At 52.5% G+C, this 134,957-nt stretch overlaps 2 protein-coding genes across 5 annotated transcripts; one reads left to right on the plus strand and one right to left on the minus strand.

Annotated features, from left to right (window-relative positions):
* Positions 1-41,151: 41,151 nt before the first annotated feature.
* On the minus strand, positions 41,152-63,762 carry ndufb3 (NADH:ubiquinone oxidoreductase subunit B3). The gene is made up of 2 exons (XM_085985579.1): positions 63,598-63,762; positions 41,152-41,451 (listed from the first exon to the last, which is right to left on the minus strand). Exons 1-2 carry the CDS (start codon positions 63,708-63,710, stop codon positions 41,295-41,297), a joined length of 270 nt encoding a protein of 89 aa, XP_085841705.1. The 5' UTR covers positions 63,711-63,762; the 3' UTR covers positions 41,152-41,294.
* A 7,603-nt stretch (positions 63,763-71,365) lies between these two features.
* Positions 71,366-121,518, plus strand: LOC147120061 (hyccin 2). 4 transcript variants are annotated; one of them, XM_085985581.1, is made up of 12 exons: positions 71,366-71,640; positions 83,248-83,323; positions 84,047-84,148; positions 87,184-87,363; positions 103,135-103,215; positions 106,966-107,081; positions 108,161-108,256; positions 110,383-110,499; positions 111,243-111,330; positions 111,627-111,786; positions 112,280-112,438; positions 120,371-121,518. In XM_085985581.1, exons 2-12 carry the CDS (start codon positions 83,273-83,275, stop codon positions 120,931-120,933), a joined length of 1,713 nt encoding a protein of 570 aa, XP_085841707.1. In that variant the 5' UTR covers positions 71,366-71,640; positions 83,248-83,272; the 3' UTR covers positions 120,934-121,518. The 4 variants fall into 4 exon arrangements, with proteins under 4 accessions (XP_085841707.1, XP_085841706.1, XP_085841710.1 ...); XM_085985580.1 differs by lacking the exon at positions 71,366-71,640 and adding an exon at positions 71,688-71,880; XM_085985582.1 differs by lacking the exon at positions 71,366-71,640 and adding an exon at positions 74,179-74,431.
* The last annotated feature ends 13,439 nt before the right edge of the window (positions 121,519-134,957 follow it).

The raw sequence follows: 134,957 nt of genomic DNA on the forward strand, positions 1-134,957 counted from the left end.
CTATTCCCCCATCAGTGACTCCCATTCCCCAGTCAGCCCTATTCCCCTTATCAGTGACTCCCATTCCCGTCACCCCTATTCCCCCATCAGTGACTCCCATTCCCCAGTCACCCCTATTCCCCCTTTCAGTGACTCCCATTCCCCAGTCACCCCTATTCCCCGCAACAGTGACCCCCATTCCCCAGTCACCCCTATTCCCCTATCAGTGACTCCCATTCCCCAGTCACCCCTATTCCCCCTATCAGTGACTCCCATTCCCCCTGTCACCCCTATTCCCCCTATCAGTGACTCCCATTCCCCAGTCACCCCTATTCCCGCTATCAGTGACTCCCATTCCCGTCACCCCTATTCCCCCATCAGTGACTCCCATTTCCCAGTCACCCCTATTCCCCCTATCAGTGACTCCTATTCCCCAGTCACCCCCTATTCCCCCATCAGTGACCCCCATTCCCCCAGTCACCCCTATTCCCCTCATCAGTGACTCCCATTCCCTAGTCACCCCTATTCCCCCTATCAGTGACCCACATTCCCCAGTCACCCCTATTCCCCCCATCAGTGACTCCCATTCCCCAGTCACCCCTATTCCCCCCATCAGTGACTCCCATTCCCCAGTCACCCCTATTCCCCCATCAGTGACTCCCATTCCCCAGTCACCCCTATGCCCCCCATCAGTGACTCCCATTCCCCAGTCACCCCTATTCGCCTATCAGTGACTCCCATTCCCCAGTCACCCCTATTCCCCCCATCAGTGACTCCCATTCCCCAGTCACCCCATTCCCCTATCAGTGACTCCCATTCCCCAGTCACCCCTATTCCCCCATCAGTGACTACCATTCCCCAGTTACCCCTATTCCCCCTATCAGTGACTCCCATTCCCAGTCACCCCTATTCCCCCCATCAGTGACTCCCATTCCCCAGTCACCCCTATTCCCCCCATCAGTGACTCCCATTCCCCAGTCACCACTATTCCGCCCATCAGTGACTCCCATTCCCCAGTCACCCCTATTCCCCTATCAGTGACTACCATTCCCCAGTCACCCCTATTCCCCCCATCAGTGACTCCCATTCCCCAGTCACCCCTATTCCCCTATCATAGACTCCCATTCCCCAGTCACCCCTATTCCCCCCATCAGTGACTCCCATTCCCCAGTCACCCCTATTCCCCCTATCAGTGACTCCCATTCCCATCACCCCTATTCCCCCATCAGTGACTCCCATTCCCCAGTCACCCCTATTCCCCCTATCAGTGACTCCCATTCCCCAGTCACCCCTATTCCCCGCATCAGTGACTCCCATTCCCCAGTCACCCCTATTCGCCCTGTCAGTGACTCCCATTCCCCAGTCACCCCTATTCCCCCTATCAGTGACTCCCATTCCCGTCACCCCTATTCCCCCATCAGTGACTCCCATTCCCCAGTCACCCCTATTCCCCCCATCAGTGACTCCCATTCCCCAATCACTCCAATTCCCCCTATCAGTGACTCCCATTCCCCAGTCATCCCTATTCCCCCTATCAGTGACTCCCATTCCCCAGTCACCCCTAATCCGCCTATCAGTGACTCCCATTCCCCAGTCACCCCTATTCCCCCAATCAGTGACTCCCATTTCCCAGTCACCCCTATTCCCCCTATCAGTGACTCCCATTCCCGTCACCCCTATTCCCCCTATCAGTGACTCCCATTCCCCAGTCACCCCTATTCCCCCCATCAGTGACTCCCATTCCCCAGTCACGCCTAATCCCCCATCAGTGACTCCCATTCCCCAGTCACCCCTATTCCCCTTATCAGTGACTCCCATTCCCGTCACCCCTATTCCCCCATCAGTGACTCCCATTCCCCAGTCACCCTTATTCCCCCCATCAGTGACTCCCATTCCCCAGTCACACCTATTCCCCCATCAATGACCCTATTCCCCCATCAGTGACTCCCATTCCCCAGTCACCCCTATTCCCCCATCAGTGACTCCCATTCCCCAGTCACCCCTATTCCCCCATCAGTGACTCCCATTCCCCAGTCACCCCTATTTCCCCTATCAGTGACTCCCATTCCCCAGTCACCCCTATTCCCGCTATCAGTGACTCCCATTCCCCAGTCACCCCTATTCCCCCTATCAGTGACTCCCATTCCCCAGTCACCCCTATTCCCCCTATCAGTGACTCCCATTCCCCAGTCACCCCTATTCCCCCATCAGTGACTCCCATTCCCAGTCACCCGTATTCCCCCTATCAGTGACTCCCATTCCCCAGTCACCCCTATTCCCCCTATCAGTGACCCCCATTCCCCAGTCACCCCTATTCCCCCTATCACTGACTCCCATTTCCCAGTCACCCCTATTCCCCCATCAGTGACTCCCATTCCCCAGTCACCCCTATTCCCCCATCAGTGACCCCTATTCCCCCCATTAGTGACTCCCATTCCCCAGTCACCCCTATTCCCCCATCAGTGACTCCCATTCCCCAGTCACCCCTATTCCCCCCATCAGTGACTCCCATTCCCCAGTCACCCCTATTCCCCATCAGTGATTCCCATTCCCCAGTCACCCATATTCCCCCCATCAGTCAGTCCCATTCCCCAGTCACCCCTATTCCCCCCATCAGTGACTCCCATTCCCCAGTCACCCCTATTCCCCCTATCAGTGACTCCAATTCCCCAGTCACCCCTATTCCCCCCATCAGTGACTCCCATTCCCCAGTCACCCCGATTCCCCCCATCAGTGACTCCCATTCCCCTGTCACCCCTATACCCCCCATCAGTGACTCCCATTCCCCAGTCGCCACTATTCCCCCTGTCAGTGACTCCAATTCCCCAGTCACCCCTATTCCCCCCGTCAGTGACTTCCATTCCCCAGTCACCCCTATTCACCCCATCAGTCAGTCCCATTCCCCAGTCACCCCTATTCCCCCTATCAGTGACTCCCATTCCCCAGTCACCTCTATTCCCCCATCAGTGACCCCTTTCCCCAGTCACCCCTATTCCTCCTAAAAGTGACTCCCATTCCCCAGTCACCCCATTCCCCCTATAAGTGACTCCCATTCCCCATTCACCCCTATTCCCCCATCAGTGACTCCCATTCCCCAGTCACCCCTATTCCCCCTATCAGTGACTCCCATTCCCCAGTCACCCCTATTCCCCCTATCAGTGACTCCCATTCCCCAGTCACCCCTATTCCCCTCATCAGTGACTCCCATTCCCCAGTCACCCCTACTCCCCCTATCAGTGACCCCCATTCCCCAGTCACCCCTATTCCCCCATCAGTGACTCCCATTCCCCAGTCACGCCTATTCCCCCATCAGTGACTCCCATTCCCCAGTCACCCCTATTCCCCTTATCAGTGACTCCCATTCCCGTCACCCCTATTCCCCCATCAGTGACTCCCATTCCCCAGTCACCCCTATTCCCCCTTTCAGTGACTCCCATTCCCCAGTCACCCCTATTCCCCCCATCAGTGACCCCCATTCCCCAGTCACCCCTATTCCCCTATCAGTGACTCCCATTCCCCAGTCACCCCTATTCCCCCTATCAGTGACTCCCATTCCCCCTGTCACCCCTATTCCCCCTATCAGTGACTCCCATTCCCCAGTCACCCCTATTCCCGCTATCAGTGACTCCCATTCCCGTCACCCCTATTCCCCCATCAGTGACTCCCATTTCCCAGTCACCCCTATTCCCCCTATCAGTGACTCCTATTCCCCAGTCACCCCAATTCCCCCATCAGTGACCCCCATTCCCCAGTCACCCCTATTCCCCCCATCAGTGACTCCCATTCCCCAGTCACCCCTTTTCCCCCTATCAGTGACCCCCATTCCCCAGTCACCCCTATTCCCCCATCAGTGACTCCCATTCCCCAGTCACCCCTATTCCCCCCATCAGTGACTCTCATTCCCCAGTCACCCCTATTCCCCCTATCAGTGACTCCCATTCCCCAGTCACCCCTATTTCCCCTATCAGTGACTCCCATTCCCCAGTCACCCCTATTCCCCTCATCAGTGACTCCCATTCCCTAGTCACCCCTATTCCCCCTATCAGTGACCCACATTCCCCAGTCACCCCTATTCCCCCCATCAGTGACTCCCATTCCCCAGTCACCCCTATTCCCCCCATCAGTGACTCCCATTCCCCAGTCACCCCTATTCCCCCCATCAGTGACTCCCATTCCCCAGTCACCCCTATGCCCCCCTTCAGTGACTCCCATTCCCCAGTCACCCCTATTCGCCTATCAGTGACTCCCATTCCCCAGTCACCCCTATTCCCCCCATCAGTGACTCCCATTCCCCTGTCACCCCATTCCCCTATCAGTGACTCCCATTCCCCAGTCACCCCTATTCCCCCATCAGTGACTCCCATTCCCCAGTCACCCCTATTCCCCCTATCAGTGACCCCCATTCCCCATTCACCCCTATTCCCCGCATCAGTGACTCCCATTCCCCAGTCACCCCTATTCCCCCCATCAGTGACTCCCATTCCCCAGTCACCACTATTCCCCCCATCAGTGACTCCCATTCCCCAGTCACCCCTATTCCCCTATCAGTGACTACCATTCCCCAGTCACCCCTATTCCCCCCATCAGTGACTCCCATTCCCCAGTCACCCCTATTCCCCTATCAGTGACTCCCATTCCCCAGTCACCCCTATTCCCCCCATCAGTGACTCCCATTCCCCAGTAACCCCTATTCCCCCCATCAGTGACTCCCATTCCCCAGTCACCCCTATTCCCCTATCAGTGACTCCCATTCCCCAGTCACCCCTACTCCCCTATCAGTGACTCCCATTCCCCAGTCACCCCTATTCCCCCATCAGTGACTCCCATTCCCCAGTCACCCGTATTCCCCCATCAGTGACTCCCATTCCCCAGTCACCCCTATTCCCCCCATCAGTGACTCCCATTCCCCAGTCACCCCTATTCCCCCCATCAGTGACTCCCATTCCCCAGTCACCCCTATTCCCCTATCAGTGCCTCCCATTCCCCAGTCACCCCTATTCCCCCCATCAGTGACTCCTATTCCCCAGTCACCCCTATTCCCCCCATCAGTGACTCCCATTCCCCAGTCACCCCTATTCCCCCCATCAGTGACTCCCATTCCCCAGTCACCCCTATTCCGCCCATCAGTGACTCCCATTCCCCAGTCACCCCTATTCCCCCCATCAGTGACTCCCATTCCCCAGTCACCCCTGTTCCCCCCATCAGTGACTCCCATTCCCCAGTCACCCCTATTCCCCCTATCAGTGACTGCCATTCCCCAGTCACCCCTATTCCCCCCATCGGTGACTCCCATTCCCCAGTCACCCCTATTCCCCCCATCAGTGACTCCCATTCCCCAGTCACCCCTATTCCCCCATCAGTGACTCCCATTCCCCAGTCACCCCTATTCCCCCGATCAGTGATTCCCATTCCCCAGTCACCCCTATTCCCCCCATTAGTCAGTCCCATTCCCCAGTCACCCCTATTCCCCCCATCAGAGACTCCCATTCCCCAGTCACCCCTATTCCCCCATCAGTGACCCCCATTCCCCAGTCACCCCTATTCCTCGTATAAGTGACTCCCATTCCCCAGTCACCCCTATTCCCCCTATAAGTGACTCCCATTCCCCAGTCACCCCTATTCCCCCATCAGTGACTCCCATTCCCCAGTCGCCCCTATTCCCCCTATCACTGACTCCCATTCCCCAGTCACCCCTATTCCCACATCAGTGACTCCCATTCCCCAGTCACCCCTCTTCCCCCTACCAGTGACTCCCATTCCCCAGTCACCCCTATTCCCCCTATCAGTGACTCCCATTCCCCAGTCTGTCCATTCCCCCATCAGTGACTCCCATTCCCCAGTCACGCCTATTCCCCCATCAGTGACTCCCATTCCCCAGTCACCCCTATTCCCCCTATCAGTGACTCCCATTCCCATCACCCCTATTCCCCCATCAGTGACTCCCATTCCCCAGTCACCCCTATTCCCCCTAACAGTGACTCCCATTCCCCAGTCACGCCTATTCCCCCATCAGTGACTCCCATTCCCCAGTCACCCCTATTCCCCTTATCAGTGACTCCCATTCCCGTCACCCCTATTCCCCCATCAGTGACTCCCATTCCCCAGTCACCCCTATTCCCCCTTTCAGTGACTCCCATTCCCCAGTCACCCCTATTCCCCCCATCAGTGACCCCCATTCCCCAGTCACCCCTATTCCCCTATCAGTGACTCCCATTCCCCAGTCACCCCTATTCCCCCTATCAGTGACTCCCATTCCCCCTGTCACCCCTATTCCCCCTATCAGTGACTCCCATTCCCCAGTCACCCCTATTCCCGCTATCAGTGACTCCCATTCCCGTCACCCCTATTCCCCCATCAGTGACTCCCATTTCCCAGTCACCCCTATTCCCCCTATCAGTGACTCCTATTCCCCAGTCACCCCAATTCCCCCATCAGTGACCCCCATTCCCCAGTCACCCCTATTCCCCCCATCAGTGACTCCCATTCCCCAGTCACCCCTTTTCCCCCTATCAGTGACCCCCATTCCCCAGTCACCCCCTATTCCCCCATCAGTGACTCCCATTCCCCAGTCACCCCTATTCCCCCCATCAGTGACTCTCATTCCCCAGTCACCCCTATTCCCCCTATCAGTGACTCCCATTCCCCAGTCACCCCTATTTCCCCTATCAGTGACTCCCATTCCCCAGTCACCCCTATTCCCCTCATCAGTGACTCCCATTCCCTAGTCACCCCTATTCCCCCTATCAGTGACCCACATTCCCCAGTCACCCCTATTCCCCCCATCAGTGACTCCCATTCCCCAGTCACCCCTATTCCCCCCATCAGTGACTCCCATTCCCCAGTCACCCCTATTCCCCCCATCAGTGACTCCCATTCCCCAGTCACCCCTATGCCCCCCTTCAGTGACTCCCATTCCCCAGTCACCCCTATTCGCCTATCAGTGACTCCCATTCCCCAGTCACCCCTATTCCCCCCATCAGTGACTCCCATTCCCCTGTCACCCCATTCCCCTATCAGTGACTCCCATTCCCCAGTCACCCCTATTCCCCCATCAGTGACTCCCATTCCCCAGTCACCCCTATTCCCCCTATCAGTGACCCCCATTCCCCATTCACCCCTATTCCCCGCATCAGTGACTCCCATTCCCCAGTCACCCCTATTCCCCCCATCAGTGACTCCCATTCCCCAGTCACCACTATTCCCCCCATCAGTGACTCCCATTCCCCAGTCACCCCTATTCCCCTATCAGTGACTACCATTCCCCAGTCACCCCTATTCCCCCCATCAGTGACTCCCATTCCCCAGTCACCCCTATTCCCCTATCAGTGACTCCCATTCCCCAGTCACCCCTATTCCCCCCATCAGTGACTCCCATTCCCCAGTAACCCCTATTCCCCCCATCAGTGACTCCCATTCCCCAGTCACCCCTATTCCCCTATCAGTGACTCCCATTCCCCAGTCACCCCTACTCCCCTATCAGTGACTCCCATTCCCCAGTCACCCCTATTCCCCCATCAGTGACTCCCATTCCCCAGTCACCCGTATTCCCCCATCAGTGACTCCCATTCCCCAGTCACCCCTATTCCCCCCATCAGTGACTCCCATTCCCCAGTCACCCCTATTCCCCCCATCAGTGACTCCCATTCCCCAGTCACCCCTATTCCCCTATCAGTGCCTCCCATTCCCCAGTCACCCCTATTCCCCCCATCAGTGACTCCTATTCCCCAGTCACCCCTATTCCCCCCATCAGTGACTCCCATTCCCCAGTCACCCCTATTCCCCCCATCAGTGACTCCCATTCCCCAGTCACCCCTATTCCGCCCATCAGTGACTCCCATTCCCCAGTCACCCCTATTCCCCCCATCAGTGACTCCCATTCCCCAGTCACCCCTGTTCCCCCCATCAGTGACTCCCATTCCCCAGTCACCCCTATTCCCCCTATCAGTGACTGCCATTCCCCAGTCACCCCTATTCCCCCCATCGGTGACTCCCATTCCCCAGTCACCCCTATTCCCCCCATCAGTGACTCCCATTCCCCAGTCACCCCTATTCCCCCATCAGTGACTCCCATTCCCCAGTCACCCCTATTCCCCCGATCAGTGATTCCCATTCCCCAGTCACCCCTATTCCCCCCATTAGTCAGTCCCATTCCCCAGTCACCCCTATTCCCCCCATCAGAGACTCCCATTCCCCAGTCACCCCTATTCCCCCATCAGTGACCCCCATTCCCCAGTCACCCCTATTCCTCGTATAAGTGACTCCCATTCCCCAGTCACCCCTATTCCCCCTATAAGTGACTCCCATTCCCCAGTCACCCCTATTCCCCCATCAGTGACTCCCATTCCCCAGTCGCCCCTATTCCCCCTATCACTGACTCCCATTCCCCAGTCACCCCTATTCCCACATCAGTGACTCCCATTCCCCAGTCACCCCTCTTCCCCCTACCAGTGACTCCCATTCCCCAGTCACCCCTATTCCCCCTATCAGTGACTCCCATTCCCCAGTCACCCCATTCCCCCATCAGTGACTCCCATTCCCCAGTCACGCCTATTCCCCCATCAGTGACTCCCATTCCCCAGTCACCCCTATTCCCCCTATCAGTGACTCCCATTCCCATCACCCCTATTCCCCCATCAGTGACTCCCATTCCCCAGTCACCCCTATTCCCCCTAACAGTGACTCCCATTCCCCAGTCACCCCTATTCCCCGCATCAGTGACTCCCATTCCCCAGTCACCCCTATTCGCCCTATCAGTGACTCCCATTCCCCAGTCACCCCTATTCCCCCTATCAGTGACTCCCATTCCCGTCACCCCTATTCCCCCATCAGTGACTCCCATTCCCCAGTCACCCCTATTCCCCCCATCAGTGACTCCCATTCCCCAGTCACTCCTATTCCCCCTATCACTGACTCCCATTTCCCAGTCACCCCTATTCCCCCATCAGTGACTCCCATTCCCCAGTCACCCCTATTCCCCCATCAGTGACCCCTATTCCCCCCATTAGTGACTCCCATTCCCCAGTCACCCCTATTCCCCCATCAGTGACTCCCATTCCCCAGTCACCCCTATTCCCCCCATCAGTGACTCCCATTCCCCAGTCACCCCTATTCCCCCATCAGTGATTCCCATTCCCCAGTCACCCATATTCCCCCCATCAGTCAGTCCCATTCCCCAGTCACCCCTATTCCCCCCATCAGTGACTCCCATTCCCCAGTCACCCCTATTCCCCCTATCAGTGACTCCAATTCCCCAGTCACCCCTATTCCCCCCATCAGTGACTCCCATTCCCCAGTCACCCCTATTCCCCCCATCAGTGACTCCCATTCCCCAGTCACCCCTATACCCCCCATCAGTGACTCCCATTCCCCAGTCGCCACTATTCCCCCTGTCAGTGACTCCAATTCCCCAGTCACCCCTATTCCCCCCGTCAGTGACTTCCATTCCCCAGTCACCCCTATTCACCCCATCAGTCAGTCCCATTCCCCAGTCACCCCTATTCCCCCTATCAGTGACTCCCATTCCCCAGTCACCTCTATTCCCCCATCAGTGACCCCTTTCCCCAGTCACCCCTATTCCTCCTATAAGTGACTCCCATTCCCCAGTCACCCCATTCCCCCTATAAGTGACTCCCATTCCCCATTCACCCCTATTCCCCCATCAGTGACTCCCATTCCCCAGTCACCCCTATTCCCCCTATCAGTGACTCCCATTCCCCAGTCACCCCTATTCCCCCTATCAGTGACTCCCATTCCCCAGTCACCCCTATTCCCCTCATCAGTGACTCCCATTCCCCAGTCACCCCTATTCCCCCTATAAGTGACCCCCATTCCCCAGTCACCCCTATTCCCCCATCAGTGACTCCCATTCCCCAGTCACGCCTATTCCCCCATCAGTGACTCCCATTCCCCAGTCACCCCTATTCCCCTTATCAGTGACTCCCATTCCCGTCACCCCTATTCCCCCATCAGTGACTCCCATTCCCCAGTCACCCCTATTCCCCCTTTCAGTGACTCCCATTCCCCAGTCACCCCTATTCCCCCCATCAGTGACCCCCATTCCCCAGTCACCCCTATTCCCCTATCAGTGACTCCCATTCCCCAGTCACCCCTATTCCCCCTATCAGTGACTCCCATTCCCCCTGTCACCCCTATTCCCCCTATCAGTGACTCCCATTCCCCAGTCACCCCTATTCCCGCTATCAGTGACTCCCATTCCCGTCACCCCTATTCCCCCATCAGTGACTCCCATTTCCCAGTCACCCCTATTCCCCCTATCAGTGACTCCTATCCCCCAGTCACCCCAATTCCCCCATCAGTGACCCCCATTCCCCAGTCACCCCTATTCCCCCCATCAGTGACTCCCATTCCCCAGTCACCCCTTTTCCCCCTATCAGTGACCCCCATTCCCCAGTCACCCCTATTCCCCCATCAGTGACTCCCATTCCCCAGTCACCCCGATTCCCCCCATCAGTGACTCTCATTCCCCAGTCACCCCTATTCCCCCTATCAGTGACTCCCATTCCCCAGTCACCCCTATTTCCCCTATCAGTGACTCCCATTCCCCAGTCACCCCTATTCCCCTCATCAGTGACTCCCATTCCCTAGTCACCCCTATTCCCCCTATCAGTGACCCACATTCCCCAGTCACCCCTATTCCCCCCCATCAGTGACTCCCATTCCCCAGTCACCCCTATTCCCCCCATCAGTGACTCCCATTCCCCAGTCACCCCTATTCCCCCCATCAGTGACTCCCATTCCCCAGTCACCCCTATGCCCCCCTTCAGTGACTCCCATTCCCCAGTCACCCCTATTCGCCTATCAGTGACTCCCATTCCCCAGTCACCCCTATTCCCCCCATCAGTGACTCCCATTCCCCTGTCACCCCATTCCCCTATCAGTGACTCCCATTCCCCAGTCACCCCTATTCCCCCATCAGTGACTCCCATTCCCCAGTCACCCCTATTCCCCCTATCAGTGACCCCCATTCCCCATTCACCCCTATTCCCCGCATCAGTGACTCCCATTCCCCAGTCACCCCTATTCCCCCCATCAGTGACTCCCATTCCCCAGTCACCACTATTCCCCCCATCAGTGACTCCCATTCCCCAGTCACCCCTATTCCCCTATCAGTGACTACCATTCCCCAGTCACCCCTATTCCCCCCATCAGTGACTCCCATTCCCCAGTCACCCCTATTCCCCTATCAGTGACTCCCATTCCCCAGTCACCCCTATTCCCCCCATCAGTGACTCCCATTCCCCAGTAACCCCTATTCCCCCCATCAGTGACTCCCATTCCCCAGTCACCCCTATTCCCCTATCAGTGACTCCCATTCCCCAGTCACCCCTACTCCCCTATCAGTGACTCCCATTCCCCAGTCACCCCTATTCCCCCATCAGTGACTCCCATTCCCCAGTCACCCGTATTCCCCCATCAGTGACTCCCATTCCCCAGTCACCCCTATTCCCCCCATCAGTGACTCCCATTCCCCAGTCACCCCTATTCCCCCCATCAGTGACTCCCATTCCCCAGTCACCCCTATTCCCCTATCAGTGCCTCCCATTCCCCAGTCACCCCTATTCCCCCCATCAGTGACTCCCATTCCCCAGTCACCCCTATTCCCCCCATCAGTGACTCCCATTCCCCAGTCACCCCTATTCCCCCCATCAGTGACTCCCATTCCCCAGTCACCCCTATTCCGCCCATCAGTGACTCCCATTCCCCAGTCACCCCTATTCCCCCCATCAGTGACTCCCATTCCCCAGTCACCCCTGTTCCCCCCATCAGTGACTCCCATTCCCCAGTCACCCCTATTCCCCCTATCAGTGACTGCCATTCCCCAGTCACCCCTATTCCCCCCATCGGTGACTCCCATTCCCCAGTCACCCCTATTCCCCCCATCAGTGACTCCCATTCCCGTCACCCCTATTCCCCCATCAGTGACTCCCATTCCCCAGTCACCCCTATTCCCCCGATCAGTGATTCCCATTCCCCAGTCACCCCTATTCCCCCCATTAGTCAGTCCCATTCCCCAGTCACCCCTATTCCCCCCATCAGAGACTCCCATTCCCCAGTCACCCCTATTCCCCCATCAGTGACCCCCATTCCCCAGTCACCCCTATTCCTCGTATAAGTGACTCCCATTCCCCAGTCACCCCTATTCCCCCTATAAGTGACTCCCATTCCCCAGTCACCCCTATTCCCCCATCAGTGACTCCCATTCCCCAGTCGCCCCTATTCCCCCTATCACTGACTCCCATTCCCCAGTCACCCCTATTCCCACATCAGTGACTCCCATTCCCCAGTCACCCCTCTTCCCCCTACCAGTGACTCCCATTCCCCAGTCACCCCTATTCCCCCTATCAGTGACTCCCATTCCCCAGTCACCCCATTCCCCCATCAGTGACTCCCATTCCCCAGTCACGCCTATTCCCCCATCAGTGACTCCCATTCCCCAGTCACCCCTATTCCCCCTATCAGTGACTCCCATTCCCATCACCCCTATTCCCCCATCAGTGACTCCCATTCCCCAGTCACCCCTATTCCCCCTATCAGTGACTCCCATTCCCCAGTCACCCCTATTCCCCGCATCAGTGACTACCATTCCCCAGTCACCCCTATTCGCCCTATCAGTGACTCCCATTCCCCAGTCACCCCTATTCCCCCTATCAGTGACTCCCATTCCCATCACCCCTATTCCCCCATCAGTGACTCCCATTCCCCAGTCACCCCTATTCCCCCCATCAGTGACTCCCATTCCCCAGTCACTCCTATTCCCCCTATCAGTGACTCCCATTCCCCAGTCATCCCTATTCCCCCCATCAGTGACTCCCATTCCCCAGTCACCCCTATTCCCCCTATCAGTGACTCCCATTCCCCAGTCACCCCTATTCCCCCAATCAGTGACTCCCATTTCCCAGTCACCCCTATTCCCCCTATCAGTGACTCCCATTCCCGTCACCCCTATTCCCCCTATCAGTGACTCCCATTCCCCAGTCACCCCTATTCCCCCCATCAGTGACTCCCATTCCCCAGTCACGCCTATTCCCCCATCAGTGACTCCCATTCCCCAGTCACCCCTATTCCCCTTATCAGTGACTCCCATTCCCGTCACCCCTCTTCCCCCATCAGTGACTCCCATTCCCCAGTCACCCTTATTCCCCCCATCAGTGACTCCCATTCCCTAGTCACACCTATTCCCCCATCAATGACCCTATTCCCCCATCAGTGACTCCCATTCCCCAGTCACCCCTATTCCCCCATCAGTGACTCCCATTCCCCAGTCACCCCTATACCCCCATCAGTGACTCCCATTCCCCAGTCACCCCTGTTCCCCCTATCAGTGACTCCCATTCCCCAGTCACCCCTATTCCCGCTATCAGTGACTCCCATTCCCCAGTCACCCCTATTCCCCCTAACAGTGACTCCCATTCCCCAGTCACCCCTATTCCCCCTATCAGTGACTCCCATTCCCCAGACACCCCTATTCCCCCATCAGTGACTCCCATTCCCCAGTCACCCCTATTCCCCCTATCAGTGACTCCCATTCCCCAGTCACCCCTATTCCCCCTATCAGTGACCCCCATTCCCCAGTCACCCCTATTCCCCCTATCAGTGACTCCCATTTCCCAGTCACCCCTATTCCCCCCATCAGTGACTCCCATTCCCCAGTCACCCCTATTCCCCCATCAGTGACCCCTATTCCCCCATCAGTGACTCCCATTCCCCAGTCACCCCTGTTCCCCCTATCAGTGACTCCCATTCCCCAGTCACCCCTATTCCCCCCATCAGTGACTCCCATTCCCCAGTCACCCCTATTCCCCCATCGGTGATTCCCATTCCCCAGTCACCCATATTCCCCCCATCAGTCAGTCCCATTCCCCAGTCACCCCTATTCCCCCCATCAGTGACTCCCATTCCCCAGTCACCCCTATTCTCGATATCAGTGACTCCAATTCCCCAGTCACCCCTATTCCCCCCATCAGTGACTCCCATTCCCCAGTCACCCCTATTCCCCCCAACAGTGACTCCCATTCCCCAGTCACCCCTATTCCCCCCATCAGTGACTCCCATTCCCCAGTCACCACTATTCCCCCTGTCAGTGACTCCAATTCCCCAGTCACCCCTCTTCCCCCCGTCAGTGACTTCCATTCCCCAGTCACCCCCATTCACCCATCAGTGATTCCCATTCCCCAGTCACCCCTAATCCCCCCATCAGTCAGTCCCATTCCCCAGTCACCCCTGTTCCCCCTATCAGTGACTCCCATTCCCCAGTCACCCCTATTCCCCCATCAGTGACCCCTTTCTCCAGTCACCCCTATTCCTCCTATAAGTGACTCCCATTCCCCAGTCACCCCATTCCCCCTATAAGTGACTCCCATTCCCCAGTCACCCCTATTCCCCCATCAGTGACTCCCATTCCCCAGTCACCCCTATTCCCCCTATCAGTGACTCCCATTCCCCAGTCACCCCTATTCCCCCATCAGTGACTCCCATTCCCCAGTCACCCCTATTCCCCTCATCAGTGACTCCCATTCCCCAGTCACCCCTATTCCCCCATCAGTGACCCCCATTCCCCAGTCACCCCTATTCCCCCCATCAGTGACTCCCATTCCCCAGTCACGCCTATTACCCCATCAGTGACTCCCATTCCCCAGTCACCCCTATTCCCCTTATCAGTGACTCCCATTCCCGTCACCCCTATTCCCCCATCAGTGACTCCCATTCCCCAGTCATCCTTATTCCCCCATCAGTGACTCCCATTCCCCAGTCACACCTATTCCTCCATCAATGACCCTATACCCCCATCAGTGACTTCCATTCGCCAGTCACCCCTATTCCCCCATCAGTGACTCCCATTCCCCAGTCACCCCTGTTCCCCCATCAGTGACTCCCATTCCCCAGTCACCCCTATTCCCCCTATCAGTGACTCCCATTCCCCAGTCACCCCTATTCCCCCTATCAGTGACTCCCATTCCCCAGTCACCCCTATTCCCCCTATCAGTGACTCCCATTCCCGTCACCCCTATTCCCCCTATCAGTGACTCCCATTCCCCAGTCACCCCTATTCCCCCTATCAGTGACTCCCATTTCCCAGTCACCCCTATTCCCCCCATCAGTGACTCCCATTCCCCAGTCACCCCTATTCCCCCTATCAGTGACTCCCATTCCCCAGTCACCCCTATTCCCCCTATCAGTGACTCCCATTCCCCAGTCACCCCTATTCCCCTCATCAGTGACTCCCATTCCCCAGTCACCCCTATTCCCCCTATCAGTTACCCCCATTCCCCAGTCACCCCTATTCCCCCCATCAGTGACTCCCATTCCCCAGTCACCCCTATTCCCCCCATCAGTGACTCCCATTCCCCAGTCACCCCTATTCCCCCCATCAGTGACTCCCATTCCCCAGTCACCCCTATGCCCCCCATCAGTGACTCCCATTCCCCAGTCACCCCTATTCGCCTATCAGTGACTCCCATTCCCCAGTCACCCCTATTCCCCCCATCAGTGACTCCCATTCCCCAGTCACCCCTATTCCCCTATCAGTGACTCCCATTCCCCAGTCACCCCTATTCCCCCCATCAGTGACTCCCATTCCCCAGTCACCCCTATTCCCCCTATCAGTGACCCCCATTCCCCATTCACCCCTATTCCCCCCATCAGTGACTCCCATTCCCCAGTCACCCCTATTCCCCCATCAGTGACTCCCATTCCCCAGTAACCCCTATTCCCCCCATCAGTGACTCCCATTCCCCAGTCACCCCTATTCCCCCCATCAGTGACTCCCATTCCCCAGTCACCGCTATTCCCCTATCAGTGACTCCCATTCCCCAGTAACCCCTATTCCCCCCATCAGTGACTCCCATTCCCCAGTCACCCCTATTCCCCCTGTCAGTGACTCCCATTCCCCAGTCACCCCTATTCCCCTATCAGTGACTCCCATTCCCCAGTCACCCCTATTCCCCCCATCAGTGACTCCCATTCCCCAGTCACCCCTATTCCCCCCATCAGTGACTCCCATTCCCCAGTCACCCCTATTCCCCCCATCAGTGACTCCCATTCCCCAGTCACCCCTATTCCCCCCATCAGTGACTCCCATTCCGCAGTCACCCCTATTCCCCCCATCAGTGACTCCCATTCCCCAGTCACCCCTATTCCCCTATCAGTGACTCCCATTCCACAGTCACCCCTACTCCCCTATCAGTGACTCCCATTCCCCAGTCACCCCTATTCCCCCATCAGTGACTCCCATTCCCCAGTCACCCGTATTCCCCCATCAGTGACTCCCATTCCCCAGTCACCCCTATTCCCCCCATCAGTGACTCCCATTCCCCAGTCACCCCTATTCCCCCCATCAGTGACTCCCATTCCCCAGTCACCCCTATTCCGCCCATCAGTGACTCCCATTCCCCAGTCACCCCTATTCCCCCCATCAGTGACTCCCATTCCCCAGTCACCCCTGTTCCCCCCATCAGTGACTCCCATTCCCCAGTCACCCCTATTCCCCCAATCAGTGACTCCCATTCCCCAGTCACCCCTATTCCCCCCATCAGTGATTCCCATTCCCCAGTCACCCCTATTCCCCCCATCAGTCAGTCCCATTCCCCAGTCACCCCTATTCCCCCCATCAGTGACTCCCATTCCCCTGTCACCCCTATTCCCCCATCAGTGACCCCCATTCCCCAGTCACCCCTATTCCTCGTATAAGTGACTCCCATTCCCGTCACCCCTATTCCCCCTATCAGTGACTCCCATTCCCCAGTCACCCCTATTCCCCCCATCAGTGACTCCCATTCCCTAGTCACGCCTATTCCCCCATCAGTGACTCCCATTCCCCAGTCACCCCTATTCCCCTTATCAGTGACTCCCATTCCCGTCACCCCTATTCCCCCATCAGTGACTCCCATTCCCCAGTGACCCTTCTTCCCCCCATCAGTGACTCCCATTCCCCAGTCACCACTATTCCCCCATCAATGACCCTATTCCCCCATCAGTGACTGCCACTCCCCAGTCACCCCTCTTCCCCCATCAGTGACTCCCATTCCCCAGTCACCCCTATTCCCCCATCAGTGACTCCCATTCCCCAGTCACCCCTATTCACCATATCAGTGATTCCCATTCCCCAGTCACCCCTATTCCCCCTATCAGTGACTCCCATTCCCCAGTCACCGCTATTCCCCCTATCAGTGACTCCCATTTCCCAGTCACCCCTATTCCCCCCATCAGTGACTCCCATTCCCCAGTCACACCTATTCCCCCATCAGTGACCCCTATTCCCCCCATCAGTGACTCCCATTCCCGTCACCCCTATTCCCTCATCAGTGACTCCCATTCCCCAGTCACCCCTATTCCCCCTATGAGTGACTCCCATTCCCCAGTCACCCCTATTCCCCCTATGAGTGACTCCCATTCCCCAGTCACCCCTATTCCCCCATCAGTGACTCCAATTCCCCAGTCACCCCTATTCCCCCCATCAGTGACACCCATTCCCCAGTCACCCCTATTCCCCCCATCAGTGACTCCCATTCCCCAGTCACCCCTATTCCCCCATCAGTGACTCCCATTCCCCAGTCACCCCTATTCCCCCTGTCAGTGACCCCTATTCCCCCCGTCAGTGACTTCCATTCCCCAGTCACCCCTATTCACCCATCAGTGATTCCCATTCCCCAGTCACCCCTATTCCCCCCATCAGTCAGTCCCAATCCCCAGTCACCCCTATTCCCCCTATCAGTGACTCCCATTCCCCAGTCACCCCTATTCCCCCATCAGTGACCCCTTTCCCCAGTCACCCCTATTCCTCCTATAAGTGCCTCCCATTCCCCAGTCACCCCATTCCCCCTATAAGTGACTCCCATTCCCCAGTCACCCCTATTCCCCCATCAGTGACTCCCATTCCCCAGTCACCCCTATTCCCCCTATCAGTGACTCCCATTCCCCAGTCACCCCTATCCCCCCTATCAGTGACTCCCATTCCCCAGTCACCCCTATTCCCCTCATCAGTGACTCCCATTCCCCAGTCACCCCTATTCCCCCTATCAGTGACCCCCATTCCCCAGTCACCCCTATTCCCCCCATCAGTGACTCCCATTCCCCAGTCACGCCTATTCCCCCATCAGTGACTCCCATTCCCCAGGCACCCCTATTCCCCTTGTCAGTGACTCCCATTCCTATCACCCCTATTCCCCCATCAGTGACTCCCATTCCCCAGTCACCCCTATTCCTCCATCAATGACCCTATTCCCCCATCAGTGACTCCCATTCGCCAGTCACCCCTATTCCCCCATCAATGACCCTATTCCCCCATCAGTGACTCCCATTCCCCAGTCACCCCTATTCCCCCATCAGTGACTCCCATTCCCCAGTCACACCTATTCCTCCATCAATGACCCTATTCCCCCATCAGTGACTCCCATTCGCCAGTCACCCCTATTCCCCCATCATTGACTCCCATTCCCCAGTCACCCCTATTCCCCCATCAGTGACTCCCATTCCCCAGTCACCCCTATTCCCCCTATCAGTGACTCCCATTCCCCAGTCACCCCTATTCCCCCTATCAGTGACTCCCATTCCCCAGTCACCCCTATTCCCCCTATCAGTGACTCCCATTCCCCAGTCACCCCTATTCCCCCTATCAGTGACTCCCATTCCCCAGTCACCCCTATTCCCCCAGCAGTGACTCCCATTCCCCAGTCACCCCATTCCCCCTATCAGTGACTCCCATTCCCCAGTCACGCCTATTCCCCCTATCAGTGACTCCCATTCCCCAGTCACCCCTATTCCCCCTATCAGTGACTCCCATTTCCCAGTCACCCCTATTCCCCCCATCAGTGACTCCCATTCCCCAGTCACCCCGATTCCCCCATCAGTGACCCCTATTCCCCCCATCAGTGACTCCCATTCCCCAGTCACCCCTATTCCCCCTATCAGTGACTCCCATTCCCCAGTCACCCCTATTCCCCCCATCAGTGACTCCCATTCCCCAGTCACCCCTATTCCCCTATCAGTGACTCCCATTCCCCAGTCACCCCTATTCCCCCCATCAGTGACTCCCATTCCCCAGTCACCCCTATTCCCCCTATCAGTGACCCCCATGCCCCATTCACCCCTATTCCCCCCATCAGTGACTCCCATTCCCCAGTCACCCCTATTCCCCCATCAGTGACTCCCATTCCCCAGTCACCCCTATTCCCCTATCAGTGACTCCCATTCTCCAGTCACCCCTATTCCCCCCATCAGTGACTCCCATTCCCCAGTCACCCCTATTCCCCCCATCAGTGACTCCCATTCCCCAGTCACCCCTATTCCCCCCATCAGTGACTCCCATTCCCCAGTCACCCCTATTCCGCCCATCAGTGACTCCCATTCCCCAGTCACCCCTATTCCCCCCATCAGTGACTCCCATTCCCCAGTCACCCCTATTCCGCCCATCAGTGACTCCCATTCCCCAGTCACCCCTATTCCCCCCATCAGTGACTCCCATTCCCCAGTCACCCCTGTTCCCCCCATCAGTGACTCCCATTCCCCAGTCACCCCTATTCCCCCAATCAGTGACTCCCATTCCCCAGTCACCCCTATTCCCCCCATCAGTGATTCCCATTCCCCAGTCACCCCTATTCCCCCCATCAGTCAGTCCCATTCCCCAGTCACCCCTATTCCCCCCATCAGTGACTCCCATTCCCCTGTCACCCCTATTCCCCCATCAGTGACCCCCATTCCCCAGTCACCCCTATTCCTCGTATAAGTGACTCCCATTCCCGTCACCCCTATTCCCCCTATCAGTGACTCCCATTCCCCAGTCACCCCTATTCCCCCCATCAGTGACTCCCATTCCCTAGTCACGCCTATTCCCCCATCAGTGACTCCCATTCCCCAGTCACCCCTATTCCCCTTATCAGTGACTCCCATTCCCGTCACCCCTATTCCCCCATCAGTGACTCCCATTCCCCAGTGACCCTTCTTCCCCCCATCAGTGACTCCCATTCCCCAGTCACCACTATTCCCCCATCAATGACCCTATTCCCCCATCAGTGACTGCCACTCCCCAGTCACCCCTCTTCCCCCATCAGTGACTCCCATTCCCCAGTCACCCCTATTCCCCCATCAGTGACTCCCATTCCCCAGTCACCCCTATTCACCATATCAGTGATTCCCATTCCCCAGTCACCCCTATTCCCCCTATCAGTGACTCCCATTCCCCAGTCACCGCTATTCCCCCTATCAGTGACTCCCATTTCCCAGTCACCCCTATTCCCCCCATCAGTGACTCCCATTCCCCAGTCACACCTATTCCCCCATCAGTGACCCCTATTCCCCCCATCAGTGACTCCCATTCCCGTCACCCCTATTCCCTCATCAGTGACTCCCATTCCCCAGTCACCCCTATTCCCCCTATGAGTGACTCCCATTCCCCAGTCACCCCTATTCCCCCTATGAGTGACTCCCATTCCCCAGTCACCCCTATTCCCCCATCAGTGACTCCAATTCCCCAGTCACCCCTATTCCCCCCATCAGTGACACCCATTCCCCAGTCACCCCTATTCCCCCCATCAGTGACTCCCATTCCCCAGTCACCCCTATTCCCCCATCAGTGACTCCCATTCCCCAGTCACCCCTATTCCCCCTGTCAGTGACCCCTATTCCCCCCGTCAGTGACTTCCATTCCCCAGTCACCCCTATTCACCCATCAGTGATTCCCATTCCCCAGTCACCCCTATTCCCCCCATCAGTCAGTCCCAATCCCCAGTCACCCCTATTCCCCCTATCAGTGACTCCCATTCCCCAGTCACCCCTATTCCCCCATCAGTGACCCCTTTCCCCAGTCACCCCTATTCCTCCTATAAGTGCCTCCCATTCCCCAGTCACCCCATTCCCCCTATAAGTGACTCCCATTCCCCAGTCACCCCTATTCCCCCATCAGTGACTCCCATTCCCCAGTCACCCCTATTCCCCCTATCAGTGACTCCCATTCCCCAGTCACCCCTATCCCCCCTATCAGTGACTCCCATTCCCCAGTCACCCCTATTCCCCTCATCAGTGACTCCCATTCCCCAGTCACCCCTATTCCCCCTATCAGTGACCCCCATTCCCCAGTCACCCCTATTCCCCCCATCAGTGACTCCCATTCCCCAGTCACGCCTATTCCCCCATCAGTGACTCCCATTCCCCAGGCACCCCTATTCCCCTTGTCAGTGACTCCCATTCCTATCACCCCTATTCCCCCATCAGTGACTCCCATTCCCCAGTCACCCCTATTCCTCCATCAATGACCCTATTCCCCCATCAGTGACTCCCATTCGCCAGTCACCCCTATTCCCCCATCAATGACCCTATTCCCCCATCAGTGACTCCCATTCCCCAGTCACCCCTATTCCCCCATCAGTGACTCCCATTCCCCAGTCACACCTATTCCTCCATCAATGACCCTATTCCCCCATCAGTGACTCCCATTCGCCAGTCACCCCTATTCCCCCATCATTGACTCCCATTCCCCAGTCACCCCTATTCCCCCATCAGTGACTCCCATTCCCCAGTCACCCCTATTCCCCCTATCAGTGACTCCCATTCCCCAGTCACCCCTATTCCCCCTATCAGTGACTCCCATTCCCCAGTCACCCCTATTCCCCCTATCAGTGACTCCCATTCCCCAGTCACCCCTATTCCCCCTATCAGTGACTCCCATTCCCCAGTCACCCCTATTCCCCCAGCAGTGACTCCCATTCCCCAGTCACCCCATTCCCCCTATCAGTGACTCCCATTCCCCAGTCACGCCTATTCCCCCTATCAGTGACTCCCATTCCCCAGTCACCCCTATTCCCCCTATCAGTGACTCCCATTTCCCAGTCACCCCTATTCCCCCCATCAGTGACTCCCATTCCCCAGTCACCCCGATTCCCCCATCAGTGACCCCTATTCCCCCCATCAGTGACTCCCATTCCCCAGTCACCCCTATTCCCCCTATCAGTGACTCCCATTCCCCAGTCACCCCTATTCCCCCCATCAGTGACTCCCATTCCCCAGTCACCCCTATTCCCCTATCAGTGACTCCCATTCCCCAGTCACCCCTATTCCCCCCATCAGTGACTCCCATTCCCCAGTCACCCCTATTCCCCCTATCAGTGACCCCCATGCCCCATTCACCCCTATTCCCCCCATCAGTGACTCCCATTCCCCAGTCACCCCTATTCCCCCATCAGTGACTCCCATTCCCCAGTCACCCCTATTCCCCTATCAGTGACTCCCATTCTCCAGTCACCCCTATTCCCCCCATCAGTGACTCCCATTCCCCAGTCACCCCTATTCCCCCCATCAGTGACTCCCATTCCCCAGTCACCCCTATTCCCCCCATCAGTGACTCCCATTCCCCAGTCACCCCTATTCCCCCCATCAGTGACTCCCATTCCCCAGTCACCCCTATTCCCCCATCAGTGACTCCCATTCCCCAGTCACCCCTATTCCCCCCATCAGTGACTCCCATTCCCCAGTCACCCCTATTCCGCCCATCAGTGACTCCCATTCCCCAGTCAACCCTATTCCCCCCATCAGTGACTCCCATTCCCCAGTCAACACTGTTCCCCCCATCAGTGACTCCCATTCCCCAGTCACCCCTATTCCCCCTATCAGTGACTCCCATTCCCCAGTCACCCCTATTCCCCCCATCGGTGACTCCCATTCCCCAGTCAGCCGTATTCCCCCCATCGGTGACTCCCATTCCCCAGTCACCCCTTTCCCGCTATCAGTGATTCCCATTCCCCAGTCACCCCTATTCCCCCCATCAGTCAGTCCCATTCCCCAGTCACCCCTATTCCCCCCATCAGTGACTCCCATTCCCCAGTCACCCCTATTCCCCCATCAGTGACCTCCATTCCCCAGTCACCCCTATTCCTTGTATAAGTGACTCCCATTCCCCAGTCACCCCTATTCCCCCTATAAGTGACTCCCATTCCCCAGTCACCCCTATTCCCCCATCAGTGACTCCCATTCCCCAGTCACCCCTATTCCCCCCATCAGTGACTCACATTCCCCGGTCACCCCTATTCCCCCCATCAGTGACTCCCATTCCCCAGTCACCCCTATTCCCCCTATCAGTGACTGCCATTCCCCAGTCACCCCTTTTCCCCCCGTCAGTGACTCCCATTCCCCAGTCACGCCTATTCCCCCATCAGTGATTCCCATTCCCCAGTCACCACTATTCCCCCCATCAGTCAGTCCCATTCCCCAGTCACCCCTATTCCCCCCATCAGTGACTCCCATTCCCCAGTCACTCCTATTCCCCCCATCAGTGACTCCCATTTCCCAGTCACCCCTATTCCCCCATCAATGACTCCCATTCCCGTCACCCCTATTCCCCCATCAGTGACTCCCATTCCCCAGTCACCCCTATCAGTGACTCCCATTCCCCAGTCACCCCTATTCCCCCTATCAGTGACTCCCATTCCCCAGTCACCCCTATTCCCCCTATCAGTGACTCCCATTCCCCAGTCACCCCTATTCCCCCTATCAGTGACTCCCATTTCCGTCACCCCTATTCCCCCTATCAGTGACTCCCAATTCCCAGTCACCCCTATTCCCCCCATCAGTGACTCCCATTCCCCAGTCACGCCTATTCCCCCATCAGTGACTCCCATTCCCCAGTCACCCTTATTCCCCCCATCAGTGACTCCCATTCCCCAGTCACCCCTATTCCCCTTATCAGTGACTCCCATTCTCGTCACCCCTATTCCCCCATCAGTGACTCCCATTCCCCAGTCACCCTTATTCCCCCTATCAGTGACTTCCATTCCCCAGTCACCCCTATTCCCCCTATCAGTGACTCCCATTCCCGTCACCCCTATTCCCCCTATCAGTGACTCCCATTCCCCAATCACCCCTATTCCCCCCATCAGTGTCTCCCATTCCCCAGTCACGCCTATACCCCCATCAGTGACTCCCATTCCCCAGTCACCCCTATTCCCCTTATCAGTGACTCCCATTCCCGTCACCCCTATTCCCCCATCAGTGACTCCCATTCCCCAGTCACCCTTATTCCCCCCATCAGTGACTCCCATTCCCCAGTCACCCCTATTCCCCCATCAATGACCCTATTCCCCCATCAGTGACTGCCATTCCCCAGTCACCCCTATTCCCCCATCAGTGACTCCCATTCCCCAGTCACCCCTATTCCCCCATCAGTGACTCCCATTCCCCAGTCACCCCTATTCCCCCTATCAGTGACTCCCATTCCCCAGTCACCCGTATTCCCCCTATCAGTGACTCCCATTCCCCAGTCACCCCTATTCCCCCTATCAGTGACTCCCATTCCCCAGTCACCCCTATTCCCCCTATCAGTGACTCCCATTCCCCAGTCACCCCTATTCCCCCATCAGTGACTCCCATTCCCCAGTCACCCCTATTCCCCCTATCAGTGACTCCCATTCCCCAGTCACCCCTATTCCCCCTATCAGTGACTCCCATTCCCCAGTCACCACTATTCCCCTTATCAGTGACTCCCATTTCCCAGTCACCCCTATTCCCCCATCAGTGACTCCCATTCCCCAGTCACCCCTCTTCCCCCATCAGTGACTCCCATTCCCCAGTCACCCCTATTCCCCCTATCAGTGACTCCCATTCCCCAGTCACCCCTATTCCACCTATCAGTTACCCCCATTCCCCAGTCACCCCTATTCCCCCCATCAGTGACTCCCATTCCCCAGTCACCCCTATTCCCCCTAACAGTGACTCCAATTCCCCAGTCACCCCTATTCCCCCATCAGTGACTCCCATTCCCCAGTCACCCCCATTCCCCAGTCACCCCTATTCCCCCATCTGTGACTCCCATTCCCCAGTCACCCCTATTCCCCCTAACAGTGACTCCAATTCCCCAGTCACCCCTATTCCCCCTATCAGTGACTCCCATTCCCCAGTCACCCCTATTCCACCTATCAGTTACCCCCATTCCCCAGTCACCCCTATTCCCCCCATCAGTGACTCCCATTCCCCAGTCACCCCTATTCCCCCTAACAGTGACTCCAATTCCCCAGTCACCCCTATTCCCCCTATCAGTGACTCCCATTCCCCAGTCACCCCTATTCCCCCTATCAGTGACTCCCATTCCCCAGTCACCCCTATTCCCATCAGTGACTCCCATTCCCCAGTCACCCCTATTCCCCCTATCAGTGGCCCCCATTCCCCAGTCACCCCTATTCCCCCATCAGTGACTCCCATTCCCCCCATCAGTGACTCCCATTCCCCAGTCACCCCTATTCCCCCCATCAGTGACTCCCATTCCCGTCACCCCTATTCCCCCCATCAGTGACTCCCATTCCCCAGTCACCCCTATTCCCCTATCAGTGACTCCCATTCCCCAGTCACCCCTATTCCCCCCATCAGTGACTCCCATTCCCCAGTCACCCCTATTCCCCTATCAGTGACTCCCATTCCCCAGTCACCCCTATTCCCCCCATCAGTGACTCCCATTCCCCAGTCACCCCTATTCCCCCCATCAGTGACTCCCATTCCCCAGTCACCCCTATTCCCCCTATCAGTGACTCCCATTCCCCAGTCACCCCTATTCCCCCATCAGTGACTCCCATTCCCCAGTCACCCGTATTCCCCCATCAGTGACTCCCATTCCCCAGTCACCCCTATTCCCCCCATCAGTGACTCCCATTCCCCAGTCACCCCTATTCCCCCCATCAGTGACTCCCATTCCCCAGTCACCCCTATTCCCCCTATCAGTGACTCCCATTCCCCAGTCACCCCTATTCCCCCCATCAGTGACCCGCATTCCCCAGTCACCCCTATTCCCCCATCAGTGACTCCCATTCCCCAGTCACCCCTGTTCCCCCCATCAGTGACCCGCATTCCCCAGTCACCCCTATTCCCCCATCAGTGACTCCCATTCCCCAGTCACCCCTATTCCCCCATCAGTGACTCCCATTCCCCAGTCACCCCTATTCCCCCTATCAGTGACTCCCATTCCCCAGTCACCCCATTCCCCCTATCAGTGACTCCCATTCCCCAGTCACCCCTATTCCCCCATCAGTGACCCCCATTCCCCAGTCACCCCTATTCCCCCCATCAGTGACCCCCATTCCCCAGTCACCCCTATTCCCCCTTCAGTGACCCCTGTGGTGATTATTTCTTGATTAGTAAAAGTATTGTGATTCGTTGTTTGTTAACTGCCTTGGAATATGTGTTGTAATCTCATTGGTAGTTGATGATCACATGATGTGTTGTGGCTACCTTAAATTCAGTCCTTTTCTTGCTTAGTTGGGACTGGATGTGGAAAGATATGCTGCTGATTTTAAAGTTAATAAAGCCTAGCTTTGGACGGCAAATCTATTCTTTATTTCAATTTATTAACTTTTTGTTGGAATGGAGCGATATCTTCAACCAGAACAATTCAAGGCTGACCCCAATTCTGCTGGAGTGGATGATAAATGGAAACATTGGTATTGTACATTTTAAAACTTTTTGGGCGTGTTGGATCAAGAGGCTCTAAATAAGCTGAATATGCTGATCAACTACATTGACCCGGATATATATAAATATATTTTGCACTGTAAAACTTATGAAGAGGCTATTTCTACATTGGAAAAGATTTTTGTTAAACCAAAGAATGAGGTATTTGCACGTCATCTTCTATCTGCCCGTAGGCAGCAGGTGGGAGAATCTTTGGATACTTATTTACAAGCACTTCGGTGCCTTAGTGTTGACTGTAATTATAAGGCTGTGACGGCTGAAGAACATAAGGACGAATCGGTACGGGATGCTTTTATTAATGGATTACTGTCTAGATCAATTCGTCAGCGGTTGTTAGAAAATAAGACTCTGGATCTTAAAAGTGCTTTTGAGCAAGCTTCAACATTGGATGTGGCTCAGAGAAGTTCGGATTCTTACGCTCTTTTTAATCGGCCTGCGACTATGGTTTTGGCAGTTTCGGATGAAAAGGAATTATGTGGACTTAATGGGAGTGGTTTACTAGATTTTGAAACAGTTTCTACTTCGGCGGCCGTTGCCTCTAGGATTCAGAAGTGTTATTTTTGTGGGAATATCCGGCACCCTCGTCTGAAGTGTTCTGCTCGGGAGGCTGTGTGTAGTAAATGCGGCAAGAGAGGTCATTATGCACGTGTGTGCAAATCATCAGGTTCAATTACCTTCCCTTCTCCTGGTGTGGGAGGGTCTTCCTCCACTACCTCTTCTGTGACTATTCAGCCTTTAGATAGGGCGTTTATTGCATCAATTTCTGCTGCATTTGCTCATGGCCTAAACAAAGCTATAGTTACGGCTCAAGTTAATGGGTTGGAAGTGAAGGCCCTTATAGATACAGGCAGTACTGAGAGTTTTATAAGTCTTCAGTTTGCGAAGGAGAAGCATTTGAAAATTTCGCCTGTTACGTATCAGGTGTGTATGGCTCAGACGACCCTTACTTCACAAATAGCTGGTTGTTGCTTTGTGAAAATGGTTCTTCTAGGTAATACGTATACTGATATACGCCTATCTGTTTTGCCTAATCTCTGTGCGGATATTTTGATTGGACATGATGTGCTTCAGTTACACGAGTCTCTTAGTCTTTCATTTGGAGGGACTAAGCCACCTTTATCTATTTGTGGATTAACCTCTTTATCTATTCCTCCATTATCACTTTTTTCCAATTTGATGTCGGATTGTAAGCCAATTGCTACCAAGTCAAGAAGATATAGTAGTCAGGATAGAGAATTTATTAATTCTGAAGTTCAACGTCTCTTATTGGAAGGAATCATTGAACCTAGTTGTTCGCCTTGGCGAGCACAGGTAGTTGTCACGACTAATGAGAGACACAAGAAACGAATGGTGATAGACTATTCCCAAACTATTAATAGGTATACTCAATTAGACGCGTACCCTTTGCCTAAGATTGATGAGCTTATCAATAAAGTATCTCAGTATAAAGTTTTTAGCACTATTGATTTAAAGAGTGCTTATCATCAGATTCCTATTGTTAAGAAGGATCAACCATATATGGCCTTTGAGGCTGGTGGAAAGCTGTATCAGTTTTGCCAAATACCATTTGGTGTTACTAATGGTGTTGCTTGTTTTCAACGGGCAATGGATGCTTTTATAAGTGATAACTCCCTCTCTGACACCTTTTCATACTTAGATGACATCAGTGTGTGGCAAATCAAGGGTGGAGCATGATTCTAATTTAAAAAGATTCCTTCAAGCTGCGGAAAAAGTTGGTTTAACTTTTAACAAAGAGAAATGTATCTTTTCGACTACTGAGGTAAATCTATTGGGGTATATTATTTCGGGAAATAAGATTAAACCAGATCCAGAACGTCTGCGACCATTGATCGATTTACCTTGTCCTACTAATTCTAAGGCTTTGCAACGAGTTGTTGGACTGTTTTCTTATTATTCTAATTGGATTGCAAATTTTTCACAGAAGATCCGGCCTCTTATTCGGGTTACGTCATATCCTCTATCATGGGAGGCCAGGACATGTTTTGAGAATTTTAAAAAGGATATTTTAGGAGCAGTTGTGCATTCCATTGATGAGCAGGTTCCCTTTGTGATTGAGACGGATGCTTCGGATTTTGCAATTGGGGCTACTTTGAACCAAAATGGAAGACCTGTGGCCTTTTTCTCACGTACTTTGAATAATAGTGAAAAAAGGCATTCCTCAATAGAAAAAGAGGCATACGCAATAGTAGAAGCATTGCGTAAATGGAGACATTATTTATCGGGGCATTTCACGTTGGTAACTGATCAAAAATCTGTGTCCTTTATGTTTGATGTTAAACATTTTGGAAAGATTAAAAATGATAAAATAATGAGATGGAGGATTGAGTTGGCATGTTACCATTTTGACATAGTTTATCGTCCGGGGAAGGATAATGTTGCTGCTGATGCACTGTCGAGGGCTTATTGTTCTGTGATTCACGGAGATACGCTTATTAATCTTCACAATGCTTTATGTCATCCTGGGGTTACGAGGATGATACACTTTGTACGCAGTGAGAACTTGCCTTTTTCAGTTGAAGACGTCAAGCGGATGACTTCAGCATGTTCTATCTGTGCTCGGTGTAAACCAAATTTCTTTAAGCCTCAACGAGCTCATCTTATAAAGGCTACTTCTCCTTTTGAACGTTTGAGTGTTGATTTTAAGGGACCTCTTCCTTCAACTACTCAAAACCGATATATATTTACTGTTGTGGACGAGTTTTCAAGGTTCCCTTTTGCTTTTCCTTGTGCAGATGTATCAGCTGCTACAGTTATTAAATGTTTGACTCAACTTTTTGTCATCTTTGGGATGCCTGCGTATATCCATTCGGATCAGGGAAGTTCTTTTATGTCTTCCCAGTTGAAGGAATACCTTCAGAGTCGGGGAATTTCTACTAGTAGAACTACCCCGTATAATCCCCAGGGTAATGGACAGTGTGAACGATACAATGGGGTGATCTGGAAGGCAGTTATGTTGGCGTTGACATCCCGGAACCTTAAGAATACACAGTGGGAAATGGTGCTGCCTGATGCCCTGCATTCCATTAGATCATTGCTTTCAACGGCTACTAATGTGACCCCCCATGAAAGGCTCTTTAACTATCCGCGGAGATCTACTACGGGATATTCGGTACCTTCATGGCTTACTATGCAGGGACCTGTGTTGCTTTGACGTCATGTTAGATTGTCAAAATATGACCCCTTGGTGGAGGAGGTGGAGCTGTTGGAGGCAAATTCCCAATATGCTCATATTCGATTCCAAGATGGGAAAGAAAGTACTGTTTCAATTAAAGACTTGGCTCCTTGTGGGGGCCAGCCCTCTTCTGAGAATATTAATAATGGTCATGATTCGGATAATGTGGATGCTGTTACAGATACTACGAATATTTCCAATCCGATTGCAGATAATTATACTTCTATTAGTCAGCCTTTGATAGATGTTTATGACCGTCCTAGTTCATCTTCTGATGGGATTTCTAATCCGGAAACCGTTGAGAATCGGGATATGGATAGCCTTCCTGTTGAAGATACTTCTGTGCCTTCTGGCGTGGGAGGGCAAGGAATTTCACCAAGGTTAAGAAGGTCGACACGAACAAGATATCCGGACGACCGATTGAAAATGGACTTTTAAATTGATAGTAATGTTTTAAAAATTGTTGAAATATTATAGTATATTGTTTTAGTTGAGAGATACTTAATACTTATGCGTAATGTTATTATTTGTTGTTGTTCATTTAGTATTGTTATGTAAATAGTTTTATTCTCGTGCATAGTTTAGTTGTAAATAATTAATTGTAAATTGTAAAAGTTATTCGGTTGGAGTATATTTTAAAAGGAGGAGTGAATGTGGTGATTATTCCTTGATTAGTAAAAGTATTGTGATTCGTTGTTTGTTAACTGCCTTGGGATATGTGTTGTAATCTCATTGGTAGTTGATGATCACATGATGTGTTGTGGCAACCTTAAATTCAGTCCTTTTCTAGCTTAGTTGGGACTGGATGTGGAAAGATATGCTGCTGATTTTAAAGTTAATAAAGCCTAGCTTTGGAAGGCAAATCTATTCTTTATTTCAACCCCCATTCCCCAGTCACCCCTATTCCCCCCCATGAGTGACTCCCATTCCCCAGTCACCCCTATTCCCCCCATGAGTGACTCCCATTCCCCCCCATCAGTGACTCCCAGTCACCCCTATTCCCCCCCATCAGTGACTCCCATTCCCCAGTCACCCCTATTCCCCCCCATCAGTGACTCCCATTCCCCAGTCACCCCTATTCCCCCATCAGTGACTCCCATTCCCCAGTCACTCCTATTCCCCCCCATCAGTCACTATCAGAAGTACTTTCTGAGATCAACAGAAAAATGAGGGACCCTCAATAACCACAGTAACATCTGCAGCTGGGTACAAGAGACAATGGCCTGGAAATTGTGGTCGGAGGCTTGCTGCTGGCGTACATCTCCGAACCAAAAGTAAGCTTTACTGCGTGTCTCCAGAGCTTCCGACTGTTCCGGTCCTGCAGGTGTTCGCCTGCGGAAAGGCCCACGGATCCCGGGGCACAGGCAGTTCGCAGGCGTCCCTGCCATCATGTGGGCCAGCCATCCAATCACAAAGGGGGATTCCTATTATGCTTATGGACATTCCATTTACGTACGGAATCCCCATATTGCATAATAGAAATCACCTAAAGTAAAATTTCACACCACTTAAATAAAAATAAATGATCACATGTTCAAAATTAATTAAAAGACCCTTTAATTAAACATTTAAAATAAAATCATTTTTTGAAAAATAAATGCAAACGTTTTAAAATGTGACATTTACCTAAACTAATTTTAAATGTGTGAATGTTTAAATCATTTTTAAAAATGTATTTTAATGCTTATTTTAACCCTTACACCTGCTTTTACCAGGCGTAAGGGTTTCATGGGCATTCGCTGGGCAGTAGTTGGGCAAATAGCCAGCGAAAGTGAATTTGTAGCGGATGCAGTGGATCTTGTTGTGTATGTAACCGTTTACCTTTAAGGGAACTATAGAATGTGACCGTTCGCCTTTAAGAGCACTACTTTAGGGTGGCACTATTTATTGGCTCATGTATACTGTAATACCGATAGTGACCACACCAGTATATAAGGGTTGTGATACGTTAACTAGATCAGAAATCGCCCAGACCACTGAATAGTAAAGACCTGTTTTGTTTGTACTTCTAAAGTCTCTGAAGTTATTTACTGCGCAACCTACAGACTTTACAGTGGCGACGAGTCCGATCGTACCCTGCGGCAAGACTAACCAGTAGCAGAGAGCTTCAAAAAGAAAACACGAGGCTCCGTCTACTAAAAGTATAGTACTTACTGGAAGCTGGAAGATTAACAGCAAAGCTGCGGCAGCAACAGGCACAGATTACCCTGCTACCACATCTTGAGCGAGCCAATCAGCCTAAAACAAGGCGGCCGAAGAGACTGTGTAGTTAAAACAAATAATTTTTTTTAAAAACGGGGTAGAAGTATTTGGAGGAGAAGGGCAAAGCATTCGGGTCCAACGGCGTCGGGTGACAGCCGGACCGCGGGCAATGTGAGAAGCCGTGCAGCAACCGCTGCCACGAAGCGCTGAGCCTGCGAGTAGGCGCGGGAGTGTCAGAGCCGAGAGCCGCGTGAGCGGGGGAGCCAGAGCCGAGCGGGAGGTGTTGCAAGCCAGCGATCGCATCTCCAGATAAGGGCCGCACTCGGGCTGACAGACGGCGTCGGGGGACCGGGTGAAGACCGCCAAGCGCGGGAAAACCGCCATTGAAGTGGGCGGGGAGAGCGAGAAGCGCGGGAAAGCCGCCATTTTTCGGGGAAAACCGCTGAAGAAGAAGGAAGAAGCGGGAAACCGCCATCTTGGAAATTATTAAGAATTTCAGAAAAGTAATAAGATTTTTCAGAAAGGCTGGTGTGTTCTCAAGAAGAGAGAAGAAAATTAATAATAAGTAAAGTAATACTTGTACTGTTCTCAAAAAGAGAAGAAGATGCCTAAGCGAGGAAATATTAATGACTTTAATGCAGAAATAGAAGACTGGGCCATGTATGTGGAACGCATAGAAATATATTGCGTAGCCAACGAAATTGAGGATGACAACAAGGCAATAACTTTGTTAAATTCGATGGGAGCAAAAACATACGGGCTTTTGAAACATCTAATAGCACCAGTTAAACCAGTGGACCAGACCTTCGAAGAGATCGTAACAGTGTTGAAGGATCACTTGAACCCCACACCGTTGATGCTGGCTGAACGATTTAAATTTTACGCCAGAACCCAGAGGCAAGATGAAAGCAATGCGGAATACTTAGTCGAACTGCGTAAGCTAGCGAAATACTGCCAGTTTGGAGGGAATTTGACAGAGGCGCTGCGGGACAAGTTCGTATGCGGCTTGGCCAAAGAAGGAACGCAGAAGCGACTTCTGGAAGAAAACGACCTCACACTGGACAGGGCTGTCCTCATAGCTTCAACGCACGAAGCCGCAGCGAAAGGGACGGCGGAAATGCAGCTAAAGGCGGCGGCACTCGGGGTGGACCAAATTACAGCAAGCACTCCCAAATGCTACCGTTGTGGAAAGACAACGCACGACCAGAATCAGTGCTGGTTTAAGAACCAAGAGTGCAGGAAATGTGGCAAACTGGGTCACATCGCGAAGGTATGCAGGTCCGGAAAGAAGACCAACAAGCAAAGGAAGCCACCACCACAAGGAAAGTACAACAAGGTGCATCAGGTGGCTGAAAAGAGTTCAGACGAACAAAATTCAGACTCAGACCCAAACAGCCAGGAGCTGGATAGTCTGAGAATCCACCATGTGGGTAAAGTAACTGATCTACAGTTGATCTGGGTCACACTAAAAATAGCGGGAGTCCAAGTACGAATGGAGCTGGACACGGGATCAGCTGTATCCGTCATCAACCAAAAGGACTATCACCGGCTATTCTCTCACATACCCTTAAGAAATACCAAATTCGTATTACAGACATACACGGGGCATCATGTATACCCCCTGGGAAAAATACGAGTCAAGGTGAGAGATAGGGGTAAAGAACACCCACGAATGTATCTGTACGTACTACCTGAGGGAGGACCACCACTTCTGGGACGGGAGTGGATCAAGAAAATAGACATGGAATGGCACTACCGACAAGCAATGACGAGTGAGGACTCGGTGCAGACAAGCAGCTCAGACTCCGAGCCGGAAGACGATAAGTCCAGCTTATGTATGAAAAACAAGATTAACATGAACTCACGGACTAAGGTTGGGAAATCGATGGCGTGCATAAAGACAGAGAATTCTGAGTCTGTTCAAGCTACAGACATATGCATTACGGAGGAACACCGGGCTAGAACTCAACGTTATGTCAAAGTACAACGACAATTAGAACAGTTGAGTGCCCGTCTCCTACAAGAGATGGAAAAGGTGAAAAAGTTCTGGGACACCGAATGGGAGTCCCTGGAAAGACAACAGAGACAGCTCGCTCAAGCAGAGAGCGACCATAGAGCCATCGTGGCCAAGTACCAATCACATCTCCCGGAGGCTGTTCAGGAACTAGAATATACACAGAACGATCCAAAGGAAGAGGAATCTTCAGGAAGTCAGGATGGTATTCCAGTTCACCTCTACGACTTGTTGCAAGCAGAGTGTAACGAGTTAAAAGAACAGTATGAACAGGCTCGGACTACAATCCTGGAAGGGGTTAACTTGGCAACGTCCGAAAAGCTCGTGTTAGTGAAAGCATATGAGCAACTAAAGGTTGAACATGAACGACTAAAGGTTGACCATAAGCAAGAATTACAAAGTCTGCAGGAAATGTTTGATGAGCTTCAGGCCAAGGCTGACTCATCGTTAGGGATTCAATCCATAGGAAAAAAATTAGTGGTGGAAGACATACCAGAACAGGGAATACAGGATGTCCAAGAACTCGTTAAATTATTAAAGGAAACACAAAATAAATATGAAGCGGCAATGGCCGAGGTCCAACGACTTGGAGAACAGATGCAACTGGAAATCTTTTCAGTGGAAGAAAAGGGAACTGTAAGAAACACAGAGACCGTAAGAATGGGCCATGAACATGAGCTTAAATCGTCAGAGGAGAAGGATTTGGAGCTCTCAAAAGTTATTGAAATAGCCGAGGTTGCAACACAGACTGAGAAGATGGCAGCAGAGCAACCCTTAGATACCAAAAGTACGCTGACTCATGTCAAGGTTGAACAACAGAACGCTGAAACAACTGCTCCGGTAGAGGGATTGAATAGTCCGATCAATCAATCTCCAAAGGAAGTTGAAGTATTAAAATCACAAATGAGGTCATTAGTAAACAACTTGCTGAAAGCCCAGAAAAAGTTAGAGGAAGTGGAACACGTGAAGAAGTCTCTTCAGGAAAGATGTCTGGATTTGGAACAAAAGCTGGCTGACGTCCAGCTGGGTAGGGAGGACATAGAAGACCCTCTCGCTGGCCTAGCTCAGGACGACTCCGAATATTACTATGTCCTGTCCTGCCCAACTTGTAACTTCGACTCCCACCATACAGAAATCATGGAGGAGCACCGAAAGTCTACGGAACATCGGGAGAAGGTGGCTCTACTACGGGAAAAGGAGGAAGAGAAGGAGGAACTGCGCATGCAGCTGGCAGCTGACAGTGGAGCCCAGAGAGTCTCCAAGAAGCAGAAAAGGAAAAGTCGAAACAGAAGATGACCCATCTGAACCATTATTACCTCTACCAGATCACACACGTGGTCCCTCCGAACGGAGCCAATTCAGTTCGGAAGTTCAAACTGTTAAACCCATGGAAGGACTATTGAATGAGTCACTCCAGCAATGTGAACCGACTACACCACAGAGACTGAATCTATGAACTGTTTTCCACAGAGACTGAATCTGTGATCTGTTTTGACATGAAGTTATATATGTTATTATGTTATGTTAAACATGAAGTTATATGACGTTGACTCCATCGAGAGTATATCTGTAAATTGTTATATGACGTTGACTCCATCGAGAGTATATCTGCAAACTGTTTATATAAAATTGAAGATTGTATGTTTAACGGGATTCTGTAAGTAATAAGCTAGGAAGGGAGGAGTGTTGTGTATGTAACCGTTTACCTTTAAGGGAACTATAGAATGTGACCGTTCGCCTTTAAGAGCACTACTTTAGGGTGGCACTATTTATTGGCTCATGTATACTGTAATACCGATAGTGACCACACCAGTATATAAGGGTTGTGATACGTTAACTAGATCAGAAATCGCCCAGACCACTGAATAGTAAAGACCTGTTTTGTTTGTACTTCTAAAGTCTCTGAAGTTATTTACTGCACAACCTACAGACTTTACAGATCTGTCCAAGCAAAATTTGACAGATTGCAAGTTCCGGGTTTCGCGCCTGCGGAAACCCGGAACTTGCGGGGCCATTCTGAAGGCTTCCGACTGCATATGCTGTCGGAAGCACTGTAAAATCCGGGCCGGTGACTCTTAACAGTAACAGTGAGCCAGCACCAGTGTTGCTGCACTGGGCACATTCTCAGGAAACCTGAGGAAGAGAGAACAGATATCACTGCTCTCCTCCACACCTGTTTCTCTTACTGCTTTTAGGGCTCGCAATAATTACAGTAAACAAATAATTCAATTTCTTATGGATGAAAACCACTTTACATTCAGCAGCTGACAACCGCCATCTTGCAGACTGACTGACTGCTCTGGTCTGAGTCTGACCCACTGTGTGTACTTGAAACATTGAGGGAAAAATCATAAATTCTCATACTCAACTGAAACATTAAGGAAACATCTGCAAATACGCACCTGAAACTGGCATTTCACCAGGCGATCAGTGCCTGGGGGAGGCCCATGGTTTTACAAGCAAATATATCGCAGGGCTGATATGAAGTACAAAGGGATCTGGGGGTCCTGGTGCACGAAACTCAAAAGGTTAGTATGCAGGTGCAGCAAGTGATTAAGAAGGCCAATGGAATGTTGGCTTTCATTGCTAGGGGGATAGAATATAAAAATAGGGAGGTATTGCTTCAGTTGTACAAGGTATTGGTGAGACCGCACCTGGAATACTGCGTACAGTTTTGGTGTCCATACTTAAGAAAGGACATACTTGCTCTCGAGTCAGTACAAAGAAGGTTCACTCGGTTAATCCCGGGGATGAGGGGATGGACATATGAGGAGAGGTTGAGTAGATTGGGACTCTACTCATTGGAGTTCAGAAGAATGAGAGGCGATCTTATTGAAACATATAAGATTGTGAAGGGGTTGGATCGGGTGGATGCGGGGAGGATGTTCCCGATGATGGGTGAAACTAGAACTAGGGGGCATAGTCTTAGAATAAGGGGCTGCTCTTTCAAAACTGAGATGAGGAGGAACTACTTCACTCAGAGGGTGGTAGGTCCATGGAATATGCTGCCCCAAAAAGCTGTAGAAGCTACATCATTACATAAATTTAAAACAGAAATAGACAGTTTCCTAGAAGTAAAGGGAATTAAGGTTTACGGGGAGCGGGCAGGAATTTGGACATGAGTCTAGGTTCAGATCGGTCATGGCCCTGTGGGTAGCGGAGCGGGCCCAGGGGCCGTGTAGCCTGATCCTGCTCCTATTTCGTGTGTCTAATTCTGTTAGATTCAGGAGATGGTTCTATGATAGTGGATTGGCGGTTAGGATCAGATCAGCCATGATCTTATTGAATGGCGGAGCAGGCTCGAGGGGCCGATTGGCCTACTCCTGCTCCTATTTCTTATGTTCTTATGGTAAGACAACACAGGAACAGGAGTAGGTCATTCAGCACCTCAAGACTGTTCTGCCATTTAATCAGATCATAACTGATCTCTACCTCAACTCCATTTACCTGCTATTGCTCCATTATAGTTGCCAAATTTTCTCACTGAGGGGATGAAATTCCATAACTTTTGCCTCGGCCACCCTAGGGTCGCTGTTCCTACACCAATCACCACTTTAGGCCAGTCAAAATTACCCAACTACCCTTACTTCAGTTACCCCTGTATTTCACTACACTGTGGGCAGGGAGCAGGATTCAGAGCCTTTGTGCTGGTACCTGCTCTCACTGAACAATCCAGCACACTGCGGATTGCCCTCAAACATAGCTTGCTGTCACCTCATTGATTTGCACCAGCGATTAACTTGCATGCATCCACTGCAAGCGCTTTGTTCCTCCAGAGTCTGTGCATTACTGTTTCATTATTTTTCCCCTCTCCCAACCAACAGGCTGACATCTTATAACCAGACTTACTAATGGTACTCAGGGAGACCCACACAATCAGTCCAAAGGTCCACTGACGCATAGCTGGGAGGTACTTCACTCACTTCTCACGTAGCCAGTTTATGCAGTAAAGGGGAATTCCGTTAAAAAGAGAGAAAACTTGCAAAGATTCCTCCGACATTGTACAGGGTGTTTAAAAATTGCACTTGTGTTCATGCAGTGACAGGGTGCAATAATCAGCCACACACATCAGAGAAGATTTAGGTTCAGTGTCTGGGCTGTACACGCCCTCAGCACAGGTAGCCTTGGGGTGCTATAATTGGCCTTACTACCCCTGCTTAAACTGCAGATATGTGGACATCAGGTGAGAATGGCAGGGGATGTGGCAGTGTAAGATTCGCAACATTGATATTGTATTAATAAGGGTCGAATGGCAGAAGAGGCCATGATTTTAAAGACTGTTTTAAAAGGAAGCCCAGGAAAAAGGGGCATTCAAAATGGCCGCCAGACCCCGTGATCAACTTATTGGGACACTTTAAAATGGTTCCTGCAGTCCTCAGATAGCTTTGTGGATTCAACCCACAGTAGGTTCTGGAAGCCGTTTCTGAGAAAACAAAACCAGACTTTAACTTATACATATAGATTGGATGCAGATCCAGTCAAGATCGGCCTGTAGATAAAGGCCATCTAAATGTTTACCCAGACAAAAGGGAACAGTTTCATATTCATGAGAAGAGCATCAAGGACCCGTTAAGGACATCACCAGGACATTAAAAACAATGAAGGTCATTCCAGGCCAGAGATGGCCCTTTACCGGCCATCCCAAAGTATTTAAAAATATAACTACCCCGTTGTGCTCCCAGCCTGCCAAAATTAAAACAAAAGACTAACCTGATTTGGCGCGAGATAAGGGCTTCTGATGAGAAGTATAATTGGGAGACACCCGGGTAGGAATGGAGCTTTTCAGCCTTTCCAGCTTGTTCGGCCTTTGAGCTGGGTAAAGGGGAGCTGCTTTGGGAGAAGATCTACGTGGCTCCTCTCCATCATCGGAGAGAAAGAAGAAGAAAACCAAGCCGCCATCAAGAAGGTAGTTCTAAGTCCGCATCCCGCTCCGGAGTGACCGTCGGGAAGTCACCAACCAACTCCGAATCGGGTGAAGAGACAAATAAAAACTACAGAAGAAACATACGGGAAGATGGGGGCCAGTCCGAGGCTCCTCTGACCGGGGTCGAGCAGATGATCCCCAACCCCGCCGACATCCAGGCCAGCCGGTGTCCAGCCATCCCCGACCCCCACCTCAGGAGAGAGGTGTGGCGCAGCTCGCTGGGGCTCCACTAACCACGTGGAGACAGGACGCCTGAAAGGATCAAAACGCAGAACTGTTTCAAAACTCTATACTCTTCCCATTGGATTGGGGAGCATGTTTCTGGCCCTTCATAATTGGATCTAGATAGGTTAAAGGGGGTGTGTGGCGGAGACACCAAGAGACACTGGGCAATTAGTAATCATCCCTTTAACTACCATGTAGTGCAGCTGTGGACTGCACCTTTAAACTGTATGTAGTTTCTTGCATTTTCGCGTGATGATGTCATGACACCGATCACGTGACCCCCAGTTGGCGCGGAGAACGTGATGACGTCAGCTTCCAGTACTTAGTAGCAGTCTTAGAGAGGCTGTGAGTCTGCACAGACCTGTTTACATCTGCTCCTGTAGTTTTACCAGTTAAGTTGTTTGTTTATTAAACTTTGTTATTTTGTTTCAGAGTCGAACTTCATTATTCAGATAGGAACTTCCGTTCCTACAGGTGGTCATTTTGGGTATAATTAACATGAGTTGTTGTCCCTCGATGTTCTGTGTGTTTCCCCATTTCATGATAACTTTTGTAAAGTATAATATGCCTGTATCTATTTTAGCTAGTACTGTATTGTTATGATTTGTTTTTCCCTCCCATGTACCCTCTTATTTGCTTGCATTTGATTTGTTTTTTTCCATATGCAATAAAATTCCATTTTGATTCATTAAACTTGGTCTATAAGAGTCTTCTCTACATTGTAGTTCCTGCACCTAAGTCCAGTGTCTAGAATCTAAGGGGTGAGTGGGTCGAACCACTCAAGGTTTTACTGTGCAAGAGAGAGAGAGAGAGAGAGAGAGAGAGAGAGAGGCCTCCGGCGCGAGAAACCTCTGCGACCTCGGACAGAAAACCCCTTACAGCAGTGATGGTTAAATTGAGTGTTCAGCAATTGTGGCAATGGTTAAATGTGGTTTGGCTATTTATATAGCGATTTTAATGTAGCAAAAAGTACCAAGGGATTTGAAGATGAGCACGAGAAATTTAAAATAGAGGCATTCAGGGACTGGAAGTCAATGTAGTTCAGCGAGCACAGGGGTGATGGGTGAATGGAACTTGATGTGGGTTAGGAAACAGTCAATAGTTTTGGATGAGCTCAAGCTTATATAGGGTGGAAAATGGGAGGCCAACAACTTGCATTTATATAGCGCCTTTAACATAGTAGAATGTCCCAAGGCTCTTCACAGGAGCGTTATTTGACACTGAGCCACATAAGGAGATATTAGGGCAATGACCAAAACCTTGGTCAAAGAGGTAGGTTTTAAGGAGCGTCTTAAAGGAGGGAAGAGAGGCAGAGAGATTTAGGGTGGGAATTCCAGAGCTTAGAATCTAGGCAGCTGAAGGCATGGCCGCCAATGGTGGAGCAATTAAAATCGGGGATGCTCAAGAGGTCAGAATTGGTGGAGCGCAGAGATCTCAGGGGTGTTGTAGGGCTGGAGGAGATTAGAGATAGGGAGGGGTGAGGCCATGGAGGGAATTGAAAACAAGGATGAGAATTTTTTAAATTGTGGTGTTGCTTAACCGGAAGCCAATGTAGGTCAGTGAGCACAGGGGAGTCCGGAGGTGACAAAGGCAGCAGCAGATGAGCTGAGGCAGGGGCAGAGACAGGCGAGGTGAAAGCAAGTGGTTTTGCTGATGGAGAGGATATGGGGTCGGAAGCACAGCTCAGGATCAAAAAGGGCACCGGAGTTGCAAACAGTTCGGCTCAGCCCAAGACAGTGGCCAGGGAGGTGGACTGCAGACAATGGCTTCAGTCTTCCCAATGTTTAATTGGAGGAAATTGCAGCTTATTCACTACTGGATGTTGGACAAGCAGTCTAACAGCACACAGTGGAAGGGTTGCAAAAGGTGGTGATGAGGTAGAGCTGGGTATTCTCAGCGTACATGTGGAACCTGATGCTGTGTCTTCGGATGACGTCACTGAGGGGCAGTATATAGATGAGAAATCAGAGGGGCCCAAGGATAGGTCCTTGGGGAACTCCAGAGGTAATGGTGTGATTGCCTATGGTTAAACAAGAATGAGCACTTGGAACAGGTATTGGAGAGTCACCAGCCCCTGTGAAACTAGTCATCAGCATCAGAAGAAATCAATGGAGGAAAAACTGCAAAAGAAAAATACGACCGAGAACAGAGATGCCGATTTAATAGATTGTTTTATTCTATACAGAAGTTTGCTTCTCATCTCAAACAGTAGTTACAGCCCACCAACCGTGGAAAGGTGGGGACGGGGCAGATGCCGAAAGTTCTGGATAGTTTCAATGCTGTTCAGTGTTCATTCTCTAGTGATGTCCTGTATTCTTCTTGGGAGAAAATAGTGCATACTCGACACCCAAAGCCACAACAAAGGCTGCAAACCCCCACTTGAAGCCTCGAAAGAAGACATCGCTGAAGGCAATTGGTTTAGCAAAACCTCCGCTGAACCGCCAGGCCTCGTTGCTGTGAAAATACAAGGCAGCAAAGAACATGGTCAAGAGATTGGCTATGAACTCGGTCAATCCTGGCACAGCTCCACCACACAGTCGCATGTACTTTGAACAACGACAGCTGAAGGACAGGCTTCCAATACCAACTGAAGCCCGAATTACTGATTTGCTGTCGGGACTGTCCTGCTGGTGACAATAAGACAGCTGAGGCCACAATACAAGGGGGACCACGAGTGACCAGCTGATCACAGCTGGGTGACAGTATATCGGGACAGGAGGAGGCCATTCAGCCCCTCGAGTCTGTTCCGCCATTCAATCAGAACATGGCTGATCTGTACCTCAACTGCATTTACTTGCCTTGGCGCCATATCCTTTGATACCCTTACACAAAAAAAAAATCTATACTTCAGTTTTGAAAACTTCAATGCAGCCTTTTGGAGAAGCGAGTTCCAGATTTCCACAACCCTTTGTGAAAAAGTGCTTCCTGATTTCACTCCTGAATGGAGTGGAGCTCTAATTTTAAGGTTATGTCCCCTGGTTCTGGATTCCCCACCAGAGGAATTAGTTTCTCCGTATCTATCCTATAGAATCCTTTTAACATTTTGAACATCTCAATTAGATCACCCTTCAACCTTCTAATCTGAAAGGAATACGAGCCAAGTTTATGCAGCCTTTAGCCCTGATATAATCCTGGTGACTCTGCACTCTACACCCTCCAAGGCCAACATATCCTGAAGTGCCATGCCTAGAACTGAATGCAGTACTCCAAATAGGGTCTGGCCAAGGCTGTGTACAGCTGAAAGCCTAGCATATGCTCCACACAGTATTATCTCCCTGCCTGCTGGCTCATGTCCTATAGCGCTGGCGACACACCAGTGCCCTGCCCTCCCAAGTGGTCTTGCTTTCTGCCTCCAGGGCCATAGTGGCCTGTGAGTGGTCAGTGGCGGCAGTGCCTGGCCACTGGGGCTGGCCCCTTCGTTGTGGTCACAGGCTTCGGCACCCCGGGCACGGGTCAGCGAGGCAGCCATCAGACAGCTGGGCCTGCACAGACCTGTCCCTGCCAGCAGGAAAGGGAGAAAGATCACAGACACCACTCTGAGCAACCACCCATGTGCAGAATTGTGCACACATTTGGTGGCGTGTTATTGGGACTCCGCATCAACTGCACACTTCCAAACATGCACAATTACAGCACTGTGCTCTTAAGGTTCTGAACGGTCCCAATTATTAATAAAAATCTAGGTTGACATTCTAGGACAGTACTGAGGGAGTGCTGCACTGTCAGACGTGCCGTCTTTCAGATGAGACGGTAAACCAAGGGTCCGTCTGGTCCCTCATGTGGGCGTAAAAGATCCCACAGCACTATTGGAAGAGCAGCAGGGGAGTTACCCCAATGCCCTGGCTAATCTGTATCTCTCAATCGTCACTAAAAAGAGATTTATCTGGTCATTTATCACATTGCTGTTTGTGGGACCATGCTGTGTGCAAATTGGCTGCCGTGATTCCTACATTACAACAGTGACTACACTTCAAAAAGTATTTCATTGGCTGTAAAACGCTTTGGGACGTCCTGAAGTAATGAAAGGTGCTATATAAATGCAAGTCTCTCTTAATATGACAAATTCCGAACAGAGCCAGCCATGTCCCACCGACTACTCAATCCCACAACTCAAACAGGATGCGAGCCAGCTCCTTTATCTAGGCAAAGGAGCACAATACGACCACAGCCAGAGCCCATTGGGGATACATGAGCCCCCTGTGACCAGTTCTGAAGCTTGTGGTAAAGGGGCCATGTTAGCCAGTCCCTCCCCTTTCCATCCCGGTTTACCTCATCTTAATTTTCAGCTATTGTTCAAAATATCACCAACTCCCAAGGAAATAGTTAAATGTTTTATAAACCTCAAACACAGAGAGACTGGGACTGGAAAGGACACTGACTGAGGCAGGCTGTACCACACTGCTGAGCTCAGTGGCTGCATGCTGTGGGAAGTGTCCAGCTTCTTCCGTGTAATGTTCTGCCAGCAGGTCTCAGATCTCACTCAATGACTTTAGACCAGCATAGCCTGAAAGTCAATCCGCTATGAATCGTTTCTTGGGGTCATCTTTATCATCAACATTTTATCTCAAATATTCAATGATTTTGCTAGTACGGCTTTTTCCTCTGCCTCTTCTGAATTTTCGGCTGCAATACTCACGCGTCCAGCTAACAGGGAGGAGTGAAGATTCCTCCCCCCACCGGCCAACGGGGAGTGAAGATCCCCCCCGCCCGGCCAACGGAGAGGAGTGAAGATCCCCCCCGCCCGGCCAACGGGGAGGAGTGACGATCCCCCCCGCCCGGCCAACGGGGAGGAGTGACGATCCCCCCCGCCCGGCCAACGGGGAGGAGTGACGATCCCCCCCGCCCGGCCAACGGGGAGGAGTGACGATCCCCCCCGCCCGGCCAACGGGGAGGAGTGACGATCCCCCCCGCCCGGCCAACGGAGAGGAGTGACGATCCCCCCCGCCCGGCCAACGGGGAGGAGTGAAGATCCCCCCCGCCCGGCCAACAGAGTGAAGATCCCCCCCGCCCGGCCAACGGAGTGAAGATCCCCCCCGCCCGGCCAACGGAGTGAAGATCCCCCCCGCCCGGCCAACGGAGTGAAGATCCCCCCTGCCCGGCCAACGGAGTGAAGATCCCCCATCCGGCCAACGGAGTGAAGATCCCCCATCCGGCTAACGGAGTGAAGATCCCCCCTGCCCGGCCAACGGGAGTGAAGATCCCCCATCCGGCCAACGGAGTGAAGATCCCCCATCCGGCCAACGGAGTCCCCCATCCGGCTAACGGAGTGCCCCATCCGGCTAACGGAGTGAAGATCCCCCATCCGGCTAACAGGGAGTTAAGCTTTTTTGTAAAAAAGAGCTCGCTCCCTTTCCAGCTTTTTAAAATGTTTTTTAATGAACCCGCTCCCATAACAAACCGGAAGCCTGCATACGCAGAACGCTTCCACGCAGCTTCCTGTTCGTTGGCAGCAGTCACATCCAATTATTAAAGGATTTGATAGGGTAGACGTAGAGAAGATATTTCCACTTGTGGCGAGACCAGAACTAGGGGCCATAAATATAAGATAGTCACTAATAAATCCAATAGGGAATTCAGGAGAAACTTCTTTACCCAGAGAGTGGTTACAATGTGGAACTCACTACCATAAGGAGTGGTTGAGGCGAATAGCAGAGATGCGTTTAAGGGGAAGTACATGAGGGAGAAAGGAACAGAAGGATATGCTGATAGGGTGAGATGAAGTAGTGTGGAAGGAGCCGCGTGAGGAGCATGAACACTGGCATAGACCTGTTGGGTTGAATGGCCTGCAATGGCCTCTCTTTCTGCTCCCGCATCGTTACCTCTGGTGTCCCCCAAGGATCTAGCCTTGGCCCTCTCCTATTTCTCATCTACATGCTGCCCCTCAGCGACATCATCCAAAAACGCAGGGTCAGTTTCCACATGTACGCTGACAATACCCAGCTCTACCGCACCACCACCTCTCTCGACCCCTCCACGGTCTCTAAATTGTCAGACTCCCAGTAGTGGATGAGCAGAAATTTCCTCCAATTAAATATTGGGAAGACCGAAGGCATTGTTTTCGGTCCCTGCCACAAACTCCGTTCCCTAGTCACTGACTCCATCCCTCTCCCTAACATCTGTCCGAGGCTGAACCACACTGTTCGCAACCTTGGTGTCATATTTGACCCTGAAACGAGCTTCTGACCGCATATCCACAGCATAATTAAGGCCGCCTATTTCCACCTCCATAACATCGCCCATCTCTGCCTCAGCTCATCCGCTGCTGCAACCCTTATCCATGCCTTTGTTACCTCTAGACTTGACTATTCCAACGCACTCCTGGCTGGCCTCGTTCTACCCTCCGTAAACTCGAGGGCATCCAAATCTCGGCTGCCCGTGTCCTTATTCCCGCTCACCCATCACCCCGGTGCTCGCTGACCTACATTGGCTCCCGGTTAAGCAACGCCTCGATTTAAAAATTCTCATCCTGGTTTTCAAATCCCTCCATGTCTCTAATCTCCACCAGCCCCACAACCCCCCAAACTGGGGTCCATATAGACTTCCCAGGGAGTCCACGGCCTGTCTGCACTCCTCCAATCCTGGCCTCTTGCACACCCCCAATTTTCAGGCCACACTACGCAAGTGCAGAACATCATAGCGAACACACACAGGGTTAGCCTAAAATGTCACAGCCACATGCATCAGTTCACGGGGCTTGCGCAGGGATACTACCGCACCCGGGCGCAGAACAGACTGTGACTAGAGCGCTAGACCCCAAACTGCAGGCCCCAGGAACTCTATACCAGTGTTTCTCAAACTGAGGTCCATACAGACTTCCCAGCCTGTCTGCTCTCTGCTGCCCTGCCCCGAACCGACCCGCGCCGCCGGGGACATGGTTTTCCCCAAGCTCCGGAACCAGGCAAGTCCCATGCTGCACACCTTGTTGTTAGTGAGACTGTGGAAGAGTAACCACAGCCACTGCTTGGGCCTGCAAGCTGAGGCCAGTGGACAGTGACTGGAGCCTGAGCCGAGCCACCTGTGGGGGTATCAATGAGTGGCCAGTGGGTCGGACCTCACACACCACACCCCCCCGCCCCCCCCCCCGGTCCGGCTCCTCTCCTGTCCCTCCCCCGATCCCGGAATCAGGGTTCTCAAGTGGCTGCCACCACCGGTTGTGGTGGGGTTTCACCGGCTCCCTCCCACTTCCCCAGATACTCGGAGTGATGGGTTGCCTCCTCCTCTGAGGTTTGCCGGCGGCCGGTCCCTGGGCTCCTTTAACCTCCAGCTGATTTTATTTGGCTTGAGGCCAGGCCGCTCAGTTATGATGGGTCAGAGGGGGGGAGGGGTGGCGCACGTCAAGGGTTCCATTATTTGGGGGAGGGGGGTGCGCACGCCAGAGCTTTGTGACCCAAACCTTTTTGCGCGCGCACGGTGCCCCTTTGATGGTCCAGGTGTGTACTTTGTGCACATGCTGCGCTCTTGATGTGTGCAAGTTCCTTTCTCCGGAGTGTGGAGGCTACAGCAGGTGGTGAATGAACCACGCTGCACTTTGCAGATCTGTTTACGCCCGGCTCCAGTGGCAGAGGTTTGTGAGCAGGTCGCGTGCCTACCTTCTTACTCAGGAATATTGCTGGGAGAAGAAGTAAACTTCTGTCGGTGGCAGTTGGAATGTCTTATCCAATATGTTGATGGTACCAAAAAAGTCAGCCTGATTCGTGAAACTGTTCAGTAGTTTCAGTGATCATAGAATCATGTAATTTCAAGCCTGCTCCTCTTTATAAAACTGACTCCGATTCAGTTCTTGCAAATTATCAATGGCTGGGCCCATCTCGTCAGTGGCCAATGGCTCTCACTCACTTTGGAACGAGCGCTTCCTGCCGGTTGAGCTGATTCCTCCCCCGGCGCCTTGACCCTGTGCCACCCTCCCGACACGTAATCAGAGCGCCTGTGGGGCCCTTCAAACACTTGCTTGAACGTGTTCACACAAGCACGTACAATCCCACAGTGCCGCTGGTACAGAACATGCCAATGGGACAGTATGGCGGTGAGTCATGCTTCCAGCAGCATCCCAGCATGTGCACAGGTGCTCGTCAACTCACTCAGCTTGGCCATCCTGCTGAAGGCTTTAAAAATCGTCTAGCACTAAGTGGCTGACAGTGGCCATATGTTCCGGCAGAGTGCTCAGACTCACTGATACCCGTCAGTAAACACCCGTTTTCTTAAAAGCATTATTAAAACAATCTCCACATGCAGAATTCTCAGATCATGGGTATTATATAGTATTAGAACTTAGATGGAGGGTCTGTGGTTACTAATCCATTTGAAAAGGGGTCCTTCAACCAAAAATGTTGAGAACCACTGCTCTATAATCCACACTGCAGGCCCCAGGAGCTCCACACCCCACACTACATCCCCGGGAGCGCCACACCCCACACTGCACCCCCGGGAACTCTACACCTCACACTGCAGGCCCCGGGAGCGCCACACCTCACACTGCAGGCCCCGGGAGCGCCACACCTCACACTGCAGGCCCCGGGAGCTCCACACCTCACACTGCATCCCCGGGAGCTCCACACCCCACACTGCATCCCCGGGAGCTCCACACCCCACACTGCATCCCCGGGAGCTCCACACCCCACACTGCATCCCCGGGAGCTCCACACCCCACACTGCATCCCCGGGAGCTCCACACCCCACACTGCATCCCCCGGGAACTCTACACTTCACACTGCAGGCCCCGGGAGCGCCACACCTCACAATGCATCCCCGGGAGCTCCACACCCCACACTGCATCCCCGGGGGCTCCACACCCCACACTGCAGACCCCGGGAACTCCACACCTCACACAGGCCCCAGGAGCTCCATGTAACATTTGCATACTGAATTATCATTGGCCCGCAGGATCTGTAAGGAATACCTATTATATTCACATTTGATCACATGCTGAGTTGTCATTGGCCTGCAGGCATCTGTAAGGACTGCTATTGTTTAGAAGACCCAGGGGGTCCCGACTCCATCTTGTCCACACGGTGCTGTACTGCTGTGAGTCAGATCAGACCTGATGCTTCATTGAAAGAGTTTAAACTGTAATACTCCGTTTTCCTGCAATTTATTATTTTTGTACAAAGTGTGCAAAACAAGACATGGTGTCAGAACAGGGATTTGAAATGGACATCGTTGGAGATCCCTTACCTCGAATGAATTGGGAATCTTTGAACTTACCTAGCGAATGGTGCAAGTTCAAGCAACACGTGGAGTTGATGTTCTCGGGTCCACTGAAAAGCAAAGGGGAGGAAGAAAGATGCAGCTACCTACTCCTGTGGATCGAAGAAAAAGGGAGAGACATTTTTAACACATGGTCTCTCACCGCAGATGAAGCAAAGGTACTGAAAAGTTATTTTGACCGTTTTGAAGCATATGTGATGCCCAAGACAAATACGATATTCGCTAGGTACAAGTTTCAGGAGAAAGTACAAGGAGCTAGTGAGTCGTTTGAACAGTTTGTGACTGAGTTAAAACTGCTGGTAAAAGACTGTGCATATGCAGATAAAGATGAGATGGTCAGAGACCGCATCGTGTTTGGATTACATTCAGCTAAAGTGAGAGAGAAACTTTTGAATGTTGGGTCCGGGCTAACGCTGGACAAAGCTATGGACATAGGTAGATCGCACGAGATAGCCCAAGCACAGTTGAAAACCATAACCGGCGTCACGAGCAGCTCGAGTGAACAGACAGTGCACGCAGTTAATAGATACACACCAAAGAACACTGCCCAGAGAGCGTGTTTCAGAACAGAAAGAACAGCGAGAGTTCTAAAAATGGGCGACACAGACATAAAACGCTTCAAAAACTGTGGATATTGTGGAAACAACTGGCATGGAGAAAAGGTGCACTGCCCTGCCAAAGGAAGGCAATGTGCTAAATGTGGTAAACGGAACCACTTTGCTAAAGTTTGCAGGACTGTTATTCGAAAAGCAGTACACACAGTGAGTGACAGCCAAATGCCAGATAGAGAGCCAAATGCAGAGGAACTGTTTATTGATTCTGTGTCACAGAAAAAACAGATTTCAGAGACTGAGCAAGCTTTTGCCGATAGAGATAGGAAAACAGGGCAAAGAGCTTAAGTTTAAACTAGACACTGGATCTCAGGTTAATGTAATTCCTCTGAGTGAGTATCACAGCTTGAAGGATGAGTGTGAGCTACAGCCCACCTCACGCAGACTGACCGGCTATGGGGGTGAGCAGCTCATTGTAAAAGGCACATGCGTGATGAGATGCAAGTACAAAGAAATCGACATGATGTTGGACTTTTACATTGTTGACACTCAAGCACCTCCAGTGCTAGGTCTAAAGGCATGTTTAGACATGGACCTCGTCAAGCTAGTGCTATCATTGACAGCACCAGTTGAGAAGCAGTGTCATGGAGGAGTTTGCTGACGTTTTCAAAGGAATCAGACTATTCCCAGGTGAATGCACTATTCACCTTGACCCAGCAGCAACCCCTGTGGTTTGCCCACTGAGAAGGATACCCTTTGCTCTACGTAGTTGCCTGAAGGAGGAGCTGCAGAGCATGGAGAATACAGAAATCATCGTCCGGGAAACAGAACCGACAGAGTGGGTCAACGCATTAGTAGTGGTTGAGAAACCACGTAACAGCAAGCTCAGAGTCTGTCTCGACCCCAGAGATTTGAACAAGGCTATCAAACGCCCTCACTACCCTCTACCAACGCTAGATGACATCATACCCAAGCTAGTGGGAGCACGTTACTTCAGTGCATTGGACGCACAATCAGGATACTGGACTATCAAGCTCACGGAAGAGTCATCTAAGCTAACAACGTTCAACACACCATTTGGACGCTACCGATTTCTGCGTTTACCATTTGGTCTTTGTGGTAAACCACTGTTATACCTGTCTATGTGTATGTGTATTCCACTAGGTACAGGTCTGGACATGCCTCGGCTGACTCCTCCCACTATTCCAGGTATATAAGTGACTACCTCCCAGTCCCTTAGTATTCTGGACGGGTCGACCACTCGAGACAAGACCTTCATTCTTTAGTTAATAAAAGCCTGGTTGTTACTCGCTTAACCTCAGTCTTTTGAGTAATTGATGGCGCATCAATTTTATTAACTAAATTTTTATAATGGAGAAGATCCTCACACCAGCATGCCTGGACCTGGACAGTCGGGAAGCGGACGCTTCCACCAAGTTTGCTCACTGGCTCACGTGCTTCGAGACATTCCTGACTGCCTCCACTGCGGTCGTAACGGATGCGAACAAACTGTCTGTCCTGATCTCCAAGGTGAACCACCGAGCGTACTCAGTCATCCGGGACGCGACCTCGTACACAGCCGCCCTCCAGCTCCTCAAGACCCAGTACACGCGCCCTGTGAACGAAGTTTACGCCAGGCACCTCCTGGGGAGTCGCAAGCAACAACCTGGGGAATCGACTGAGGAATACCTCCAAGCACTGTCCGTGCTTGGCCGGGCCTGTGGGTGTAAGGCGGTAACGCCCGCTAAGTACACGGAGGAACTGATCCGGGATGCCTTCGTAGCGGGCCACAGGTCCAACTACACCCGACAGCGACTGCTGGAGCAGAGTGACCTCACCCTCGACAAAGCCTCCGAAATCGCACTAACGCTGGACGCAGCCTACCGGGGCATGGATGCCTACTCCTCTGCACCGTGGACGCCGCGGGGAACGACAACCTGGGACACGGTAGGACAGCCCCATAGTACCGTGCCACCCCAGCCACAGCCCAACTACCGCAGCAGTGTCCCAAAGCCAGACAGCAGTATCCCAAGGCCAGAAATGCTACTTCTGTGGCCAGGCCAAACACCCCAGAGCGCGCTGCCCGGCGAAGAATGCGACCTGCTCGGGCTGCGGCAAAAAGGGACACTACGCCAGGGTCTGCAAGGCAAAAGCCACCCCGAACGCCAGCAGCGCCGCGTGGGGGGCCGGGCGAGCCGCCATCTTGGGCCCCCAACAGCGCCGCGTGTGGGCCGCCATCTTGGGCCTCCCCAGCCATGTGCGAACCACCGCAGCAGCAGCCATCTTGGACGACTCCAGCCACATGGGAATCACGGGCGCCGCCATCTTGGACACCAGCCGGGACGCAGCAGACCGCCAACCCCCCCCCCCCCACCATCTGATACCCGCAGCGACACACCGACCCCTACGCTGGCCTCTGTTACGCTGGACCAAACGAGACCGCACCAACTAGCTCGGTCCAAAATGGACGTCAAGGTAAACGGCCATGCAATAAACTGCCTTTTTGACTCCGGGAGCACAGAGAGCTTCATCCACCCCGACACGGTGCGGCGTTGCTCTCTCCCAGTCCTGCCTGCGCACCAGCGGATTTCTATGGCCTCCGAGTCCCAGTCAGCGGACATTGGCGGCTACTGCGTGGTGACACTAGTAGTAGACGGGACTGTGTTCAATAATTTTAAACTCCTGGTCCTGCCCGACCTCTGCGCTGCCGTCCTACTGGGGTTGGATTTCCAGTGCCACCTCAAAAGCATTACGATGGCGTATGGTGGCCCCCTCCCCCCACTCACAGTCCGCAGCCTCCAAATTGCCCGCCGCACTCAGAGTCCCACCCCCCCCACTGTTTGCTAACCTCACCCCCGACTGTAAGCCCATCGCCACAAAGAGCAGGCGATACAGTGCCGGGGACAGGGTTTTCATCAAAACCGAAGTGGAGCGGCTCCTGAAGGAGGGGATTATTGAGGGCAGCTCCAGCCCTTGGCGAGCCCAGGTTGTGGTCGTTAAGGCCGGCGAGAAACAACGCCTGGTCATTGACTACAGCCAAACAATAAACCGCTACACACTGCTGGACGCCTACCCACTCCCCCGCATAGCTGATATGGTCAACCAGATCGCGCAGTACCGCGTCTTTTCGACCATTGATCTGAAATCAGCGTACCACCAGCTCCCCATCCGCCCTGAAGACCGCCAGTATACTGCTTTTGAGGCAAACGGCCGCCTCTATCACTTCCTTAGGGTTCCCTTCGGCCTTACCAACGGGGTCTCCGTCTTCCAAAGGGAGATGGACCGGATGGTCGATCAAAACGCGCTGCAGGCCACTTTCCCTTACCTAGACAATGTGACCATCTGCGGCCATGACTTGCAGGACCATGACGCAAACCTCGAGAAATTCCTCCGCACCGCCCAACTCCTGAACCTGACATATAACAAGGAGAAGTGCATATTCCGCACAGACCGCTTCGCCATCCTTGGCGGTGTTGTGGAACACGGGGTCATCGGTCCCGACCCGGACCGGATGCGTCCCCTTATGGAACTCCTACTGCCTAAAAGCCCTGAAGAGGTGCCTAGGGTTTTTTTCCTACTACGCTCAGTGGGTCCCCTACTATGCAGACAAAGCCCGTCCGCTGATCAAATCCACCTCTTTTCCCCTGATGGCAGAGGCCCGCTCGGCCTTCCACCGTATCAAGGAGGACATTGCCAAAGCCACCATGCACGCAGTGGATGAATCCATCCCCTTCCAGGTGGGGAGCGATGCGTCCGACTTTGCTCTGGCCGCCACCCTTAATCAGGCGGGGAGACCTGTGGCATTCTTCTCACGAACCCTCCAGGGCCCGGAGACCAGACACTCCGCGGTCGAGAAGGAGGCCCAGGCTATCGTGGAGGCTGTGCATCATTGGAGGCACTACCTGGCCGGAAAACGATTTACCCTGCTCACTGACCAGCGTTCAGTTGCTTTTATGTTCAACAACAAGCAGAGGGGCAAAATCAAAAATGACAAGATCTTGAAGTGGAGAATCGAACTTTCCACCTACAACTACGAGATCTTGTACCGGCCTGGGAAGCTCAATGAACCCCCAGATGCCCTATCGCGTGGCACCTGCGCCAGCGCGCAGATCGATAGGCTGAGGGCCCTCCACAATGACCTCCGCCACCCGGGGGTCACCAGGTTCTTCCACTTCATCAAGGCCCGCAACCTGCCTTACTCCGTCGAGGAGGTCAGGACCATGACCAAGAACTGCCAAGTCTGCGCTGAGTGCAAACCGCACTTTTATAGACCAGACAGAGCCCACCTGATAAAAGCCACTCGCCCTTTCGAACGCCTGAGCGTCGATTTTAAAGGGCCTCTCCCCTCCTCCGACCGCAATGTGTACTTCCTCAACATCATTGACGAGTACTCCCGTTTCCCGTTCGCTATCCCCTGCCCGGACATGACCAGTGCCACGGTCATTAAATGCCTGAACAGCCTCTTCACCCTGTTCGGTTTCCCCAGCTATATCCATAGCGACCGGGGCTCATCGTTTATGAGCGACGAACTCCGCCAGTACCTGCTCGCTAGGGGTATAGCCACAAGCAGGACCGCCAGTTACAACCCCCGGGGGAACGGACAGGTGGAAAGAGAGAATGCAACAGTTTGGAAGGGCGCCCTACTAGCCTTAAAGTCTAGGGGCCTTCCGACCTCCCGCTGGCAGGAGGTGCTCCCCGATGCGCTCCACTCGATTCGGTCACTGCTCTGCACTGCCACCAATGCCACCCCTCACGAGAAAACGTTTGTCTTCCCAAGGAAGTCCACATCGGGGACATCGTTACCGCCATGGCTGACGTCCCCAGGGCCGGTACTACCGAGAAGACACGTGAGGGCCAATAAAACGGACCCCCTGGTCGAGAGGGTCGACCTCCTCCACGCCAACCCCCAGTATGCTTACATTGCGTACCCGGACGGGCGGGAGGACACAGTCTCCATACGAGACCTCGCACCCTCGGGGACCGCTGTAGGGCGGGAGGACACAGTCTCCATACGAGACCTCGCACCCTCGGGGACCGCTGTAACCCACTACCCAGTACCACCCCCCCCACGACCCGATATCCAACCCCAGCAGCCGGCTCGCCTTGGACCGTCACCCACGAGGACTACACTCCAGGGCCCCAGCCTACACGGGACGCGACGCCGGAAGCTCCACCACCCCTGCCGTCGCCACGTCGATCACAGCGGCAGACAAGACCTCCGGAGAGACTCCAATACACGAACTTTTAAATACACTTCACCCCGCCGGACTCATTTTTAAACAAGGGGTGAATGTGGTAAACCACTGTTATACCTGTCTGTATGTGTATGTGTATTCCACTAGGTACAGGTCTGGACATGCCTCGGTTGACTCCTCCCACTATGCCAGGTATATAAGTGACTACCTCCCAGTCCCTTAGTATTCTGGACGGGTCGACCACTCGAGACGAGACCTTCATTCTTTAGTTAATAAAAGCCTGGTTGTTACTCGCTTAACCTCAGTCTTTTGAGTAATTGATGGCGCATCAGTCTTATCTCAGCTCAGGATGAATTCCAGCGGAAGATCGACGAAACCTATGGAGGCCTCAACGGAGTAGTCGCAATCGTAGATGACATCCTCATCTATGGCAGGAATAGAGGGGAACATGACAGGAACCTCCATGCGATGCTACAAAGATCACGGGAGAAAGGTATCTGACTCAACCCCGAGAAAAGCATAATCGGATCCACCGAGATCAGTTATTTCGGGCATTGCCTCTCAACTGATGGCATTAAGCCGGATCCAGAGAAAATCTCCGCCATCAAGAAGATGGAGCCGCCGAAGAACCGCGCCGAGCTAAAGAAAGACAGTACTAGGCATGGTTAACTACTTAGCCAAGTTTGCCCCGAGCCTCTCCGAAATCAACGCACCCATGCGTCAGTTGCTCAAGCAATCCAATGAGTTCCTGTGGGACAAACATGACACAGCATTTCAGAAAATGAAAGACCTAATCACCAGAGAACCAGGACCAGTTCTTGCCTACTTCGACCCCAACAAAGAGCTCAGACTACAAGTGGACGCGTCAAAGTACAGGTTAGGTGCAGTATTACTGCAAAAAGGAAAGCCCATCGGCTACGCTTCCAGATCTCACAGACAGTGAAATCAACCATGCTCAAATCGAGAAAGAGCTATATGCAATCCTGTTTGGATGTAAGCGTTTCCACCATTACGTCTATGGCCGACAAGTCATTGTGGAATCCAACCACAAACCCTGTTAGATCCGTGTGTTAATGGAGACACGGAATGCAGGAGTTGATTTAACAAGTGTTTACTGAACAAAGTCTGGAGGTGAACTAACTACACAAGACGCTATACAGGCTTATATACCTGAGTGGTCACTACCGGTACTACAGTACACAGGGGCTTCAAAAACATAGTTCCTCTTAAAGGTACATACACTACAATTCCCTCGAGTCAATCATGAGGAAACCACTAGCCGCAGCCCCACCAAGGCTACAGAGAATGATCCTTCAGCTACAGAAGTACGACTTCACAATCATTCACCGTCCAGGCAAAGACATTCCTGTCGCAGACACGCTCTCCAGAAAGTCTCTTAGCTACCAGGACAGCAGCCTCAGTGAAGGCATGGATGTGCAGGTGCACATGGTGTACAACAGCTTACCTGTGAGTGGCTCAAAACTGAAGGAGATCCGAGCAGGAACAGAGAAAGATGCACAACTCACACTGCTGAGCAAAGTCATACATGAAGGATGGCCTGAGGAAAGGAGGAAATGCCCTCAGAGCATATCTGAATTCTGGAACCACAGAGACGAACTGTCACAAATCAACGGAATCGTCTTCAAAGGGGAGAAAATCATCATTCCTACCAGTCTCAGAAGAGATGTTGACAAAAATTCATGCTGGACATATGGGCATGGAAAAATGCACGTGACATTATGTTTTGGCCCGGAATGTGCAAACACATTGAGGACATTGTTGGAAAATGTTACATTTGTCTAGAACGCCGCCCATCAAATGTCAAAGAGCCCATGATACCTCACCGTATCCCAGACAGGCCCTGGCAGGTCGTCAGCTGCAAGCAAGTGCATGGAAAACGTGTACAGAGACAGCAACACCAAAAGAGATACTATGACAGGTCAGCTAGACTACTGCCACCGCTGCACAATGGAGAATCCGTCAGAATCCAGGAGCATGACTACTGGAAGCCAGCAGTCATCATCCAGCCAGCTGACACTGAGCGATCATATCACGTCCGCACCCCAGAAGGACAGGTGTACCGCCGCAATCGCAGGCACCTCCTGAACACCAAGGATCAACACCGTCATTCTGACGAGAGGATCAGTTCAACAGAGTGTGATGAACAGCGCAATACACAAAACACATCATACTTACCTGAAGCTAAACCTGATTTGTTGACCGATTCAGGAGCATGCTCAGTTCCATACCACACAAGGTCGGGACGAGAGGTCAAGCCTAGAGTTATCCTTGACTTGTGAACTGTCAAAGGGGGTAGGCGGATCGCTGCCCTAAAAAAAAACTGCACATCGTTATTGAAACGTTGAGATGTTTTCAGTGCTAGTTAAATGTTGAGTTTACTTATATGTTGATGCTACTGAGAACATTATGTAGAAGGTTCAAAAGTAATGCATAACATTTTTCTTTTAAAAGGGGATGTAACATTTGCATACTGAATTATCATTGGCCCGCAGGCATCTGTAAGGAATTACCTATTATATTCACATGTGATCACATGCTGAGTTGTCATTGGCCTGCAGGCATCTGTAAGGGCTGCTATTGTTTAGAAGACCCAGGGGGTCCTGACTCCATTTTGTCCACACGGTGCTGTACTGCTGTGAGTCAGATCAGACCTGATGCTTCATTGAAAGAGTTTAAACTGTAATACTCCGTTGTCCTGCAATTTATTATTTTTGTACAAAGTGTGCAAAACAAGACACTCCACACCCCACACCGCATCCCCGGGAGCTCCACACCCCACACTGCAGGCCCCGGGAGCCCCACACTGCAGGCCCCGGGAGCCCCACACTGCAGGCCCCGGGAGCCCCACACTGCAGGCCCCGGGAGCCCCACACCGCAGGCCCCGGGAGCCCCACACCGCAGGCCCCGGGAGCCCCACACCGCAGGCCCCGGGAGCCCCACACCGCAGGCCCCGGGAGCCCCACACCGCAGGCCCCGGGAGCCCCACACCGCAGGCCCCGGGAGCCCCACACTGCAGGCCCCGGGAGCCCCACACTGCAGGCCCCGGGAGCCCCACACCTCACACTGCAGGCCCCGGGAGCTCCACACCCGACACTGCATCCCCGGGAGCTCCACACCCCACACTGCATCCCCAGGAGCTCCACACCCCACACTGCAGGCCCCGGGAGCTCCACACCCCACAATGTATCCCCGGGAGCGCCACATCCCACACTGCAGGCCCCGGGAGCTCCACACCCCACACTGCATCCCCGGGAGCTCCACACCCCACACTGCAGGACCCGGGAGCTCCACACCCCACACTGCATCCCCGGGAGCTCCACACCCCACACTGCATCCCCGGGAGCTCCACACCCCACACTGCATCTCCGGGAGCTCCACACCCCACACTGCAGGCCATGGGAGCTCCACACCCCACACTGCATCCCCGGGAGCTCCACACCCCACACTGCATCTCCGGGAGCTCCACACCCCACACTGCAGGCCATGGGAGCTCCACACCTCACACTGCAGGTCCCGGGAGCTCCACACCCCACACTGCATCCCCGGGAGCTCCACACCCCACACTGCATCCCCGGGAGCTCCACACCCCACACTGCATCTCCGGGAGCTCCACACCCCACACTGCAGGCCATGGGAGCTCCACACCTCACACCGCAGGTCCCGGGAGCTCCACACCTCACACCGCATCCCCGGGAGCTCCACACCCCACACCGCATCCCCGGGAGCTCCACACCCCACACCGCATCCCCGGGAGCTCCACACCCCACACCGCATCCCCGGGAGCTCCACACCCCACACCGCATCCCCGGGAGCTCCACACCCCACACCGCATCCCCGGGAGCTCCACACCCCACACCGCATCCCCGGGAGCTCCACACCCCACACCGCATCCCCGGGAGCTCCACACCCCACACCGCATCCCCGGGAGCTCCACACCCCACACCGCATCCCCGGGAGCTCCACACCTCACACCGCATCCCCGGGAGCTCCACACCCCACCCCCGGGAGCTCCACACCCCACACCGCATCCCCGGGAGCTCCACACCCCACCCCCGGGAGCTCCACACCCCACCCCCGGGAGCTCCACACCCCACCCCCGGGAGCTCCACACCCCACACCGCATCCCCGGGAGCTCCACACCCCACACCGCATCCCCGGGAGCTCCACACCCCACACCGCATCCCCGGGAGCTCCACACCCCACACCGCATCCCCGGGAGCTCCACACCCCACACCGCATCCCCGGGAGCTCCACACCCCACACCGCATCCCCGGGAGCTCCACACCCCACACCGCATCCCCGGGAGCTCCACACCCCACACCGCATCCCCGGGAGCTCCACACCCCACACCGCATCCCCGGGAGCTCCACACCCCACACCGCATCCCCGGGAGCTCCACACCTCACACTGCAGGCCCCGGGAGCTCCACACCTCACACTGCAGGCCCCGGGAGCTCCACACCTCACACTGCATCCCCGGGAGCTCCACACTGCATCCCCGGGAGCTCCACACCTCACGCCCCGGGAGCTCCACACCCCACACCGCATCCCCGGGAGCTCCACACCTCACACTGCATCCCTGGGAGCTCCACACCCCACACTGCAGGCCCCGGGAGCTCCACACCTCACACTGCATCCCCGGGAGCTCCACACCTCACACTGCATCCCCGGGAGCTCCACACCCCACACTGCATCCCCGGGAGCTCCACACCCCACACTGCATCCCCGGGAGCTCCACACCCCACACTGCATCCCCGGGAGCTCCACACCTCACACTGCATCCCCGGGAGCTCCACACCTCACACTGCATCCCCGGGAGCTCCACACCCCACACTGCAGGCCCCGGGAGCTCCACACCCCACACTGCATCCCCGGGAGCTCCACACCCCACACTGCATCCCCGGGAGCTCCACACCCCACACTGCATCCCCGGAAGCTCCACACCTCACACTGCAGGCCCCGGGAGCTCCACATCCCACACTGCATCCCCGGGAGCTCCACACCTCACACTGCATCCCCGGGAGCTCCACACCTCACACTGCATCCCTGGGAGCTCCACACCCCACACTGCATCCCCGGGAGCTCCACACCTCACACTGCATCCCCGGGAGCTCCACATCCCACACTGCATCCCTGGGAGCTCCACACCTCACACTGCAGGACCCGGGAGCTCCACACCTCACACTGCATCCCCGGGAGCTCCACACCCCACACTGCATCCCCGGGAGCTCCACACCCCACACTGCAGGCCCCGGGAGCTCCACACCCCACACTGCATCCCCGGGAGCTCCACACACCACACTGCATCCCCGGAAGCTCCACACCTCACACTGCATCCCCGGAAGCTCCACACCTCACACTGCATCCCCGGGAGCTCCACACCTCACACTGCAGGCCGCGGGAGCTCCACATCCCACACTGCATCCCCGGGAGCTCCACACCTCACACTGCATCCCCGGGAGCTCCACACCTCACACTGCATCCCCGGGAGCTCCACACCCCACACTGCATCCCCGGGAGCTCCACACCTCACACTGCATCCCCGGGAGCTCCACACCCCACACTGCATCCCCGGGAGCTCCACACCCCACACTGCATCCCCGGGAGCTCCACACACCACACTGCATCCCCGGGAGCTCCACACCTCACACTGCAGGCCGCGGGAGCTCCACATCCCACACTGCATCCCCGGGAGCTCCACACCTCACACTGCATCCCCGGGAGCTCCACACCCCACACTGCATCCCCGGGAGCTCCACACCTCACACTGCATCCCCGGGAGCTCCACACCTCACACTGCAGGACCCGGGAGCTCCACACCTCACTGCATCCCCGGGAGCTCCACACCACACACACTGCAGGCCGGGGGAGCTCCACACCTCACACTGCATCCCCGGGAGCTCCACACCACACACACTGCAGGCCCGGGGAGCTCCACACCTCACACTGCATCCCCGGGAGCTCCACACCTCACACTGCATCCCCGGGAGCTCCACACCCCACACTGCATCCCCGGGAGCTCCACACCTCACACTGCATCCCCGGGAGCTCCACACCCCACACTGCATCCCCGGGAGCTCCACACCCCACACTGCATCTCCGGGAGCTCCACACCCCACACTGCATCCCCGGGAGCTCCACACCTCACACTGCATCCCCGGGAGCTCCACACACCACACTGCATCCCCGGGAGCTCCACACCTCACACTGCAGGCCGCGGGAGCTCCACATCCCACACCTCACACTGCATCCCCGGGAGCTCCACACCCCACACTGCATCCCCGGGAGCTCCACACCTCACACTGCAGGACCCGGGAGCTCCACACCTCACTGCATCCCCGGGAGCTCCACACCACACACACTGCAGGCCGGGGGAGCTCCACACCTCACACTGCATCCCCGGGAGCTCCACACCACACACACTGCAGGCCCGGGGAGCTCCACACCTCACACTGCATCCCCGGGAGCTCCACACCTCACACTGCATCCCCGGGAGCTCCACACCCCACACTGCATCCCCGGGAGCTCCACACCTCACACTGCATCCCTGGGAGCTCCACACCCCACACTGCATCCCCGGGAGCTCCACACCTCACACTGCATCCCCGGGAGCTCCACACCTCACACTGCATCCCTGGGAGCTCCACACCTCACACTGCAGGACCCGGGAGCTCCACACCTCACTGCATCCCCGGGAGCTCCACACCTCACACTGCATCCCCGGGAGCTCCACACCACACACACTGCAGGCCGGGGGAGCTCCACACCTCACACTGCATCCCCGGGAGCTCCACACCACACACACTGCAGGCCCGGGGAGCTCCACACCTCACACTGCATCCCCGGGAGCTCCACACCTCACACTGCATCCCCGGGAGCTCCACACCCCACACTGCATCCCCGGGAGCTCCACACCCCACACTGCATCCCCGGGAGCTCCACACCTCACACTGCATCGCCGGGAGCTCCACACCCCACACTGCATCCCCGGGAGCTCCACACCTCACACTGCAGGACCCGGGAGCTCCACACCTCACTGCATCCCCGGGAGCTCCACACCCCACACTGCATCCCCGGGAGCTCCACACCCCACACTGCATCCCCGGGAGCTCCACACCCCACACTGCATCCCCGGGAGCTCCACACCTCACACTGCATCGCCGGGAGCTCCACACCTCACACTGCATCCCCGGGAGCGCCACACTGCATCCCCGGGAGCTCCACACCCCACACTGCATCCCCGGGAGCTCCACACACCACACTGCATCCCCGGAAGCTCCACACCTCACACTGCAGGCCCCGGGAGCTCCACATCCCACACTGCATCCCCGGGAGCTCCACACCTCACACTGCATCCCCGGGAGCTCCACACCTCACACTGCATCCCTGGGAGCTCCACACCCCACACTGCATCCCCGGGAGCTCCACACCTCACACTGCATCCCCGGGAGCTCCACATCCCACACTGCATCCCTGGGAGCTCCACACCTCACACTGCAGGACCCGGGAGCTCCACACCTCACACTGCATCCCCGGGAGCTCCACACCCCACACTGCATCCCCGGGAGCTCCACACCTCACACTGCATCCCCGGGAGCTCCACACCCCACACTGCATCCCCGGGAGCTCCACACCCCACACTGCATCCCCGGGAGCTCCACACACCACACTGCATCCCCGGGAGCTCCACACCTCACACTGCAGGCCGCGGGAGCTCCACATCCCACACCTCACACTGCATCCCCGGGAGCTCCACACCCCACACTGCATCCCCGGGAGCTCCACACCTCACACTGCATCCCCGGGAGCTCCACACCTCACACTGCAGGACCCGGGAGCTCCACACCTCACTGCATCCCCGGGAGCTCCACACCACACACACTGCAGGCCGGGGGAGCTCCACACCTCACACTGCATCCCCGGGAGCTCCACACCACACACACTGCAGGCCCGGGGAGCTCCACACCTCACACTGCATCCCCGGGAGCTCCACACCTCACACTGCATCCCCGGGAGCTCCACACCCCACACTGCATCCCCGGGAGCTCCACACCTCACACTGCATCCCCGGGAGCTCCACACCCCACACTGCATCCCCGGGAGCTCCACACCCCACACTGCATCTCCGGGAGCTCCACACCCCACACTGCATCCCCGGGAGCTCCACACCTCACACTGCATCCCCGGGAGCTCCACACACCACACTGCATCCCCGGGAGCTCCACACCTCACACTGCAGGCCGCGGGAGCTCCACATCCCACACCTCACACTGCATCCCCGGGAGCTCCACACCCCACACTGCATCCCCGGGAGCTCCACACCTCACACTGCATCCCCGGGAGCTCCACACCTCACACTGCAGGACCCGGGAGCTCCACACCTCACTGCATCCCCGGGAGCTCCACACCACACACACTGCAGGCCGGGGGAGCTCCACACCTCACACTGCATCCCCGGGAGCTCCACACCACACACACTGCAGGCCCGGGGAGCTCCACACCTCACACTGCATCCCCGGGAGCTCCACACCTCACACTGCATCCCCGGGAGCTCCACACCTCACACTGCATCCCCGGGAGCTCCACACCCCACACTGCATCCCCGGGAGCTCCACACCTCACACTGCATCCCTGGGAGCTCCACACCCCACACTGCATCCCCGGGAGCTCCACACCTCACACTGCATCCCCGGGAGCTCCACACCTCACACTGCATCCCTGGGAGCTCCACACCTCACACTGCAGGACCCGGGAGCTCCACACCTCACTGCATCCCCGGGAGCTCCACACCTCACACTGCATCCCCGGGAGCTCCACACCACACACACTGCAGGCCGGGGGAGCTCCACACCTCACACTGCATCCCCGGGAGCTCCACACCACACACACTGCAGGCCCGGGGAGCTCCACACCTCACACTGCATCCCCGGGAGCTCCACACCTCACACTGCATCCCCGGGAGCTCCACACCCCACACTGCATCCCCGGGAGCTCCACACCCCACACTGCATCCCCGGGAGCTCCACACCCCACACTGCATCCCCGGGAGCTCCACACCCCACACTGCATCCCCGGGAGCTCCACACCTCACACTGCATCGCCGGGAGCTCCACACCCCACACTGCATCCCCGGGAGCTCCACACCTCACACTGCAGGACCCGGGAGCTCCACACCTCACTGCATCCCCGGGAGCTCCACACCCCACACTGCATCCCCGGGAGCTCCACACCCCACACTGCATCCCCGGGAGCTCCACACCCCACACTGCATCCCCGGGAGCTCCACACCTCACACTGCATCGCCGGGAGCTCCACACCTCACACTGCATCCCCGGGAGCGCCACACTGCATCCCCGGGAGCTCCACACCCCACACTGCATCCCCGGGAGCTCCACACCCCACACTGCATCCCCGGGAGCTCCACACCCCACACTGCATCCCCGGGAGCTCCACACCTCACACTGCATCGCCGGGAGCTCCACACCCCACACTGCAGACCCCGGTAGCCCCACACTGCATCCCCGGGAGCTCCACACCCCACACTGCAGACCCCGGGAGCCTCACACTGCATCGCCGGGAGCTCCACACCTCACACAGGCCCCTAGGCCCCGCCGTCGCCCAGTCACTCACCGGGCCCAGGGATCGCGCAAGCCCCTCCGCCGCAACCTCTCCTGCACTGTCTCCAGCGGGGTCCCCTGCGGGCTCCAGCTCTTGTAGTCGGGCAGCTCTGGCCCGTGTGCCATGGTGACTGACCTCCAAATGAACCGGAAACACTGCTCGCTGCTCCGGACAGGCTTGTGCTCAGCCTGCGCTTGCGCGCCGCTGTGTCATCTGGTTAATAAACTGGATCAGGAAAAGGGCAGGGACGGGGAATAGGATTGGGAAAAGGGCAGTGAATAAGATTGGGAGATGGGGATGATAATGGGGGCAAGGAATGGGAATATGCCAGGGAATGGAAATAGTGGCAAGGAATGGGAATAGTGGCAGTGAATGGGAATAGGTCAGGGAATGGGAATAGTGGTAACAAATGGGAATAGTGGCAAGGAATGGGAATAGGTCAGGGAATGGGAATAGTGGCAGTGAATGGGAATAGGTCAGGGAATGGGAATAGTGGTAACAAATGACAATAGTGGCAAGGCATGGGAATAGGTCAGGGAATGGGAATAGTGGCAGTGAATGGGAATAGGTCAGGGAATGGGAATAATGGCAAGGAATGGGAATAGTGGCAGTGAATGGGAATAGGTCAGGGAATGGGAATAGTGGCAGTGAATGGGAATAGGTCAGGGAATGGGAATAGTGGTAACAAATGGGAATAGTGGCAAGGAATGGGAATAGGTCAGGGAATGGGAATAGTGGCAGTGAATGGGAATAGGTCAGGGAATGGGAATAGTGGTAACAAATGACAATAGTGGCAAGGAATGGGAATAGGTCAGGGAATGGGAATAATGGCAAGGAATGGGAATAGTGGCAGTGAATGGGAATAGGTCAGGGAATGGGAATAGTGACGGAGTGGGAATAGGTCAGGGAATGTGAATAATGGCAAGGAATGGGAATAGTGGCAAGGAATTGGAATAGGTCAGGGAATGGGAATAGTGGCAGTGAATGGTAACAGGTCAGGGAATGGGAATAGTGGCAATAAATTGGAATAGGTCAGGGAATGGGAATAGTGACAGGGAATGGGAATAGGTCAGGGAATGGGAATAGGTCAGGGAATGGGAATAGTGGTAATGAATGGGAATAGTGGTAATGAATGGGAATAGTGGCAAGGAATGGGAATAGGTCAGGGAATGGGACTAGGTCAGGGAATGGGAATAATGGCAAGGAATGGGAATAGTGGCAATAAATTGGAATAGGTCAGGGAATGGGAATAGTGACAGGGAATGGGAATAGGTCAGGGAATGGGAATAATGGCAAGGAATTGGAATAGTGGCAGTGAATAGGAATAGGTCAGGGAATGGGAATAGTGGCAGTGAATGGGAATAGGTCAGGGAATGGGAATAGGTCAGGGAATGGGAATAGTGGTAAATGGGAATAGTGGCAAGGAATGGGAATAGGTCAGGGAATGGGAATAGTGGCAGTGAATGGTAACAGGTCAGGGAATGGGAATAGTGGCAATAAATTGGAATAGGTCAGGGAATGGGAATAGTGACAGGGAATGGGAATAGGTCAGGGAATGGGAATAGGTCAGGGAATGGGAATAGTGGTAATGAATGGGAATAGTGGTAAGGAATGGGAATAGTGGCAATGAATGGGAATAGGTCAGGGAATGGGACTAGGTCAGGGAATGGGAATAATGGCAAGGAATGGGAATAGTGGCAATAAATTGGAATAGGTCAGGGAATGGGAATAGTGACAGGGAATGGGAATAGGTCAGGGAGTGGGAATAGGTCAGGGAATGGGAATAATGGCAAGGAATTGGAATAGTGGCAGTGAATGGGAATAGGTCAGGGAATGGGAATAGTGGCAGTGAATGAGAACAGGTCAGGGAATGGGAATAGGTCAGGGAATGGGAATAATGGCAAGGAATGGGAATAGTGGCAATACATTGGAATAGGTCAGGGAATGGGAATAGTGGCAGGGAATGGGAATAGGTCAGGGAATGGGAATAGGTCAGGGAATGGGAATAGGTCAGGGAATGGGAATAATGGCAAGGAATGGGAATAGTGGCAAGGAATGGGAATAGTGGCAGTGAATTGGAATAGGTCAGGGAATGGGAATAATGGCAAGGAACGGGAATAGTGGCAAGGAATGGGAATAAGTTTGGAATGGGAATAGTGGCAACAAATTGCAATAGTGGCAGTGAATGGGAACAGGTCAGGGAATGGGAATAGGTCAGGGAATGGGAATAGGTCAGGGAATGGGAATAGGTCAGGGAATGGGAATAGGTCAGGGAATGGGAATAATGGCAAGGAATGGGAATAGTGGCAAGGAATGGGAATAGTGGCAGTGAATTGGAATAGGTCAGGGAATGGGAGTGGGTCAGGGAATGGAAATAGTGGCAAGGAATGGGAATAAGTTTGGAATGGGAATAGTGGCAACAAATTGCAATAGTGGCAGTGAATGGGAACAGGTCAGGGAATGGGAATAGTGGCAGTGAATGGGAATAGATCAAGGAATGGGAATAGGGCTTGGAATGGGAATAGTGGTAACGAATGGGAATAGTGGCAAGGAATTGGAATAGTGGCAAGGAATGGGAATAGGTCAGGGAATGGGAATAGTGGCAGTGAATGGGAAAGGGAGTGGGAATAGTGGCAGTGAATGGGAATAGGTCGGAATGGGAATAATGGCAAGGAATGGGAATAGTGGCAAGGAATTGGAATAGGTCAGGGAATGGGAATAGTGGCAGTGAATAGGTCAGGGAATGGGAATAGGTCAGGGAATGGGAATAGTGACGGAATGGGAATAGGTCAGGGAATGGGAATAGGTCAGGGAATGGGAATAATGGCAAGGAATGGGAATAGTGGCAAGGAATTGGAATAGGTCAGGGAATGGGAATAGTGGCAGTGAATGGGAATAGGTCAGGGAATGGGAACAGGTCAGGGAATGGGATTGAGGCCAGGAATGGGATTGAGACAGGGAATGTTACAGAGCCCTTTCCAGTGCTACTCAGTCCTAAATGCCCACTCTAGTGCCATGCTCTATCTATACTCCTATAGTGCCCTCTTGAGTGGTGCACCACCCCACAGAGTGTGGAACCGTCTTGCAGTGGCACTCTGGTGCTGTCGAATTCTACAGTGCCCTACCTAGTGCTGTACACTCCAACCATTCTTTCTCTCCCAAGTGATGCACAGACTTATGGCGTCCTGTCCAGTCCTTCAACCTTCATCTCAATTCATCATGCTCCCTCTCCTGAGTTTACTACCCTCCTAGCCTCCCTTAATATTTCCCTCCATGTAAACTCCCCAACCCATATTCACAGCCACCCCCTTAACCTTGCCATCTATCGTGGCCTTGCTACTCACATCGTGTCACTCACAGATAAGGCCATCTCTGACCACTTCCTTGTATTGCTCTCCACCCACCTCCCCCTTCCCCCCACTTCCTTCTCTGTCCGCCCCTGGAAAAAACTCTCTACCAACTTACAACTGCACTTACGAAATCCCAACTGTCCGGCCTTTGGCCCTCCATTCTCCATGACATTTCTGCAGCTACCGATCTGCTCACCACCGCCTTTGATGTCCTAGTCCCTATTAAAACCATTACTCTCTCTCACCATGGCTGTTCCCCCTGGTACGGGCCTCATCTTAGCTCCCTTAACTCCAAGGGACGCAGACTTGGAACAGATATGGCGGACAACTGGTTTAGCTTTTCACCGCCAGATCTGGCTGGACCATATAAAGCATTATCGGGTCCTGCTCCCGTCTGCCAAAATTGCTCACTGTTCCAGGATCATTCTGGAATGCAAAGATAACCTCCGGCTTCCTTTCTCTACTGCAAACCGTCGTCTTAAACCCCTCTCTCCTCCATCCTCACCTCCAACAAGTGCGAGGAGCTCATGGATTTCTTTGTCTCTAAGAGTGAGGCCATCCAATCAGTTGCCACTTCCCTTCCTTACCCGAGCCCACCAGGCCAAACTTCTTCTAAGGTTCCCCCTGCCCTAGCCCTGAACTCGCATCTTTCTCCAGTTTCTCTCCGATCTCCCCTCTTGACCTCTCCGCGCTCATCTTGTCCATGAGACCCACTTCCTACTCCCATGACCCTATTCCTACTAAACTTTCTTTTCTGGCTCCCATGTTAGCTGATAATGTTAACGGTTCTCTTCTTAGGTACTGTCCCCCTCTCCTTCAAATCTGCCATCATCACTCCTCTCAAAAAAAAACCTTTACCCCTGCGTCCTTGCAAACTACCGCCCCATCTCCAACCTCCCTTTCCTCTCCAAAGTCCATAAACGTGTTGTCACCTCTCAAATCCATACCCATCTTTCCCGGAACTCCATGTTTGTATTCCTCCAATCAGGTTTCCGCCCTTGCCACAGTACCAAAACGGCTCTTATCAAAGTCACAAACGACATCCCATGTGACTGTGACAAAGGTAAACTATCCCTCCTCGTTCTTCTCGACCTGTCTGCAGCTTTTGACATGTTTGACCGCTCCATCCTCCGCCAAAGCCTCTCCACCGTCGTCCAGCTGGGTAGGACTGCACTGCCTGGTCCCATTCTCCTGCAATGGCTTCTTTTCCCGCTCTCGCATTGTTACCTCTGGTGTCCCCCAAGGATCTATCCTTGGCCCCCCTCCTATTTCTCATCCACATGCTGCTCCTCGGCAACATCATCCAAAATCATAGCATCAGCTTCCACATGTACGCTGATGACACCCAGCTCTACCTCACCACCACTTCTCTCGACCCCTCCACTGTCTCTAAATTGTCAGACTGCTTGTCCGACATCCAGTACTGGATGAGCAGAAATTTCCTCCAATTAAATATTGGGAAGACCGAAGCCATTGTCTAAGACCGCCTATTTCCACCTCTGTAACATCGTCCATCACCACCCCTGCCTAAGCGCATTTGCTGCTGAAACCCTCATCCATGCCTTTATTACCTCTAGACTTGACTATACCAACACACTCCTGGCTGGCCTCTCATGTTCTACCCTACATAAACTTGAAGTCATCCAAGACTCTGCTGCGTTCACCCATCACCACTGTGCTCGCTGACCTACATTGGCTCCCAGTTAACCGGTTAAGCAACACCTTGATTTGAAAATTCTCATAATTGTTTTCAAATCCCTCCATGGCTTCGCCCTTGCCTATCTCAGTAACCTCCTCCAGCCCTACAACCGCCCCCCATCCCTGAGATATCGGCACTCCTCTAATTCTGCCCTCTCAAGCATCCCTGATTTTAATAGTTCCACCATTGGTGGCCGTGCCTTCAGCTGCCAAGGCTCTAAGCTCTGGAATTCCCTCCCTAAACCTCTCTGCATCTCTAATTCTCTTTCCTCCTTTAAGACTCTCCTTAAAACTCACCTCTTTGACCAAGCTTTTGTTCATTTGCCCTAATTTCTCCTTATGTGGCTCGGTGTCAAATTTTGTTTTATAACACTGCTGTGAAGCACCATGGGACATTTTACTACGTTAAAGGCACTATATAAATACAAGTTGTTGTTGTCTGGCAAGAATGACTCCTCTACCAAGTTATTTTTTAAACTCCCTGTGAATTGCCGAGGTCCATAGTGAGCTTTACGAGTAATTTTCTCACATTAGAAATCATGGTGTTGTAGGAATTAACAAATTCCTACAAATAACAGAGATCGACACAAGAGAACAATCAAACAGGTCTTTACTCAAAGGAGATGCCACGAGGACTGCCTGGGCAGTCCCGTGGTTTGCGACGTGACGTCATCGCGTTTGCCCGCGCTCTTAAAGGGGCCACGCCCCGTACATGCAAACTCTATATACAAAACACAGTAATGCCTAACACAATGGTACAGGTTTAGGCTGGTGTTAGAACATCGTTAAAGAGAATTATATACAGTTAACCAGAGTCATTCAGTGGTTCTGCCACAGTGTTAACCATGGTTTAGACGGTAGCACTCTCGCCTCTGAGTCAAAAAGTTGCAAGTTCAAGCACAACTCCAGAGACCTGAGCTCATAATTTAGGCCGACACTCCCAGAGGGAGTGGTCAAATGTCGGAGGTGCCGTCTTTTGGATAAGACGCTAAACCTAGGCCCTCTCAGGTGGATGTAAATGATCCCACTGCGTTATTTGAAGAACAGGGGCATTCTCACCGGTGTGCGGACCAATGTTTATTTCTCAACCAACATCATAAAAAAAATAATTATCTAGTCATTATCACATTTCTGTTTGTGGGAGCTTGCTGTGCGTAACTTAGCTGTTGCGTTTCCTACATTACAACAGTGACTACACTTCAGAAGTATTCCAGTACAGCTACAACACTGGCATCTACCCGGCAATGTGGAAAATTGCCCAAGTATGTCCTGTCTACAAAAAGCAGGACAAATCCGACCCAGCCAATTACCGTCCCATCAGTCTACTCTCAATCATCAGCAAAGTGATGGAAGGTGTCGTCGACAGTGCTATCAAGCGGCACTTACTCAGCAATAACCTGCTATCTGACGGCCAGTTTGGGTTCCGCCAGGGCCACTCAGCTCCTGACCTAATTACAGCCTTGGTCCAAACATGGACAAAAGAGCTGAACTCAAGAGGTGAGGTGAGAGTGACTGCCCTTGACATCAAGGCAGCATTTGATCGAGTGTGGCATCAAGGAGCCCTAGCAAAACTGAAGTCAATGGGAATCAAGGGGAAAACTCTCCATTGGTTGGAATCATACCTAGCACAAAGGAAGTTGGCTGTGGTTGTTGGAGGTCATTCATCTCAATCACATGACATCACTGCAGGAGTTCCTCAGGGCCGTGTCCTAGGCCCAACCATCTTCAGCTGTTTCATCAATGACCTTCCCTCCATCATAAGGTCAGAAGTGGGGATGTTCGCTGATGATTGCACACTGTTCAGCACCATTCGAGACTCGTCAGATACTGACGCAGTCCGTGTCCATATGCAGCAAGACCTGGACAACATTCAGACTTGGGCTGACAAGTGGCAAGTAACATTCGCACCACACAAGTGCCAGGCAATGACCATCTCCAACAAGCGAGACTCTAACCATCTCCCCTTGACATTCAATGGCATTGCCATCGCTGAATCCCCCACTATCAACATCCTGGGGGTTACCATTGATCAGAAACTGAACTGGACCAGCCATATAAGTACTGTGGCTACAAGAGCAAGCCAGAGGCCGGGAATTCTGCGGCGAGTGTCTCACCTCCTGACTCCCCAAAGCCTTTCCACCATCTACAAGGCACAAGTCAGGAGTGTGATGGCATACTCTCCACTTGCCTGGATGAGTGCAGCTCCAACAACACTCAAGAAGCTCGACACCATTCAGGATAAAGCAGCCCGCTTAATTGGCACTCCCTCCACCACCGGCGCACTGTGGCTGCAGTGTGTACCATCTACAAAATGCACTGCAGCAACTCGCCAAAGCTCCTTCAACAGCACCTTCCAAACCCGCGACCTCTGCCACTTAGAAGGATAAGGGCAGCAGACGCATGGGAACATCACCACCTACAAGTTCCCCTCCAAGCCACACACCATCCTGACTTGGACCTGTATCGCCGTTCCTTCACTGTCGCTGGGCCAAATCCTGGAACTCCCTTCCTAACAGCATTGTGGGTGTACCTACACCATATGGACTGCAGCGGTTCAAGAAGGCGGCTCACCACCATCTTCTCAAGGGCAATTAGGGATGGGCACTAAATGCAGGCCTAGCCAGCGACGCCCACATCCCATCAATGAATTTTTTAAAAAGTGCCTTAGGGGGTCGTGAAAGGCGCAAATCTGTCTTTCTTTTGGAGGTGTGTGTGTCCCCGTTGGTTTGAAAAGCCTGAGTGATGGAGGGGAATGAGTGGGAGTCGGGCGCTGCTCTGCATTTCCTCCTCTTTCGGTTCCCGGTGGACTTAGGCTCCCTTGGTAAATCAGCGGGCCTGTGGATTTAGTAGGGAAGAGGCACGACCGCTTGGAATGCTGGGATGTGCCCGCCTCCATAGCAGCCTCTGGCTGTGAGCGGCATCGCCACAGACAGGCCGCTGGAACTAGCGGGCGCCCAGAGACCCGGACGGTTTAGAGTGCGACACCGGCCGGGTTGCAGCCGGCGAGGTAAGAGCGTGACACTCATTCCGCTAGCCAATGGGCCGCGCGGATAGAAGGGGGTGGCGGTGGTTCGCGGTCCAATGAGAGAGTGGGATGGAGCGGAGCCGGGGGCCGGCTCCTGGATGTTATTGAGCGAAGAGAATGCAGCGAGCCGCCGGGGACGGGCCGTTGTGTTGGGCCTGAGGACACACAGGCCGCCCCGCACTCGGGGCCGACACCGGAGCAGCCAGACTGCCGGCCGCACAGGTGGGACTCGGGGCCCAAGTGGAGGAGCGGGGGAACAGGCAACCTATACAGAGCCCGGCCTAGAGCTAGGAGGAGGAGGAGGGAAGAGAAGTGAGGGAATAGATGGAGTGAGAAAAGGGCAATAGATAGTGTCCCCGTGTGTGTGTTGGGTGCCCCCGTGTGTGTGTGTTGGGTGCCCCCGTGTGTGTGTGTTGGGTGCCCCCGTGTGTGTGTGTTGGGTGCCCCCGTGTGTGTGTGTGTGTGTGTGTGTGTGTGTGTGTTGGGTGCCCCCGTGTGTGTGTGTGTGTTGGGTGCCCCCGTGTGTGTGTGTGTGTGTTGGGTGCCCCCGTGTGTGTGTGTGTGTGTTGGGTGCCCCCGTGTGTGTGTGTGTGTGTTGGGTGCCCCCGTGTGTGTGTGTGTGTGTTGGGTGCCCCCGTGTGTGTGTGTGTGTGTGTGTGTGTTGGGTGCCCCTGTGTGTGTGTTGGGTGCCCGTGTGTGTGTGTGTGTGTGTGTGTGTGCCCCCGTGTGTGTGTGTGTGTGTGTGTGTGTGTGTGTGTGTGTGTGTGCCCCCGTGTGTGTGTGTGTGTGTGTGTGTGTGTGTGTGTGTGTGTGGGTGTGTGTGGGTGTGTGCCCCCCCGTGTGTGTGTGTGTGCCCCCGTGTGTGTGTGTGTGTGTGTGTGTGTGTGTGTGTGTGTGTGTGTGTGTGTGTGTGCCCCCCCGTGTGTGTGTGTGTGTGGGTGTGTGCCCCCCCGTGTGTGTGTGTGTGTGTGTGTGTGTGTGTGTGTGTGTGCCCCCGTGTGTGTGTGTGTGTGTGTGTGTGCCCCCGTGTGTGGGTGTGTGTGTGTGTGCCCCCGTGTGTGGGTGTGCCCGTGTGCGTGCGCCCGTGTGTTGGGTGTGTTTGGGTGTGCCCGTGTGTGTGTCCGTCCCCGTGTCTGTGTGTATATCTCTCTATCTGGACTGTTTTCTGACAGTTTGTAAGTGATGTGCCCCGATATCTGTCTGATCCTTTCTTTTTCTGTTAGCCATGCACATTCTGCGCTGTCCTGGGCTGACCATGTGATGACATGTTTATATTTAATGGTATTTTTAACTTTCCATTGTCTGGGCCTCATTCCGTGATCTCACCCTCTACTACAAATCAAAGGTGATTCATTGATCCCCATTAAGGGATTGGTCAGTGAGACTGCACCAGTGGTCACTTCCACAGGCCGGCTGTTCCGTGTCCAGGAGTATAGTGCAGCCTGCCTGGGACCTGTTACCTACATATATTGTTACCTGTGCTTCTGTTATACAATCCCCAGTATTGGGCTGCGCGCTCTCTTATACAGTTTCACAGGTTAATTCTCGTAGTGAAGGAGCTGGCTATACTTTGCAGGGTTTGTGCATCCTTGAAAAATCCCTGGAAAAGCTGCAGAGATTTGAATAGTCGGTTTACTCCCAGTTTTCATCCCACTTCCCCTCCTGCTCCCCGCCCCCCGCAGCTTTCCTTCCCTCCCCTCCCCCCGAACTCTCCGTCCTGGTCCGAAGGTAAGGACCAGAACTAACTGAACCCCTTTAAACAGGCAACTTCAAACAACCCACTGAAATTGGGAATTCAGACTGATTTTTTTCTTTCACTCTCTACCCTGATAGAAATGTTTTCTAAGGTTAGTCCTGAGGTGCAGTTGAGATGACGGAGTGAGCTCGAATGCTGCTTCCCCAACTACAGTTGTGAGAGAGCTGTGCTCCTTGCGCAGCCTTCCAGGCATTTGCCCTGAGACACTGTGGCGTGTTGGTCGTGCCCCAGTGTGCCCTCTGTGCCAAAGCGGAGTTTGGAGATCTGTGTCCTCTCCACTACACCAGCTTCACCCAATCGATGGGGTTTCCATTCCTTCTGTCCTGCTCTAAAGCTTGGGCACTAATCCAGGATGCATGTAATGATTGGTGAGTTGGCAGCTGAAGGTGGCACTCTGAGGTATCGCTGCCTCGCCTTGTGTTGGATTGTTCAGTGATGTGCTGAAGTACAGGGCAGGTTAGAAGCCGAGTTGTGTGTCGACTGAGTCCTGTCTCACATGCCCCTGTGTGATGATTCGTGCAATGCTGAGTCAGTATACAGGGTGGAGAAGGCAGAAACTCCGGTCAACTGGGTGCTCAATTTAAGGATAGATTTTTTTTTTTTTGGGTGGGCGTTATTGTGTTTGCTCTCTGTATATTTGGGGATTCTTTGTGTTTTCTGTCCATGTTTAGTATTTTCTTGTTCAACAAGAATTGTTTGTATAATTTGTTTCCTTGGGAAAACGTTTCAAAGATGGAAAAACAATATCCCTCTCTACCTCCACTCTCCCCTGAAGGCACTGACTCTTGCTGGGACCGGCCGCCCGGGTACCTCTCCCAAGTGACCATTCTTCATGCGTGAGCCTCGATGCTGAGTGTTGGATGGCTATTTGACCATGAGAGGCATCACCACTGAGCTTGTTCTCCCAGTGACCAACGCACACCCCTCCGGGGTAGGGGCCCTTCTCTAATTCTGGGGTGTTGAGGTCAATTGACAGCCCGTCCTGCCTGGAATCCGCTGAATCAACTCAGACTGGAGGTACTTAATGTCCACTAGGCCATGGGAGGAGCTTCTATAAGGAAAATGGTACAAGTTTCTTGCAGTGTTCCCCCCTGTTCCTCCCAGTGTTTGATCTATACAATCCTTTACCTCTATTTTGTGCATTTTAGTAGCCTCCTTGTGCCCCATTCTTTGTCCCGTACTCAGTGTGCAGCGATGCACTGCCAACCCCCTATTAGTAACTCACTGCAGTACGTTAGAACTGCCAAATGTCTTAACTTCTTATTATACTGTCTCAGGGAGGCTCTTGCATGTTTCGTCCTTTATTGAGACTGTTCCAATCTGAGCTCCGTTTTCAGTGCTTTTAGCTCCTGTTCAATGCAAAAGTCATCTTCCACAGGCAATGAACCCTTCTATTATTGAAGTATGTACCAGTAATAGTAGATTCCAGACCACTTAAAAGAAACCATGCTGCTAGCGCTTCTAGCACAGGCTAAAAATAACTTGAATAAGAGTTAATTGCAAGATGTAAAATTACAAAGATGCAAGAATAAATCAGTAGGATTTAAAAAAAATAATTTCCTTAATTCTCAGTGTTACTTTAAAAACAGTTTAGCTGAGACCAAAATCAGAGGGTTTTTTTTGGAGGTGCTTTCTGTGTAAAGGTGGACTCTGATTCCCAGAAGAGTGGAGCTTCCCTGCCAGCAGGTTCTGTTGGACAGCGTTGTGATTTGAGGAGCTGTGATTCTGTGTTGATCTGGGATCCTCTCACCTGCCGGGGCTTTGCTGTCATTTTCTGATTCGTGGGATGGTTCCAGTGTCCCTCCAAGGTCATATGACGGAGCCTGGCAGCTGGTAAACCATAGAGTCTGAGGGCAGCACACTGAGCTTTGGCTGTGCTACTGTGTGTCTAAAGGCCTGGAACGTGCCCAGTGTCTGCAAACAGGAACATCAATTCAACTGAAGTTGGAGAGCATGTTGGTTCAGATCATCTGCTACAGTCACGCCTCTGATCATTGACAAAAGCTCCCTGTCCGCTGCCAGGTCCTACACTGGTGGGAAGACTCACACTCCGCTCACTCCATCAGCGCATGTTATGGAGAGAATCACACGGTGTGTGTGTGTTTCAAGAACATTGTGTGTCATGAGGATCAGGGGCTTTGATTAACTGCTTGAGCAATGCTCTTGTGATCTAGCTTATCTTGAATCCTCTGGGTCACTGGCTTGTAACACATTGCATGCCAATATACTGCAGGGTGGGGGTGTATACCCTGAAAGCCCTGCCTCTCCTGGGGTACAGTGTGCCAGTACACTGCAGGTGTGAGGGTACCCTGGTACCCCTGCCTCTCCTGGGGTACAGTGTGCCAGTATACTGCAGGGGTGAGGGTACCCTGGTACCCCTGCCTCTCCTGGGGTACAGTGTGCCAGTATACTGCAGGGGTGAGGGCACCCTGGTACCCCTGCCTCTCCTGGGTTACAGTGTGCCAGTATACTGCAGGGGTGAGGGTACCCTGGTACCCCTGCCTCTCCTGGGGTACAGTGTGCCAGTATACTGCAGGGGTGAGGGTACCCTGGTACCCCTGCCTCTCCTGGGGTACAGTGTGCCAGTATACTGCAGGGGTGAGGGTACCCTGGTACCCCTGCCTCTCCTGGGGTACAGTGTGCCAGTATACTGTGGGGGTGAGGGCACCCTGGTACCCCTGCCTCTCCTGGGTTACAGTGTGCCAGTATACTGCAGGGGTGAGGGTACCCTGGTACCCCTGCCTCTCCTGGGGTACAGTGTGCCAGTATACTGCAGGGGTGAGGGTACCCTGGTACCCCTGCCTCTCCTGGGGTACAGTGTGCCAGTATACTGCAGGGGTGAGGGTACCCTGGTACCCCTGCCTCTCCTGGGGTACAGTGTGCCAGTATACTGTGGGGGTGAGGGCACCCTGGTACCCCTGCCTCTCCTGGGGTACAGTGTGCCAGTATACTGTGGGGGTGAGGGCACCCTGGTACCCCTGCCTCTCCTGGGGTACAGTGTGCCAGTATACTGTGGGGGTGAGGGCACCCTGGTACCCCTGCCTCTCCTGGGGTACAGTGTGCCAGTATACAGCGGGGGTGAGGGCACCCTGGTACCCCTGCCTCTCCTGGGGTACAGTGTGCCAGTATACGGCGGGGGGGGGGGGGTATACCCTGGTACCCCTGCCTCTCCTGGGTTAGTGTGCCAGTATACTGCAGGGGTGAGGGTACCCTGAAAGCCCTGCCTCTCCTGGGTTACAGTGTGCCAGTATACTGCAGGGGTGAGGGTACCCTGGTACCCCTGCCTCTCCTGGGTTAGTGTGCCAGTATACTGCAGGGGGGGTATACCCTGAAAGCCCTGCCTCTCCTGGGGTACAGTGTGCCAGTATACTGCAGGGGTGAGGGTACCCTGACGCCCCTGCCTCTCCTGGGGTACAGTGTGCCAGTATACTGCAGGGGTGAGGGTACCCTGACGCCCCTGCCTCTCCTGGGGTACAGTGTGCCAGTATACTGCAGGGGTGAGGGTACCCTGGTACCCCTACCTCTCCTGGGTTAGTGTGCCAGTATGCTGCAGGGGTGAGGGTACCCTGGTGCCCCTGCCTCTCCTGGGGTACAGTGTGCCAGTATACTGCAGGGGTGAGGGTACCCTGATGCCCCTGCCTCTCTGGGTTAGTGTGCCAGTATACTGCAGGGGTGAGGGTACCCTGACGCCCCTGCCTCTCTGGGTTAGTGTGCCAGTATACTGCAGGGGTGAGGGTACCCTGATGCCCCTGCCCCTCTGGGTTAGTGTGCCAGTATACTGCAGGGGTGAGGGTACCCTGACGCCCCTGCCTCTCTGGGTTAGTGTGCCAGTATACTGCAGGGGTGAGGGTACCCTGACGCCCCTGCCTCTCTGGGTTAGTGTGCCAGTATACTGCAGGGGTGAGGGTACCCTGATGCCCCTGCCTCTCTGGGTTAGTGTGCCAGTATACTGCAGGGGTGAGGGTACCCTGACGCCCCTGCCTCTCTGGGTTAGTGTGCCAGTATACTGCAGGGGTGAGGGTACCCTGACGCCCCTGCCTCTCTGGGTTAGTGTGCCAGTATACTGCAGGGGTGAGGGTACCCTGATGCCCCTGCCTCTCTGGGTTAGTGTGCCAGTATACTGCAGGAGTGAGGGTACCCTGATGCCCTTGCCTCTCTGGGTTAGTGTGCCAGTATACTGCAGGGGTGAGGGTACCCTGATGCCCCTGCCTCTCTGGGTTAGTGTGCCAGTATACTGCAGGGGTGAGGGTACCCTGATGCCCCTGCCTCTCTGGGTTAGTGTGCCAGTATACTGCAGGGGTGAGGGTACCCTGATGCCCCTGCCTCTCCTGGGGTACAGTGTGCCAGTATACTGCAGGGGTGAGGGTACCCTGATGCCCCTGCCTCTCTGGGTTAGTGTGCCAGTATACTGTGGGGGTGAGGGTACCCTGATGCCCCTGCCTCTCTGGGTACATTTCTTTGGGGCACTGAAGCCGGTTGTTAAACACCCAGTGCCATCCCACATGACATCAGCAACTGAGATTGGCTGAATTAAATTTTTTACGAAGTGTAATGGAGTTGGTGTTCGAGGCTGAAATTGGTTAATTGGAAAACCAATATAAAAGTCTCATCTGTCACGCTCCAGATATCACAACTAGAGCCCAGACTAGCTATAAGCAGCATTAGGGAGATCTGCCAATATATTAGTTTTATTATCCAACATAATATACAGTATATTATTACAGTATTGGCCAACATAATATACAGTATATTACAGTATAGTATTCCAATAACTTCTATTTCTGTTTGCTGCTTATGTACAGGATGTGTATTGAGTGTAAAGAGAGGTGGAGGACACAGTGTGTGCGGAGAAAGAGGGAACAGAAGGTGCAGTCAAAGACCAGGGTAGTGCGTTACCTTGATGAGCTCCCTGTACTGTGACTGATTGTACACACCCTGGTGTTAGCTCATGCTGTACAGTGATTGTTCCCATACCAGTTCATTTTCCAAGGGCATCTGATTGTTAGATTGTTTGTTCTTCTGTCTGGAATGAATTTTTTAGAAAGGTCAAATAAGTTCTCCGCCCCCTTCTCGTCAGTTCTCTCCATTTTCTTACTTCCCTTTTTGTAGGTGCTGACTCACTGCAGTACAGTTCCACAGTTACTGACTCTCTGGGGTACAGTTCCACAGTTACTGACTCTCTCTGGGGTACAGTTCCACAGTTACTGACTCTCTCTGGGGTACAGTTCCACAGTTACTGACTCTCTCTGGGGTACAGTTCCACAGTTACTGACTCTCTCTGGGGTACAGTTCCACAGTTACTGACTCTCTCTGGGGTACAGTTCCACAGTTACTGACTCTCTCTGGGGCACAGTTCCACAGTTACTGACGCTCTCTGGGGCACAGTTCCACAGTTACTGACTCTCTCTGGGGTGCAGTTCCACAGTTACTGACGCTCTCTGGGGCACAGTTCCACAGTTACTGACTCTCTCTGGGGTACAGTTCCACAGTTACTGACTCTCTCTGGGGTGCAGTTCCACAGTTACTGACGCTCTCTGGGGTGCAGTTCCACAGTTACTGACTCTCTGGGGTACAGTTCCACAGTTACTGACGCTCTCTGGGGTACAGTTCCACAGTTACTGACTCTCTGGGGTACAGTTCCACAGTTACTGACTCTCTGGGGTACAGTTCCACAGTTACTGACTCTCTCTGGGGTACAGTTCCACAGTTACTGACGCTCTCTGGGGTACAGTTCCACAGTTACTGACGCTCTCTGGGGTACAGTTCCACAGTTACTGACTCTCTCTGGGGTACAGTTCCACAGTTACTGACGCTCTCTGGGGTGCAGTTCCACAGTTACTGACTCTCTCTGGGGTACAGTTCCACAGTTACTGACGCTCTCTGGGGTACAGTTCCACAGTTACTGACGCTCTCTGGGGTGCAGTTCCACAGTTACTGACTCTCTCTGGGGTACAGTTCCACAGTTACTGACGCTCTCTCGGGTACAGTTCCACAGTTACTGACTCTCTGGGGTACAGTTCCACAGTTACTGACTCTCTGGGGTACAGTTCCACAGTTACTGACTCTCTCTGGGGCACAGTTCCACAGTTACTGACTCTCTGGGGTACAGTTCCACAGTTACTGACTCTCTGGGGTACAGTTCCACAGTTACTGACGCTCTCTGGGGTACAGTTCCACAGTTACTGACGCTCTCTGGGGCACAGTTACTGACTCTCTGGGGTACAGTTCCACAGTTACTGACTCTCTCTGGGGCACAGTTCCACAGTTACTGACGCTCTCTGGGGTACAGTTCCACAGTTACTGACGCTCTCTGGGGCACAGTTCCACAGTTACTGATGCTCTCTGGGGCACAGTTCCACAGTTACTGACGCTCTCTGGGGTACAGTTCCACAGGAGCTGACGCTCTCTGGGGCACAGTTCCCAAGGAGCTGACTCTCTCTGGGGCACAGTTCCAGAGTTACTGACTCTCTCTGGGGCACAGTTCCGCAGGAGCTGACTCTCTCTGGGGCACAGTTCCCCAGGAGCTGACTCTTTCTGGGGCACAGTTCCACAGGAGCTGACTCTCTCTGGGGCACAGTTCCACAGGAGCTGACTCTCTCTGGGGCACAGTTCCACAGGAGCTGACTCTCTCTGGGGCACAGTTCCCCAGGAGCTGACTCTTTCTGGGGCACAGTTCCACAGGAGCTGACTCTCTCTGGGGCACAGTTCCACAGGAGCTGACTCTCTCTGGGGCACAGTTCCACAGGAGCTGACTCTCTCTGGGGTACAGTTCCACAGGAGCTGACTCTCTCTGGGGCACAGTTCCGCAGGAGCTGACTCTCTCTGGGGTACAGTTCCACAGGAGCTGACTCACTGCAGTACAGTTCCACAGTTACTGACGCTCTCTGGGGTACAGTTCCACAGGAGCGCCTCTCTCTGGGGCACAGTTCCACAGGAGCCTTCTCTCTCTCTGGGGTACAGTTCCACAGGAGCCTTCTCTCTCTGGGGTACAGTTCCACAGGAGCTGACTCTCTCTGGGGTACAGTTCCACAGGAGCTGACTCTCTCTGGGGTACAGTTCCACAGGAGCAGACTCTCTCTGGGGTACAGTTCCACAGGAGCTGACTCTCTCTGGGGTACAGTTCCACAGGAGCTGACTCTCTCTGGGGTACAGTTCCACAGGAGCTGACTCTCTCTGGGGTACAGTTCCACAGGAGCTGACTCTCTCTGGGGTACAGTTCCACAGGAGCTGACTCTCTGGGGTACAGTTCCACAGGAGCTGACTCTCTCTGGGGTACAGTTCCACAGGAGCTGACTCTCTCTGGGGTACAGTTCCACAGGAGCTGACTCTCTCTGGGGCACAGTTCCACAGGAGCTGACTCTCTCTGGGGCGCAGTTCCACAGGAGCTGACTCTCTCTGGGGCGCAGTTCCACAGGAGCTGACTCTCTCTGGGGCGCAGTTCCACAGGAACTGACCCTCTCTCTCTGGGGCACAGTTCCACAGGAACTGACCCTCTCTCTCTGGGGCACAGTTCCACAGGAGCTGACTCTCTCTGGGGCACAGTTCCACAGGAGCTGACCCTCTCTCTCTGGGGCACAGTTCCACAGGAGCTGACCCTCTCCCTCTGGGGCACAGTTCCACAGGAGCTGACTCCCTCTGGGGCACAGTTCCACAGGAGCTGACTCTCTCTCTGGGGCACAGTTCCACAGGAGCTGACTCTCTCTCTGGGGTACAAGTTCCACAGGAGCTGACACTCTCTGGGGTACAGTTTCACAGGAGCTGACTATGTCTGGGTTACAGGTCCACAGTTACTGACTCTCTCTGGGGTACAGTTCCTGCAGGTGCTGACTCTCTCTGGCGTACTGTTCCACAATCACTGACAGTCACTGGGGTACAGCTAGCAGGGGAGACCGGATAGCAAGCAGGGACAGTTGGAGTGGCTGATTTGGCAGGAGCCCAGGCTGATATCAGCAGTGGGATGCTTGGCAGAGATTTGATAACCTCTCCCTTTCCTGGCATTTAGGAGCACCCCAACTATCAAACCTTGTCGGAACATCGGAACAGGAGTAGGCCATTCAGCAACTCGAGCCTGTTCCACAATTCAATGATATCATGGCTGATCTGTATCTTAAATCAATCTACCTGCCTTGGATCTGTAACCCTTAATAGCCTTGGCTAACAATAAAGCTAGATTGGAAAGTAAGCTGTGAAGAGGATACAAAGGGTCTGCAAAAGGATATAGGCAGGTTAAGTGAGTGTGCAAGGAGGTGGCTGATGGAGTATAATGTGGGGAAATGTGCGGTTATTCACTTTGCTAGGAAAAATAGAAAAACTGAATTTTTTTAAATAGTGCGAAACTATCAAATGTTAGTGTTGAGAGAGATTTGGGTGTCCTTGTACAGGAAACAGTTAGCAGGCAGGTACAGCAAGCAGTTAGGAAGGCGAATTGCACTTTGGCCTTCATTGCAGGGGGGTTGAAGTACAAGATTAAGGAAGTCTTGCTACAATTGTACAGGGCTTTGCTGAGACCACACCTGGAGTACTGTGCACAGTTTTGGTCTCCTTATCTGAGGAGGGATATACTTGCTTTGGAGGCGATACAACGAAGGTTCACTAGCTTGATTCTTGGGATGTCCCATGAGGAGAGATTTAGTAGATTGGGCCGATACTCTCGAGTTTAGAAGAATGAGAGGTGATCTCATTTGAAACATATAAGATTCTGAGGGGGATTGACAGGGTAGATGCTGAGAAGATGTTGACCCTGGCTGGAGAGTCTAGAACTAGGATAACGGGTTGGCCATTTAAGACTGAGATGAGGAGGAATTGCTTCACTCAGGGTTGTGAATCTTTGGAATTCTCTACCACACAGGGCTGTGGATGATGAATCGTTGAGTATATTCAAAGCTGAGATATAGATTTTCGGACTCTATGGGAATCGAGGGATATGGAGAGCGGGCGGGAAAGTGGAGTTGAGGTCGAAGATCAGCCATGATCTTACTGAATGGCGGTGCAGGCTCAAGGAGCCTACTCCTGCTCCTAATAATTCTTATATTCTTATGCAATCTATCAATGTGAGTTTTGAAATTTGCCTCAACAGCTTTTTGGGGAGCGAGTTCCGGATTTCCACCACCCTTTGTGTGAACATGTGCTTCCTGACATCACCCCTGAACGGCCTAGCTCTAATTTTAAGGTTATGCCCCCTCTCTATCTACCCTATCAAATCCTTTAATCATCTTAAACATCTCAATTAGATCACACCTTAACCTTCTATACTCGAGGGAATACAAGCCTAGTCTATACAACCTGTCCTAATTTAACCCTTTTAGCCCGGTATCATTCTGGTGAATCTGTGCTGCAACTACTCCAAGGCCAATATATCCTCCCTGGGTGTGGTGCCCAGAACTGAATCCAGTACTCTAAATGGGGTCTAACCAGAGCTTTATATAACTGTAACATAAGTCCCACCCCTTCGAGACGAAGGCTAACGTTCCATTAGCCTTTTAAATTATTTTTTGTACCTGTCCACTAGCTTCTAGTGATTTCTGTACATGGACCCCTAAATCTCTCTGCTCCTGCACGGTTCCTAGCGTCTCTCCATTTAGAAAATACTTCGATTTACTGTTTTTGGGTCCTAAGTGCATGACCTCACACTTCCCCACATTGAACTCCATCTGCTACAGTTTTGCTCGCTCACTTAATCTATCAATGTTCATTTGCAACTTTCTGCTCCCATCTGTACTATTTACTGTGCCACCTAACTTAGCAAAGTTGTCTGTTGAATTATAGTTTTTATAGATGTCCATAACCCGGAGCTTCTGATGATTGTGTGATTGAAGTTTACATTTCCTTCCCAGGTAACTGCGAGTGAGCAGTAAGAAGATGCTGGGCTCAGACGGAGGGGTCGTGGAGGAGTGGCTCTCCCAATTCAAGGTAACTGCACCATGCATGCACCTGGGACAGGTCTAGGCCGTTTCTACTTTGTCCAAGCTTTGCTGGGGAGTTCTCCCCGGTGTCCTGAGAATTTATATCTGGGCCGCCTGTTCCCAGCCATCTGTGCAGTTCTCAACCACGCCTGGCTGCACACCGGAGGCCATGCGTCACATGAAAACACACTGACCCACACACGCTGTATGAGATACCTGCTTCCATTGGATGAGGCCTTTTTCTGCTCCCCTGGGTAGGGACTGTCTCCTCCCTGTTTGCTTATCCCGAGTCCCCTCAACTTCGCTCCCGTAGTTCTGTTGTGCTGCTGTATTTGGATGATGCATGGTTTCTGAGATTGTGCTCCTAGAAAGATGGCAGTGTGACATTGCACCGCAGCTGAGCTTGGTGCTCGCTGGGATTGCTTGGTGCTGGCTGCATTCCCTTTCATACCATTCCAGCTCCCCATCAACTCCAATCACTAAGGCAGTGTGTAGTCCTGTTGGGTAGTGATTTATACTGAAGACGCAGATCGTTGACCGGTTTAAATTCAGACTCTGAACTCTGGAAGTGCTGAGCTCCATATGGAATCATACTCTGGCCCTCCACTGAGGACAGCAAAGCTTTGATATGATGATGGTGCTGATGTCCAACTCTGTCCATTTTCAGTAGGTCTGGTCCTCGAGACTGACAGACTTTCTAATCTCTCCCTTTCCCCTCTGCCTTTTACAGACTTTACCTGAAACTCAGATATCCACTTACGCAGCAACCCTCCACCAGAAGAAGAATTTAGTGCCGGCTCTGTACAAGGTCATCCAGGAGCCCAACAATGAGGTAAGGCACCTGCAGCTAGTGTGTCCCGTCAGGTCAGGGAGATGGGCCTCCGTCCCTGTAATGGCTACAGGGGGTGGGGACCCTCAACCTGTATTGGGTACTGGGGGGGGTGGGGGGCTGTAATGGGTACTGGGGGGGTGGGGGGCTGTATTGGGTACTGGGGGGGTGGGGGGCTGTATTGGGTGGTGGGGGGCTGTAATAGGTACTGGGGGGGCGGGGGGCTGTAATGGGTACTGGGGGGGCGGGGGGCTGTATTGGGTACTGGGGGGGTGGGGGGCTGTAATAGGTACTGGGGGGGCGGGGGGCTGTAATGGGTACTGGGGGGCGGGGGGCTGTATTGGGTACTGGGGGGGTGGGGGGCTGTAATAGGTACTGGGGGGGCGGGGGGCTGTAATGGGTACTGGGGGGGCGGGGGGCTGTATTGGGTACTGGGGGGGTGGGGGGCTGTAATAGGTACTGGGGGGGCGGGGGGCTGTACTGGGGGCTGTGTTGGGTACTGGGGGGGGCGGCGGGGGGCTGTGTTGGGTACTGGGGGGGCTGTGGGTACTGGGGGGGGCGGGGGGCTCTGATAGGTGCGGGGGGCTGTGATGGGTACGGGGTGGCAGGGGGCTGTAATGGGTACTGGGGGGCTGTAATGGGTACGGGGGGGCAGTGGGCTGTAATGGGTAGTGGGGGGCTGTAATGGGTAGTGGGGAGCTGTAATGGGTACTGGGGGGCTGTAATTGGGGCGGGGGGCTGTAACGGGTGTGGGCGGGGCGCTGTAACGGCTGGGGGGTTGAGGTGCTGTAACGGGTGGGGGGTTGAGGTGCGCTGTATCGGGTGCGGAGGGCGTGGCGCTGTAACGGGTGGGGGGCGGGGCGGTGTAATGGATGCGGGGTGCTGTAATGGGTGCAGGGGGGCGGGGCATGGGGGCGGGGGGGCTGTAATGGGTGCGGGGGAGGAGGGCTGTAACGGGGGGGGGCCGGGGCGCGCTGTAGCGGGGGCGGGGGGCGTGGCGCTGTAACGGGTGGGGGGGCGGGGCGCTGTAATGGGTGCGGGGGGGCGGTAATGGGGGTGGGGGGGCGGGGCGCTGTAATGGGTGCACGGGTGTGGGGGGGCGGGGCGCTGTAATGGGTGCACGGGTGTGGGGGGGCGGGGCGCTGTAACGGGTGGGGGGCGAGGTGTGCTGTAACGGGTGCGGATGGCGTGGCGCTGTAACGGGTGGGGGGCGCTGTAATGGGGGTGGGGGGGCGCTGTAATGGGTGCAGGGGGGCGGGGCTCTGTAATGGGGGCGGGGGGCTGTAATGGGTGCGGGGGGGCGGGGGGCGGGGGCTGTAACGGGTGCGGGGGGCGGGGGCTGTAACGGGTGCGGGGGGCGGGGGGTTGTAACGGGGCGGGCGGGCGAGGCGCTGTAACGGGCGGGGGGCTGTCACGGGGGGCGGGGGCTGTAATGGGTGCGGGGGGGCGGGGGCTGTAATGGGTGCGGGGGGGCGGGGGCTGTAATGGGTGCGGGGGGCGGGGGCTGTAGGGGGGGCGAGGTGCGCTGTCATGGGTGCGGGGGGGCGAGGTGCGCTGTCATGGGTGCAGGGGGGCGAGGTGCGCTGTAATGGGCGCGGGGGGCGGTGCGCTGTAATGGGCGCGGGGGCGAGGTGCGCTGTAATGGGCGCAGGGGGCGGTGCGCTGTAATGGGCGCGGGGGGCGAGGTGCGCTGTAATGGGCGCGGGGGGCGAGGTGCGCTGTAATGGGCGCGGGGGGCGAGGTGCGCTGTAATGGGCGCGGGGGGCGAGGTGCGCTGTAATGGGCGCGGGGGGCGAGGTGCGCTGTAATGGGCGCGGGGGGGCGAGGTGCGCTGTAATGGGCGCGGGGGGCGAGGTGCGCTGTAATGGGCGCGGGGGGCGAGGTGCGCTGTAATGGGCGCGGGGGGCGAGGTGCGCTGTAATGGGTGCGGGGGGCGAGGTGCGCTGTAATGGGTGCGGAGGGACATGGGGGCGGGGGCGCGGGGGCTGTAATGGGTGCGGGGGGGCGGGGCGCTCTGATGGGTTCGGGGGGGCGGGGCGCTGTAATGGGTGCCGGGGCACGGAGGGGCGCTGTAATGGGTGCGGAGGGACGGGGGGGCACTGTAATGGGGGCGGGGGGCTGTAATGGGTGCGGGGGGGGGCGGGGCGCTGTGATGGGTTCGGGGGGGCCGGGTGCGGGGGGCGGGGAGCTCTAACGGTTGCAGGGGGCGAGGTGCGCTGTAACGGGTGCGGGGGGGGGCGAGGTGCGCTGTGACGGGGGCGAGGTGCGCTGTAACGGGGGCGGGTGGCTGTAATGGGTGGAGGGCGGGGGGCTGTCATGGGTGGGGGGCGGGGCAGGGGGCTGTAATGGGTGGCGGGGCAGAGTGCTGTAATGGGTGGGGGGTGGGGCGGGGGGCTGTCATGGGTGGAGGGGCTGTAATGCGTGCGGGGGCTGTAATGGGTATGGGGTGGGTCTCTATTGGGTGCGGGGCGCCGTCATGGGTACAGGGGGCGGGGCGCTGGCATGGGTACAGGGAGCGGGGCGCCGGCATGGGTGCGGATGTGTGCGCGCGCCGATTTTTCCATGGATGTGTGTGTGCAGTAGTTTCCTGGGGGTATCCTGCTTGTGTTAAGTGCCATTTAGGATTTTCAGGTTCTATTTGCTGTCAAATCCCCCCAGTATTTAAATAACAAGCTAATTAAGCAACTGTGGGTGAGTGGTGCATTAATTCATGATTCCAACACATCGGGTTGCCTGAGTTTGGAATAGAGCCAAGCGTGACTGGTATAATGAAACTTGTTAAGTTAGAACTCGTAGAAGGTGGTTTGAATGGAAAAGTTAGGATGTTTTAGTGTACTTCATGGTGGGGATACTGCACCATTACATAACGTGCCGGGGAGTAAGGGGGTCGTTCAGTGTACAGTCATGGATTTCCCTCACTGGCATAAAGACAAGGCAGTGACACCAATCACACTAACACATTTTCACATCTTCTATTGCTGCCCAGGAAGCTGTCATTGTGGACCTGCTTCTATGTCTGCTTATTGCTCTGTTCACAGTTACTGGAGCCCGTGTGTCACCAGCTGTTCGAGTTGTATCGGAGCTCTGAGGCAAGATTGAAGAGGTTTACGCTGCAGTTTTTGCCTGAGTTGATCTGGGGATATCTGTGCATCACATCAAGCAGAGAGAGACAGAGCAATGGCTGCATTGAAGCCCTGCTATTGGGTATCTACAATCTGGTAAGCTCCATTTCCGGGTGCGTATCCATGTCCGGCTAAGTGTATGTCCATGTACCAGAGGGAGGGGCTTCGATGGGAGAGTTAATGTACCAGAGGGAGGGGCTTCAATCGAGAGTTAATGTATTTAGAGCGGCTGGATTTGCTGTTTCTCATTCTTGTCAGTTCCTGCCTTTCTTTCTACCTACCTTTCTGTCTTAATTTTTGTGTTACATTTATAATGGTGCAAACCCGATCTAAACACGTTCACCCTGGTCAAGCCCCTTTCCTCTGTCCCTGCTTCTTGCTATGGCTCTGCTTCTGATAAGAATTAAAAATAATTTAGAAACATATTCCCACCCAGCCTGGCCACACTCCCATCTACAGTGCAAGTAACAGCCTGAAGCCCAGAATGATAAAGCTGATAGATGCGCAAGGAGTCTATTAGGGATCTAAAGCTTTCCCCAGCAGGGTGAGACACTGTAGGTACAGCCAGGCCTGGTAACTGTGGGCCTGGAACACATGCACAGAATGAATCACCGTTTAACATACACACAACTTAATAGCCAACAGAACAGCAGATCGGTAAACTCCCTATAAATGCTACTCAAAATATTACATCTCATCATGTAAATCATCCTCCAAAATGTACATATTGTAGTGTCTAAAATATGATCTGAACATTTGCAAACAAAACACACACTGAGCTATTGGCACCTGAATAATTAATATAGTTAAATGTGAATATAATGTCACTTCCCAGGCACCAGCACTGAATGTATAGCCACTGTCCCCTCAGACTCGGCCATAACAAGGTGCTGTTGTAATTCGCTGCTGTTTGGGATTTTATGTGGGGTCAGTTGCCTCTTCCTTTTATCAGGACCTGCAACTCGGTGTGAGCAATGCCACAGGAGGTGCGAGTAGTTCAGCATTGACCAAATTTGGCTCTTACCCCCCTGAACACCCCGCGGAGGGGAGAGGCTCAGCAGCCACAAGTTCTGGCCTCGGGCGCCGGATTCCCACTGTGGAAGACCTTGGCCACATATGCTTGGTCAGAGCCGTTTATGAAGGTACAGTTCCTCTACCCCTGCAGTGGGGGGTTGTTCACTCCCCCCCTCCCTCAAATTCATCTCTCTCGTTCACAGCCGTCTATCATCACCTTGCTGATCCCTACTTGCCAAGGGAAACTTAGCCCTCGCACCTTCACGTTCAGAGCATTGCAGTGTTCTGTGCAAACAGGATATACTGCCTGTGTACAGTACAGTGTACTACATGTCCAGTATAGACAGGTTACACTGTCAGTGTGCAGTGTCTTGCAGGTCAGTATAGCCAGGATATAGTATCAGTGTACAGTACGGTGTCCTGCAGGTCCAGTGTAAACAGGTTATACTGTCAGTGTACAGTACTCCAATAGCTCTCCATTTCAGGCACAGCATCAGTCAGCGCTGATCGGTAAATTCGGTTCTGGCCAGTACCTTGTGCTGTTCATCACCAGATAATGAGAAAGCTCGGCGTCCTTGTGCTCTGGTTCTCGAGAGGAGCAATTTCACTGCTGTGGTTGGGACCGCTCACATTAATCAGACACTTCTGCTTTTATAATGCTACAATGCCGCATTAAATCCCAGTCTGTTATACTACAGAAACAGACCATCGAACCACAGTCTGTTATAGTACAGAAACAGCCCATCGAACCAGTCTGTTACAGTATGGAAACAGACCATTGAACCAGTCCGTTACAGTACAGAAACAGACCATTGAACCAGTGTGTTACAGTACAGAAACAGACCATTGAGCCAGTGTTACATTACAGAAACAGGCCAATCGAACCACAGTCTGTTACAGTACAGAAACAGACCATCGAATCACAGTCTGTTACAGTACAGAAACAGTCCATCGAACCACAGTCTGTAACAGTACAGAAACAGACCATTGAACCAGTCTATTACAGTACAGAAACAGTCCATCGAACCACAGTCTGTTACAGTACAGAAACAGACCATTAGAGTCATAGAGTTATACAGCACAGAAAGAGGCCCTTCGGCCCATCGTGTCTGCGCCGTCCATCAAGCCCTGTCCAATCTAATCCCATTTTCCAACATTTGGTCCATAGCCTTGTGTGCAATGGCATTTCAAGTGTTCATCCAAATGCTTCTTGAATGTTGTGAGGGTTCCTGCCTCTACCACCCTTTCAGGCAGTGAGTTCCAGACTCCAACCGCCCTCTGGGTGAAAAAGTTCCTCCTCAAATCCCCTCTAAACCTCCTGCCCCTTACCTTGAATCTATGCCCCCTTGTTATTGACCCCCCCCATTGAACCAGTCTGTTACAGTACAGAAACAGTCCATCGAACCACAGTCTGTTACAGTACAGAAACAGACCATTGAACCAGTGTTACATTACAGAAACAGACCATTGAACCAGTCTGTTACAGTACAGAAACAGTCCATCGAATCACAAAAAGACATCAATAAACTTGCAGAATGGGCATATACAGGAAGACATTAATAAACTTGCAGAATGGGCATATAATTGGCAAAAGAAATTCAACACAGATAAATGTGAGGTATTAACATTTTTGTAGGAAGAATAGGGAGGCCACTTATTACTTGGAGGGTGCGAGTCTGGGTGGGGTAGAAAAGCAAAGGGATCTCTGAGTACAAATATACAAATCACTAAAAGTAGCGATACAGGTTAACGAGGCCATAAAAAAAGCAAACCAGGCACTAGGGTTTATTTCTAGAGGGATAGAATTGAAAAGTAGGGAAGCTATGTTAAACTTGTATCGAACCTTGGCTAGACTACACAGTACTGCGTACAATTCTGATCGCCATATTTTTAAAAGGATATAGAGGCACTGGAGTGGCTGCAGAGAAGATTTACAAGGATGATACCAGAAATGTGAGGGTATATATATCAGGAAAGGATGAACAGGCTGGGTCTCTTTTCTCTTGGAAAAAGGCTGAGGGGTAACCTAATAGAGGTTTTTAAAATTATACAAGGTTTTGATAGAGTGGATAGAGAGAGAATGTTTCCACTTGTGAGGAAGAGCATAACTAGAGGCCATAAATATAAGATGGTGACCAAGAAATCCAACAGGAAATTCAGAAGAAACTTCTTTACCCAGAGAGTGGTGAGAATGTGGAACTCGCTACAATGGAGTGGTTGAAGCAAATGGTATAGATGCATTTAAGGGAAGGCTAGATAAGCATATGAGGGAGAAGGGAATAGAGGGCTACGTTGACAGTTAGATGAGGAAAGACTGGAGGAGGCTCGATAGCAGTACGGCGTTCCGGTCTGTCACTGTTGGGGTTGTCCAAGGGTCCTGACGTTCCAAGTCCCGAACGTCATTTTAAAGGGTGGAAGATGCCTGTGCGTGAATTCTTTTAACGTGGGGTGGTCGCTGCATACCAGCTACCACACAGGCTTGACAGTTCAAGGTCTTGGTCCAATGGCAAGGGGATTCAAGACGATTGGAGATCAGGTTCTGCTACATCAGCCTAACACACTCACTCACTCACTCACTCACACTGTCGTCCTCCCTCCTTCCCGCAGGTCCCCTCTGCCTGGGTTTCATAGGCTGCAGTGTGGTCCTCCTGACCCCGCTGCGCCACTCCTGGGCCTCAACCTCGCTGCTGGGCTCGTCCTTGCTCCTGGGCCTCGTCCTCGCTCCTGGGCTTCATGGCAACACCCTCGCTCCAAGCACTGGCATCTGCTGGACTACGTTATCGTCCAAGCGCAGGACCACAAGGACGTCCACATCACCCGCGCCATGACAGAAGCTGACAACTGCTGGACAGACCACCGCCTAATCCACTCTGTCATCTCCATCAACGTAGCCCCAAAACAGCGGCGGCAACAGAAGCAATGCCGCAGGAAAATCAACACGAGTACTCAAAGACCCTGCTAAGAAAGCCCTATTCAGCCCGCGCCTCACAACCAACCTGACGACTCCATAATCAGCACCTGTGAAGAGACGCTCGGTCACTCGACCAGGAAACACCAAGACTGGTTCGACGAGAATGACCAGGAGATCCAGGAGCTAATAAGCCGCAAGCTCAAGGCATTCCTGATCTGGAAACAGCAACCGAACTCGAGAGCAAGAAAGCAGCTCTACAGACGCCTGAAGGCCGAGGTCCAACAAAAAACTCGCGACCTAAAGAACAGATGGTGGCTGGAGAAAGCATAAGAGATCCAGCAGCTAGCCGACAACCACGACGTACGTGGATTCTTTAACGCAGTCAAGACCACCTATGGCCCAAGCACCCAAGGTCCTACCCCACTGTGGGCCAAGAACGGAGAGATACTCAAGGACAGAGAGGCAGTCAGTGCCCGCTGGAAGGAGCACTTCGAAGACCTCCTTAACCGAGACTCTGTCTTCGACACAAGTGTCCTCGACTCCATCCTGCAGCATGCTACCCGCCACCACCTCAGCACAACCCCAGCCCAGCATGAGGTTGAAAAGGCCTCCCGACAACTGAAGAACAAGGCCTCAGGAGCAGATGGAATCCCCGCCGAGGCGCTAAAACATGGCGGAGAAGCACTATTGGAGCGATACATGAACTCGTTTCTCTTATTTGGAAGGAGGCGAGCATGCTGGGGATCTCGGACGCCGTAATCGTGACCATCTTCAAGAAAGGTGACAAGTCCAATTGCGGTAATTACAGAGGAGTCTCTCTCCTGTCTGCCACATGGAAAGAGATCACAAGAATCCTCCTCAATCGCCTTCTCCCAGTGGCTGAAGAGCTCCTCAGAGTCGCAATGCGGATTCCGTCCACTAAGGGGCACAATGGACATGATCTTCACCTCGTGTCAACTACAAGAGAAATGCAGGGAACAGCACCAACCACTGTGCATGGCCGCCTTTGACCTCACAAAGGCCTCCGACACCGTCAACCATGAGGGATTATGGAGTGTCCTCCCCAAATTCGGCTGCCCTCAAAAGTTTGTCACCATCCTCCGCCTGCTTCACGACGACATTCAAGCCGTGATCCTGACCAACGGATCCACCACAGACCCAATTCACGTACGGACCGGGGTCAAGCAAGGCTGTGTCATCGCACCAACACTTCTCGATCTTCCTGGCTGCAATGCTCCATCTCGCTCCACAGTAAGCTCCCCACTGGAGTGGAGCTAATCTACAGAACAAACGGGAAACTGTTCAACCTACGTCGCCTCCAGTCCAGATCCAAGGCCGTCCCATCCTCTTGTCATCGAATTACAGTATGCAGACGACGCTTACGTCTGCGCACACTGAGGCCGAACTCCAAAACGTCGTAAACACCTTCACCGAAACGTACAAGAGCATGGGCCTTCTACTAAACATCCGTAAGACAAAGGTCCTCTACCAACCAGCCCCCGCCACACAGTACTGCCTCCCGATTATCAAAATCGGCAACCAGTAACTAGTGGTGTTCCGCAGGGGTCAGTGCTGGGTCCCCAACTCTTTACAATCTATATTAACGATTTGGAGGAGGGGACCGAGTGTAACATATCAAAGTTTGCAGATGATACAAAGATGGGACGGAAAGTAGTGAGTGAGGAGGACATAAAAAACCTGCAAGGGGACATAGACAGGCTAAGTAAGTGGGCAGAGATTTGGCAGATGGAATACAATACTGGAAAGTGTGAGGTTATGCACTTTGGCAGGAAAAATCATAGAGCAAGTTATTATCTTAATGGCAAGAAACTGGAAAGTACTGAAGTACAAGGGGATCTGGGGGTCCTGGTGCACGAAACTCAAAAAGTTAGTATGCAGGTGCAGCAAGTGATTAAGAAGGCCAATGGAATGTTGGCTTTTATTGCTAGGGGGTTGGAATATAAAAACAGGGAGGTATTGCTGCAGTTGTACAAGGTATTGGTGAGGCCGCACCTGGAATACTGCATACAGTTTTGGTGTCCATACTTAAGAAAAGACATACTTGCTCTCGAGTCAGTACAAAGAAGGTTCACTCGGTTAATCCCGGGGATGAGGGGGTGGTCATATGAGGAGAGGTTGAGTAGATTGGGACTCTACTCATTGGAGTTCAGAAGAATGAGAGGCGATCTTATTGAAACATATAAGATTGTGAAGGGGCTTGATCGGGTGGATGCAGTGAGGATGTTCCCAATGATGGGTGAAACTAGAACTAGGGGGCATAATCTTAAAATAAGGGGCTGCTCATTCAAAACTGAGATGAGGAGAAACTTCTTCACTCAGAGGGTGGTAGGTTTGTGGAATTTGCTGCCCCAGAAAGCTGTGGAAGCTACATCATTAAATAAATTTAAAACAGAAATAGATAGTTTCCTAGAAGTAAAGGGAATTAAGGGTTACGGGGAGCGGGCAGGAAATTGGACATGAGTCTGGGTTCGGAATGGTCATGGCCCTGTGGGTAGTGGAGCGGGCCCAGGGGCCGTGTAGCCTTGTTCTGCTCCTACTGTGTTCTAATTCTGTTAGATTTCAGGAGATGGTTTTATTCCTGTTCCTGGCTGGGGTGGAGATCGCCTTTACAGAAGGTAAGTACTGTAGAAAATATAGGGACAGAGTGATCTCCTGGAAGAATTTTGATCGCCTAGATGGGTCGGAGAGGAATTTCCCAGATTTTTTTCTCCCAAATTGGCCATTGGGTCTTTATCTGGTTTTTCGCCTCTCCCGGGAGATCACATGGGTTCGGGTGGATGCAGACTGATAGAAGATTTGAGGTTAGGATCAGATCAGCCATGATCTTATTGAATGGTGGAGCAGGCTCGAGGGGCCGATTGACCTACTCCTGCTCCTATTTCTTATGTTCTTAAAATCCACGACAAGGCCTTGGACAACATGGACCACTTTCCATACCTCGGGAGCCTACTGTCAACAAGGGCAGATGTCAATTGACGTAATAAAACTCTCTACGCACTTGGTTTGAGCATAAAGCAAGGCTTTAATCAACTTGTTTCAGAACATGGAGGTCTAGTTGTACTTCACTAGTTCCTGTCTTACAAAATGTCCCTGGCAAGCTGGGCCCACGCCCGAGTATTTATACTCCTTGGATGGCGCCACCAGCTGGCCGTCCAGCGTTATTTCATGAGTAGTTTCTTGATGAATGATGAGATTTATAACATTCTTCCTGCCTAAAAGATTTGGAAGTCCGACGACTTCCTCTTAACGGATTAGGCGGACCGCGAATAGCCGCAGTCTTTTAGATTTTTGTTTATGGCTAGAAGGCACGTCTCCCAGGACCGTGTCTTGGTCCCTGGGCCGCTTGATCCGTAGCGGTGGATCGACAGGGCCCATGTTGCTCTGATCGACCCGAGGGAGGCTGGGGAGATCGTGACTCCGGGTGCGGGTCCCCACAGGCGCAGAACTGGCTTCATCCTGTTGGATAGCCGGGGATTGACCGGCGTCCTGGCCTCGGGTGGCCATCCCACGGGGAGTGCTTGGCTCTCCGAGTGGATCCGGTGGGGCAGCTGGTAGATCTCTCAATGTCCCAGGTAGGGCGTCATCTTCGGGGGAGCACAGTGTGTCGGCATCATCCCCGTGGGTCCTTCTATCGGTTGGGTCCGTGGAACCGGCCAGACAGGGAGCCAGGTCCCGGAGCGACACGGTGGACTCCCGGCCATCAGGGTACCGCACGTGCGCGTACGTGGGGTTGACGTCCGTGAGTTCTACCTCGTCGACGAGATGATCGTTTTTAGATGATCGGAAGAATCTTCGGAGCAGCACGGGGCCGGGAGCTGCCAACCATGATGGTAGAGACATCCCATGGGTGGAGCGACACTGGAAGCTGAAGAATCGCTCACGAGGTGTGACATTGGTAGACGTAGAAAGGAGAGACCTGATGGAATGCAACACGTCAGGGAGCATAGTTTCCCACTGCTGGTCTGGTAGGTTGCGTGACCTCAGCGCAAGATGAACAGCGTTCCAAATGATAGCGTTGTATCTCTCAACCTGCCCGTTACCGATGGGATGGTACGGTGTTGTTTTACTTGTGGTGATTCCCCGTTGGGTGAGAGAACTTTTGAGTTTGCTTAACATGGAGGAGGGACCCCGATCAGAGTGGATAAAATTGGCCATGCCGCAAAGGGAAAAGACTTGATCAAGGCATTTGATCACTGTGGAAGTAAGGGGAAAGCGTGAATATTCGTCCACTATAGTCTGTAAGTAGGTGTTTCGCGTTGAGGAAGGCAATGGCCGTTTAAAGTCAATGCTGAGTCGCTGCATAGCGTGTATGAGCAAGCCATCCGATGGACGGAAGCATTGCAGTTTTAATTCCGCACAAATCCTATAGGAGGAGCACGTTCTTTTCACATCTTCCATAGAAAATGGGAGATTTTTAGATCACACACAGTGCAACATACGGGTAACGCCAGGATGGCATAAGTCAGTATGAAGATCCGCCAGAGTCGAAGTTGACATAGAAGAGCAGAATGCCCGCGTGAGGGTATCCGGGGCCACATTCTCTTTGCTGGGTCGATAATGTATGGTGTATCCAAAGGCGGCCAATTCCATCCTCCAGAGTTGTATTTTGTTAATGCGTTTCCGGTTATCCGGCATAAAGGCCACGGAGCGCTGATTGGTTATAAGTGTGAAATGGCGACGAGCGAGAAAATGACTCCATTTGCGTACCTCTTCGATGATAGCCGTAGCCTCCTTCTCGACAGGAGGATAGTAGAGCTCGCTACCCTGCAAAGTTCTGGACAGAAATGCAACGGGTCGACCACCTTGATTCAAGGTAGCCGAGATTGCCACATCCAATGCATCGCACTCGACCACGAAAGGAAGATTTTCATCAGTGGAACAAAGCGTTGGTTTTTCCAGTTGTCGCTTGAGGAGGTTGAAAGCTGAAATAGCCGTTGCCTCTAATGGAAATGACTTCGCGTGAAGCAGGGGCTGGATCTTGTCGGAGAAGTGGGGTATCCATTTTGCATAATAGGCGAACATGCCGCGTGCCCGACGAAGAGAGCAGAGATTTGTAGGGGGTGGGAGCTCCTGAAGTGGACGAAGTCGCTCCGGATCCGGTTTGATGACACCGTTGCCCACCCAGTAGCCGAGGATGTTGACTGATGGTACTGATTTCACAGATTTGGATTCATTTAAGGTTAAGTTGCGACGACGGAGAACGTCAAAAAATTTCTGGAGGTTGGCATCATGCTCCTTCTGGTCATGACCAGCAATGGTGATATCCAGATATGGAAAAGTGTCCATTATGTTTTCCTGTTTGACTAGGCTATCCATTGCCCGTTGAAAGACGGCCACCCCATTGGTGACCCCAAATGGAAGGCGACAAAACTGGTAAAGCCGACCATTGGTCTCAAAGGCCGTATACTTTTTGTCAGAGTTCTTTAACGGTACTTGATGATATGCGCTCTTTAAATCAAAAGTTGAAAATACCTTGTAGTTGGCAAGGTTATTGACCATGTCATCGATGCGTGGTAGTGGGTAGGCATCCAGGTCAGTATACTGGTTAATAGTTTGCGAGTAATCGATGCAAAGACGTTTCTTGTGTTGATTCAGAGGATTTTTAACAACGACGACTTGAGCCCGCCCGGAAAATGAACATGGCTCAATGATACCGTCAGTTAGAAGGCGAGAGATTTCTGCCTCGATAAAGGATCGATCATCTTGGCTGAAACGTCGTGATTTAGTGACTATGGGCTTACAATGGGGGGAAAGATTGGCAAACAAGGAGGGCTCGTCGAGCGAAGCTGCCGAAAGTGCACAAAACGGTACTTTGGAAATAGTAAGCTCCAGCTTTGACCCTCCAAACTCAAAAGTGAGTCTTTTGTGTTGTTTCTGGAAATCCTGTCCCAGGAGCACATCACTGCATAGGTTCTTGAGCACCCCGAGCCGGGTGGAGAAATAAGTGCGGCCATTGAGAATAAGGTCGACAAGACAAAAGCTGGAAGAATTGGTGGTCAGTGTCGTCGGAGCCATTGCAATTTCCCTGTCCATGGGGTAAATACGCCGTTTTAACTTACAGCCCGCTCACTAATGAAGCTGTCAGAGCTGTATGAGTCGATTAGTGCACTCAATGTGTCCATTTACCGAAACCTTCGCGGCTGCATGGGACAGACTTTGGGGAAAAACAGCTGTGATGGGAGAAGGGGCAGTTTTACCCTTGACAGCTGTAACCTTGGTAGTGGTTCTTGGGGGAGGAGCAGTTTTATAGATAGCTGCAAAGTAACAGGAGCTCTTGACTGGCATACCTTAGAAAAGTGACCTTTCTTGCTGCAATGATTGCAGGTTGCATTGCGAGCAGGACAGAATTTCCTATAATGGAACGCACCTCCACAGAAGAAACACTTCCTTCCAGATTGCCAAGATGCCACTAGGGCGGGGTCATCATCAGTGAAGGCTTCTAGGGTAGGGTTGTCATCCGCTAAGTTAGAGTCATCATCGGTGAGGGCTTCTGCCCAAGACCTATCGAAGGAGTCATTAAAAGTGATAGCAGCAGCCCGTGCACGAGGTAAAAGATAGGTATCTGCATTCATCTTTGCTAAGTCCAGGGAACACGCCTGGTCATAAGCAGCCTGTAACTCGAGGGTTTTATTCTCCAACAGACGCTGGCATATGAAGGGAGACGTAATTCCATTAATAAAGGAATCGCGAATTAGCTCCTTCTGATACTGCTCCGCTGTGACAGCTTTAAGGTTACAATCCTTGCTGAGCCTGCGAAGCTTTTGAAGGAATTTGTTAAGTGATTCCCCGGGTTGTTGTCGAGTTGTGGCCAATAGATGCCGAGCAAAAATTTTGTTTGGGGGCCTTAACATACAGTCGCTGTAATGTTAGGATAGCGGCGTCATAGTTTACACAGTCTTCGATATAGTCAAACACATAAGGAGATACATAATTGGCAAGTATCTCTAATTTATCAGGAACATTCTCACCACACACCCTGAGGAAGTTGAAGGTATGATACCAGTGTTTCCATACCTTAGCAGTTGTAGGTGATTTGGGTCCAGGTCCAGACGGGCGGGTCTGAGTATTTTGTCCATGATGGATTGATATCTACGCCGAGTTACCTTCTGCAGTTGAAGTCGTAGCTGGCTGTTCCCGAAATCACAGAGCGTGGAGTCGATATCAAGTTGATTAAATTGACGTAATAAAATTCACTACACACTTGGTTTGAGCATAATCAACTTGTTTCAGAACATGAAGGTCTAGTTGTACTTCACTAGTTCCTTGTCTTACAAAATGTCCCTGGCAAGCTGGGCCTACGCCTGAGTATTTATACTCCTTGGACGGTGCCACCAGCTGGCCGTCCAGCATTATTTCATGAGTAGTTTCTTGATGAATGAGATTTATAACATCAGTGACACACCTTCAGTGTGCCAGTGCAGTCTTCACCTGAGGAAAAGTGTGTTTGAAGACCAGGACCTCAAACCCAGCACCAAGCTCATGGTCTACAGAGCAGTAGTGATACCCGCCCTCCCGTATGCTTCAGAAACATGGACCTTGTACAGCAGGCACCTCAAAGCACTGGAGAGGTACCACCAATGCTGCCACCGCAAGATCCTGCAAATCCATTGGCAGGATAGGCGCACCAACGTCAGTGTTCTCGCTCAGGCCAACATCCCCAGCATCGAAGCTTTGACCACACTCGATCAGCTCCGATGGACGGACCACATTGTCTGCATGCCCGATACGAGACTCCCAAAACAAGCGCTCTACTCGGAGCTCTGACATGGCAAGAGAGCCCCAGGTGGGCAGAGGAAATGCTTCAAGGACACTCTCGAAGCCTCCTTGAAAAAGTGTGACATCTCCACCAATACCTGGGAATCCCTGGCCCAAGACCGCACAAAGTGGAGGAGAAGCATCCGAGAAGGCGCCGGACACCTTGAGTCTCTTCGCCGGGAGCAAGCGCAAGGAGCGCACGTCAACCCAAGCACCTCACCCACCGGCCCCTTCAACCACCATCTGCCCCACCTGTGACAGAGACTGTAGGTCCCGCATTAGTCTCGTCAGTCATCTGAGAACTCATTTTTAGTGTGGAAGTAAGTCATCCTTGATTCCGAGGGACTGCCTAAGAAGAAAAAGATTGGCCAGGACACTGAGGAGAACTCCCCAGCCATGGGATCTGAGAGGGCAGACAGGGTCTTGGTTTAACATCACATCCAAAAGATGGCATCTCCAACAGTACTGCACTGAAGTGTCAGTCTGGATTATGGTCTCAAGTCCCTGGAGTGGGACACAAATCCACAACACTGTGACTCAACCATAGTTGACACCTAGAACAATGAACAGGGAAAGTTAGAAATGTGTTCAGAGGGGTTATTAGAACAGGGAATGCTTTAGTCAAGGGGCTATTGAGACCGAGACTAACTTCAATTTAAAGTTGATTTGTTAAGCATTTGAAACAGAAAAATATAAATCTCGACATTACTTAGCCTACCCTTCACATTCAGTGCCCTCTGTATAAACTCCTGAATCTCATTTTGTCATTGTGTTGGTAGCATAGAAACGTAGAAGATGGGAGCAGGAGTAGGCCATTCGGCCCCTCGAGCCTGCTCTGCCATTCAATGTGATCATGGCTGATCATCCAATTTCAGTACCCGGTCCCTGCTTTCTCCCCATACCCCTTGATCCCTTTAGCCTTAAGAAATATATCCAACTCCTTCTTGAATATATTTAATGAATTGGCCTCTACTGCCTTCTCTGGTAGAGAATTCCACAGGTTCACCACTCTCTGGGTGAAGAAATTCCTCCTCATTTCTGTCCTAAATGGCCTACCCCTTATCCTTAGAATGTGACCCCTGGTTCTGGACTCCCTGACCATCGGGAACATCCTTCCTGCATCTAGTCTGTCCAGTCCTGTCAGAATTTTATAAGTTTCAATGAGATCCCCTCTCATTCTTCTAAACTCCAGCGAGTACAAGCCCAATCGACCCAATCTCTCCTCATACATCATTCCTGCCATCCCAGGTATCAGCCTGGTGAATCTTCGCTGCACTCCTTCCATGGCAAGAACATCCTTCCTCAGATAAGGCGACCAAAACTGCACACAATACTCCAGATGTGGTCTCACCAAGGCCCTGTACAACTGCAGCAAGACATCCTTGCTCCTGTATTCAAACCCTCTCGCTACAAAGGCCAACATACCATTTGCCTTCTTAACCGCCTACTGCACCTGCATGCTTACCTTCAGCGGCTGGTGCACAAGGACACCCAGGTCTCATTGCACTTCCCCTTCTCCCAATCTATTGCCATTCAGATAATCTGCCTTCCTGTTTTTGCCACCAAAGTGGATAACCTCACATTTATCCACGTTATATTGCATCTGCCATGCTTTTGCCCAATCACCCAACCTATTCAAATCATCCTGGAGTTTCTCGGCATCCTCCTCACAGCACACACGCCCACCCAGCTTTGTGTCATCTGCAAATTTGGAGATATTACATCTAGTTCCCTTGTCTAGATCATTAATATATATTGTGAATAGCTGGGGTCCAAGGACCGATCCCTGCGGTACCCCACTAGTCACTGCCTGCCACTCGGAAAAAGACCCGTTTATTCCAACTCTTTGCTTTCTGTCTGCCAACCAGTTCTCTATCCAAGTCAATACCTTGCCCCTATTCCCATGTGCCTTTACTTTACACGCTAATCTCTTATGCGGGACCTTATCGAAAGCCTTCTGAAAGTCCAAATACACCACATCCACTGGTTCTCCCTTTATCTATTTTACCAGTTACATCCTCAAAAAATTCCAGTAGATTAGTCAAGCACGATTTACCTTCTGTAAATCAATGTTGACTTTGTCCGATCCTGTCACTGTTTTCCAAGTGCTCTGCTATTACATCTTTTATAATGGACTCTAGCATTTTCCCCACGACCCTCGCCCAGTCACCTAGCAGCTGCACCAGGTGCCGTGTGGCGTCAACGCATCACTGTGGCTCGTGTCACCACTGCTTTGGACTGGCGCAGTTCCACAGCTGGTGCCTGACTCCGAGTCAGCACAAAACGTTTCTTCTCCTTGGCTAAATTAATCATAATGTTCCTGTTTCAAGTCACAGTGTGGGTACTGTTACCGCTTTTTATCACTGACCAGGAGTGATGCTCTAACTGGGCCTCAGCTGACCCAGCGATGAGCACGAACTGTCCAACTCTCTAAGTGGTGGTCATCCTGCACTGGCTGTGTGTTTGTGCCAATGTTTGGACACGCTCATTATGTCCGCCTTCAGTGGATCACTTGTTTAGTAAGACTGCTCATTGAAATGGTGTTACATTCTCGTTCTGTCGTTTGCCCTCATTTATTTCTCTCCTCTCTCTCTTCCCCTCCCTCTCCTCCCCCACCCCCCCCCCCCCTCCTCTCTTTCTCCCCCCCCCCCCCCCTTTCTGTGGGAAGGGTCAGGTTGAGCTGGGCTGGGTTTGGTTTCTGTGGGAAGGGTCAGGTTGAGCTGGGCTAGGTTTGGTTTCTGTGGGAAGGTTCAGGTTGAACTGGACTGGGTTTGGTTTCTGTGGGAAGGGTCAGGTTGAGCTGGGCTGGGTTTGGTTTCTGTGGGAAGGGTCAGGTTGAGCTGGGCTGGGTTTGGTTTCTGTGGGAAGGGTCAGGTTGAGCTGGGTTTGGTTTCTGTGGGAAGGGTCAGGTTTAGCTGAGTTTGGTTTCTGTGGGAAGGTTCAGGTTGAGCTGGGCTGAGTTTGGTTTCTGTGGGAAGGTTCAGGTTGAACTGGACTGGGTTTGGGTGTCTGGGAAGGTTCAAGTTGAGCTGGGTTTGGGTGTCTGGGAAGGTTCAGGTTGAGCTGGGCTGGGTTTGGTTTCTGTGGGAAGGGTCAGGTTGAGCTGGGTTTGGGTGTCTGGGAAGGTTCAGGTTGAGCTGGGCTGGGTTTGGTTTCTGTGGGAAGGGTCAGGTTGGGCTGGGTTTGGGTGTCTGGGAAGGTTGAGCTGGGCTGAGTTTGGTTTCTGTGGGAAGGGTCAGGTTGAGCTGGGCTGGGTTTGGGTGTCTGGGAAGGTTCAGGTTGAGCTGGGCTGGGTTTGGTTTCTGTGGGAAGGGTCAGGTTGAGCTGGGCTGGGTTTGGTTTCTGTGGGAAGGTTCAGGTTGAGCTGGGTTTGGGTGTCTGGGAAGGTTGAGCTGAGCTGGGCTGGGTTTGGTTTCTGTGGGAAGGGTCAGGTTGGGCTGGGTTTGGGTGTCTGGGAAGGTTGAGCTGGGCTGAGTTTGGTTTCTGTGGGAAGGGTCAGGTTGAGCTGGGCTGGGTTTGGGTGTCTGGGAAGGTTCAGGTTGAGCTGGGCTGAGTTTGGTTTCTGTGGGAAGGTTCAGGTTGAACTGGACTGGGTTTGGGTGTCTGGGAAGGTTCAGGATGAGCTGGGCTGGGTTTCTGTGGGAAGGTTCAGGTTGAGCTGGGTTTGGGTGTCTGGGAAGGTTCAGGTTGAACTGGACTGGGTTTGGGTGTCTGGGAAGGTTCAGGTTGAACTGGACTGGGTTTGGGTGTCTGGGAAGGTTCAGGTTGAGCTGGGTTTGGGTGTCTGGGAAGGTTCAGGTTGAACTGGACTGGGTTTGGGTGTCTGGGAAGGTTCAGGTTGAACTGGACTGGGTTTGGGTGTCTGGGAAGGTTCAGGTTGAGCTGGGCTGGGTTTGGTTTCTGTGGGAAGGTTCAGGTTGAACAGGGCTTGGTTTGGGTATCTGTATTCTCTGGTTGAATTCACTGCCTTCACACTGTTGTGGCAGATGTGATCGACCTCACGATTCATCAGTCTGACCAGTTTCTGGAGCTTGTTGCAATGCCACAGTCATTTTAAGCCCTGTCAAGCCCTCTCTCTTTATAATGTAAAGCGACATGTGTGTTAAATGAAACTGTTTGTGTGAAATGGGGCTAGTAACACACGTTCATTTTTATTTTTCTCGCAGGAGACAGTCGATAGAGATGGAAACAACAAAGTCCTGTCCTTCACAATCCCGTCACTGTCCAAACCATCAGTATATCATGAGGTGAATACTGTCCTATCCTTGCTCTGTATTCTTGGTGGTTTCTGTAACGTGGTATTGTGCAACTAATGCAATAGCTTCATGTTTGGTGAGATTTTTAAAACTTCCTGAGTGGCTTCCTCTGAGGGTTGGGGGTGAACGAACGGCCACTCTGTTACTCAGCTGTGCTGACCACAGGGCTCTGATCTGTCCCTTGCCTGTGCCGGGTGAGTAGACCTCCATCAGGATGGCGTTTGGAGTATAAAAATTGGTCTCCGCAACACTGGACTATAGGGGGAAAAAAATCCAGATGGCGATCCAACTCTGTCCACTAGAAAGTGCGTGGGTTTCAGGGCAGTTGTGGTTCTGTCTTTCGGTGGGCATCCTGCTGACACTCGCTGCCCGGTCCACAGCAGTCAACTCCTGTGAAGATGTATCCAGCCTGAGTCAGCGTCTTCAGGAGGGGGGGGGGGTGGAGAAAGCGAGTAACCCTCAGGAACTATCCAAACATTGGGGAGTTAATAGAACTTGTCCTGAAGATAGCGACATAGGCCATTTAGCCCCGCGCGCTTGTTCCATTATTCAATGAGATCATGGCTGATCTGCGACCGAGCTCCATATACCCACCTTTGGTTAACAAAAATCTATCCATCTCTGATTTAATAACAATTATTAACAATTCACCTAGTATCAATTACCGTTTGTGAAAGAGAGTTCCAAATTTCCATCACCCTTTGTGTGTGGAAGTGTTTCCTAATTTAACTCCTGAAAGGCCTGGCCCTAATTTTTAGACTATACGCCCCAGTCCTAGAATCCCCAACCAACGGAAATAGTTTCTCTCTATCTACCCTCAGTTCCCCTTAATATCTTGAAAACTTCGATCAAAACTTGTGATTTAATAGCTCTAAGATAGCAAAGGTCATGTGACTAGGCAGGAACACAATATGACTTAATGCAGCTTCTAACAATGGGGAAAATTCAAAGCAGAGAAACAATTCGCATCAGTGGAACTTGCAGCACCATAAGTTTTTTTGAGATTAAGATCAGATTTTCCCTCCTAATAACAAGCATGGACTAGCAAAAACTCATTAACTACTACACAAACTGAGCACACTGCTTCCAGCCTATTTTATTGCATTTAACCTAGAAATTATGCCGTGTGATATTAGCAAATGACTGCTTATACATTTGTATGAAATTTAGATGTTGGTATAGATATAGCACTCTTGATCCAGAAGGTCATGGGTTCAAGCCCCACTTCAGAGATTTGAAGACATAATCTAGGCTCACACTTCATTGCAGTGCTGCACTGTCGGAGGTGCCGTCTTTTGGGTGAGATGTTAACGGAGGCCCCCCGCCTGCCCTCTCAAGTGGACATAAAAGATACCAAGGCACTATTTTGAGGTAGAGCAGGGGAGTTCTCCCGGTGTCCTGGGCCAACATTTATCCCTCAATCAGCATCACTAAAAACAGATGATCTGGTCGTTATCTCATTGAAGTTTGTGGATCTTGCTGTGCGCAAATTGGCTGCCGCGTTTCCTACATTACAACAGTGACTACACTTCAAAAGTACTTCATTGGCTGTGAAGCGCTTTGGGTCGTCCTGAGGTCATGAAAGGTGCTATATAAATGCAAGTCTCTTTCGCTACAGCATTAGTGAGGTGCAGGCACGTGCTGGTCAATTCACCCTGTGTTTCTGGCAGTGGGGTCAAGCGGTTCTTGTACCTTGCCCAGATTTCTTTCCGTCGGTTTATTTAATTTAGGTCAGCAGACGGAGGGGCCTCCCCACCCCTTGACTGTCTGCCTGTTATCCAATCTGACCTTAAATGGCACCTTGCAGTTTAGGGATGTTCCCTGAACCCCTTTGCTTTTATAACAAGCAAGCAAAGTGCGTTAGCCAGACACATCAGCTGTTCATCCAATGTATCGGAAGTCAGGGACATCCAGGATTTGAGCAGAGACCTGCACAATGGCTGTTGCTGGAAGGAAGCCCAGTGTTTTGGTGAACGGCCATTCCAAACCTCTACAGCTGCTTTTTGCAGGTTTCAGTTTCATTCAGCATGGATGACTACATCTTCAGATTTATGCTGCCAGTTGGGTTTCCTGACAGATGATGCTTCCTCCTCCTGGCTCCGATATCCTGCTGGGTTAGAGCACAGCAAGACTTGGAACATCCTGAAAAACTCCCCACCTTGTTGGGTCTTTGCTCTCTAAATAGGAAGCATCCTCCATACACAGCACTCCCACCCAGCCATCCCCTTGGGTGTTTGAAGGGTTGTCCTCCATATAGCCTCTGATTCCTTCTGTGCATTTTCTTTCCATTTAAGTAAAAGTTCCTTCCTGGATTGTTTGTTTTGTCCCCATGTGAAGCACTTTGCATTTCTCTACATTGAATTTCATCTGCCACCTGGCTGCCCAATTTCCGAGTCTATTTGAATCCTCTCGCAGCTTATCCTGTTCCGCCTTTGGAGTCTCGCCTTCACTGGTGTTGAATTTTATTGGCGTTGCACTTGGGTAGGGTTTACTTGTGACAAGGAGACGACTTAAGAAAGAAATTTGGCCACCTGTGAAACTCTCAACTGACAGCCCCCCACAGGAAGAAGCACACTAACGAGCCACCCCCACCCCCGCCACAACAGAAGGTGAAGGGTTCACGCCCCAGGGGATCTGTCACTCACTGGATTCTGCGCCCTACATGAGTATCACATCCTTTGGAGGACTAAATTAATGAAAAAGGAAGGAAAGAACTTGCATTTCTATAGAAACCTTCGCGTCCTCGGGATGTTCCAAAGTGCTTTACAGCTAGTGACTTTGAAGTGTAGTCACTGGTGTTTTGTAGCAAATGTGCCAGTTTGCGTTCAGCAAGGTACCGCAAACAGCATCGAGATGAATGACTCGATCTGTTTCACTGATGTTGGTTGAGGGATGAATATTGGCCAGGACACTGGGGAGAACTCCCCTGCTCTTCTTCGTATAGTGCCGTGGGATCTTTTACGTCCACCTGAGAGGGCAGACGGGCTCAGTTGAACACTTCATTTGAAAGGAGGCACCTAAGACAGTACAGCACTCCCCTAGTACTGCACTGGAGTGTCCCCCTAGATTATGGGCTCAAGTCTCTGGAGTGGGACTTGAACCCACAACCTTCTGACTCAGAGCTAGAGTGTGAATGCTGGGTGAGGACAGGGCTGGATTTAGGTGCACTGCTCCCCTCAGTTGAATAGCTTGGCTATTTGATATCTGGGCTCACAGATGTAGTTAAGCTGTGACTCCACAAGAATCAGCCTTCAGAAGAAGAACTACCTCAAGGGCAACAAGGCTTGTTGGAAAGCCAGCATGAGGCTGTAAATATTCTTTTTTTTTTTTCATTCTTGGGATGTGGGCATCGCTAGCAAGGCCAGAATTTATTGCCCATCCCTAGTTGCCCTGAGAAAGTTTGATACAACTGAGTGGCTTGCTAGGCTACTTCAAAGGGCAGCTAAGGGTCAACCATGTTGGTGTGGGACTGGAGTCAGAGGCCTGTTTGGATAAGGACGGCAGGTTTCCTTCCCTGAAGGACGTTAATGAACGCGTTGGGTTTTTACGACAATCCGGCAGCTTCATGGTCACTTTTACTGAGACCGGCTTTTTATTTCCAGGTTTTTTTTAAACTGAATTCAAATTCTCAAACTGCCATGGTGGGATTTCAACTCATGATCTCTGGATTATTAGTCCAGTAAAAATCAGTACATGACCTTACCCAAATATGTTAAAGCCTCTCACTTTGTGTTAATGCAGCCTTCAAGTATAGGCTCCATGGCCCTGACAGAAGGAGCACTTAGCCAGCACGACCTAATCCGAGTGGTGTACAGTGACCTTCACCCTCAGAGGGAGAACTTCACAGCACAGAACAGGTAAGTGAAGCATCACGCAAACTGGGCCTTCAGTTCTGGGCCTGTGTCTCTGTGGCTTGACAGTGACAGTGTGCATTCAGCTTGTGTCCTAACTTCAGTTTTCTTGATTTTATTTTTGTTCATCCTACTTGCTCACGTGTCCCCATTCTATGCCGCGCCCCTTGTACTGCGCCGTGCCCCAGCCCCGCTCTGCCCCTCACTCTGCACGTCCCTATCCAGAGGAGGACCAACTGCCTAGTTCTAGATCTCTGCCAGTGCAAGATGTGTAAGAGATTGAACTGAGGTGTCTCTCCTCTTTGCCCAGAGCACTGGCAGCCCTGTTTATTGAGTATCACTCAGGATATGGTGAGATTAATTACTTTTTAGATCCATAGGGTGGCACAGTGAGTTGGACCCTGGCCTTTCACACCTCAGACCTTGGTTCTCAAATTCTGGGCATTGAAATTCTGGTCTGTCTGTTGGCTGGAAGGGTTCCACGAGAAATAAGTTTGGCAGTCTCAGTCCACTGCTCAGTTCTACAGCACCTGATACCTTTAACAACATCATGACTAGCACTGTGGGAGCACCTTCACCACATGGACTGCAGTGGTTCAAGGAGAAGGCCCACCAACATCATCTCAAGGACAAGTAGGGATGGGCAATAAATGGTGGCCTTGCCAACGATGCCCACATCCTGAGAATTTTTTGTTTTTTTAAGTACAAAATTGCCCTACTTTGGTACTAAGTTGATGACTGCTCAGACAGCCACAGGTTGGCTGATTTGGAAAAGGAAATGTCATACCAGCTGATGGGTGCCAGGCCGGTGTGGTAGAAGTGCCAGTGTGCAGATTGTATGGAGGCATCAAGGTAGTTCTTAATATTCCCCTTTAACCTTTGCTAGCCTTGCTTCACAATTGCCCAAAGGCACGTCGCCAGATTCCTAGAGTCCTGCTGTAACTGGCTCTGGGAGGTCGTGACGCAATAGTTTTGCATAAAATGTGAGACACGAGGCCAGGAGTCTATTGAAGGAATGCTTCATTGTGCATATTTATAACATGAAGTAGTTTATCCAGAGATATAAAGTTCTGTGTTTTTTCCAGGTTTGAAGTGCTGAATTTCCTCATGTTGTGCTATAATTCTGCAGTGGTCTGCATGCCCAACTCTTCCTACCGCTCCCTGTGTAGTATGTGCTCGAGGTAAGTGTTGCTGCCAAAAGTACAACTTGCACTAATAGTGGGGACCAAGGTTTATTTTAAAGCTTAATGTTTTAATTGTCAGTTAGTTGAGGGGGCCACGGTGCAATGCAGTACTGGGATGTGCTCGCACGTGGCCACGCTCTCTCGTGCGGGTGCAGCCGCATGCATTGGACAGAGAGAAAGAGAAGAGCGCAAACAGAGAAGCTGAGTTACACCTTTGAAAAGAACAGGAGAGAAGATAAAGACACTGTGGCAGCTGTGCGGCCGTGTTGAGCTGCACTAAAGCATCCTGTACCCAGGGGCGTGACAAAAAGCAAAAGTTGAAGTTCTCGCCTCAGTAAACAGAAGCTGTAGAAAATATCTCTGATCTGTCAGTTGGGAAATGAAACAAACAGTGCTTTATCCTCTTTCGCCTTTAAAAGAACAAACTTGCATTGACATAGCACCTTTCACAACTTCAGGATGTCCCAAAGCGCTTTGAAGTGTAGTCACTGTTGTGATGTAGGAAACGCAGCAGCCAATTATCACACAGCAAGCTCCCACAAACATCAATGTGATAATGACCAGATTCTGTTTTTAATGATCAATGCTCTTCACGTAGTGCCATGGGATCTTTTACATCCACCCGAGAGGACAGACAGGGCCTCAGTTTCAACGTCTCACCTGCAAGATGGCACCTTCGACAGTGCAGCACCCCCTCAGTACTGGCACTGGGAGTGTCGCCTAGATTATGTGCTCAAGTCTCTGGAGTGGGACTTGAACTCATGACCTTCTGACTCAGAGGCGAGAGTGCTATCAACTGAGCTGACACAGTTGGTCGAATTTTCCAGGCCCCTGTTTGTATTTGTTGTTCTGATGCATTCTGGTTCGACATCTAACATTCGATTTTCAAAATGATTGTGGGGGAGGGTAACAGATATAACCTTCATCTTGTGAAGTGAAATGTCAGGGAAATTAAATTTCCATCTAATTTTTGTGTGGAATCCAAGGAGCAGAGGCGTGGAATGAGATATAAATACTCAGTCTTACTGCAGGGCAAAGCACACAAGTTCAGAGCCTTGCAAGGTTGTTTTGGTGGGTTTGTGTTGGTGAGGGGTGCTGTCCCTCGCCCCGGCGACTCTGTCCATCTCCCTGTTGGTGAGTCACTGTACGAGACACAGCAGATCTAATTTCTCTCTGCCATGAATATTTGACCAACTCCTGGACAAGTGCCGATCAGCAATGGTGCGACTGGCTGTTGTTGGACTGGCTTTGCCTATTTGATCCCCCCTCACCCTGCATCATGGGTTTCTTACCTAACCCCATTGAGGAGGCAGGAACTGGGAATTTGGTGACGGTCTGCTACTCCTCGCGCCCCCTGGAGGAAGGAGAGAGTATATGGGGCGATGGGCTGAATGGGGAATGGGACTGAGGGGAGCGATCTCTGAGAGGGGGCACAGGAGTGAAGGGGGAATGGGACTGAGGGGAGAGATCTCTGTGAGGGGGACACAGGAGTGAAAGGGAATGGGACTGAGGGGGGCACAGGAGTGAAGGGGGGATGGGACTGAGGGGAGAGATCTCTGTGAGGGGGACACAGGAGTGAAAGGGAATGGGACTGAGGGGGGCACAGGAGTGAAGGAGGAATGGGACTGAGGGGAGCACAGGAGTGATGGAGGAATGGGACTGAGGGGAGCACAGGAGTGAAAGGGAATGGGACTGAGGGGAGAGATCTCTGAGAGGAGAGCACAGGAGTGAAAGGGAATGGGACTGAGGGGATCTCAGAGAGGGGGACACAGGAGTGAAGGGGAATGGCCTCCCTCTGTACTGTAGAGTTGTGTGATTCTTTGTGTGCTGCCAGTTAGGAACCCCGACTGCTTGTAGCACACCCCAGTTCAGATCAACAAACTGAGTAAACACTGCACCTGGAGCCCTCCTGGTCTGTAATCCATCAGCGATAAACTGGATGGGTTTATTGGAGAGCCTTTTGTCCTGCTTTTATACAAGTATTTACTGAACTTTGACTTCCATCCCAGCCCATGTTGTGTTGACAGGTTAAAGTTCTGCATTCAATAACCACAACTGAGTGAATCTGTGTTGTAGCAGAGTAAGATGCTGTTTACTAATACCTGGCTATTCTCTACCAATAGGTTGTGTATTACTGGGTTTCCACGACAACGGCAGAAGGTGTGGAGTGATACTTGTGGTCGGGTGGTGCTGGACCCAGAGTTTATGGTGCAGATGCTAACAGGTGTCTATCATACAATGTGAGTAGGACGGGGTGGGTACTGACAGATACCGTCTGTTTACTCACCTACTTATTACTGTAATTACCATCAGTAAATCCATTGTTAAGTCGTTTCTCAGGCCTAAGGTGTGTTCGCTCTCTAACTCTGAGATTGCTACGTGGCAGTTTCCATGTTGCTGCATGGACTGTAAACATGGGGTCAGATCATAGGTCCAACTCCTCGGCCCCCCGAAATCCCCCGGCAGCTGCGCTCCCACTCCTGAACGGCTCCTCCCGGCTCCGCCCTGCCGTTCCCGGCTGCTGCCCCTCCCAGCTCCGCCTTGCCCTTTCCGTCCATCAGTGAGATCTCGGCCAGCTTGACTTTCCCAGCTTCAAACTTGGACGGTTGCCACGTCATGCGCTGCCGATGTCGTAGTGTTGTGACAGTATTCCCGTGATGTGTGCTACCGTGACACTATTACTGTTACCTCTGGTGTCCCCCCCCCCCCCCCCCCCGGATCTATTTTTGCCCCCTCCTGTTTCTCATCTACAGGCTGCCCCTCGGCGACACGGGGTCAGGTTGCACATTTACACTGATGACACCCAGCTCTACCTCACCACCACCTCTCTCGACCCCTCCACTGCCTGTGGTTGAGGAGTTGTGTGGATTTGGTGGTGTGAGGGTGAGGAAATGGAGTGCAGGGAGGAGTTTGAGTTGATAGTGAGTCGCGCTGCCAGTAATAGAAGTGTTCTTCTTGAAGTTTTCCTCTTATTTTTCGACAGATACAATGGAGAGTGGGAACTGGGCCAGGAGGCGCTGGAGGACCTGATGTACCGGGCACAGTTAGAGCTGTACTCACAGCCGCTGCTGGTAAGTCAGTTACTGAGTACAAAACTCGTTGGCTGTATCCACACCTCATGAGTTGTCCCAGCCCTCCCCCACGGGTGGTACAGCGCCGCCTGTGTTACACTAATACTCTGTTTCAGTACTCTGTGTTACATTAATACTAATCAGTTTAAGAGGGGAAATCTAGATACAAGCAGGCGATTTTTGTGGTACTAATCTGGTGTTCAGACATGTGTCTCGGTGCGATATCGATGCAGTGCAGTACCTTGTTGACGTACCTGCTCTGTTCTCACCTTGACTTTAGATTTTGTTGTCTACAGGTTGCTAATGCGATGAAGAGCTCGTTGCCCTTCGATGCTCCTGATGTTTCGAAAGTGGGTCGGAAGTGTCTGCAGGTGGAGGTCACGCCAACGGTACCCAGGATATCCCGTACTGCCATTACCACTGCGTCAATACGAAGGCACCGCTGGAAGAGAGAAGGTAAGCAGATGGGAAAATCCTCCTCTTTGATCTTCGAGATACTTCGGTTAGAAAACATTAGTTCCCCAACACGCGCTTGTTTCCTGCCGTCTGTCTTGTCCTTTCAAAAAATGGTACTGCTGTGCTGCTGCCCTTAATTACCCCAAACTCCGCTTTGTTTCAATCTAAAAGAAACACCTACCAAGTATCATGCAATCTCAGGCCTCCCTGCTGGTGCAGGCCCCTGCCCAGCCCCCTCTCCTTGCCCATGTGGGCCTTGGCCCGGCGTCTCCTCAGACCGACCGACCCCTCGGACTGAACGAGGTTGCGCTCGGGATCTGCGGTTTTGGCTCTGTCTGGCACCAGCGTTACCATTGTTCTGAGCTCTGTCGACTTTCCCTGTTGCTGTCTGCTCTGTTGTCTGTACTGTGTAATCTTCTTGCTTTCTTTTCTCTGGCCTGCAGCAGGCCCTGCTGGATGAGGGAAACACTAAATGTCCTGTGTTGAATCCCAGATTGTGTAGACCTCACAATTGATGCTGAGTCAAGTGACCCCACCTCCCTAACCCGTGACTCGTCTGAATTGGCCGGAGAGCGCAAGAGAAACGGGGCGGGGACGCGAATATCCCCCAGGCGCAGTCAGCAGGAACCAGCGCCCATGGCAACGGAAGAGGGTAGGCCAGACATGAGGAGGCAAAGATCAATGGTGATGCTGGAAGACAGCCGTGGCTCTTTGTCCCCAAGCAGGGCCTCTTTCCAGCCCAGTGCCTGTCTTCACTATCCCAGAGTGTGTTAACACATTCCCCCTATGCTAGCAGCAGGTCAGGTAGTATCATTCTTGTATTGTGCTGTGCCGGGCCGGTACCCCTGTTTACAAACACGTACACTCTGTTGCTGTGATGTAAAAGCATGGCGAAGGGTGATCCAAAGTTCGGCTTTGAAGGCTCTCTGACCGGGCTGTGCTCATTGACTGCCACCCGCATGTTCTCCCTCCCGCAACCCTGCACCCTGCCTGTTCATTTGCGGAGTCCTTGGATTGCTGAGACTATTCCCCCCCCCCTCCCCTGGCTTTCCATTGTAGCTCTTCACACCTCAACATTGATGCTGAAGCTTTGCCAGTCGCAACAAGGAATCGAAGCAAAATTGCTTTTGTTCAAATAAAACACTAACGCTGGAAGTGCTGAGTGGAGCCAGTGAGTTGCCCCGGGCCCTCATCCCGCATCCGCCGCTCTGCTCCCAGCGCGCTTACCCTCCACCCCGTGCCCTCCCCCATGCTCTTCTCCTTTTCCCCCCCCTGCCCACTCCTCCCCCCACTCTTTCCCAGCCCCCCCTCCCCCTCAAGCTTGATACAGTTCCAGAGACAATGGACCCTCTCTAGTTCCTCACCCAGACTCTTGTATGAGCCCAGGCAGCGGTTATTGACGAGGAATTCAACTGGGAGTGGGTGGGAGGTGGGGCGGTGTCCACAGCCTGTCCTCACCCAGAAACCACACACTACTATCTAGCAGAGGTGACTGGACAGTGATCAGAAGCAGGAATCCTGGCTGATTTCCCCTCTCTCTAACCCAGGGATTACTGGACAGTGATCAGGAGCAGGAACCCTGGCTGATTCCCCCTTGCTTTAACCCAGGAGTCAATGCACAGAGCAGGTCAATGGTTGGACAATGCACAGAGCAGGTCAATGGTTGGACAATGCACAGAGCAGGTCAATGGTTGGACCATTAATTTGGTGCCAACCCGACCCTGCTGCTCTGACTGACTGTGGGACGGGTGTGAGCTGCTTCATTTGAGTATTTCTTTGGGGAGGGGTCTTGGGGTGACTTGGAGATTACTCTTAAAAACCGAGGTTTAATTATATTTCTCAGAATTTATTTCAAAGTGCCACTGACTTTGCTCCTCATTATATAAAAATGGTGATTGATGGTAAGTTTAAAAGCAGATGTTACACTATAGACGTGTGCTGGGGATAATGGAGCAGGAGTGTTTATGAAAAAAGGTCCAGCCTGCTCTGGTTTGAATTACTTTACTGGGTGCGTTGGGAGTCTGTCGCTGGATGTGGAGGCTACAGTCTCCACACTATGGCATTGAATGCTTTGCTGCATGGCTGTGTGTGTGTCTCGCTGTGCTGTGTGCTTCATTTAGACGGTTTGAATGTTGAGCTGCACGTGGAGGGTAAGTAACTGGTCAAGGGGAGAATGCTGGATTGCTTTAGCTTAACTTCTCTGAAAGATAAGGCGAAACAATGTCGAAACAAGTGTGTTTGATCAGATGTTAATGTGGTTTTGAAGATTCATTGTCACAGAGACAATCTTAAAATCAAGACTTGAGTACTTCTATTAAGCTGAGACTGTCTGCACCGCAATATCAGCCTGAGCTTGAGAGGAAATGTCCTGTTTTTGTATTTGGGTGCTATGAAAAGGACTGGACATTTAATGCAAGCAAAACCCTTCAAAAATGTTTGATTTTTTAACTCCCCTCAAAGGTAGACTGTGTCCTCAACTTTGAAATAATTTCCCTCGTTACTTCCATGATGTCAATAAGGCTCTTTAACCTAAGAGAGATTAAATAATGGACTCTATTCCGAGGGGTATACTGGAGGAGAACCTGGGCAGTAGTTTACTGAGAAATGGCCAGCATGCGCTGAGGGGAGGGGACACTGCCTCACAAACCTCCTCAGCTCCTTGGAAAATGTTACAGATGAAATAGGTCGTGTTATTTCCTGTGAAATTGTTTATTTAGACTTCCAGAAAACTTTTAATGAAGTTCCACATGAAAGACTTCAAATTAACCTAAAAAATGATTTGAGTAAAAGAACGAACTTACATTTTTATAGCGCCTTACATGATATCAGAACATCCTAAAGTATTTTACAGCCAATGAAGCACTTTTGAAGTGTAGTCACTGTTGTAATGTCGGGATATGCAGCAGCCAATTTGTGCACAGCAAGCTCCCACAAACAGAAATGGGATTATGACCAGATAATCTGTTTGTGATGTTCGTTGAGGGATAAATATTGGCCAGGACACCAGTGATAACTCCCTTGCTCTTCTTCGAATAGTACCATGGGATCTTTTACATCCACCCGAGAGGGCTGATGAGGCCTCAGTTTAACATCTCATCCGAAAAACGGCACCTCTGACAGTGAAGCGGTCCCTCAGTACTGCACGGGAGTGTCAGCCTGGAATAAGGGCTCACATCTCTGAAGTGGGGCTTGAACCCACAACCTTCTGACTCAAACATGCGACGGCTTAGAAAACCGGGTCAGAGTACATGAGAGAGGTGTGATGTCAGACTGGTTGAGTGAAGTCCCGCAAGTTCAGTGCTTGTACCCCTGCGGTTACCAATCTACATTAACTAACTTGTAAAATTTTCTATTGAGATTAAACTAGGGAGAGCAGTAGAGACAGAGGGTGCAGCTAGAGACTTACAGGATGGAGATTTAGCACTGAGGAATCACAAGTATTATAAGTAGATCAAAAGATGGGCACATCCTCGTGACGCTTCTCTGCAGCCTCTCTGGAACTTCACTTGCCCAATGTGGGAGCAAAACTGGAGTTGTTCAGGGTGCGTACTGAGACTCCTATTAACCCTGAGTGCAGGGCCCCTAGTTCTAGTCTTTGCCCAGCAATAATACTTCAAAGCCTATTCTCGTCCTTTTGCCACCTCACACTGGCCTTCAGTGACAAGTCACTGTCCCCTGATTCCCTTTTGGCTCAGTTACCTGGAATGGGACATACCTTGAGGTGCCTGGACCTATGTGTACAGCACTCTGTTTCTCCCTAATAGATGGCACCTGCTATTTCTGCGCCTCTTCACTTACCTAAATCCGCTTTGTAACTTACTATTCAACTCTTCAGGGCGAACCCTTGCTCACATTTTCATCCATAAATTCATCAACCACTCAGTGATCCCCTTCTCAAAACCATTGCTAAATTTAGTTTACAGTGAAGGACCCTGCCCGGGGAAACCCCACTCAGCCGAGTCTGAATCTTTCCCGTTAATGACCGCTCTCAATCTGTCACAATCGACAACATCCTACAGCCATCTGTGCGGAGCTGTATTGGGGATTTTGTAGAAATCCAAATCAACACCATCCACTGAGCTCCCTTTATCCAGTGTGTTGGATCTACCGAGTATCAGAGACTTGAGCAAATCCCCTCCCCAAAACATACAGATCAGTGTAAACGGGAGGCAACTGTTCCACTGCAGTTAGGTAGGTGACTGGGGATTGACCCTGTGACATTCTTAGCCTGTACCCGTGCTGTTCCACGCCAAACAGTCTACTTCTCAACTGCTCCATTTTATCTCGGGCTCCAACATTAAATCGCACTGCTGGGAATGTTCACGCACAAAACCCCAAATCCTCGCTCAATCCCCAGTCACCTGCCGAACTGCAGCGCAACAGTTTGCTCCGTTGACCGCTGGATTCTCTGAGCCTCCAGGACCAAAACACTTCAATGCCTTCACAATCTCTGCACACCACACCGGTGAAGCCAATGACATGTAAGCCAGCCTGAGACAGCAGTTCATGGGTACTGGGCACAAGGTTAGATCGGTTTTGCTGCAACACATGCGTCTAACCACAGCCCTTGGGGAGGTTGACTTCAAGCATGCTCATGGAAGCTTGGCATTGAGTCAGCACCCTGTGGCAGATTTGGTGACCATATACCTAGGCCAAACAGAGCCTCAGTTCCCCACCCCCGGGAGGGCACTGGTGGTGATTGAGCAGCTGGCCTGGCTCACTAATGGAACCTATCGCTGGGGGCTGGGATTCTGCATACTTGGCTCCAGGGTGGTTCTAGGCTGATGGTGAGCAGCTTACCAGCGTTGTTGGTGGAACGGCACGTGGTTTTAATTAGACGCCAGCAATGCCCTGTGCACATTTGGGTGTCTCTGACCCTTGGCTGTTGCCAGCCTGTGCCTAAACTGTCTGGCTGAGATGGGGGAGTGGGGTTGTCTCTAAGGGTCAGTAAGTGCACTCCATATCAGGCAGACAGAAATTCTACAGTTGTGTACTCTTCGGTAAGTTGGTCTGGAGACTCAAACATGGTGTCGGATATCTGGCTAACCAAACAAAACAGGAACCACATTTCATTTATGTGCACGCTGCATTTGCCATGAAACAGCTAGCTTGTGGGATGCCCCAAAATCTGATGTAGCCTGGTTTGCTCAGGTGTCTCGAACGAGCGAGCCCATTATATTCTGTCTGTGATGCCCCCCACTCTATTTGTGCATCCCCGATTTTAATTGCTCCACCATTGACGGCCGTTCCTTCAGCTGCCTAAGCCCTAGGCTCTGAATACCCTCTCCGCCTTTCTAGCTCTCTCCTCCTTTAAGACGCTCCTTAAAAGCTACCTCTTTGACTAAGCTTTTGGTCACCTGTCCTAATATCTCCTTAAGTGGCTCTGTCAGTTTTTGTCTGATAACACTCCTGTCAATCGCCTTGGGATGTTTTACAACATTAAACGGTGCTACATAAATGCAAGTTGTTATTGTACTGCCATACCCATGAACTAGTTTAAACTTCGTGATTGGGTGCAGGGTTATTCCCATTGCCAAGCCAGTTCCTTCCTGATGGAACATAGGAACAGGAATAGGCCATTCAGCTAATTGAGTTTGTTCTGCCATTCAATTATATCATGGCTGATCTGTACCTTCACTCCATATCCCTTGATACCCTTAGCCAACAAAAATCTATCGATCTCAGTCTTGAAAATTTCAGTTGACTCCCAACATCCTCAGTCTTTTGGGGGAAGAGAGTTCCAGATTTCCACTATCCTCTGTGAATAAATGTTTCCTGATTTCATTCCTGATGGACCTATCCTTGGCCACCTCCTCTTCATCTGACCCTCGGTGACATCTTCCAGAGACATGGGGTCAGGTTCCACATGTACGCTGACAACACCCAGCTCTACCTCACTCTGATTTGTCATGCATGTCCGACATCCAGTACTGGATGAGCAGACATTTCCTAAAATTAAATATTGGGAAGACTGAAGCCATTGCCGTTGGTCCTGCCACAAACTCCGTTCCCTAGCCACCGACTCCATCCCTCTCCCTGGCCACTGTCTGCGGCTGATCCAGACAGTTCGCAACCTTGGCGTCCTATTTAACCCTGAACTGAGCTTCCGACCACATACTCGCCCACTCCGTCACCAAGACTGCCTACTTCCACCTCCGTAACATCGCCCGTCTCCGCCACTGTCTCAGCTCATCTCCTGAAACTCTCATCCATGCTTTTTTTTTTACCTTGAGTAGAGTAGACTATTCCAATGCTCACCTCGTCAGTCCCCCACCTTGCATCCTCCGTAAACCTAAGCTCATCAAAAACTCTGCCCGTATCCTAACTCGCACCAAGTCCCGTTCACCCATCACCCCTGTACTTGCTGACCTACATTGGGTCCTGGTTAAGCAATGCCTCAATGTTACAATTCTCATCCTCATATTCAAATCCCTCCATGGCCTCACCCCTCCCTATCTCTGTAACTTCCTCCAGCCCTCCAAGATCTGCGTGCTCCTCCAAGTCTGACCTCTTGTGCATCCCTGATGTCCTTCACTCCACTGTGCTTTCAGCTGCCGAAGTACTAAGCTCTGGAATTCCGTCACTAAACATCTCCCCTCTTTAAACCAACCTCTGACCGAGCTATTTGTCATATGTGCTAATCAATGTTTCCATTATTTTTTTGGGTGCGCAGCCCATTCAAAATAACCGCGCATGTGCGTTTTTTCGTTAAAAGCCGTGTATCTCAAAGGAACATTGGTCCTAATATCTCTGTGGCTCAGTGTCATATTTTGTTTGCTGAAGCGCCTTGGGATGTTTTATTAAGTTAAAGGCACTTTATAAATTGTGGTCTGAGGGACTGAGTGCTGGAGGTTGTGGTGAGAGGGACTGAGTGCTGGAGTTTGTGGTCTGAGGGACTGAGTGCTGGAGTTTGTGGTGAGGGACTGAGTGCTGGAGTTTGTGGTCTGAGGGACTGAGTGCTGGAGTTTGTGGTGAGGGACTGAGTGCTGGAGTTTGTGGTCTGAGGGACTGAGTGCTGGAGTTTGTGGTGAGGGACTGAGTGCTGGAGTTTGTGGTGAGGGACTGAGTGCTGGAGGTTGTGGTCTGAATGCTGGAGTTTGTGGTGAGGGACTGAGTGCTGGAGTTTCTGGTCTGAGGGACCGAGTGCTGGACTTTGTGGTCTGAGGGACCGAGTGCTGGACTTTGTGGTGTGAGGGACCGAGTGCTGGAGTTTGTGGTCTGAGGGACCGAGTGCTGGGGTTTGTGGTGAGGGACTGAGTGCTGGAGTTTGTGGTGAGAGGGACTGAGTGCTGGAGGTTGGGGACTGAGGGACCGAGTGCTGGAGTTTGTGGTCTGAGGGACTGAGTGCTGGAGTTTGTGGTGAGGGACTGAGTGCTGGAGTTTGTGGTCTGAGGGACTGAGTTTGTGGTGAGGGACTGAGTGCTGGAGTTTGTGGTGAGAGGGACTGAGTGCTGGAGTTTGTGGTCTGAGGGACTGAGTGCTGGAGTTTGTGGTGAGGGACTGAGTGCTGGAGTTTGTGGTCTGCGGGACTGAGTGCTGGAGTTTGTGGTGAGGGACTGAGTGCTGGAGTTTGTGGTCTGAGGGACTGAGTGCTGGAGTTTGTGGTGAGGGACTGAGTGCTGGAGTTTGTAGTGAGGGACTGAGTGCTGGAGTTTGTGGTGAGGGACTGAGTGCTGGAGTTTGTGGTGAGGGACTGAGTGCTGGAGTTTGTGGTGAGAGGGACTGAGTGCTGGAGTTTGTGGTGAGGGACTGAGTGCTGGAGTTTGTGGTGAGAGGGACTGAGTGCTGGAGTTTGTGGTGTGGTGAGGGACAGAGTGCTGGAGTTTGTGGTGAGAGGGACCGAGTGCTGGAGTTTGTGGTCTGATGGACCGAGTGCTGGAGTTTGTGGTGTGAGGGACCGAGTGCTGGAGTTTGTGCTGAGGGACCGAGTGCTGGAGTTTGTGGTGAGGGACTGAGTGCTGGAGTTTGTGGTGAGGGACCGAGTGCTGGAGTTTGTGGTCTGAGGGACCGAGTGCTGGAGTTTGTGGTGAGGGACCGAGTGCTGGAGTTTGTGGTCTGAGGGACTGAGTTTGTGGTGAGGGACTGAGTTTGTGGTGAGGGACTGAGTTTGTGGTGAGGGACTGAGTTTGTGGTGAGGGACTGAGTTTGTGGTGAGGGACTGAGTTTGTGGTGAGGGACTGAGTTTGTGGTGAGGGACTGAGTTTGTGGTGAGGGACTGAGTTTGTGGTGAGGGACTGAGTTTGTGGTGTGAGGGACTGAGTTTGTGGTGTGAGGGACTGAGTTTGTGGTGTGAGGGACTGAGTTTGTGGTGTGAGGGACTGAGTTTGTGGTGTGAGGGACTGAGTTTGTGGTGTGAGGGACCGAGTTTGTGGTGTGAGGGACCGAGTTTGTGGTGTGAGGGACCGAGTGCTGGAGTTTGTGGTGTGAGGGACCGAGTGCTGGAGTTTGTGGTGTGAGGGACCGAGTGCTGGAGTTTGTGGTGTGTCTGCGCCACAATGCTGTGGCTTTGCCTGGGAGATTGCTGAGCCTACGTTACTTCTTGCTAGTGACTAATCCCTGAACCGTTCTGTTTGTCGTTTCACAGATCTGAACGGTGCAAGCAGGGGAGAGGAGTCCGTCCACGTCACTGATGCAGACGAGGGATTCTCATCAGGGGCCTCCAGTAGCAGTCAGCCAAGTGGGTCTAAGAGCAGCAGTTTGAGGAAAGGTCCCAGCAGCCTGATTGGCCGAGAGAAAGATCAGGCAGTGCCGCCCAAGGGTGACGGGCCGGCTGAGTGCAGCCGGGATACAGGCGGTCGCAAGCTGGCGCCAGCCCGCTCTGCCACAGACACCATGGAGCTGACTCCTGTGAAGAAACACCTGCTGAATACGAGCGGTCAGCCAGCGCCTAAAGCAGCAGCTGTGGGCCTGGTGCGGACGGCCAGCACCTCCTCCACCAAGTCCTTCGATCGGGTGAATGGGAGCCAGGTGTTGGACGGGAGCTCCAATCTGGTGCTCGGTAACGCTAACCGGTTTTCCACCATCAGCCTCCAGGAGGAGCGTTTGGGCCGAGGTGGCGAGGCCAAGGACCTGCTCTCCCCGGGAGCTCCTCTTACCAAACAATCCCGATCACCCAGCTTTAACATGCAGCTCATTTCCCAGGTGTAGGCAGTCACTGCCCCATCTCCCCAGTCACTACCGTTTGGTCATTTTTTTTTTAACCCCGTTCTCTCTCTTTTCTCCCCCCCCCCCCCCATCCCCCTCTCTTAGCCCTGTTTAATTCCAAGTGACGATTATTGTGAGTTTAAAAAAAAAAAAAAAAATTTACACTGGAAGAGCAATAAAGGAGCCTGCAGGAAGCGGGCTGTGCAGCGACGCGTGTTCCCGCACAGTCTGCTCCCTCCCTAGTCTTCGGGTGATGTGCAATCCATTCGATGCCAGTCCTGACTGAGGAGGTTTGCTGGAACTGACTCTGCTGTTGAGCACTGACCGCCTGTCCCGCCGCCTGGCACTGACCGCCTGTCCCGCCGCCTGGCACTGACCGCCTGTCCCGCCGCCTGGCACTGACCGCCTGTCCCGCCGCCTGGCACTGACCGCCTGTCCCGCCGCCTGGCACTGACCGCCTGTCCCGCCGCCTGGCACTGACCGCCTGTCCCGCCGCCTGGCACTGACCGCCTGTCCCGCCGCCTGGCACTGACCGCCTGTCCCGCCGCCTGGCACTGACCGCCTGTCCCGCCGCCTGGCACTGACCGCCTGTCCCGCCGCCTGCCACTGACCGCCTGTCCCGCCGCCTGCCACTGACCGCCTGTCCCGCCGCCTGCCACTGACCGCCTGTCCCGCCGCCTGCCACTGACCGCCTGTCCCGCCGCCTGGCACTGACCGCCTGTCCCGCCGCCTGGCACTGACCGCCTGTCCCGCCGCCTGGCACTGACCGCCTGTCCCGCCGCCTGGCACTGACCGCCTGTCCCGCCGCCTGGCACTGACCGCCTGTCCCGCCGCCTGGCACTGACCGCCTGTCCCGCCGCCTGCCACTGACCGCCTGTCCCGCCGCCTGCCACTGACCGCCTGTCCCGCCGCCTGCCACTGACCGCCTGTCCCGCCGCCTGCCACTGACCGCCTGTCCCGCCGCCTGCCACTGACCGCCTGTCCCGCCGCCTGGCACTGACCGCCTGTCCCGCCGCCTGGCACTGACCGCCTGTCCCGCCGCCTGGCACTGACCGCCTGTCCCGCCGCCTGGCACTGACCGCCTGTCCCGCCGCCTGCCACTGACCGCCTGTCCCGCCGCCTGCCACTGACCGCCTGTCCCGCCGCCTGGCACTGACCGCCTGTCCCGCCGCCTGGCACTGACCGCCTGTCCCGCCGCCTGCCACTGACCGCCTGTCCCGCCGCCTGCCACTGACCGCCTGTCCCGCCGCCTGCCACTGACCGCCTGTCCCGCCGCCTGCCACTGACCGCCTGTCCCGCCGCCTGCCACTGACCGCCTGTCCCGCCGCCTGCCACTGACCGCCTGTCCCGCCGCCTGCCACTGACCGCCTGTCCCGCCGCCTGCCACTGACCGCCTGTCCCGCCGCCTGCCACTGACCGCCTGTCCCGCCGCCTGCCACTGACCGCCTGTCCCGCCGCCTGCCACTGACCGCCTGTCCCGCCGCCTGCCACTGACCGCCTGTCCCGCCGCCTGCCACTGACCGCCTGTCCCGCCGCCTGCCACTGACCGCCTGTCCCGCCGCCTGCCACTGACCGCCTGTCCCGCCGCCTGCCACTGACCGCCTGTCCCGCCGCCTGCCACTGACCGCCTGTCCCGCCGCCTGCCACTGACCGCCTGTCCCGCCGCCTGCCACTGACCGCCTGTCCCGCCGCCTGCCACTGACCGCCTGTCCCGCCGCCTGCCACTGACCGCCTGTCCCGCCGCCTGCCACTGACCGCCTGTCCCGCCGCCTGCCACTGACCGCCTGTCCCGCCGCCTGCCACTGACCGCCTGTCCCGCCGCCTGCCACTGACCGCCTGTCCCGCCGCCTGCCACTGACCGCCTGTCCCGCCGCCTGCCACTGACCGCCTGTCCCGCCGCCTGCCACTGACCGCCTGTCCCGCCGCCTGCCACTGACCGCCTGTCCCGCCGCCTGCCACTGACCGCCTGTCCCGCCGCCTGCCACTGACCGCCTGCCCCGCCGCCTGCCACTGACCGCCTGCCCCGCCGCCTGCCACTGACCGCCTGCCCCGCCGCCTGCCACTGACCGCCTGTCTATCCTGGCACTGACTCTGTCTGTCCCGCCGCCTGGCACTGACCGTCTGTCTATCCTGGCACTGACCGCCTGGCACTGACCGCCTGTCCCGCCGCCTGGCACTGACCGCCTGTCCCGCCGCCTGGCACTGACCGCCTGTCCCGCACTTTGCTGCCTTCAGAAAGGCCCAGAATTCTTTTGCTCGTGGTTACCGGAATACATTTATTAAAGGAAAGAAAGCAGAAAATGTGTCTCACCAAAGAAAGATTGTGTTACCACAAGCAGGGAACATCTCTGAAGGAGCACTGAGAAACCGAGAAGGGAGCGTCTCTAAAAGTGCACTGTGAAACCGTGTCTATAAAGCTGTTGGAGCAACTCAGCAAGCACGGAATGTCGATAAAGCACTGTCAGAGCAGTGTGTATATGCCGGCGCGATCTCTCCGCTAAACTCCTCATCCTTTGGGGGAAAGCCCCTCTGAGTGTTTGATAAGCTGCCTCCTTGCGATGTGTATAATTGATTGAGTTGAAGTAGTTATCTGTGTACAGCTAAGAGGCACAACTAACTTAAACCCTCCGAAGGGTGGCTGTCTCTAAAAGGCATCCCCCTCCCGAGTAACTATTCCGTGTTGGTCACTGGTTCGTGTTACTCTGTGCCCCTGCTGGGTGAGAAGGTCTTGTTTTTCGACTCTCAAACGCCCTGTGAAATCGCACCCTCATAAATGGTCACCTGTGCACCAGGGCTGGGGTTTGTAGTGTTCAGTGAAGGATGTCCATGGAGAGCTGGGCTACATTCAGGACCCCTAAAACAGCAACAAGAACTCCCTTTTCCTTTTATTCTGCCTCCCTTTTTATTCTGAATTCTCCCTTGCTGCAGATATCTGGCACCCGGGGGCACGGGTCCTTGGGCCACAGCCACTCTCAAGTAGCCATTTATTGTCTGTGAACCTGGACAATGCATTGACTGGATGCGTGACCGTGGGAGCCATCAGGGCTCAGCTTCTACAGCCTCTTCCAGCACTGGTTACTTATCTTAGTCCTAACCTTACCCAGGGTGTGTGTGTGTGTCTCTGTACATGTTTGTCTGTGTCTGTACATAAAAGTGTCACATACTGATGGACAGTTGCTGACACATGGTTTTCTCTCACACACACACACACACACACGTGTGTGCACACTTGCCCCAGGGTACCTGGGTGGTGATGAGGGAGCTGGCTGCTGACTCTTGTCTGTATTCAGCACAGATCAGCCCTGGGCCTGCTGCATTAACTCAGGCCATCATTGTGGGCTTGGAGCTGATTGTTACGGAGGATCTGATGCTGGTCTTACTTTAGTGTTTCAGGCAGTCTGGGCATAGCTCGATTCACTGCATATAAAGCCAATCATTCCACCGCCCTGTACCTGTTTCATTAGAAAAAGCCACAGTGCCAGCCTCGTCCTAGTGAAGAGCGTTCCCTCAAATCTAACCCTAAAGCATTCCTGGAGTGGGGTTATCTGGGATTGGAGTGGGGTTACCAGGGATCGGAGCGCTCCTGGAGTGGGGTTATCAGGGATCGGAGCGCTCCTGGAGTGGGGTTATCAGGGATCGGAGCGCTCCTGGAGTGGGGTTATCAGGGATCGGAGCGCTCCTGGAGTGGGGTTATCAGGGATCGGAGCACTCTTGGAATTCAGATTTGCCCTGTTGGTATTTCCTTGGGATGTGAAGCTGGTCCTGGGCCCGTGGCAAGATCAGGCTTGGCAGAGACATTTTAAGGAGGAGGGGAGATGGCTTTCCCACACCAGCAACAAAGGTCCAGTCTCTATAAACCCCTGGGCAGGTACAAGGGTCTGGTCCATGTTCCTATGTCCAGTCTCTGTATAAACCCTCAGACCAGTTACTGAGGGCTGCTGCTGCCTGAGATTTGGTGCTGGCTGGGAGTTTATTGGTTTCTCTCTCTGTCCTTCTGCCTGTAGAATATTTAGCTACTGAAATGTGTGTTGTAAATTGAGGCCAGGCACGAAGACCGTAGCAGCTTCCAACCTAAGGAGCAATGTGGCTCTGGCTCCAATGGCCAGGGTTGGCATTTCCTCATGGGCAGCTCTCCTCAGGACCTGTGCTCCATCCTCCCGTAAAGGAATTTTTGGGATCCTTGGGACATACAACCTCACTGCCTCTCCCACGGAGTACACTGCCAGGCTGATTTGTATGGGTGAGGAGAGCACTCCCATAGCACTTGGGGGCTGCTTCCAGTTTGGAGACCAATAGTGACGGAGTAGAAACACCTGGATGTTGCTGGGCAGGTGTGGGTGCAATCGGTGCCTCTGTTGATGTTTTAAGGACATAAACTTGGATTTGATTGGGCTGCAGCCTCGCCGTCACAGGCACTGGGATCAATTCTTGGTGAATGTAGTTTAGCTGTAACTGATATTGAGGTATAAATTCAAATGATTTTTTTTTTGTTGCACATTTTGATTTTACATTCCGTCATGGGCTGGGTGCATGATGGCCCTGGATCAATCTGTCCTTTTACATTCTAACCGTGTTTCACAAGTTACCAAGATGATGAGATGTGTGATCTGGTTACCCCGGGGCTCGGCTAGTTGTTCCTGACGTGGTTACAGGAGATTCTGAAGCCTCGTGCTCCTGTCCGATCGAGTGACACGGAGCTCTTGAATCTGGGTTTTACCCGGCTGGTAACGGGACGGTGTCTCTTTAACAAGCGGCCAGCTACCTCCCCACTGCCACAAAAGTGGGAAGAGCTATGGAGCTGATGGACCTGAAGGTTTTCAACCCATTCTCTGCAAATTTAAACTGCTGTGTTTGTTTGGTCTTCAGTCTTGGTGCTTGTGAACAGAAATCAATAAAAGTATTTATTTTGCCCAAAGAATGTTCAGCTGAAATGAGTGAGTCCAGTGAGATTAGAAAGGTGGATCTGACTGGAGCGTGTGTCTGTCTAACTGCTGACTTCAGTGGGAGAGGAAAATTACATACTTTCCTTACCTCTCAACAAGTGATGAGCAGCCAGACCCCACACCCCCCGGACTCCACTTTTCTACGGGCCTATAGATTATGTCCAGACCAGAATATTCTTGTGTTCCCTGTGAGATGCTCAGAAAGTGGGTGCTGTATTTGGGGAAAAAGTAGTGTGAGTGGCATCTATTGGGAATTCGGGTGTTGATGGTTGGATTGGTGCATGTAAACCAGTCATTCTTTGAACAAAAAGCTTTTTTTAAATTAAAAATGAACTATACTGTTAATGTAAGATGTGAATGTGATCTTGATACTGTAAATACCTGTCAAAGATTAAAGATTTTAACTGTGTAAATACAGATGTATAAACATTCAGATCAGTCTGCAATGCAGAGAAATTATCTATCTGTAATCTCAGTACCTGGAATAAATACCGTGCTGTTTCTGGATACTAGGCTGGCATCATATTTCTATTTGTCCTTTTTTAGGTCAGATCTTTCTGCCCCTCTAGGATCAGCGCTAGTCGAACACTGAGGAGGAGAGTCGGGGAGGGGAGGAGGGAGCTGGCATCCCCTGCCACATCCGGTCATACACGTGCCCCCTGGTGCCACTCGCACTGTGCGTTTCCCAGTTCTACTCGTTGGCTGGTTTTTCTTAAGGCGGGGGCTCCAGTTCAGTTCGGCCAAGTTCCAACTGTCACTGGGGTGTGGGGGACACGGCCTGGAATGGATGTCGGCTTGGCACTGATGCCCTTCACATCAACACACACACTCTATGCTGGCGCACGAGGGTTGGCCCCTTAAATTTGCAGCGCAGCCGTAACTCTTCCAGCGCAACAACTGGTGAGCGGCAGGCTGGGACCTCGCGAGCGGTGTGCAGCGCACCTTAGGGGGGAACACTGGTGCCCAGTACCTCAGTGAGAGAGCGCGCCCTGCACCATAGCTTGACTGAGACCTCGAGCAGGAGTGGTCAGAGCCCTCTGGTACTGCCAGTCTGACACCCACAACTGAACTGAACTTCCTGGCAGCTGCCCACAGTAGAGTACCTGCTACCTGGCAAGTGTGAGGAGGGTGGACAGGAGCCAGTGTGACAGGAGGGTGAAGGCTGCTGATTATTTGATGCTTGGGTGAGGAGTTGAGTGTGCTGCACCGACCAGTTTCCAATGTCCCTCACCAGCTGTGATTAAAGACAGACAGGAGACTGGGTGCTGCGGGGTGGCAAGGTGGGGAATGTTACACAATGAGCGGGAGTATATAAAAAATGTAATGCCTACCGCAGCCTATTTTTAAAAACCACAGCTAATGGAAGACTGGAGACTGATGAGGTGGTCTAACTGCGCTGGTTTGGTGCCAGACTTATCCCACAACCAGAGCTGTGCACTGGGATATAACTGAATTGTTACCTGTAGACTCCTCAGCTCCTGCCAGCGCGGGTACACTAGGCCCAGGACTGAATGTAGGGCACAGCCGAAAGGCCAGGGCCGACGGTTGATGTGGCATCAAATGATGGAAACTGACATCATGAAATGCAGATCACACACACAGGGGAAACTCATTATGTACTATTCCTCAGTGGCAGAAACTGGGATCAGCACTGGACCCGTGTGGATCTCAGCCAATGATTGTGAGGTTTCTCTCTCTATGGATGCTGCCCTGGCCTGCTAAGTTTTTCCACCGTTTTCTGTTATTTCGGATTTCCAGCATCCACAGTATTTTGCTATCGGATTAATGTGAGGTATTCAGTTCATGGATTGCAACCTTGGGGGGATTGTGTAGGTATTTGGAAAATTGTCCAGTTAGATCCTGCCCACAAAAATCAGGACAAATCCAACCCTGCCAATTACTGCCTCATCAGTCTACTCTCAATTATCACCAAAGTGATGGAAGGTGTTGTCAACAGTGCCATCAAGCGGCACTTACCAATAACCTGCTCACCGATGCTCAGTTTGCATTCCACCAGGACCACTCGGCTCCAGACCTAATTACAGCCTTGGTCCAATCATGGACAAAAGAGCTGAATTCCAGAAGGGAAGTGTGAGTGACTGCCTGTGACATCAAGGCAGCATTCAACGGTGTGGCATCAAGGAGCCCTAGTAAAAGTGAAGTCAGTGGAAATCGGGGGGTGGTGGAAAACTCTCCACTGGAGTCATATCAAGCACAAAGGAAGGTGGTTGTTGGAGGTCAATCATCTCAACCCCAGGACATCGCTGCAGGAGTTCCTCAGGGCAGTGTCCTTGGCCCAATCATCTTCAGCAGCTTCATCAATGACCTTCCCTCCATCATAAGGCCAGAAGAGGGAATGTTCGCTGATGATTGTACAGTGCTCGATCCATTCGCAAATCATCAGATAACGAAGTAGTCCGTGGCCGCATGCAGCCAGACCTGGACAGCAGCCAGACCTGGACAGCAGCCAGACTTGGGCTGATCAGTGGTAAGTAACATTAGCACCACACAAACGACAGGCAATTACTATCTCCAACAAGGGAGAACCCAACCACCTCCCCATGACCTTCAGTGGCAACACCATCACCATCTTGGAGGTCACCACTGACCAGAAGCTTAACTGGACCAGCCGTATCAACACCGTAGCTACAGGCCCGAGTGGCTCACCTCCTGACTCCCCAAAGCACCTCCATCATCTGAAAGGCTCAGGTCAGGAGTGAGATGGAAACTCACCACTCGTTTGGAGATGCAGGTGCAGCTACAGCAACACACAAGAAGCGCGACACTCCGTCTCTCTCTGTCTCTCTGCCCCCCTCTCTCTTTCTCTCTCTCTGCCCCTCTCTCCCTCTCTGCAACTCTCTCCCTCTCTCTGCCCCCTCTCTCTGTCCCCCTCTCGCTCTCTCTGCCCCCTCTCTCCCTGCCCCCTCTCTTTCCCTGCCCCCCTCTCTCTGCCCCCTCTCTCTCTCGCTCTTTCTGCCTCTGTCTCTCTGCGCCTCTCTGTCTCTGTCTCTCAATCCCTCTGTGCCTCTCGCTCTGTCTCTCTCGCTCTCTGTCTCAGACTCGCTCCCTCTCGCTCATTCCCCCTCGCGCCCTCCCTCTCACTGTCTCTCTGTGTCTCTCTCTGTCACTCTCTAGATTGAAGACACTGCATGTATTTCTCTGACTCTCCAACTCTCTCTCTCTCTGGGTTGAGGCCCCAGTGTGTGTGTGTGTCTCTCTCTCTCTCTCTCCCTCTCAGTTCAGTTCAGTTCAGTTCAAATGCTTTATTGGCATGAAAGTTTACAGAGAACCATATTGCCAAAGCTTACATAGCAAAAAGGTACAGTTTTCCAACATTCTGTAGGTGTCAATCGATTTGACATTTGTTGGGTACATACAATATTACTTTTAAACAATATTAATTTTAAACAGTCTTTGTACTTCATTTGGTACGTTCAATATTAATTTTAAACAGTCTTAATTTTAAACAGTCCTCAGGTTGTGACATGTTGTTACATATTTGGCCCCTAGGTATGGTCTGTCTCCTTCTCCTAGGACTAATCTCAATTTTGACAGGTCATCCAATTCCTTGAAATCTGGGGTTGTTTGGCTTAGCTTGTTGAATAATATGTTTCTTGATGTGTTGAATTTTTCGCATTTTAGGAGGAAATGCATCTCTGTTTCAACCTCGCCGGCCAGACATTGATCGCATATTCTATTCTCTCTAGGCTGCCAGGATTTCTTGTATCTGCCTTTTTCAATTTCCAGTTGGTGGTCGCTTAGTCTGTACCTGGTGAGGGTCTGTCTCTGTTTTGTGTCTCTGATGGTCGTGAGGTAGTCTGCCAGTTTATATTCTCTTTTTAGGGCCCGGTAACATTCTAATCTGCTTTGGCTTTCGGTTATTTTGTTCCAATGTTCCAGGTAGGTTTCTTTGCATTTTTTAATGATTTGGTTCACTCGGATTGGTGTTTGGACGGCTGTGTTGGTCTGGGGCTGGTCAGGGTCCGGCTGAGTACTTAGTTTCAGTAGCAGCTGACTCAGGGGACTTTTTTCTGGGTTTAGCTCTTGGGTCTGAAAGGCTTTGAAATGAAGGGTGTCTGGGGAGCTAGATTTGAGGTGATTTAGGAAGTTTAGTGCTCGTTTTTGGATGTTTATTATCAGTGGGTATCTGCCTAGTTCGGCTCTGCATGCATTTGTTGGCGCTTTTCTTTGGGTGCGAAGGATGCTTCGGCAGAATTCTGCATGTAGGGCTTCTATTGTGTGTTTTTCCCATTTAGTGTAGCTTTGGTGATTTAGCGGGCCCCATACTTCACTACCGTACAGTGCAATGGGCAGGATTATGCTGTCAAATATTTTGAGCCAGATTTTGATTGGGATTTGGATGTTGTAGAATTTTCTTTTTATTGCATATAGGGCTCTTCGTGCTTTTTCTTTTAGTGCATTCACTGCTATGCTGAAGCTCCCTGATGCTGTAATAGTTAGACCAAGGTAGGTGTAGCTCATAGTGTGTCCTATAGTGGTATCACTGAGGGTAAACTGGTATTTGTTTTCCTGACATCTGGGCCTTTTTTGAAAAATCATGATGTTGGTTTTCTTTAGATTTACTGTTAGAGCCCAATTTTGGCAGTATTTGTCGAGTAGGTCTAGTTGTTGCTGTAATCCCTGTTCTGTGGGAGACAGCAGAACCAGGTCGTCCGCATAGAACAGGGATTTCACTTCTCCATCCAGGAGACGGAGACCTGGTGACTCGCTTTGCTCCAGCATGTCTGCTAATTCATTTATGTATATGTTGAACAGGGTCGGGCTCAAATTGCAGCCCTGCCGGACGCCTCTTCTCTGGGTGAAGAAATCGGTGCGTTTGTCTCCAATTTTGACCCCGCATTTGTTTTTCAGATACATTGATTTAATAAGGTCATAGACTTTGCCCCCTATTCCACACTGAAGAAGTTTATAATAGAGCCCTTCGTGCCATATAGAGTCAAAGGCTTTCTTGAAGTCGATGAAACAGGCGAATATTTTCCCATTTTTTGTTTGGTGTATATGTTTTTCAATGAGGGTGTGAAGGGTATAGATATGGTCGGTGGTGCGGTGTTTTGGAAGAAAGCCTATTTGGTTTTTTCTGAGGATATTATGTTTGTTAAGAAAATCAAGTAATCTACTATTTAGAATACTGCAGAATAACTTCCCTAGACAACTGTTGACACAGATGCCGTGGTAGTTATTTGGGTCTGATTTGTTTCCACTTTTATATATGGGGGAGATTAGTCCTTGGCACCAGATATCGGGAAAACAGCCTGAACGTAATATGATGTTGAATAATTTGAGTACCGCACCCTGCATCTCCATATTGCTGAACTTGAGCATTTCATTTTTGATGTTGTCTGGGCCACAGGCTTTCTTTAGGTGGAGAGATTTTGTTTTTGTGGCCAGTTCTTTCCATGTGATTGGGGAGTCTAGAGGGTTTTGGTTGTCTTTAATTGTTGCTTCTAATGTGTGGAGTTTTTCTGTGACCTGATGTTGACTTGGGTTTGTTTCGTTTATTGGGATGTCTTTGTAGAGGTTTTCAAAATGTGTTCTCCAGATGTCGCCATCTTGGATTGGTAATGCTTGCAATTGTGTTGTACTCAGGTTATTCCACATTTCCCAGAATTGTTTTGGATTGGTGGAGTTTTCAATTTCTTCGAGTATTTTGTGGGTATAGTTTTGTGTTTTGTTCCTAATGGTGTGTTTGTATCTTTTGAGGGTTTCATTGTATCTAGTACGTAGGTCCGGATTGTTTGGTTGGCGATGCTTTTGGTTTGATATTTTTCTCAGGTCTTTTCTGGCATTTTTGCATTCGTGGTCAAACCATTTCTTATTTTTATTTTGTCTTTTGTGACGCTTCCTCTTCTGTTTCACAAGGTCGGCTTTTACAGCTGCCTCATGGAAGATCATATTTATATCCTCTATGGCCATGTTTACACCATCTCTGGTGATCTCGTATGGGTTTTCTTTAAATTTTGATATTTTACTTGTGAGATCAGGTGACTTTAGTGCTGTGATGAATTTTTCTCCACTGTCTGGGGCCCATCTGTATGTCTGGTTTATTTTATGGAGCTTACTGGGTTCTTTTTTTGTGTCTGTAGTTTGGGCAGAAAGTTTAAGGTACATATTTATTTGGTTATGGTCTGAGAGGGGGGATTGCTGCCTGACAGTGAATGAGTTGATATCGCAGGGGTCCAGGTCAGTGATTGTATAGTCCACCACACTAGACCCAAGAGTTGAGGAGTATGTGAGTCTCCCTAGGGAGTCCCCTCTGAACCTACCATTAACTATGTACAGGCCTAAGGCTCGGCAGAGTTGCACTACCTCCCTACCGCTTTTATTAATTTCACGATCAAGGTTGTTCCGATTTGCGATGACTGGTGTGACATCTAAAGGGGTCTGGCCAAACACATGGTTGTTTCCCTGTGGGTCTATGAAGTCAGGTTCACAACCGGTCCTTGCATTTAGGTCCCCACATATTATCACCTTTCCTTGGGCCTGGAAATGGCTGATTTCCATGTGGAGAGTATCAAATAACTCCTCTTCGAAATATGGCGATTCTATTGGAGGTATGTAGATCGCACATAAGTAAACATCTTTTTTTGCTATTCCTATATTTTTATCTAGTTTTAGCCATACGTGTGATTTTCCCTGTTTTACCGGTGAGATGTGTTTGTCCAGTTCTCCCTTATACCACACCAATATTCCCCCGGAGGTTCTGCCCTTGCGTGTTTTAGTGTTCTTTACTGAGGGCACAATGATTTCATGGTACATTGGAGGACAGTGGGTTGGCACGTCCTTTTGGCACCATGTTTCTGTTAACACAATTATATCAATGTCTTTTATAGCTTTTAGGAATTCAGGGTCTGTACTCTTCGTCCCAAAAGTTGAGGAGCGGAGGCCCTGGATATTCCAGCCGCTTATGTGAAAAGAACGCATTTATATAGTTCAATAAAACAAAATAAAATGGACCTATTTTGTGGGATGAGTGTGGAAACACTATTTTCTATAATGCTAAATGATGATTTAGTATAAATTTCATGAGGCATGCACATATATCTATCTAATAATAGTAATAATACTGATCAATAATGATAATGATAAATAACAATATTAATAATTTCTCCGGCTTTCTATCAGGCTGTTCAGCATCGTCATGATCTTTCTCAGTTCTTGGTCTACAGTCTGTGGTCTAGAGGGGGGTCTTGGGTCAGGTATAAAAGTACGGTTCTGTTGTTGGTTTTGTAATGGGGGGTGGGGGACATTGGTGGTCCTGTTTGGGCTCCCAATGGTAGAGGGGGTGGGAGGGCTGCGTCTTTTGGCAGTGTTTGAGGTTTCTTGCGAAGACCCACATCCGCTGTTTGAGTAGATGTATTTCGTCATAGAGGTCCCTTGTGTTGATGTTTGGATGATGGGCCAGGGAGACGTTGGGGAGGACAGAACATCTCGTGTCGATCTCCCTGTTGGTGTTGTGGATTATATAGGCTGGGGTGTCCTTTCTGGGCAGTAGTGTGGAGATCACGATCCGCGCCTCGGGGAATTCCCTGCTGGCCTTTTCCGCCATCCTGCTCACCGCCCTAGCAGTGCCTTCCTGTAGGGTGCGTAGGTCGTTCGTGCCTGTGTGGATCACAATCCATTTGGGGCTTCCAAGGGATTCTTTGTTCAGGATCTTCATTGCTTGGTCTGTGTTGCTGCACCATTTTTTCAGGACTTGATGGTCTGGGAACAGCCTCTGGGGGTCCAGAAACTTTCCGTTGGAGTCGGTCAGCAGGACCGCCTGAGGGGCTGGTTTTTCAGGCTGGGTAACAGTAGTCTGGGTAGGACTCGCCTGGTGGCTGGTTGTTGGCTGGGTTTCTGGGATATGTTGTGTGGCAGGAGCGGGGTTTGGGGCTTTCGGTGTGTCCTCGTTTGGGGGGGGTATCTGTCGGTTTTTGTGTTCCTGTGTGTGAGGACTGGGTAGCAGTAGTCTGGGCATGATTCGACTGGGGGCTGGTTGGAGCGGGGTTTGTGGCTTTCGGTGTGTCGTCGTGTGGGGTGGCATCCGGCGGGTTCTGTGTCCTTGTGTGTGTTGTTTTGTGTCCTCAGGTTTTTGGACCTTAAGAGGTTTGTGTTGCCTGCTGAGCCTTTCTACGGTCTCCTTCGCTTTGTTTAGTTGAGTACGGAGTTCTTTGATCTCGTTTCTTTGCTCCTCTATGGTCTTTGTCATCTTGTGGGTGGAGGACTCGTGTTCCGTTTTTAGCTGTTTGAATTCCTCCTTCAGATTCTTGGCCAGTGTTTCTCTGTATTCGTTGAAATCAAGTTCTAGTTTGGCCAGATTCTCTTTCATCATTTTGTTTTCGTTGAGAGGTGTGGGGGGGGTGGAGATGGACAGGGAGGTGTTTTCCTCTGCTGGTCTCTCTTCTTCTTCCTCCACTTGGTTCTCATCATCCTCTGTTCGACTCTCTTTTGCTTCCTGTCCATTGGTCCTCTTTGTGTGTCTCTCTGTCTCTCTCTCTCTGTCCTCGCTCTCTCTCTCTCTCTCTCTCTCTCCCTCGCTCTCTCTCTCGCTCTGTCCCTCGCTCTCTCGCTCTCCCTCTCTGTCCCTCTCTCTGTCCCTCGCGCTCTCTCTCTCTCCCTCGCGCTCTCTCTCTCTCTCTCTCTCCTCCTCTCTCCCTCGCTCTCTCTCCCTCGCTCTCTCTCCCTCGCTCTCTCTCCCTCGCTCTCTCTCCCTCGCTCTCTCTCCCCTCGCTCTCTCTCCTCGCTCTCTCTCCCTCGCTCTCTCTCCCTCGCTCTCTCTCCCTCGCTCTCTCTCCCTCGCTCTCTCTCCCTCGCTCTCTCTCCCTCGCTCTCTCTCCCTCGCTCTCTCTCCCTCGCTCTCTCCCTCGCTCTCTCTCCCTCGCTCTCTCTCCCTCGCTCTCTCTCTCCGCTTTCTCTCTCCCGCTTTCTCTCTCCCGCTTTCTCTCTCCCGCTTTCTCTCTCCCGCTTTCTCTCTCCCGCTTTCTCTCTCCCGCTCTCTCTCTCCTCTCTCCGCTCTCTCCTCGCTCTCTCTCTCTCTCTCTCTCTCTCCCTCGCTCTCTCTCTCGCTCTCTCTCTCTCTCTTCT

This window comes from Somniosus microcephalus, chromosome 4 (assembly GCF_052327205.1).
Source record: "Somniosus microcephalus isolate GS21.2 chromosome 4, FLI_Smic_1.0, whole genome shotgun sequence".
NCBI classification, from domain to species: Eukaryota; Metazoa; Chordata; class Chondrichthyes; order Squaliformes; family Somniosidae; genus Somniosus; species Somniosus microcephalus.

Bases quoted from the DNA above. Each gene is read 5' to 3' on its own strand.
- ndufb3 (XM_085985579.1), bottom strand. From the start codon at position 63,710: ATGGCACACGGGCCAGAGCTGCCCGACTACAAGAGCTGGAGCCCGCAG. The intron at 41,452-63,597 runs GTGAGTGACTGG...GTATTTTCACAG, and splicing joins TTGCGCGATCCCTGGGCCCG to CAACGAGGCCTGGCGGTTCA.
- LOC147120061 (XM_085985581.1), top strand. From the start codon at position 83,273: ATGCTGGGCTCAGACGGAGGGGTCGTGGAGGAGTGGCTCTCCCAATTC. The intron at 84,149-87,183 runs GTAAGGCACCTG...CTCTGTTCACAG, and splicing joins TCCAGGAGCCCAACAATGAG to TTACTGGAGCCCGTGTGTCA. The intron at 108,257-110,382 runs GTAAGTGTTGCT...CTCTACCAATAG, and splicing joins CTGTGTAGTATGTGCTCGAG to GTTGTGTATTACTGGGTTTC.